General features: G+C 49.7%; 6 protein-coding genes, 1 non-coding gene and 1 pseudogene across 25 annotated transcripts; 5 read left to right on the forward strand and 3 right to left on the reverse strand.

Annotated features, from left to right (window-relative positions):
- Positions 1–17,329: 17,329 nt before the first annotated feature.
- LOC118657177 lies at positions 17,330–17,393 on the forward strand. The gene has a single exon (XR_004967904.1). It is a non-coding gene; the product is annotated as a small nucleolar RNA SNORD43 (small nucleolar RNA).
- A 1,788-nt stretch (positions 17,394–19,181) lies between these two features.
- On the forward strand, positions 19,182–28,535 carry SLC12A9 (solute carrier family 12 member 9). 3 transcript variants are annotated; one of them, XM_036309802.1, is made up of 13 exons: positions 20,078–20,258; positions 20,418–20,552; positions 20,995–21,126; positions 21,562–21,870; positions 22,510–22,617; positions 22,749–22,860; positions 23,404–23,561; positions 23,668–23,750; positions 23,922–24,046; positions 24,189–24,381; positions 24,552–24,726; positions 24,933–25,079; positions 27,251–28,137. In XM_036309802.1, exons 1-13 carry the CDS (start codon positions 20,078–20,080, stop codon positions 28,135–28,137), a joined length of 2,745 nt encoding a protein of 914 aa, XP_036165695.1. The 3 variants fall into 3 exon arrangements, with proteins under 3 accessions (XP_036165697.1, XP_036165695.1, XP_036165696.1); XM_036309804.1 differs by lacking the exons at positions 23,404–23,561; positions 24,189–24,381 and adding an exon at positions 19,182–19,323 and having other exon boundaries at positions 20,036–20,258; positions 27,251–28,535; XM_036309803.1 differs by lacking the exon at positions 20,078–20,258 and having other exon boundaries at positions 20,423–20,579.
- Positions 28,536–28,878: 343 nt separating this feature from the next.
- On the forward strand, positions 28,879–32,459 carry TRIP6 (thyroid hormone receptor interactor 6). Of its 3 annotated transcripts, none has more exons than XM_036310351.1 (9): positions 28,880–29,139; positions 29,369–29,496; positions 29,590–29,715; positions 30,008–30,397; positions 30,723–30,816; positions 30,928–31,097; positions 31,515–31,693; positions 31,836–32,076; positions 32,188–32,459. In XM_036310351.1, the coding sequence occupies exons 1-9, from the start codon at positions 29,031–29,033 to the stop codon at positions 32,317–32,319; spliced, it is 1,569 nt and encodes a 522-aa protein (XP_036166244.1). In that variant the 5' UTR covers positions 28,880–29,030; the 3' UTR covers positions 32,320–32,459. The 3 variants fall into 3 exon arrangements, with proteins under 3 accessions (XP_036166246.1, XP_036166244.1, XP_036166245.1); XM_036310352.1 differs by having other exon boundaries at positions 28,883–29,139; positions 31,956–32,076; XM_036310353.1 differs by lacking the exon at positions 30,008–30,397 and having other exon boundaries at positions 28,879–29,139.
- Positions 32,460–34,817: 2,358 nt separating this feature from the next.
- On the forward strand, positions 34,818–47,845 carry SRRT (serrate, RNA effector molecule). Of its 7 annotated transcripts, none has more exons than XM_036308447.1 (20): positions 34,818–35,106; positions 35,337–35,505; positions 40,080–40,208; positions 40,417–40,563; positions 40,813–41,001; positions 42,818–42,987; positions 43,121–43,305; positions 43,518–43,616; positions 43,700–43,817; positions 44,011–44,165; positions 44,540–44,601; positions 44,719–44,797; positions 45,094–45,282; positions 45,561–45,734; positions 45,824–45,977; positions 46,142–46,335; positions 46,443–46,599; positions 47,233–47,322; positions 47,432–47,558; positions 47,651–47,845. In XM_036308447.1, the coding sequence occupies exons 2-20, from the start codon at positions 35,384–35,386 to the stop codon at positions 47,724–47,726; spliced, it is 2,616 nt and encodes an 871-aa protein (XP_036164340.1). In that variant the 5' UTR covers positions 34,818–35,106; positions 35,337–35,383; the 3' UTR covers positions 47,727–47,845. The 7 variants fall into 7 exon arrangements, with proteins under 7 accessions (XP_036164340.1, XP_036164342.1, XP_036164339.1 ...); XM_036308449.1 differs by having other exon boundaries at positions 34,819–35,106; positions 44,008–44,165; positions 47,221–47,322; positions 47,707–47,845; XM_036308446.1 differs by having other exon boundaries at positions 34,819–35,106; positions 44,008–44,165.
- A 63-nt stretch (positions 47,846–47,908) lies between these two features.
- UFSP1 (UFM1 specific peptidase 1 (inactive)) lies at positions 47,909–49,085 on the reverse strand. The gene is made up of 2 exons (XM_036309994.1): positions 48,981–49,085; positions 47,909–48,789 (listed from the first exon to the last, which is right to left on the reverse strand). Exons 1-2 carry the CDS (start codon positions 49,083–49,085, stop codon positions 48,049–48,051), a joined length of 846 nt encoding a protein of 281 aa, XP_036165887.1. The 3' UTR covers positions 47,909–48,048.
- On the reverse strand, positions 48,789–55,168 carry ACHE (acetylcholinesterase (Cartwright blood group)). Of its 7 annotated transcripts, XM_036308454.1 has the most exons (7): positions 54,748–54,861; positions 53,838–53,921; positions 53,561–53,686; positions 52,108–53,200; positions 51,285–51,769; positions 50,309–50,478; positions 48,789–50,198 (listed from the first exon to the last, which is right to left on the reverse strand). In XM_036308454.1, the coding sequence occupies exons 2-7, from the start codon at positions 53,897–53,899 to the stop codon at positions 50,074–50,076; spliced, it is 2,061 nt and encodes a 686-aa protein (XP_036164347.1). In that variant the 5' UTR covers positions 53,900–53,921; positions 54,748–54,861; the 3' UTR covers positions 48,789–50,073. The 7 variants fall into 7 exon arrangements, with proteins under 7 accessions (XP_036164347.1, XP_036164353.1, XP_036164350.1 ...); XM_036308460.1 differs by lacking the exon at positions 53,838–53,921 and having other exon boundaries at positions 54,748–54,875; XM_036308457.1 differs by lacking the exon at positions 53,838–53,921 and having other exon boundaries at positions 53,500–53,686; positions 54,748–54,875.
- A 3,695-nt stretch (positions 55,169–58,863) lies between these two features.
- Positions 58,864–59,440, reverse strand: LOC118655888 (annotated as a pseudogene).
- Positions 59,441–98,820: 39,380 nt separating this feature from the next.
- LOC118655885 (mucin-3B-like) lies at positions 98,821–105,836 on the forward strand. 3 transcript variants are annotated; one of them, XM_036308451.1, is made up of 11 exons: positions 98,821–100,107; positions 100,195–100,383; positions 101,361–101,476; positions 101,590–101,648; positions 102,485–102,630; positions 103,057–103,122; positions 103,443–103,605; positions 103,823–103,993; positions 104,080–104,177; positions 104,431–104,478; positions 104,622–105,836. In XM_036308451.1, exons 1-10 carry the CDS (start codon positions 98,949–98,951, stop codon positions 104,472–104,474), a joined length of 2,211 nt encoding a protein of 736 aa, XP_036164344.1. In that variant the 5' UTR covers positions 98,821–98,948; the 3' UTR covers positions 104,475–104,478; positions 104,622–105,836. The 3 variants fall into 3 exon arrangements, with proteins under 3 accessions (XP_036164344.1, XP_036164343.1, XP_036164345.1); XM_036308450.1 differs by having other exon boundaries at positions 104,426–104,478; positions 104,622–105,835; XM_036308452.1 differs by lacking the exon at positions 103,057–103,122 and having other exon boundaries at positions 104,426–104,478.
- The last annotated feature ends 34,141 nt before the right edge of the window (positions 105,837–139,977 follow it).

Below are 139,977 nucleotides of genomic sequence, written 5' to 3' on the forward strand. Positions count from 1 at the left end.
TGCCCATCCAGCCTCTAATCTTGGTGCTGGGGATCAGAGAAGGGCCCCTGAGCACTGATGGGATAGCAGGGGATTGAACCAGCTAGGACTGGGAATGAGCATCAGAGGGGCCTGATAAGAAGGAGGGAAGGAGCCAAAACCGGTTTGGCTCAGCATCGGCCTGCGGACTGAGGGGTCCCGGGTTCGATTCCGGTCAAGGGCATGTACCTGGGTTGCGGGCACATCCCCAGTAGGAGATGTGCAGGAGGCAGCTGATTGATGTTTCTCTCTCATCGATGTTTCTAACTCTCTTTCTCTCTCCTTTCCTCTCTGTAAAAAATCAATAAAATATATTCAAAAAAAAAAAAAAAAAAAGAAGAAGAAGAAGGAGGGAAGGAGAAGGGCAGAGCTCACAGCAGAGGCCAAGGCTACCTGAGGGCAAGCAGGTGGTGGTTAGAAGGAGGCAAAGAGGCTGCAGGTCAGAGCTAAAAGGGAGAGGTTGGTGGTGGTGGTGATGGGGGGGGGGGGGGGCGAAAGGGGGGGTAGAAAGGGGGAGCGGTAGTGGGAGGCTCATTGTCCCAGCGGGGGAAGTCTTTTGTTTCCTCTCTTCCCTTGGCAGACTGACAGGATATGAGGCCAAGCCCCCCCTCCATGCCAACATCCCCCCACCCACTGGATGTGGCCCTTCCCTTACCATTGTGTCCTTGACAGGAATGGGGCAGGGACATTGGCTGTAGGAGGGAATTTAAGAAGGACTATTTGCGGTGGGGGGATAGGCTATCAGGGTCCTGAAGGGACAAGAAGCTCCTGGGCTGATTCATGGAGCTTGCCAAGGGAAAGCTCTGTGCCTGGGGAGGAGCAGGAAATCACGCTTGGGTGGGGCCGGCACAGAGGGTAGCAGGTCAGGCCAGGGGGCTGTAGGCTGGGCCCCAGAGGAGATGACGTAGGGCTTCGGGCTTCTCCCAGCCCCCACCATTCCAGCCTCTGCGGGCCGAGAGCTCACCTGAACCCGTGTTCCTCCACCCCCTCCATTCCCTAAGGTTGACATCACTCCCACAAGGCAGTAGGCACCTCGTAGAGCCCAGCAAACTCAGGTGACATGCCTGGGCCCTCCACGTCCACGTCCCTGGACTTCCTACCTCCCCGAGGTCTGGAGTCTGGTCTGCCACTGGAAACCCTAGAATTGCATCCCTCCCCTGTGCTCCCTCCAGGGCCAGTTTGCTCCATCAGCTGTTCCTGCAGGAAGGGCGCCCGGCGCAGCCTCGCCTCTCTTCCCGAGCCTTTTGTTTGCTGGGTCTGCAGGAAATTATAGGGGCGGTGGCCAAGGGCTCATCTGCCCCAGGGGCCAGAGGGAGGGGGTCCGGACTCATTAGATTGGACCCTGGGGAGCTCCCAGCTGGGGCACGGAGGGTGGGTCACCAGGGATTAGCACTGAGAGCCTGAACTCGGAGTGGGGCTCCCCGGGGGCGGGGCTCTCCGGGGGAAGGGGCTCTCCAGGGGGAGGGGCTCCCCGGGGGAAGGGGCTCCCCGGGGGCGGGGCTCCCCGGGGGAAGAGGCTCCCCGGGGGCGGGGCTCTCCGGGAGTGGGGTTCTCCAGGGTGAGGGGCTCTCCGGGAGTGGGGTTCTCCGGGGGGGAGGGGCTCTCCGGGGGGCGGGGCTCTAGGGGGCGGGGCTCTCCGGGGAAGGGGCTCTCTGGGGGGGCGGGGCTCTCCGGGGGAAGGGGCTGTAGGGGGCGGGGCTCTCGGGGGAAGGGGCTCTCCGGGGGAAGGGGCTCTAAGGGGGCGGGGCTGTAGGGGGCGGGGCTCTCGGGGGAAGGGGCTCTAAGGGGGCGGGGCTGTAGGGGGCGGGGTTCTCCGGGGGCGGGGCTCTCCGGGGGAAGGGGCTCTAAGGGGGCGGGGCTGTAGGGGGCGGGGCTCTCGGGGGAAGGGGCTCTCCGGGGGAAGGGGCTCTAAGGGGGCGGGGCTGTAGGGGGCGGGGTTCTCCGGGGGCGGGGCTCTCGGGGACGGGCGCATTGAATGTCCTAGCCCGGCGGGACGGGCTGGGTAGGTGTTAGGGGCTCCTTAGAGCTGGTGGCTGGGCCGGAACTCCGAAGTCGCCAACTAGGAGCCAGGAGCCAACACCAGGGAAGGAAAACCAAGATACTAAATCTCACAGCCTCGTCCGACATGCCTCAGGCCCCGGGATCCCAGTGGGTGGGAAGGCGCCAGGCGGGTCTGACCCAGCGACCACAGGAGTAGCTGAGCCCTCCCCGCCCCTGGAAAAATGGCGAGGAGGCCCGCACCGAGGCCCAGAATTTGCGCCTTCCCGGGCGCTACCGCGAGGCCGCCGGCAGCGTGGACGCTCGAGCGGGCCCGCACCCTCTCGGTCGTTGCCCACCCTCTGAGGCCACTCCGGGCGCCGCCATCTTCCCTTCCCAGAGGTGGGCGGGCCGCTGCCCTCGGGAGGAGCCAGCCAGGCGCTCCAGGTCCCTCCAGCCCCTCCAGGTCCCTCCAGCCCCGCCAGGTCCCTCCAGTCCCTCCAGGTCCCTCCAGCCCCTCCAGGTCCCTCCAGCCCCTCCAGTCCCTCCAGTCCCTCCAGTCCCTCCAGGTCCCTCCAGCCCCTCCAGGTCCCTCCAGTCCCTCCAGCCCCTCCAGTCCCTCCAGCCCCTCCAGGTCCCTCCAGCCCCTCCAGGTCCCTCCAGTCCCTCCAGTCCCTCCAGCCCCTCCAGGTCCCTCCAGCCCCTCCAGCCCCTCCAGGTCCCTCCAGTCCCTCCAGCCCCTCCAGGTCCCTCCTGTCCCTCCAGCCCCTCCAGGTCCCTCCAGTCCCTCCATGTCCCTCCAGTCCCTCCAGTCCCTCCAGCCCCGCCAGGTCTCTCCAGTCCCTCCAGTCCCTCCAGTCCCTCCATGTCCCTCCAGTCCCTCCAGGTCCCTCCAGCCCCGCCAGGTCTCTCCAGCCCCTCCAGGTCCCTCCAGCCCCTCCAGGTCCCTCCAGCCCCTCCAGCCCCTCCAGTCCCTCCAGTCCCTCCAGTCCCTCCAGCCCTGCCAGGTTCCTCCAGTCCCTCCAGCCCCTCCAGTCCCTCCAGCCCCGCCAGGTCCCTCCAGCCCCTCCAGCCCCTCCAGTCCCTCCAGTCCCTCCAGTCCCTCCAGCCCCGCCAGGTTCCTCCAGTCCCTCCAGCCCCTCCAGCCCCTCCAGCCCCGCCAGGTCCCTCCAGCCCCTCCAGCCCATCCAGCCCCGCCAGGTCCCTCCAGCCCCTCCAGCCCATCCAGCCCCTCCAGTCCCTCCAGTCCCTCCAGGTCCCTCCAGTCCCTCCAGTCCCTCCAGCCCCACCAGGTTCCTCCAGTCCCTCCAGCCCCTCCAGCCCCACCAGGTTCCTCCAGTCCCTCCAGCCCCTCCAGCCCCTCCAGTCCCTCCAGTCCCTCCAGCCCCGCCAGGTCCCTCCAGACCCTCCAGGTTCCTACAGTCCCTCCAGCCCCGCATGGATGCCAGGGACTGTTACACGTACCGCCGCCAAGAAAGCAAATGTTACCATTTCGTGGAGCTTAACTTTATATTGAGAGGAGGCAGTCAAAGAACGAGAAACAAGTAAACGACATAGAGTAGATGGTGTTAGGGGCTACAAGGAAAAAAACAGTAGGAAAGGGGGTAGGAAGGACAACATGGCTCAATTTTATTTTATTTTAAAAAAATTTTTAAAAATATATTTTATTGCCCTGACCAGTTTGGCTCAGTGGATAGAGCGTCGGCCTGCGGACTGAAGGGTCCCAGGTTTGATTCCAGTCAAGGGCATGTGCCTTGGTTGCGGGCACATCCCCAGTGAGGGGTGTGCAGGGGGCAGCTGGTTGATGTTTCTCTCTCATCGATGTTTCTGACTCTCTATCCCTTTCCTTTCCTCTCTGTAAAAAATCAATAAAATATATTTTTTTAAAAAAATATGTATTTTATTGATTTTTTACAGAGCAGGAGGGAGAGAGTGTTAGAAACATCGATCAGCTGCCTCCTGCACACCCCCTACTGGGGATGTGCCGGCAACCAAGGCACATGCCGTTGACCGGAATTGAACCTGGGACCTTTCAGTCCACAGGCCGATGCTCCATCCACTGAGCCAAACCGGTTGCAGTGGTCAGCGATCTGTGGCTCACAAGCCACATGCGGCCACTAAGTTTCAATCGCACTGTACATGCGCGCCCACATGTGGTATTTTGTGGAAGAGCCACACTCAAGGGGCCACAGAGCCGCACGTGGCTCGCCAGCTGCAGTTTGCCGACCACTGCATGGCTCAATTTTAAACGGGGTTGGCGGGAAAGATTTCACTAAAGGTGATATTTGAGTTCCGAAGACAAAGGAGGCTCACGCCCTGGGAACCGCAGCACTTTCTAGTGCCAGGCCAGAGGCCATTGTGGGGCAGGAGCAGGTGAGCAGAGGTGGTGGGAAGGACGGAAATCGGTAGGGCTTCATGTGTGCGTTGGCCATATCATGTGCAGACCACTCTGGATCATGTCTGAGCAAAGCAAACGCTGTCAGTACATATGACAAGGTGACAGGCATAAACTTACAGTAGGACTGTAGTCAGTGAATCGGCAGGTGAGTACGGATACCCTGTGCATAAGGAAAATGGGAAACCATTGGAGAGTTTTGAAAAGGGAAACGCCATGACTAATATTTGCTTTAATAACATCACTCTCATTGCTCTATTGAGAATAGATTGTAGGGGCAAGGGTAGAGTCGGAAACCAGTTAGGGGGCTAGTGCAATAATTCAGGTAAGAGATGATGGTGGCTTGTAGGAGGGTGGTAAGATGTGGTTTGATATTGGATATTGGTTATATTTTAAAAGTAGGGCAAAGGAATTGCTAATGAGTTGGATGTTGGGCATGAGAAAGAATATTCAAGCACAACCCCAAGGTAAGGTGGGAGGATCAGAAGAGGAGCAGGTTGTGGGGGTAAGTGTAGGCATTTGACTTTGGACATACTGAGTTTGAGTTGTCTGTTTGATGTCCAAGCAGAGAAGTTAGTATGTAGTTGGACATACAGTCTGAGATTCAAAGTAGAGATCTGGGCTGGAGGTACACTCTTGGAGATATTATTATAGAGACTAGAGGCCCAGTGCACAAAGTTCGTGCACGGGTAGGGTCCCTAGCAGCTGCCGGAGTCTCCCTTCCCCAGCTTCCATCCGGGGTCTTCCTTTGTTCCACGCCACCCCCTGGTGGTCAGTGCATGTCATAGTGAGCGACCGAACTTCCAGTCAGCCAAACTCCCAAGGGGACACTTTGCATATTAGGCTTTTATATATATAGACTAGAGGCCTGATGCATGAAATTCATGCAAGGGGCTCGGCCCTCACAGCCCCGGGGGCTTGCCTCGGCCCTTGCAGCCCCGGCTTCATCCGGAAAGTTGCAGGAAGATAGTTCAGCTGTCCAGTCTAATTAGCATATTATGCTTTTATTATTACAGATAGTATTTAAAACTATAAGATTGAATGAGATCACATGGAGAAGGGGTGTAAATCAAGCATGTGAAACTCACGCCCACAGGCCACATGTGGCCCACAACGAATATTTTTATGGCCCAGCCAATATAATGGTCTGTAAGAAACGTTTTAATAAAAATTTTGTAACTTAACCTTTATAATATCCTGCTATACATAATTATTAATAATGAACTACAACGTTCACTAATGACTGATTACTATACTAGTAATCATGCTGCATTCATTTCCCTTATGTGCCTTGCACGCAGGTGCACCATTTCTCTCCACTAATACTAGCAGGGAATGATTAGTCTTAGACTGACTTGTTTGGTGTGCGCAGCAAGAAATATTTTGCTTTTGGAGATCAAGAAAAATAGGTTTATTTGTGTTATGCTTATTAATTTGTGCAGTTATTCAGTGTCTGGTAAGTTAATGTTCAAGAAAAAATAATTTTTATTAGTAAAATGTTCTATTATTTTATGTTAACGATTACTCATTTATTTAGCCCTTTGTATTCAGCATGTCTCTATTGAAATAAACTTACATTTCTATGAAAATTGAAGCTTTTGTTTTTTTGCGGCCCATGTAAACTTAAACCTTTTTTATTTGGCCCATGTTAGCCTTTGAGTTTGACATGCTTGGTGTAAATGGTGAAAAGAAATCTGAGGATTGAGCTTCCAGTCCTTAATAGAGCTGCCAGTCTACAGTGATCTCTTGGCTATTTCTCTAGCAACATCTTGGGGTGCTTCTGAGTTAAAAAGGAGAGATGGGCCCTGGCCTGTGTGAGCCAGTTGGTTGCGCATTATCCCATGCACCTAAAAGGTTATTGGTTCAATTCCCGGTTAGGGCACATGCTGGGATTGTGAGCTTGATCACCAGTAAGGAGCATGCAGGAGACAGCTGATCAAAGTTGTGCTTTTTTTAAAAAAATATATTTTTATTGATTTTTTACAGAGAGGAAGGGAGAGGGATAGAGAGTTAGAAACATTGATAAGAGAGAAACATCGATCAGCTGTCTCCTGCACACTCCCTACTGGGGATGTGCCCGCAACCAAGATACATGCCCTTGATGGAATCGAACCTTGGACCCTTGAGTCCACAGGCTGACGCTCTATCCACTGAGCCAAACCAGTCAGGGCAAAGTTGTGCTTTTTTAAAAAAAATTAAATTTATTGGGGTGACATTGGTCAACATGAACATAAAGGTTTCAGGAGTGGGTTTCTATGGTATAAGATCTGTATATTGTACTGTGTGCCCACCACCCAAAGCCAGATCTCCTCCTGTCACCATATACTAGTATTACAACTATTCCCCCCACCCCTTCCCTCTGGCAACCACCACACTGAGATTTGTGTTCATGAGTTTCAGTTTTATATCCAGCATACGAGTGAAATCATGTGGTTCTTAGCTTTCTCTCTCTCTTTTTAAAGTATATTTTTATTGATTTTAGAGAGGAAGGGAGAGGGAGAGAGAGAGAAACATCAACGATGAGAATCATTAATCAGCTGCTTCCTGCATGCCCCCTACTGGGGATCAAGCCCACAACCTGGGCATGTGCCTTTGGTCGGAATCGAACCTGGGACCCTTCAGTCCACAGGCCAATGCTCTCTCCACTGAGCCAAACCAACTAGGGTGGTTCTTAGCTTTTTCTAACTGACTTGCTTAACTTAGCATAGTGCTCTCAAGGTTCATCCATGTTGTTGCAAATAGCGCTATTTCATCCTTTCTTATGGCTGAGTAGTGTTCCATTGTGCATATGTGCCACATCTTCTTTTTTAAAAATATGTTTTTATTGATTTCAGAGAGGAAGAGAGAAGGAGAGATAGAAACATCAATGATGAGTGATAATCATTGATTGGCTGCCTCCTGTGCACCTCCCACTGCAGGTCAAGCCCGCAACTCAGGCCTGTGCCCTTAACCAAAATCAAACCCAGGACCCTTCAGTTCAGAGACCAACCCTCTATCCACTGAGCCAAACCAGCTAGGGCTCCAGCATTATTTATTTAAGAGACTGTCTACTCCATTGTGTGTTTCTGGCTCCTTTGTCAAAAACTATCTGTCCATATACATGTGGTTTTATGGCTGGGCTTGCTGTTTGTTCTGTTCTATTGATCTGTGTGTCTGTTTCTCTGCCAATACCATGCTGATTTGATTATCGTAGCTCTGTAGTATAATTTGAAGTCAGGTAGCATGATACCTCCAGCTTTGTTCTTTTTTTCTCAGATTGCTTTGGCTATTTGGGGTCTTTTGTGGTTCCACACAATCTGATGATTTCTCATTCTATTTCTTTAAAGAATGACATTGGGATTTTGATGGGGGATTGCATTAAATCTATATATTGCTTTGGGTAACATGGCCATTTTAACTATGTTGATTCTTCCAATCCATGAACATGGGATATTTTTCCATTTTGTTGTGTCTTTTTCAATCTCTTTTAATAATGCTTGGTAATTTTCCGTGTACAGGTCTTTCACGTTCTTTGTTAAATTTATTCCTAGGTATTTTATTCTTTTGGTTGCAGTTGCAAAAGGAATTCCGCCCCCCACCCCCACCCCATTTCTTTTTCTGAAGTTTTGTTGTTAGTATACAGAAAGGCAATGGATTTTTGCACATTGATTTTGTATCCTGCAACTTGATTTGCTTATTTTTTCTAATAGTGTTTTGGTGTAGTCTTTAGGGTTTTCTATATTCAGGATCATTTGCCTGCAAAAAGTGACTGTTTTACATCTTCATTTCCTACTGGGATGCCTTTCCTTTCTCTGCCTCATTGTCCTGGCTAGGACTTCCAGCACTATATTGAGTAAGAGGAGTGAGACTGGACATCCTTGTCTTGTTCCTGATCTTAGAGGAAAAGCGTTCAGCTTTACCCTAGCTGGTGTGGCTCAGTGGATGGACTGTCTGCCTGGGGGCTGAAGGGTCCCAGGTTCAATTCCAAATTCCAGTTAAGGGCACATGCCTGGTTTGCTGCTAGATCCCCAGTAGGGGGCATGCAGGAGGCAGCCAATCAATGATTCTCTCTCCTCACTGATGTTTCTACTTTCTCTCTCCCTTTCCCTTCTTCTCTGAAATCAATAAAAATATTTTATTTTTACAAAGCTTTCAGTTTTTCAATATTGAGTATGATATTAGCTGAGGGTTTATCTTATATGTCCTTTATTATGTTGAGGTACTTTCCTTCTATTCCTATTTTATTGAATGTTTTCATCATAAATGGATGTTGTATCTTATCATATGATTTTTCTGCATCTCTTGATAAGATCCTATAATTTTTACTCTTTTTTTGTTAATGTGGTGTATTACATTGATCGATTTGTGTATGTTGAACCATCCTTGTGTCCATGGAATGAATTCCACTTGACTGTGATGTATCATTTTTTGGATGCACTATTGTATTTGATTTGCTAGTATTTTGTTTAGGATATTTGTATCTGTATGCATCAGAGATATTGGTCTGTAGTTTTCTTTTTTTGTGTTATCTTTGCCAGGTTTTGGTATCAGGGTTATATTGGCCCCGTATTAGGAAGTATTATCTCTTCTTCAATCTTTTGAAAGAGTTTGAGAAGAATAGGTTTAAAATCTTCTTTGAATGACTGGTAGAATTCACTGGTGAAACCATGTGGTCCTGGACTTTTATTTTTTGGGAGGTTTGTGTGTGTTTTTTAATCATCACCTGAGGACATTTTTTCCATTGATTTTTAGAGAGAGTGGAAGGCAGGGGAGGAGACAGAGAGAAAAAAAATCAATGTGAGAGAGACACATTGGTTTGTTGCCTCCCAGACACAACCCCACCAGGTCCGGGATCAAGCCTGCAACCAAGGTATGTGCCCTTGACTGGAATAGAATTTGTGACCCTTCTGTCTGCTGGCGGACACTCTAACCACTGAGCAAACTGACTAGGGCTTTGGGGAGGTTTTGATGGTTGTTTCAATTTACTCACTGCTGATCAGTTTATTTAGATTTTCCAATTCTTCATGACTTAGTCTAGGAAGGTTATATATTTCTAGGAACTTGTCCATTTCTCCTAGGTTATTGAATTTGGTGGCATATCTATATATATAAAAGCCTAAGTGTCCATTAGACCGTCTGACTGATAGCTATGATACACACTGACCACCAGGGGGCAGACACTAAATGCAGGAGCTGCCATGACGTGCACTGGCTATTTAAAAAGAAACAGCACCGCCAAAACCGGTTTGGTTCAGTGGATAGAGCGTCGGCCTGAAGACTGAAGGGTCCCAGGTTCGATTCCGGTCAAGGGCATGTGCCTGGGTTGCGGGCACATCCCCGGTGGGAGGTGTGCAGGAGGCAGCTGATCGATGCTTCTCTCTCATCGATGTTTCTAACTCTCTATCCCTCTCCCTTCCTCTCTGTAAGAAATCAATAAAATATATTTAAAAAAAAGAAAAAGAAAAAAAGAAACAGCACCGCGGAGCTGGTACCAATAAACCTACACTCAGCTTCCCCCAAGCAGGACACAGGCCTCACCACCACCCCAGAGCAACACCCCACCAAATTGCAGCCAATGCTGCCAAGTCCCCATGGTGCAAAATGAGGCCCACAGCCCAGCCCAGCCCTGAAACTGTCACTGTGAGCACCGGGTAATGACATCATAGAGCAGGGGTTCTCAAACTTTTTTTTTTTTAAATTAAATCTTTATTGTTCAGATTATTACATTTGTTCCTCTTTTTTCCCCCCATAACTCCCCTCCTCCCAGTTCCCGCCCCACCATCCGCCCTCACTCCCCACCCACTGTCCTCATCCATAGGTGCACGATTTTTGTCCAGTCTCTTCCCGCATCTCCCACACCCCTTTCCCCTCCAAAAATAGTCAGTCCATTCCCTTTCTATGTCCCTGATTCCATTATGATCACCAGATTATTTATTCACTTGATTCTTAGATTCACTTGTTGATAGATGCATGTTTGTTGTTCATAATTTGTATCTTTACCTTTTTCTTCCTCTTCCTCTTCTTAAAGGATACCTTTCAGCATTTCATATAATACTGGTTTGGTGGTGATGAACTCCTTTAGCTTTTCCTTATCTGTGAAGCTCTTTATCTGACCTTCCATTCTGAATGATAGCTTTGCTGGATAAAGTAATCTTGGTTGTAGGTTCTTGGTATTCATCACTTTGAATATTTCTTGCCATTCCCTTCTGGCCTGCAAAGTTTCTGTTGAGAAATCAGCTGACAGTCGTATGGGTATTCCCTTGTAGGTAACTGTGTTTCTTTCTCTTGCTGCTTTTAAGATTCTCTCTTTGTCTTTTGCTCTTGGCATTTTAATTATGATGTGTCTTGGTGTGGTCCTCTTTGGATTCCTTTTGTTTGGGGTTCTCTGCGCTTCCTGGACTTGTAGGTCTATTTCTTTCACCAGGTGGGGGAAGTTTTCTGTCATTATTTCTTCAAATAGGTTTTCAGTATCTTGGTCTCTCTCATCTTCTGGCACCCCTATAATTCTGATGTTGGTACGCTTGAAGCTGTCCCAGCGGCTCCTTACACTATCTTCGTATTTTCGGATTCATTTTTCATTTTGGTTTTCCGGTTGGGTGTTTTTTGCTTCTTCGCATTTCAAATCTTTGACTTGATTCTTGCGCTCCTCTGGTCTGCTGTTGGGTGTCTGTATAATATTCTTTATTTCAGTCAGTTTATGCTTAATTTCTAATTGGTTCATTATCACAACATCGAGGGTCTCATTAGATTTCTTGAGGATCTCACTACATTTATCGGTGGTCTCACCAGTCTTTTCGAGGGCCTTACTAAGTTTATCGGCAGCTTCTAGACAGTTCTTGAGAGACCTTAAAAGTGTGGTTTTGAGCTCTATATCTTCCATTTCTGACATTTGCGTCCTGTTTCTTTGTCTCCGCATTTTTAATCTTTTCTTGGTGCACCCCCTAGTGGTCTTTGTGGGCAGTCTTGTTGTAGTTAAGCCTTGATTGTCGGCAATACCAGGGGTGATTTGACCTCCAGGCTAACTGACTATGAGAGTCAGCTGTGTCTGCAGTGGGAGAGCTTCTGTGCTGGATCTCTAGGGTGGTGCTAACCTAGCCTTTGCCTGAGGCTATCTGGCAAATGGCTCTGCGAAGGGCTTGGGCGGGGCGGGTCCCTGGGGATCTACAAGGTGGGCGGAACAAGCAGTTATGGCTGCTTTCAGTCCAGTCCGCAGAGGCTCTGCCTCTCAGAGTCCCAGCAACCACTGCAAAACTGAGTATTTCACTTCAGCACTGCGCCTCCTCTGAGTCTGGGTATGATATTCTCTTTCCTCCTAGTTGTAGAATTTCCACTCAGCCAGCCTTCCTGTGGTTCTGGATGATGTCCGTTCTGTCCTTTAGTTATATCTCTGAAGTGGTTGTTCGAGGCAGCAATCTCCGGCGTTAACCTATGCCGCCATCTTGGTTTCTCCCTCAAACTTTTTAAACAGGGGGCCAGTTCACTGTCCCTCAGACCATTGGAGGGCCGGACTATAATTAAAAAAAAAACCTATGAACAAATTCCTATGCACACTGTACATATCTTATTTTGAAGTAAAAAAACAAAACGGGAACAAATACAATATTTGTATTTGCATGTGGCCCGCGGGCTGTAGTTTGAGGACCCCTGTCATAGAGCAACGCCCAGCTTCCTCTCCCTAGGGCAGTGATGGCGAACCTTTTGAGCTCGGCATGTCAGCATTTTGAAAAACCCTAACTTAACTCTGGTGCCGTGTCACATATAGAAATTTTTTGATATTTGCAACCATAGTAAAACAAAGACTTATATTTTTGATATTTATTTTATATATTTAAATGCCATTTAACAAAGAAAAATCAACCAAAAAAATGAGTTCGCATGTCACCTCTGATACGAGTGTCATAATTTCGCCATCACTGCCCTAGTGACTAGCCTCCTTGGAGTTTCTTTGGCTCAGGAACATGACTTGCTTTATAGCCAGGTGCAAACATTTTACACTTTAACCAAATGTCTGTGAAGCATTTTCACATGCCTCATCTCATTTGATCCTCACAGAAGTCCTGGAGTATGTAGATAGGAGACTTGCTAGAATCCTATTTTCTTTTCATTAGCCAGAGAACGGAGATTTAGAAAGTTTAGAAACTTGACCCGACTGAAAGAAGTAAGAAATGGTGGACCTTGAAAATGACTTCAGGTTTTCTCGCTGTGCAGAATATAGTCAAACACTGCTGCAGTTAAATATTTTACCCTTTGTTCTCCCTGCATGATCTACAATAATAATGTGCTTCATGTTGATATTTACTGCTGTGTTGCTGACAATTACCTGAAAGAGAAGTTGGGGTGCTTCACTGGGCTGGAAAAAGTTTAGCTAAATCAGAAAGCAGGTCTAACTAAGCAAGTTTATTCTCTGTATATAAAAGGCTAAGTTGATTCACACATGTGTGATACATATAAAGCTCTCGCTGGCACCAATTGCACACGTGTGTTTCTTTTTTTTTTAAATATATTTTTTATTGATTTTTTACAGAGAGGAAGGGAAAGGGATAGAGAGTTAGAAACACTGATGAGAGAGAAACATCAACCAGCTGCCTCCTGCACACTCCCTACTGGGGACGTGCCCACAACCAAGGTACATGCCCTTGACCGGAATTGAACCTGGGACCTTTCAGTCCCCAGGCCGACGCTCTATCCACTGAGCCAAACCGGTTAGGGTTGCACATGTGTGTTTCAATCTGTTATTGTTGATCGTGAATTTGGTTGACACTTCTATTATAGAGAAAGGTGAGTAGCAGTATTAAAATATTTCTTCTAATTAATTTTCTTTCAATGTGCACAAATCTGTGCACTGGGCCTCTAGTAGTCTTTAATAATATTCTAGTATGATCCTTTGTATATCTGTGGTGACTTCTCCTCTCTCATTTCTGATTTTGTTTATATGGGTATTTTCCCTTTTTTCCTTAATGAGTTTAGCCATGGGTTTGTCAATTTTATTAACCTTATCAAAGAACCAGCTCTTCATTTTATTAATTTTTTGTATAGTCTTTTTATTATCTATTTATTCAAGTCTGCTCTAATTTTTATTATTTCCTTTCTTCTGCTGATGTTGGGTTGCTTTTGTTCTTCTTTTTCTAGTTCTTTAAGATGTGATGTTAGATAGTTTACTTGGGATTTCTCTTGTTTCTTGATATGGGCCTGTAATAATATAAACTTCCCTCTTATTACTGCTTTCTCTGCATCACAGAAGTTTTGATATGTTGTATTGTCATTCTCATTTGTGTCTATATATCTTTTGATCTTATCTTTTATTTCTTTTTTGACCCAGTCATTTTCTTAGTGATATGTTGTTTAATCTCCATGTATTTATGGGTTTCTTTACTTCCTTTTTGCAGTTGATTTCTAATTTCAAGGCATTGTGGTTGGAGAATATGCTTGGTATAATTTCAATCTTTTTGAATTTGTTGATGCTAGTTTTGTGACCCAACATATGGTCTATCCTTAAGAATGTTCCATGTGCACCGGAGAAGAATGTATAATCTGATGAGAAGTTGTGCTTTCACATTGATGTTTCTCTCCCCCGCCCCACTCTTTCTCTCTCAAAATCAATTAAAAAAATTTTCCTAGTTGGTTTAGCTCAGTGGATAGTGTTGGCTTGAGGACCAAAGGGTTCCGGGCTTGATTCTGGTCAAGGGTATGTACCTTGATTGCAGGCTCCTCCCCAGTCTGGGCCCTGGTCAGGGCATGTGCAGGAGGCAACCAATCAATGTGTTTCTCTCACATCAAAGTTTTTCTTTGTCTTTCCCTCTCTCTTCCACTGTCTCTAAAAGATCAATGGAAAAATATCCTCAGGTGAGGATGAACAACAACAACAAAAAATCTTGCCCAGCCAGTATGTCTCAGTGGTTGAACACTGATCTGTGAACCAGGAGATTACAGTTAGATTCCCTGTCAGGGCTCAGGTTGCAGGCTTGATCCCCAATAGGGGGCATGCAGAAGGCAGCTGATAAATGATTCTCATCATTGACGTTTCTATTTCTCTCTCCCTCTCTGAAATCAATAAAAATATATTTTAGCCTTAACCGGTTTGGCTCAGTGGATAGAGTGTCAGCCTGCAGACTGAAGGGTCCCAGGTTCGATTCAAGTCAAGGGCATGTACCTTGGTTGTGGGCACATCCCCAGTAGGGGGTATGCAGGAGGCAGCTGATCGATGTTTCTCTCTCATTGATGTTTCTAATTCTCTATCCCTCTTCCTTCCTCTCTGTAAAAGATCATTAAAATATATTAAATAAATATATATATATTTTTAAATCTTATTTTATTTTTAAAAAGGAGGAGAGTTGAGGAAGAACCAGCAAAAGAGAGAGAGAGACAGGAGGAAATCTATGAGCCACATGAGAAGGTGCTGGAGAAGGCAGTAATCAAGTATGTCAAATGCTGCTGGTGGTTGAGTAAAATGAGGACTGGCCAACTGGAAGTCACTGCTGGCTTGATGAGCAGTTTCCCTTTTGCTGGGGGCAAAAGCCTAAGTGTAGTGGGTTTAAGAAGAAAGAGGAGGGGATTGGAAATGACTAGTACAGACGGCTCATATAAGGAGTTTTGCTATAAGGAATCAACAACAAAGACATAGAGTGATGAGGGGGGAGTGTAGTAGATTCAAGAAATTTTGTTTTAAGACAAGATAAATAAAAGCATATTTATACTGGTGGGAATGATTAAATGGAAAGGGAAAACAAATGATGACATGGGACCTAGTGGCTGGTTAACCATAACTGGGAGTATGATGAGTTCATTCCTAGTAACTGGAGGGAGAGCAGAGCAAAGTGTGGTGGGTAGATAGGAGCTCTTAGAGCAGCGGTTCTCAGCCTATGGGTCGTGACCCCTTTGGGGGTCAGACGACCCTTTCACAGGGGTCACCTAAGACCATCGGAAAACACATATATAATTACATATTGTTTTTGTGATTAATCACTATGCTGTAATTATGTTCAATCTGTAACAATGAAAATACATCCTGCATATCAGATATTTACATTACGATTCATAACAGCAGCAAAATTACAGTTATGAAGTAGCAACGAAAATAATGTTATGGTTGGGGGTCACCACAACATGAGGAACTGCATTAAAGGGTCGCGGCATTAGGAAGGTTGAGAACCACCGTCTTAGAGTATCATCTGATGGCTTCTGTTTTCTCAATTGGGAAACAAGGCAGTGAGCTGAGAGTGAGGACGGGGGGAGCGCTGGATGGGTGAGGAGAGAGGTGAAGATTTAATAGTCACCTAGGGGTGTGGGAGAGTAAATGGACTAGGGAATCTGGTCTGAGCGCTGGGCAGCATTAAGGACCCACTTATGTTTCCTGATTATGAATTTGAAATGAGACTGGCAGCCGTAGGTGAGTGTTTTCACCAGCTACATTCAGCTGCTTGGGCAGGATCAGGGTAGATGAAAAATTGTGTTTACCAGGACTGTGGTTTTGCCAGGAGGTGTAACTAAGTGAGAGAGAGGCAAGGGAGTGCTTTTCACTGACTGTGACCTTTAAGCTGGGTAAAAAAGGAAGTGAGTGGGAGACAGTAGAAAGAAGGCAGGATCAATGGATTGGGAATTCAGTGACGTAGAGGACTGACCTCTCCTTAACCAAGTTTCAGTCAGGTTCCTCTGAACCCTCTTCTGGACTAGGTCCTGACCTTGACTGCTTCCCCGCCCCCTCCCCCCATCCTTGCTGGGCCTGCCCAGCCCAATTTAGAGAGATATCTGATATCCTCTTTTTTAAATTAAAAATATATTTTATGTTTGTATTGATTTCAGAGAGGAAGGGAGAGGGAGAGCGATAGAAACATCAATGATGAGAGCATCATCAATGGGCTGCCTCCCGCAGGTCCCCGACTGGGGATTGTGCCCACAGCCAACTGGGAATCAAATCTCCACCTCCTGGTTCATAGGTAAATGCTCAATCACTGAGCCACACCGGCCAGGTGATAACTGATATTTTGATATCTGGTCACCCTGGCCTGTCTTCAGCAAGAATCCCGTTTAGTGTTTTTAGCTAGACTCCCCCTATTCAATGGTATTTCCTTGCAGTAACTTTCCATTTACTGGTCCCCTCATTCTGCTTGTTAAGTATAAATCCCCAGCTGTCTTTGCTGTGTTTGGGGGTTGAGCTTCACCTCTCTCCCTTATTATGATAGCCTTGACACCTATTGGCAATAGGTGTTCTGAATAAAGTTTTTCTTTCTTTTTTTTTTTTTTTTTAAAATATATATTATTGATTTTCTACAGAGAAGAAGGGAGAGGGACAGAGAGCTAGAAAAATCGATGAGAGAGATCGATCAGCTGCCTCCTGCACGCCCCCCAGTGGGGATGTGCCCGCAACCAAGGTACATGCCCCCGACCAAATCGAACCTGGGACCCCTGAGTCCGCAGGCCTATGCTCCATCCACTGAGCCAAACCGGTTCAGCTGAATAAAGTCTTTCTTATCATTTTAACAAACATCCAGTTAAGTTTTACTCAACAGGTCTACTAGATGAGGTGAACAGAAAACGGGAAGACTTGTTCTGGGAGCACAGGGACTCAACAGGTTCTGAAAATCAGGCATATTTTTGGGAAACACCAAGGCCTGTGGTTGGCCTTGGGCCAACGGGTCAGTCCGCTGGTGAGCGGCCTTGGGTGAAAGCTGGGCTGGCGGGGACAGGGGGAGGTGGCGGGGGCGGGGGGCAGGGCTAGGCCTGACAATTTTCAAGCCATGGATTATTTCTGGGTTCAGTGCTAATCAAGATTGGAGTCCATGAGCACTTGGGCCATGAGGACCTTGCGTGGGGGAGTTTGGCACTGCAATTCTTGCCAAACTGGGAGGTGCAGAAATGAAAGCAGTAGGCAGGAGGGGGCTTTCGGTGGGCTGTTGAGTCCTCATTCTGAAATGTCTGGGTCGTTTGGGGACAGCTCCTTAGGCCTCTAGAGTTCCCAGAAACCACAGGTGATGAACTTATTGAGGGGTGGACAGAGACTGTGTGCTGATTGTCATGTTCTAATTTGGAAAGAAAGAAATATAGAGCCCTAACCAGTCTGGCTCAGTGGATAGAGCGTCGGCCTGCAGACGGAAGGGTCCCAGGTTCAATTCTGGGGGTGTGCAGGAGGCAGCTGATCAATGTTTCTCTTTCATTGATGTTTCTAACTCTCTATCCCTCTCCCATCCTCTCTGTAAAAAAATCAATAAAATATATTTTTAAAAAAGAAAAGAAATATAGGAAGGAAGGAAGGAAGGAAGGAAGGAAGGAAGGAAGGAAGGAAGGAAGACTGCAGTTATTGGTAAGGACAAAGTCTAGATATGACTAACCATTGGGTAGGGTGAAGGTAAGATCTATGAGGAAATGGAATTTATTTTTTTAAATATATTTTTATTGATTTCAGAGAGGGAGAGAGAGATAGAAACATCAATGATGAGAGAGAATCACTGATTTGCTACCTCCTGCATGCCCCCCACTGGGGATTGAGCCCACAACCAGGGCACGTGCCCTTGGCCAGAATCGAACCTGGGACCCTTCAGTCCGCAGGCCGACGCTGTATCCACTGAGCCAAACCAGCTAGGGCGGAAGTGGAATTTAAGTAACTGCCAGGCCAGGGTGTTGGAAGTCTCATCAGTGTGGATACTGAAATCAGCAAACACGGTGGCAGGGGTGGTGTTGGTGAGATCCAGGAGTCACACTCTGTGTTGTGGGCAGCAGAGATGACCCCTGACATGCCACAGTTTAACTGCTCATGAGACCTCTCCCTGGCCACATTTCGGCTGGTTTGAGCCCCTTCCTCTCCTAAGTAAATGTTGCAGATAATATAAAGCCAAAGACGAGTGGGAGGAAAAGTGGTCATTTCCTTAGGCTCAAATGACAGTGTAACCATAAAGGAAAGTTAGGAATTTATTACTGAAGCTCTCGAAGCTTCAATTTCCTAATGAAAAATGGAAATAATAGCAGTACCTACTTACCTCACAGAATGGTGATGCATATTTAATGAGGTACTGCATGCAAATGATAACATTGAACATGTCAGCATTGTTCTCAAGTGCCTATTAGTTCGTTTAACTCTCATAGTAACCTTATGTGGGAGATTTTAGTTAATCCCCAGTTTACAGATGAAAAACGTTGCCAGGTGGTGATGTTGCCGGTACCTGGAGAGAATGAAAAGGGGGGTCCTAACTCCCGGAGGCTCACAAATCCTCCAATTTCTGCTAGAGGGGAGAGCACCCTATCCCCATGAAAGTAGGCACAAAAGCAGGCGGCGGGCGGAGAGGACCGAGTATGGCCTGCGCGGCAATGGCGCCCTCCGGTGGCGGAAGTAAAAAGCGCAGCCGGTGGGCTGGATCGGGCGCTAGCGAAGGGCACGGGGGGGGGGGGGGGGGTGAGTAATGAGGCCAGGACCCGACCGACATTCCGGAGATCCGAGAGGCTGGAGTAGGACCCCCGAAGGCATAGACCGACGAGGCCCCGCGTTCCTGGCGACAAACCTAGGCCAGGTGTCGCGACCCCGCCCACCTGCAGGTTATCGGCAGCCGTAACCGCACGCCCCTTCCAGCGGCGGCTCTTCCGGACGCCTCCGAGCTCGGAGTGGGATCCTGCTCGGGCGACGGGAGCTGGTTTGCATCAGGGCGATGGGTGCTGTAGGAGCCCAGGCCTACACCCAGCAGGAGCCGCGCGCCGGAGGGGCAACCCAGGTCACATCCCGGGTGCACGTGGAGAGGGAGACGCGCTGGCCAAAGGAGCCCAGAAGGGGCGGGGCTTCTCAGGACGCGCCCACGGGGCGGGGCCGGGCCCGGGGACCAATGGGCGCGTGTGCGGGGGGGGGGGGGCAGGCTCCCGGCCTGGCATCCCGGTAGCCGCAGCTGTCTTTTCCGGCATTCGTCCCCCCTCCGCGCGTAGCGGACCCCTCTGGCTCTCGGGGATCCCCCCGAGCAGCTGCATCCTCTGGGTGGGTGAGTGAGCGCTCTGCCGCACCCGGGCTGTGGGGGTGCTCATGGCCGGGGAGAAGGTGCATCGCGGCCCCCTCCTACCCGCCCCGGGAGAAAGTGGGCAGGAACCGGTGGGGGAAGGAGGATCCACCTTGCGTTGCCTGCCCGTGTTTCTGTTTTGGTGGTCGATGAGTGTATTTGGAGGGTGCCTCCTGTGGTGAGAAGCATCTGATGGGGCCAAGGAGAAGAGGAGCTGGTTTAAGATGGGTCGAGGAAGAGGGTTGACGGAGGGTGGGGCGTGGGATGGTTTGGAAGTTTCTTATTGACGTTAGGTTAGGCGACTGCAGGGGAGGGGGTCGTCTCAGAACTGCGGAGGAGGGGGTGAGGAGGGCTTCCTGCCCGTAACTCACTTCCCTTTTGGGGGATTTGCTTCCTCTTCTATGGCTAGCTAAGAAGGAAGAGAATCTCTGCCCCTTTCCAGAACCACTGTCATCTCTAGTCTCAGGGATATGGGGGAAGGTGTGGCCCTCAAAAGCTGAAAGGGGCCTTGATACTCAAACCCTGCCATTGTTGGGGCAGTGGCCAGGGCCCCCCACTAATTCTTTATGTATATATGTTTCCTTGCAGCTCTCCCTTTGGGTGTAAGGCATCTGGGTGTTTGCTTAGAGGGTGTATTTTTGGGGGGCAGAGAGGGCTCAGTGGAGCTGCTCTCCATTCAGCACACTCTCTTGTGCAGGTCTCATAATCCGTGGCTGGCCTCCTCTACCTGCTCGCAGCCATGGCCAGTGAAAACTCCCCTTTGCTGGCCTACCGGCTCCTGGGGGAGGAGGGGGTTGCCTTCCCTGCCAGTGGGGCTGGAGGACCTGGAGGTGAATCTGCCCGGAAGCTCTCCACCTTCCTGGGTGTGGTGGTGCCCACGGTACTGTCCATGTTCAGTATAGTTGTCTTCCTGAGGATTGGTGAGTGGACGTGGGGAGGGGCTTACAGGGGGTGAAGTGGGGAGCAGGGGGTGTGGGATGAGGTTGTGGAAGGGCTGGAGGTAACTGAAGACCAGTGGGTGAGGGGTGGTGGGGGTGGGAATGAGCGCCCTCTGACCTGCTTTGCCCCTCATGTTCCAGGGTTCGTGGTGGGCCATGCCGGGCTGCTGCAGGCTTTGGCCATGCTCCTGGTTGCCTACTTCATCCTGGCGCTCACTGTCCTCTCTGTCTGTGCCATTGCCACCAACGGAGCTGTTCGGGGCGGTGGAGCCTATTGTATCCTCCAGTGTTGATGGACTTGGGGTCTGGGCTCTTCCATCTTGTAGGGAGGAGGCAGGGGTCACTCCCCCCATCCCTTGGGGGGCAGGGCAAGAGGAAGCAAGCTCTAATGAATGTTCTGGAGGCAGGCTGAAATGGGGAAGGTGACCAACATGGCTTTACATGTTAGTGCCACCTTCTAGTCCACCAGGTATCTTCCAGCTGTCATTTTGGTCCTCCTAACATTCTTGTTGATTAGATTGCATTCATGTTACAGGGGAGGAAACTGGAATTCAAGAGCACCAGGAACTTGTGTGAAGCCACAAGGCTTGGAATTGGCTGTGCCCTGGGAACACATGTAGATAGACCAGACTGTAGGGTCAGCTGCAGAATGCTCTGTGCCAGGGCCCTTCCTCATGCTCCTTTTCCCTTAACACTCACTCCCTGTTTCCACTTTTAGTCATGATCAGCCGGACCCTGGGACCTGAGGTTGGAGGCAGCATCGGCCTCATGTTCTACCTGGCTAATGTCTGTGGCTGTGCTGTCTCCCTGTTGGGGCTGGTGGAGTCCATGCTTGATGTCTTCGGGGCAGGTCTGTTCTCCCCACCCTTGTCATGGAAGCTCTGTGGGTTTGCAGGGTCTGGGATGCTGGAATTGTAAGGAAAAGAGGCCCTTCCCAGGAGAGGGGCGAAGTGCCCCATTAGCTTGTCTTTCTTGAGGTTTTACCGTGTGCCCAGCCATGTGTAGATGTCCAAGAGACTGTCCTGGCCCACAGGGAGCTTACCATCCAGTCTCAGAGGCCAGCTAATACCCCTAAAATCGACTGCAAGATTAGTGGTACACACCAGGCAGGGCTTGGATGCTGGGATTCAGTTTAGTGAGGGAATAGGGAAGGTGGCCTGAGGATAGGTGGGCCAAAGTGGGGGTGGGGGTGGGGGTGGGGTGGGGAGGGTCTATTCCTGCTTTGTGTCATGGTTAGGGTCCCTTCAAGGGGCCTGGCCTTCTAACTCTGTTTCTTCCTCTGCAGATGCCACAGGGTCCAGTGGGCTCCGGGTCCTGCCCCAGGGCTACGGCTGGAGTTTGCTTTATGGCACCCTGCTTCTGGGCCTGGTGGGTGGGGTCTGCACGCTGGGGGCTGGCCTCTATGCCCGTGCCTCCTTCCTCACATTCCTGCTGGTCTCCGGTTCCCTGGCCTCAGTGCTGGTCAGCTTTGTGGCTGTGGGGCCCAGGGTCATCCAGTTGACCCCTCGGCCTGGCCCCAATGGCTCCTCCCTGCCACCCCAGGTTGGCCACTTCACCGGCTTCAATAGCAGCACCCTGAAGGCCAACTTGGGCGGTGAGCTGGGCTCATGGGTGCTGGGGCAGGCATGTGTGGGAGCTGGGCCCTTGGAATCCCTGCATGAGAACAGATGTCATAGCGAATTGGGGGCAGGAGACTGGGCCTCGGAGCAGAGCAGTTTAAATAAGATCTGTTTGGTGTGGGTTGGCTGCTGTGTGTCTGGCCCAGCAGGCCGCAAGAGGTGACCGCAAGACAGTCACTGCCTTAGAGGAACTTGTTTAGTTGGAGAGATAAGATGCACATTCAGGAAACAATTAAGTAGCATAATAGACTGCATGTGATTCAAGTAGACAAGAATCACAGAGGAGTCAAGAGGAGTCAGATGGGAGTATGGGCTGGGGAGGTGGGAGTAGGCGGAGCTGGAGGTGGCCCGAGGTAGGCTGGGGAATTCAGGTAGGTGCGGGAAGGAAGGTGTCTCGGGAAAGAGTATAGATGAGGCCTGGAGGGAGGAACTGTGTACACAGGAGTAGGAGGTGATGAGGAGCTGAGCCAGGCCATGATGGGTCAGGGGTAGGGTCTTGGTGAGTTTGGTGGGGGAAATGGGGTTGTGGAATGTGAGGAATGGGTGGCAGGGCCGAGATGCCTGGATCACAGAGAGATGGTAACACCTCCTCCCTGGGAACAATCCTTCCTCAGCTGGCTACGCAAAGGACTACACCACAGGGGCCATGATGACCTTTGCCAGCGTTTTTGCCGTTCTTTTTAATGGCTGCACAGGCATCATGGCTGGCGCCAACATGTCTGGTGAGAGTCCCTGCCTACTGCCTCTTGGGGGTGGGGGCTGCCACCCTGGGCCCCTACCTGGGTACTGAGGACTCAGGGATGTAGGGGATGGTGGAAGGCTGATCTTCCTCCCTCTGCCCCCCTCCCTCCAGGCGAGCTGAAGGACCCCAGCCGGGCGATTCCTCTGGGCACCATTGTAGCTGTCGCCTACACCTTTTTCATCTACATCCTGCTTTTCTTCCTCTCCAGTTTTACCTGTGACAGGTGCCTGGGGAGGGGGTGAGCCCTGCCCTCTAGGGAGTGAAGGGGTTGTTGGGACAAGGTTGATGCACCGGGATCACCAAAGAGAGCACAGGCTGGAGCACAAGTTGTTGGGGTAAAGGGGAAAATGGGAACTGTTTCTCCCAAGGGAGAGAGAGAGAGAGAGAGAGAGCTGCTGCAGCTGCCAATGGGAGGGTTGGCTAAGTGATAGATAACCCGCAGCCAGCATTTGCCATGTGCCTGGTACTGTTATAAGCACTTGGTTTGAGGGTGGGGAATGACTTTCTAGTCAAATTCCATAAACAGTTGGCTCCTTGTTCATATACTGCTGGGAATGTCTGTCCAAAGCAGCCCAACAAGAACCCATGAATGTCAAGTCCGTCCCCCTGGCACACTTGATCTGTTACTGTGGTCCCTGAGATAGGAGCTGGATCAGTTGAGAACAGTGACCTCTTAACCTCACACAATGTGGTGGGTGCTTTTCTCACAAGGACCCCAGGTGGCTGCACATTTCTTTTCCATGTCTTCCTCTTTCCCTTCCTGAAGGATCCTGCTGCAGGAGGATTATGGGTTCTTTCGTGCCATCAGCCTGTGGCCCCCACTGGTGTTGATTGGCATCTATGCCACATCAATCTCAGCCTCCATGAGCTCCCTTATTGGTGCCTCCCGCATCCTCCACGCCCTGGCCCAGGACGACCTCTTTGGTGCGCTGTCCCCTGCCTCCTTGCCCAGCTCTGAGCATGCCCTCTGTGTCTGTCTCAGTCTGTGCTTGGCCCAGGCTAATGTGCTGCTGCATTTCTGTTTGCACAGGAATGATCTTGGCACCAGCCAAGGTGGTATCCCAAGGGGGGAACCCCTGGGGGGCTGTGCTCTATTCATGGGGCCTAGTCCAGGTAAGCCTTTCTCTTTAATCTGCCCTTCCCCTCACCCTAGGCCCTCTCCGGGTATGCTTGCAGGATCAGGAGGAGCTAAGTTGTGGGCTGGGAGATATAAACGACAAGGCAGGATGCATTGGCATTTGGTGGGGAGTAGCTCAAATGCCCAGCCTTTTGGTCCTTGTCCAGCTGGTGCTCCTAGTTGGGAAGCTGAACACACTGGCTGCTGTGGTTACTGTCTTCTACTTGGTGGCCTATGCTGCAGTGGACCTGTCCTGCCTGAGCCTGGAGTGGGCCTCAGCCCCCAACTTCCGGTGAGACAATGCCTGTGTCCCCTGAAAAAGAGGATGAATAGGAAGGACTCAGACCAAGGGGGGTAAACCTGGGAATGGAATGGAGTGGCCTGGTGTTCAGGGCTGGCCCTGAGTGTCCTTCCTTCTCTCTGTCCACCTGCAGCCCCACCTTCAGCCTGTTCTCCTGGCACACCTGCTTGCTGGGGGTAGCCTCCTGCCTGCTCATGATGTTTCTCATCAGCCCCGGGGCTGCAGGTGGCTCCCTGCTGCTCATGGGCCTGCTTTGTGGCCTGCTCACAGCTCGAGGCGGCCCCAGCAGCTGGGGCTACGTCAGCCAGGCCTTGCTTTTTCACCAGGTTGGGGGATCTCCGAGGAGGGTGGGAAGGGGAGGAGGCAGTCTGGGAAAGCCCACCCTACAAAGAGGCTTCCTCTTCCCTAGACTAGAGTTGGGGTTCCTGTCTGGTAGGTGTCGAGTAGGGGTTGCCCAATTGAGCCCTTCCTCCCCACCACCTCACCCTGTCCCCAGGTCCGTAAATACCTGCTTCGCCTGGACGTGCGGAAGGATCATGTGAAATTCTGGAGACCCCAGCTGCTGCTCCTGGTGGGGAACCCCCGGGGCGCCCTGCCTCTGCTTCGGTTGGCCAACCAGCTCAAGAAGGGAGGCCTCTATGTGCTGGGCCACGTCACGCTGGGAGACCTTGGTGAGTTGCCCGCCACTTCTCCTTTGCTTCTTGTCTCAGACGTTCTTGTTATTCTTTGCGTCCCAGAGGCCTCATGCTTCTTCCCAGATGACCCTTCCATCCAGCACACAGCCCTGCCCGCACTTTTCCTTCTGCGTACTTGGGGCTTGGACTCTAGGAGAAAGAACCTGAGCTTGGCCCACATTTGCTGCCTTCCTTCTTCGTAGACTGCCTGCCCTCGGACCCTGTGCAGCCACAGTATGGGGCGTGGCTGAGCCTTGTGGACCGGGCCCAAGTGAAAGCCTTTGTGGACCTCACCCTCTCACCCTCTGTGCGCCAGGGGGCTCAGCATCTGCTGCGGATCTCAGGCCTTGGTGAGCTGCTCCTCCCTGGATCCCCTCTGACCCCTCTGTGGCCCTTGTCAGTCTCTGCTTCCCTCCCCTCCACCACCCGAGAGAGTAAACTACAGACTGCAAACCCCAAAACGAACCCACAATCTAATGCAGATAAGATGTGGCACTCAAAGATAATAAGACAGTATGTGATCAGGTCTTGGAATAGATGCTTAAGGACTAAACACATTATTTTTTTCTGATCCAAAAATTGGGGCACAGGCTCTGAAAACAGAGCCTGTATTTGTATTTCTGGGGACAAAGGGAGTATTATCTGAAGCTGGGGCTGCCCCATCAAATCTGTGACAGATGGTTTCTAACCACCCGAGTTCAAAGAAAGGAAGACCAGTGGGCACTTTTGTGGCCTGCAAAGGGTTTTTAATGAGATAGTATCTCAGCTGGGCCTTGAAGGGGTGGAAAAGTAGGGAGGGCTGTAACACGGCCTCCACAAAGATTTGGAGGGCGTGTGGGGCTGATGCGTTTGGGTGGAAGATTCCCAGCTTGCGATTGTTGTAGTGCTGAGGCCTCTGGCCTTGCACCCCAGCTTCCTCCAAATCTGTGCTCAGCTGCCTCCTCTTTTCTTAATCTTGGGGCTGGCATCTGAGCCCTCTCTGAGTGCATGCTTCCTTCTCCACTTAGAATCTGGCTAAAGATCAAGTGTTGGACGTTGCCCTGTTGGGTGTAAGTCAGAACCCTGGAACATGCTCAAGAGGGGGTGTGACTAGTTTAAATTGTAAGATCAGCTAGAGTTCAGGGGTTGAGGTGTTGGGGATGCTATCAAGTGTATGAGATAGACCCTGGAGCATCTAAGGGCCCGGTCTCTTTTGCGGGGAAACCTGTGCCAAGCAAGAGACCTACTTTAAGGAAATTTACCCGCAGAAAATGATTCAAATAAAAGCAAAATGATTTCCTTTAAGTTTCCTTTAAACAAATTCTCCTGGCAACCCATTTGTTTCAAGAGAAAGGATCTTAGAAGAGGTCGCAGAGTCAGCCCTTTTAAAGGGGGGGTATTATCTGATTCCACATTGGTTGTTCAAAAATAAAAAACCAGGAGCCGTTGGCAGGGACTTGGGGCACTGTGGTTGGTGCACACACCGGCCCAGTGGCTCAGAGAATGGGCTCTGGTGCTGAGTGCATTGTGTTTACCTGCCACCCCTGTACCTGCCAGCCGTGAATCTTTGGGCAGGTGACTTCACCGCCCTGTGCCTCAGTGTCCTTATCTGTAAAAGGGAGTGAGTAAATAGTCCCTATGAAATTGCATTGCTTCAAGGATTAATGAGTTAGATAAAACACAAAGTGCTTTCAACAGGATATGGCCCCTGGTTAGCATGCAGATGGTAGCGGTCCCTTTCCCAGGGATCATGCTTTGGACATGCCATCATTAGGGAAACAGATTGTGCAGCACCGAGTCCTCCCGCAGCGGAGTCTGCAAGCTGTTTCCCTGGATATCGAGGCCATCAGCTTGACTAATCAGGGGTCTGGCCCGCCCAGAGGAGTCAGACGCTCATTGCCCATCATGAAAAATGTGTGTTGCTAGAAGCTTGGAGTGAATACATTTTACTGCCACTGAAAGTGCGCGTTAGTTAAAAGAGTCTTAAGGTGAAACTTAGCTTATTTATTTATTTATTTATTTATTTATTTATTTATTTATTTTTAAAGGGGAGAATGATGATTTTTATTTTTTTAAAATATATTTTGATTTTTTTAGAGAGAGGAAGGGAGAGGGATAGAGAGTTAGAAACATCGATGAGAGAGAAACATCCATCAGCTGCCTCCTGCACACTCCCTACTGGGGATGTGCCCGCCACCAAGGTACATGCCCTTGATCAGACTGGAACCTGGGACCCTTGAGTCCGAAGACTGACGCTCTATCCACTGAGCCAAACCGGTTAGGGCAAAACTTAGCCTATTTAAATGGGGGGATTAGTCATGGAGATGAATCAAATAAATGCATGAGAAAGTGTTTGGGGAAACTAAAACTCATTATGCAAACCTGCATAATGTTGCCCTAAGAACCCAAGCACAGTACAAACAAATGTCACACCTGATGTTGCCATCAGCATACATGAGTGGATGCGTATAGTGTGGTATAAACTCAGCTGGTGAGTCTGATTCCTGTTGTTTTCTTCCTATCTCCCCCTATCTGCCCCCAGGTGGCATGAAGCCCAACACCTTGGTCCTGGGTTTCTACGATGATGCTGTACCCCAGGATCACTTCCTGACAGACCCGGCTTTTTCTGAGCCTGCTAATGGTACCCAGGAGGGCGGGTCCCCAGCCCTGAGTACCCTGTTCCCTCCACCCCGGGCTCCTGGGAGCCCCCGAGCTCTAAGTCCTCAGGACTACGTGGCCACAGTGGTAGACGCCCTCAAGATGAACAAGAATGTGGTTCTGGCAAGAGCCTGTGGGGCCCTGCCCCCTGAGCGTCTGAGCCGGGGGTCCGGCAGTACCTCTCAGCAGCATCATGTGGATGTGTGGCCCCTCAACCTGCTGCGGCCTCGGGGTGGCCCTGGCTATGTGGACGTCTGTGGCCTCTTCCTGCTGCAGATGGCAACCATCTTGGGCATGGTACCTGCTTGGCACAGTGCCCGGCTCCGGATCTTCTTGTGCCTTGGGCCTCAAGAGGCCCCTGGGGCGGCTGAGGAGCGTCTCCGGGCCCTGCTGAGCCAGCTGCGGATCCGGGCGGAGGTGCAGGAGGTGGTGTGGGGTGACGGGGCTGGGTCCGGACAGCCCGAGGAGGAGGAGGAAGGGGACTTTGTGAACAGCAGGCGGGGAGACTCCGAGGCAGAGGCCCTGGCCTGCAGTGCCAATTGCCTGGTTCGGGCCCAGCAAGGGCGCGGCAGAGGAGGGCCTGGTGGGCCTGAGGGTGGGGATGGTGAGGAGGGGCCCACCACCGCTCTCACCTTTCTGTACTTGCCGCGGCCACCTGCTGATCCTGCCCGGTACCCCCACTACCTGGCCCTGCTGGAGATTCTGAGCCGGGATCTGGGCCCCACGCTGCTCATTCATGGTGTCACCCCTGTCACTTGCACTGATCTCTGATGCCTTGTTGCTGAAGTAGAGTGTCTTGGCTGGCAGCCCCCCTTCATAGCAGATGAGGAGGGAAGGGCTGCCTCCTGCCTGCCCTGAACATGGGACACATGGCCAGGGGGAGGTACTAGGGGGTCCTGGGCTAGGGCAGCTCTAGATCTCTAGGAGCGGGGGCCCTGACGCACTGATGAATGCAGGGCAGCCCTCCCTGCCCAGCCAGGGGGAGGGGGAGTCAGCTCTGCCCCCTCCTTCTCCACACCGGTGCCTTGATGGGGGCTAGGTCTCTGCTTGAGACTCTAGGCTACCTCAGTCTCCCCCTCACCTGACAGACTCGCTGACCCCGAGGTTGTGATGTTTTTGTTCTGTTTTATTTTTCTAACTGCTGAACCGAATAAAAGACCTAAACACTACTGTGGCTCAACACTGCTGGCGGGGGTGGGGGTGGGGTAGGGGGGACAGGAAGAGGGAGAGGTCTGTATGGCCGGGATGGGGGAGAGAGGAGCGCTGGGGTGTCCCAGGGGCGAGGAGGCCACGTGCAGGGCTGGCGGAGGCAGCCCGGGGAGGCTCGTGGCCACGGAGGCTGCCCGCAGCCCCCAGACCCGGGCTCCAGCGAAAGCCCTGCCTCCTGGGCAGCAGGGGGCCGGCTCCGGGGGAGGGGGAGGGGGGTAAGAGGGGGGGAGACGCCGTTTAGAGCCCGGGGGGGCCACGTGACCCTCCCCCAGGAATGCGCTTGCGTCACCGGGGGCGTGGCCTTCCCTCAATTAGGGAGGAAGGGGGGTGAGAAAGCCAGAAAAAGTTTCTTTCCCGGAGTCCCAAACGGGGTGTGTGACGGAAGGAGGGAGACAGGCCAGGGGCCCGGGGCTCCGTGGGACCCTGATCGCTGTGCGCAGCCCCCGTTCCAGGCCATGTCGGGGCCCACCTGGCTCCCCCCCAGGCAGCCAGAGCCCCCCCGAACCCCTCAGGGGCGAGCTCTCCCCCGAGGCGCGCCGGGGCCGCCGCCAGCCCACGGAGCGGGTAAGGCAGCGCGAGGGCACCCCGCGAGCCGGCTCCCGCCGCCCCTTCCCCAAGCGGGGCTGGGACCAGGGACCCCTGCCCTCGCGGCGGCCGTCCGGTCCCACTCTCCGATCCCGGGTGTGGGTGTGGGTGTGGGTGGGAGGAGAAGAGGGACCGAGAGGGCACCTCCACCAGTGTCACCTTCGCCCCTTCCCCATCTCCATCTTCACTCTGCTTTAACTCATCCCAGCGCTCCAGCCCCACCCCAGGGTCAATTTTTGCCCCGTCCCGGCTGAGCAGTGTTACCAGGCCCCTGGGGGATTGGAGGATCGCGGGCCGGCCTGGGTGGGGTGCCGTGGAGCACCCCCGCGCTCGCAGGTAAGAACCAGATTTGGGGAGGGGTGCATAGCGCCCTGGGCAGGAGGGGAGGCCATGTGATGTGCATTCTCCCTGCTTTTGCTCTATCCCCAGGGACTCCCCCCAGACCGGGGCCGGCTGCACCCAGGAAGTCTGGATGCCGAGATAGATTCCCTCACTAACATGTTGGCTGAGCTGGATGGGGGTCGAGGTCATGCCCCAAGGCGGCCTGACCGGCAGGTGAGCCCCCATTCCTCCCCTGTCCCTTCTCCCTTGCCCCCCTTCCCTCACCCCAATCTCTGTCTTCCCTGTGCGCCCAGCACACCCCACTTCCCCCCTCTATGTGAGTGATGCACACACCCGCCCAGGAGCTGGGCCACCAGAGCTTAGTGGGTTGTCAGCCACTCCGGGGTGGGCCCTTGTCAGAAACCAGCCCTTCCCTGGGTGACACACACGCGGGTGGGGGTGGGTTTCCACAGATGCGTGTCCTGTAATGACCTGCTCACTCCTTTTGGTCTGCATTTCTCCCCAGGTCTATGAGCCCCCTCAGCCCCCTGCCTACCGCCCTGGCGCAGGCTCCCTGAAGCTGAATGGAGGGGGTGTTCCTCCCCCGCTGCTCCCAGCATCCCCCTATGGGGGCCCCACTCCAGCCTCCTATGCTACAGCCAGCACTCCTGCTGGCCCTGCCTTTCCTGTGCAAGTGAAGGTGGCACAGCCAGTGAGAGGCTGTGGCCCTCCAAGGGGGGGACCCTCTCAGGCCTCAGGGCCCCTGCTGGGCCCCCACTATCCTCTCCCAGGCCGAGGCGAAGTCTGGGGGGCTGGCTATAGGAGCCACCGAGAGCCAGGGCTTGGGAGTAAAGAGGAGGTCGCTGGGAGCTCCAGTCCCCTAGGAGGAGGAAGAGGAAGTGGGTACGGGCACCAGGTAAGCCCAGGGGAATGGGATTTGAAGTCCTCAGACTCTGGACGCTGATTGGGTCCGGTGGGGGTGGTGTTCTAAGTCCTGGTTGTCAGGGACGGGGAGTGTCAGAGCTCCGCACCTCCCCGCCTCCCCCCAGGGGTGTGGGGCAGGTCAGGAAATGTAGGAGGGAGGGGACCGGAGTCACACACTAGCTTTTCAAGTCATGCCCTCGGACCCTGAGATGTTCTCCAGTGAGCTTTCTGGGTGGCATTTCCTGGTCACCCACAGGTATTTTGACAGCATTGAAAGCTAGAGGTAGCGCCACAAACTCCTGATTCTCAACTCCCAGGGTCCCCTGAGCCAGCCTCCTGAGGAGGAGCTGGAAAGGCTGACCAAGAAGCTGGTGCATGACATGAGCCACCCGCCCAATGGGGAGTACTTCGGTGAGCTGAGTGTGAGGGTGGGTGGACAGGGTGGGGGACTGGAGAGTCAGAGGGACACCAGCTCTGGCTTCCTGGCCTATGCCGGCTGACCCTGTCCCTCCCTGTCCCCAGGCCGATGTGGGGGCTGCGGAGAAGACGTGGTTGGGGATGGGGCCGGGGTTGTCGCCCTGGACCGCGTCTTCCACGTTGGCTGCTTTGTGTGTTCCACCTGCCGTGCCCAGCTCCGGGGCCAGCATTTCTACGCCGTGGAGAGGAGGGCGTATTGTGAGAGCTGCTACGTGGTGAGTGGTTGGGACTGGGGGCTTCCATCCAAGGTGGAAACCGATGTCCACGAGGAACAGGCTCAGGCGGGGGACTGAAACTGATACACAAGAAGGGAGAAATTAGGCAGCTAAATAGTGGCTGCTGAAGGGGAAGGACAGAAGCCCCTTACAAATGTGAGGCATTTATTTTAGAGTCAAGGGAGTGTGTTGACCACAGCACACTGTAGGGCATAGATTGAAGGGAACTGAAGCTCAGAGAGGCTACTTAACTTGTCCCAAAAGTTGCAGTGATGAGTTTTGCACTCAGATCTGTTCAAAGCCACCTTTCGCTAAATCACATGCAGGGGGCTAAACAGATGGGTGGGCTGGCAGGATGCCTGTAGGGCTGCCCTGGTCCTCCGCAGACCCCAACCTTCCTGCCCTCCTTCCCAACAGGCCACCTTGGAGAAGTGCTCCAAATGCTCTCAACCCATCCTGGACCGGATCCTTCGGGCTATGGGGAAGGCTTACCACCCTGGCTGCTTCACCTGCGTGGTGTGCCACCGGGGACTTGATGGCATTCCGTTCACGGTGGATGCCACCAGCCAGATCCACTGCATTGAGGACTTCCACAGGTCAGGCTAGGTCCCCCCCCACCTTTGTCTCAGGATGTCTGCCTTTCCTATCTTTCTCATTTCTTCACGTCCCAGTACCAGCTCCTTCTGTTTCCCACCCTTGCCATGCCTTGTTCTGGTTAACATTGCTTTCTTCCCTAAGATCCAAGACCATACCTCTGGCCTGTCCTCTTCTCTCCTGCATCCCACCTTCTCTGGGCTCCGTTGTTAGTCTCCTCCAACCCTGGGGCTTGACAACCCCCTTGGCTCTCTTGTACCCCAGGAAGTTTGCTCCACGATGTTCAGTGTGTGGTGGGGCCATCATGCCTGAGCCCGGGCAGGAGGAGACTGTGCGAATTGTTGCTCTGGATCGCAGTTTTCACATCGGCTGTTACAAGTGTGAGGTGAGGGGGCCTGGACCAGGGGAAAAGGGGTTCTTGGGGTCTGGGCTCGCTGGGTATAGTAGGACCCAGAGGTCTTGGCCTGGTGGAAAGCTGTTGCTTCTTTCTTAACAGGAGTGTGGGTTGCTGCTCTCCTCTGAGGGTGAATGTCAGGGCTGCTACCCCCTTGATGGGCACATCTTGTGCAAGGCCTGCAGTGCCTGGCGTATCCAGGAGCTCTCAGCCACCGTCACCACTGACTGCTGAGTCTTCCCAGAAGCACCTGCTGCATTCTCCCTTCCCATCTACCACCTTCCTTGACATCTACGTTTACAACTCTGCCATCAAGTACTGTCTCCTCTTCCTCCAATCATGAAATAATAATCTCGCAAGAGTTTACAAGACACTTTCAAGTCTATTGTCTCATCTGATTCTCACAGCAGCCCAACGAGGCATAATTGTTGTGGCTGCATTTTTACCTGAGAAGTGACTTCCCCAGACTGCTGGTTACCAAGTGGCAGAATCTAGGTCTTCTAAGCTCTGGTCCAATTTAAAAAAAATGTTTTTATTGACTTTAGCGAGGAAGGGATAGGTATGGAGAGATAGAAACATCGATGGGCTGCCTCTTGCACGCCACCTACTGGGGATTGAGCCTGAAACCTGGGCTTGTGCCCTGACCAGGAATCCAGCCAGTGACCTCTGGGTTCATGGGTTGACACTCAACCACTGAGCCACACTGGCCGGGCCCTGGTCCAATTTTTTGCAACTCTGCTACAGTCAGCCCTCTATATCCCTGGGTTGAATCAACTGAGGATAGAAACTATTCTGAAAAAAAGTTACAGTTAGCCTGGTTGGTGTACCTATGAATCAGGTCATGGTTCAAATTCCCAGTCAGGGTACATGCCCGGGTTGCAGGCTCGATCCCCAGTGGGGGTATACAGGAGGCAACCAATCAATGATTCTCTCTCATCATTGATGTTTCTATCTCTCTTTCCCTCTTCCTTCCTCTCTGAAATCAATAAAATATATTTTTAAAAACAGTTACATTTAGCTAATATGTACTCTGTGGTTAGGGCTACTATGGTTGCATCTGGTACTGAACATGTAGAGTTTTTTCCCTTGTTATTATTCCCTAAACAGTACAGTATAAAAACTATATACATAGCATTTACATTGTATTAGGCATTATACATAATCTAGAGATGACTTAAAGTATATAGAAGGATGTGTACAGGTTATATGCAAATACTATGCCATTTCATATAAGGGACTTAAGCATCTGAAGATTTTGGTACCCCGGGGGTCCTGAAATCGATTCCCTGCAGATACCAAAGTATACCAAGGGATGACTGAATACACTTAAAAAAAAAAAAAAAAAAAAATATATATATATATATATATATATATATATATATATTGATTTCAAAGAGAGGAAGGGAGAGGGAGAGAGAGAGAAATATCAATGATGAGAGAATCATTGATCGGCTCCCTTCTGCACACCTTACACCGGGGATCGAGCCCACAACCCAGGCATGTGCCCTAACCGGGAATCGAACTGTGACCTCCTGGTTCATAGGTCGACGCTCAACCACTGAGCCACGTAGGCTGGGCTGTATACACTCTTTTAAGTGTAGTTTGCTGTAAAGACACCCCTCCTCTCCGTGCTGGGAGTAAGGCAGCAGTATGCTCCAGGGAGGCAGCATTTCCTATAAAATCTTCACACTCACTGAACAACCCACTGACTAGATCAGTGGTTCTCAACCTTCCTAATGCCGCGACCCTTTAATACAGTTCCTCATGTTGTGGTGACCCCCAATTTCATTGTTACAAATTGAACATAATTAAAGCATAGTGATTAATCACAAAAACAATATGTAATTATATATGTGTTTTCTGATGGTCTTAGGCGACCCCTGTGAAAGGGTCGTTCGACCCCCAAAGGGGTTGCGACCCACAGGTTGAGAACCGCTGGACTAGATATTACCCCTGGGGCCATGGTTGGCAAACTGCGGCTCTTTGGCCCCTTGAGTGTGGCTCTTCCTAAGCCTTAGGAGTACCCTAATTAAGTTAATAACAATGTACCTACCTATATAGTTTAAGTTTAAAAAATTTGGCTCTCAAAAGAAATTTCAATCGTTGTACTGTTGATACTTGGCTCTGTTGACTAATGAGTTTGCCGACCACTGCCCTGGGGTGATAGTGCATTTACTCTGGGGCCAGCTAGATAATGCCTGTTGATCAAGATCTCAACCTACAACCTCTGTCATCAAAGTACTGGTTGGGGATGAGACTGAGATTTGACAGTATTACTTACAAACGGGGTCACCTGTGCCGAAGAAGAGTAAGAATAATGAGTTTTGCAGGTCCGGCATACTAGGCACCAATAAAAGCTGGTTCTCAGGTGGGAACACAAAATGGTGGGAAATGCTTAAAATGGTCGCTCTACCCCGCTAAACGCCCGCACTCCTCAAGCCCGTGCCCCACGCGAGGAGAGTGGGAAACAACCCCGATGAGGTCTTGAAATACCCCGAGCAAAGTGGTGGCGGCTAATGCCTACGGTCCAGAACCAGACACTTCCGGGTGAGTGCGACCTTCGACCTCGGCCTAAGGAAGCGCTCCTTCACGCCCAGAGGACTCTACCACCCTCCCCAGGCTAAGCTTGGCCCAGCCCAGCCTCCGTAGTTCCTCACAGTCGCGCAGTTCCCGCCCCAGAAATATCGCGAGCCTTCCGAGTTCGCCGTACCTTCCCATCATCCCCCTGTGCTCCCGGCCTTTCCCTCTTTGGTTTAGTTCCAGTTAGGGCCGCTCGGGTAGTAGTTTGTAGTTCGAGGTGCAGTTCCGCGAGTGACGCAGGCGCTGCGCGAGCGGCGCGCGCCGACCGCTCATCCTCGACTGTCCCGCTCTCATCGCGTCTCCTCGGCCCCGTAGCTGAGAGCCCGAATCTCCCTCACCCTCTTCCCGGTCCTCACCGCGCGCCCGAGGCAAGGGGTGGGCCCAGGTCTCTCAAAGAACCAGTACGTCGGAGTGCGAGACTAACGGTCGCGACCCTCCCAGGTGGGGGATGGGAGGGGCCTGGGAGCCGGGGCTGAGGCAGGAGGGAGGGACAGGCGCCCGGAGCCGATGGCGGGGCGGGGAGGGTGGGCGGGGGAGTGGAGTGTGGGGGCGGTCCACCCGCCGGGGAAGAAGACTTAGGATGGCGGGGACCGCAGACGGCGGCCTTTGCGGGAAGCGGCGGGTGTGCTGCTCCAGAGGGGCGAGCCTTTCCTCTTCTCGTCGTTGTCCAGCACCCTGAGCACCCCTGTGTGGGCCCCAGGCCCCCTTTGACGGCGCCATGGGTGACAGCGATGACGAGTACGACCGAAGACGCAGGGACAAGTTCAGGAGAGAGCGCAGCGACTATGACCGTTCGCGGGAGAGAGACGAGAGACGTCGAGGGGACGACTGGAATGACCGGTGAGACCCTTTTCCTCCGTTTTGCCCTCGTCTCATTCTGCTGCACTCCACCCTCATTGCCTTTCCTTTTTCATTGGAGGAGGGCAAACTGAAATCGTTCGTACTTGATTGTTTCATGGGGTTTGTTAAACCTAGTTGCTATTGGCCAAAGATTATTGAAATATCCAGAAGATGAAAGCAATAGGACTAAGACCGTTTGAGTACGGAAAAGCAATATTTATAAATGTACTTGAAACGTGTGCATGTTACTGTGGGTAAATGATACTTCAGAAAGGTTGGTTCAGACAAAGTAGAGAGTTGATTTGAGTGGCGAGGTGGTCAGGCCAGTTCCCTGGCAGGAGATGGTTAAATTTCTTGTGGTTGTCCTGCCTAAAGTCAGAAAGATCTTTGGACAGTGATGGTTGAGTTCGACTGTGATGGGACTAGGTCTGATTCGCTAGTGATTAGCTTTCTGGGATATTCTTGAGTTAATTATAGGTCGGGTGGCTTTCATTAAGAAACGTGATGTGATTTCCAAAAAAAAAAAATCAAGATTAAGAGAAACTGTGGAAGATTTTGTTTTTTAAATATAAGAGGTGTCACCAACATCTAATAGCTGATGGCAGTGGCTCCATTCGGAAACATTGCCGGGAAAAAAGCTTTTGCTGACTTGTTGTGATAACAAATCATTCAGTCTGTAAGTCGGAGTGTCTCTCTTCACTGTAGAACTCTGGCACTTTGTTTTCTTTGGTTATTTTCTTTTTTTTTATATATATACTTTATTGATTTTTTACAGAGAGGAAGGGAGAGGGGTAGAGAGTTAGAAACATCGATGAGAGAGAAACACCGATCAGCTGCCTCCTGCACACCCCCCACTGGGGATGTGCCCGCAACCAAGGTACATGCCCTTGGCCGGAATCGAACCCGGGACCCTTCAGTCCGCAGGCCGACGCTCTATCCACTGAGCCAAACCGGTTAGGGCTTCTTTGGTTCTTTTCTAAGAAAAAAGGAAAGGTGTTCTGGATTTTGAAGATGAATAAGATGTAGTGTTTTAATTTATTTTTTATTTATCTTAATATGGTTGTAAAAGTTGATTTTCAGAGAGAGAGAGGAAGGGAGAGGAATAGAAAGAAACATTTATGAGAGAGGAACATCATGGCTGCCTCCTGCACACACCCTTACTGGGATCCAACCCGGGGTCTTCTTGGTTCCCGGGTCAACGCTCAACTGCAGAGCACACTGGCCTTTATTGCCCTTAAGGAGCTTACAGTCTTGGGGGGCAAAATGTTCTGGGGTGTATGCTACAAATGAGTACGTATGAGAGATCATCATAAAGATGGCGAACGTTGAAGGAACATCTTTTAAGGGAGGGGAACAGTGGTGGAGGTGGTGTATTGGGAGAGCTACGGGAAAGTAATGCTTATAGCAAGACTTGGGGAGATGAGTGCGAATTCCCCAGACATTGGTAGTGTGAACAGCTTTGAGTTGTGGATATAATGTGTGCAGAAAAGAGCAGATATTCTAGTTTTTTTAGAGTAGTGGTTCTCAAAATCCACGTGATCCACAGACCCTAGGGTGTGTGTGAGATTAATTACAACTATTTTTATAGTACCGGAAGTATTGTCATTTTCACGGCACAGTGACATTTGCACTGCTGGTGCTATAGCAATGGTAGGTAAAACTGCTGGTGCCTTAGCACAAATCAAGGCAGTGGCATCAAACAAAAACAAACAAACAAAATAAATAAACCAAACCACTTACACTTAATGTCTTTGATGAAGCAGTAAAACTTTTATTAAATTGGATTCTTGCATTTACATTTTTTAAATACACATGACAAATGGGAAGTATGCATATAGGAGTAAAGTGGTTATCTTGAGGAAGAGCATTGTGGGATTAAACTGAGCTGAATAACAGGTTTTTTAAAATGTATTTTTATTGATTTCAGAGAGGGAGAGGGAGAGAGAAACATCAATGATGAGAGAGAATCATTGATCGGCTGCCTCCTGCACTCCCCCAACCAGGGATGGAGTCCACAACCTAGGTATGTGTCCTTGACCGGAATTGAACCTGGGATCCTTCAGTCCACAGGCTGACGATCTTCTCAGCTGAGCCAAATGGGTTAGGGCTTGTTTTTTTTTGTTTTTTTAGTTGTTTAAAAATCTGAACGAGCCCAGCCGGTGTGGCTCAGTGGCTGAGCATCAACCTCTGAACCAGGAGGTCCTGGGTTGATTCCCGTCAGGGCACCTGCGTGGGTTGCAGGCTTGATCACCAGTAGGGGGCGTGCAGGAGGCAGCCGATCAATGATTCTCTCTTTGATGTTTCTCTCTCTGTTCCTCTCCCTTCCTCTATGAAATCAATAAAAATATATTTTAAAAAATCTGAATGAAAGGGTCAAACATTGGTTATCATATTTGGGTGTTTGGCAGAAATTTTCTTGAAAACAAACTAAGAGAATCTGTTACTTCAAGAAAAATTGTCACTTTTGTTGACAATGAGAAAGTGGAACTTTCCAGTGAAAATGGGAGTTTTGGAAAACTTGTATCTACCAATGTGACCTTGACAGCTTCCCACTATTTAAAGTCTTTTCTGAGGAAATAGGTAGTGATACTAATGAATTAATATTTTGATATTGTCTAAGGCAGTGGTCGGCAAACTGCGGCTCGCGAGCCACATGTGGCTCTTTGGCCCCTTGAGTGTGGCTCTTCCATAAATACCACGTGTGGGTGCGCATGCACAATGCGATTGAAACTTCGTGGCCCATGTGCAGAAGTCGGTATTTTGTAGAAGAGCCACACTCAAGGACCACAGTTTGCCAACCACTGGTCTAAGGAGATGTGTCAAGATCCACTTAAAGATCAAGGTAGCCCTAACCGGTTTGGCTCAGTGGATAGAGCATTGGCCTGCGGACTGAAAGGTTCCAGGTTCGAGTCCGGTCAAGGGCATGTACCTTGGTTGCGGGCACATCCCCAGTAGGGGGTGTGCAGGAGGCAGCTGATGAATGTTTCTCAAATAAAATAAAGATCAAGGTATAAAAATGGATTTTAATATAGCAAACTACCTCTTACCAAGTTTTGGGTGGAACCAAATAATATTCCCAGTTATCTGAAAAGGCTATTAAAGTATTTCCTTTTTAAAAAAAATAGTTTTTATTGTTTTTTTTTTTGTTTGTTTTTTTTTAAAGAGAGGAAGGGAGAAGAAATGAGAGAGAAACATGGATCAGTTGCCTCCCATATATGCCCTGACCGGGGACTGAACCCACAGCCATTTGGCATATGGGAACAATACTTCATTCAGCTGAGCCACCTGACCAGGGTTTCTTCATATTTTTCAAGCAACCAAATATCACAAAAGATTAAATATAGAAGCAAATATGAGAATCTAGCTGTCTCTGTTAAAGCAGGCCTTGAAAAGATTTATCAATATAAAAACTGTGACACTTTTCTCACTAATATTTTTTTGTAAAATAGCCATTTTTTAAATATATTTTATTGATTTTTTTTTTACAGAGAGGAGGGAGAGGGATAGTGAGTTAGAAACATGGATGAGAGAGAAACATCGATCAGCTGCCTCCTGCACACTCCCTACTGGGGATGTGCCCGCAACCAAGGTATATGCCCTTGATCGGAATTGAACCTGGGACCCTTGAGTCCGCAGGCCGACGCTCTATCCACTGAGCCAAACTGGTTAGGGCTAAAATAGCCATTTTTTAATAGAAATCTGTAATTTATGTTAACATACAACTTCAAATTAAATAGGTATTTTTTTGTTCTTATTTTGAATACAGTAAGTATTGACAGATATAATCCACGTAAGCAAAAACTCTTTAGTATTCAAACATTTTTAAGAGTGTAAGGGGGTCCTAAGACTAAGAAGTTTGAAAAACTTTGGGTTAGAGCAAAGGATATTTTGTTGTGATGGGGATGGGGTACTAGTGACTGGTGGAGAGTCTAGGGTGACAGCCAGGAACCAAGGTTTTGAACAGTGTTATGTACTGGCATTTAAGCAAGGGCATGGCATGATCGCATTTGTGTTTGAGAAAGGTCACTGACTGTAGAGAAGGCGGGAGAGACCAGAGGCAGGTAAGCAGAACCCATGCTGCACTCAGAGGAGAAATGACCTAGGGGATGGCAAGGAAGAGGGCAGCTTTGATAGGCTTTGAGGCATAGGATTAACAAGCCAATAACAAAGTTGTGGTGAGGGTGATACTTGGTAACTGGGTACATGGTAATATATGGATATGCTGAGCGTGGGAAACAGGAGGAGGGAAATAAGTTTGGTCCCCTATGGTGGAAATAATAGGCTGAATTCCGACATGTTGAATTTAAGGTGACAATGGCCATCTAGTAGGGGATTATTAATATTGGTCCGGCATTCAGGAAAAAGGCCAGGCTGGAGGAAAGAGAGTTGACCCATTAGTTTGTGGGTAATGGCTGAAGTGATAGAAGTAGGCAAGAGTCTTTTTCTGTTTAGAGGGTAGTTTTATAATTTTTGGCTTTTAGCCTGGTGTCTCAGGATTGGAAGGTCCTGTTCAGGAGTGTTACCTTGGGATATCCAACTGTGTCTTACTTGCTGTTACTTGTTCTTATCTCCAGAGAGTGGGACCGTGGTCGGGAGCGCCGCAGTCGGGGTGAATATCGTGACTATGACCGGAATCGGCGAGAGCGCTTCTCTCCTCCCCGCCATGAGCTCAGCCCCCCACAGAAGCGCATGAGGCGAGACTGGTGAGATGGCAACAGTTTATCTTCCCTCACTTCTGCTGAGAACTTTGTCATTTCCTTTTCTCAAACTTCCTATAAACCCATTTTTTTTGTCCCTTTAAACCCTTGGGTGAGAGACCACAGTCTATGTCTCACCCTCTGTCCCATCCTCCTTTATGTTCCGGAGAGATGATTTTCTCCTCTGTCTGACTTTTGTGTCCCCCACCCTCAGGGATGAGCACAGCTCTGACCCATACCACAGTGGCTATGAGATGCCCTATGCTGGGGGGGGTGGGGGCCCAACTTATGGCCCCCCTCAGCCCTGGGGCCATCCAGATGTCCACATCATGCAGCATCATGTTCTGCCTATCCAGGCCAGGTAAAGATCTGCAGTTCTAGGGTTCTTGGGAGAAGGGAATTGTTGGGCTTGGGGAATGATTTGGGTTGCTGAAGACTGTGGCAGGAGGTGGGTTAGATACACAGAGTGCCTGTGGGGGTAGTAGCAGTTGGTGCGTGGGGTGAGGTCCATGTGGGCAAAGGAAGGGGGGCAGTTGGCTACCTCGGCCCCTCCAGCCTCCCACCTCTTCCCCCAAAACCAAGACTTCCTGACCATCTCCCCACCCTCCAGGCTGGGTAGCATTGCAGAGATTGACTTGGGTGTGCCACCACCGGTGATGAAAAGCTTCAAGGAGTTTCTCCTATCGTTGGATGACTCTGTGGATGAGACAGAGGCAGTTAAGCGCTATAATGACTACAAGCTGGATTTTCGGAGGCAGCAGATGCAGGATTTCTTCCTGGCTCATAAGGATGAGGAATGGTGAGTGCCCCCACTTTCTTGTGGTCTTTTCCCTGGCACGTTTCCCCTGGCCCTGCCAGTGGAGCTTGCAGCCCTGTCCTTTTCCCATTTTCCCCAATCCAGAACTTCCTGGGGGGTGGGGTGGGGGATGGGAATTACAGCAGCATTGGCTGATGGGTTCTCCTCCTCACTTCAGTGTCTGCCACAGCCCCCTATCCATCTCCCTTCCCCACTGTCCTCAGTCAGTGGGACACCTCCAGGCAGCTGGCCAGAGCCACCTATTCCCTTGGGGCAGCAGACAGACTGCTTCCCCCCTTGCTGGATTTGGGTCATTGTCATCCCTGATCGCCGGGACCCTGTGTGGCTGTGGTGTCCTCCCAAAAGCAACGAGTGAATCCAGACAAGAAAAGCAAAGATCTCAGGGTCATTTGACAGAAAAAGAATTTTAATTTTTTTCTTTTTGTGGATGTTTTAATTTTAATCAACCATCTTTTCCCCCCTTCCTGCTCCTCCTCCTCCTCATCCTCTTTCTGCTCCTCCTCCTTGAAAAGAGCCAGAACTGGGAACTACACCCGCTCATCGACGGAGCTCGGAGCAAACCCACCTCCACCCCCACCATACCCAGCCCATACATGAGCCCCTGGGCTGAGCCGCACTGCCCCGGCCAGGCAGACAGGCAGGGCACTGCTGTGCACAATGCAGCAGTTTAGCTGAATGTGATTGCTCAGGCAGTTAGTCAGTCAGGGCCCCCACCGCGGAGTCCCGCGGGGGTGCGGCATCCGGGCCGGGACACCCCAGCCAGGAGCCAGCCGGTGGCCCACCTGCCAGCATGGGCCCTGGGCGCGCTAGTTAAATCTTGAGCTCTGTTTGACCAAGCGGCCAAGGTAAAGATCCTGGAGGTGATGCCTGCAGCTTTTCTTTCCTCTTATGCTCAACTTGTGGTTCTGTTATGTCTTTCACTGTCCTCCTCTTTCTCTGTCTCACTCTCATGTACTTTTCTCTCCCTGTCTCTGTTCTTGCTCCCAGCCTAACACTCCCCCCCCCACCCCCCCACCCCCGGTTTCTCTGTCTGATCTTCCGTTTTTCCTTTTGTTTTTGATATCTGGGACTTTCTTATACTTTCTCCTTTTTCTCATACTTCATTTCTTGTTTTTTACCCCAAAGTCCTATTTTAAATGTATTCATGCTCTACCCCTAACCCTCTACCCTTCTTTTCTCGCTCTCCCTGTGGGCAGTACCTAAGGTTAAAAGGGCACTTCAGTTTTTCCCTTTGGTCTTTCCCTGTACCTTCACCATCTGCTTATCTTCCCAAGGGGGGAATAATAAAGGTATCCTGCCTTTTTTGGCTTTTCCTATCTGGTAAATTTCAGGTTTCCCCCTCTCTTCCACCTAGGGATGAAGGGAGTTGGTGGGAGCAGTCCTCTTAATGACTCTAGTTTGGGGTTGGCAAGGAGAGGGAGGTTCTTTGGGGCCTATTATATCCTTAGCCTTCCTCTCAGAAGCTTTGGGAAACTACACTTTTTAAGTTAGTGTCTCCCAGAGATTTAAGGCAATTGATCTGCCTCTCTAACCCCGGCCCCCCTATAATCATTACTCTTCCCCAATCTAGAGCTCTTAGTTTCTGGCTCTCCCCCAAGTCTTCTCAGAAAATAACCTTTGGTTTCTTTGGGGATATTGGGTGTTTTTATTATACCCCTCTCCCCAATTTCTGCTTTTATGATCTTTTATGGGTATGAGAGGATGGGGAAAAAGTTCTGATTTTCGTGGGCCCCTCCCCAGGTCCTGGCCCTGGCCCCCAATGACTATTTTGTCGCTTCCCTCCCTACTTCCTTCATAGGTTTCGGTCTAAGTACCACCCAGATGAGGTGGGGAAGCGTCGGCAGGAGGCCCGAGGGGCCCTGCAAAACCGACTGAGGGTATTCCTGTCCCTCATGGAGAGTGGCTGGTTCGATAATCTTCTCCTGGACATAGACAAAGCTGATGCTATTGTCAAGATGCTGGATGCAGGTGTGTGGCTTGGTTTGGGCAGTGGATGTCTGGTGACCAAGGTCTTGGTTGGGAAATAGAAGCAGGTTGACAGAAAGCCAGAGGATGAAAGCTAGGACCATTGGATTGTGACTTCTGTTCCCTTTGTTGGTAGCTGTGATTAAGATGGAAGGAGGTACAGAGAATGATCTACGCATCCTGGAGCAGGAGGAGGAGGAGGAACAGGCAGGAAAGCCTGGGGAGCCCAGCAAGAAAGAGGAAGGGCGGGCTGGACCAGGCCTGGTGGATGGAGAGCGCAAGGCCAATGAGAAGGAAGACAAGAAAGAAGATGGCAAACAGGTCTGAGTGCTGGGGTCTCTGGGTGCTGCCTGTGAGTACCAGGGGAATGGAACTGTTTCAGTTGTGCTGGGGTCCACAGGAGCTAGAGCTAGAGGGCTCTGTATTGGGTGGGGGACAGGTGAACTTCTGGGCTCAGTTGTTGAGGGTGGGAGGGGTCCTCTGATAAAGGTTCTTGGGGAAATGGACCTTCTCAAGACTGTCTCTACCTGTAGGTTGAAAATGGCAGTTCTAGTGATGACAAAACTAAGAAATCTGAGGGTGATGGGGACAAGGAAGAGAAGAAAGAAGACTCTGAAAAAGAAGCCAAAAAGGTAGAGGATCTCTTGCATGTGGTCAGTGTCTGGACTGGGGTCCTGGTAGTCTGGCTCATCCCCTCTTGCTGTGGCTCCCACAGAGTAGCAAGAAGCGGAATAGGAAGCACAGTGGTGATGACAGCTTTGACGAAGGCAGTGTGTCGGAGTCAGAGTCAGAGTCAGAGAGTGGCCAAGCTGAGGAGGAGAAGGAGGAGGCTGGTAGGTTTTATTTTCTCCCAGTCCATTCTCTTTCTATGAATGGTGGGGGAGGTGAGACGATGAAATTGATGGGAGGGTGGCTTTTTGGGAAAGAAGGGCGTGGGGGAGGTGGGATGGGAGTTTGACAGCTTTTCTATCTCCTCCAAAATCAATAATAAAAACTAACCAACTCCCGCCATTTCCTGCATAGAAGAAGCACTCAAGGAAAAGGAGAAGCCCAAGGAAGAAGAAAGGGAGAAGCCCAAGGATGTTCCTGGGCTGGAATGTAAACCCCGGCCTCTGCATAAGACTTGCTCTCTCTTTATGCGCAATATCGCACCTAACATTTCCCGGGCTGAGATCATTTCTGTGAGTGGGGAAAATGGCACTGGGGGCAGGGACAACACCCAGGCTCCATGTTTTGCCCAAGGTCGGGTGGAGGAAGAATTTGGGAGGCGCGGGCGGTACACTAGGTGGGGAGAAGATAATCTGACACTGCTTCTGACATACATCCCTACTTCTGTAACAGGGAGGCTCCTTTCCTATGGGCCCATGCCTTTCCAGGGCTGGTCCTGGTTGCACCATTTGCTTTTAAATGCTGTTCCTCTGAAGCTCTTTGTTGCTTTTTCCTTGTCCGAGTAAAGACTAAAGGCAGTTCCCTAGGGTCCTGAGGATAGGGGGGATTGAAGGAAGATGTGACTCCTTAACTTACTAATGGGGTTTCTGTTCCTCTGCTTTTCCAGCTTTGTAAAAGATATCCAGGTTTTATGCGTGTGGCATTATCGGAGCCCCAGCCTGAGAGGAGGTGAGGGATGGAGAGAAGTGTGACCCTGGATACCTTGGAGAAAAGGTGCAGGGGGAAGGTTAATGGCCAACATCACCTTCACCCCAGGATTATGTTGACATCTTTGTTCTTGTTTAGGTTTTTCCGTCGTGGCTGGGTGACATTTGACCGCAGTGTTAACATCAAAGAGATTTGTTGGAATCTGCAGAATATCCGAGTGAGTACTGGGAGCAGGACTGTTTTGAGGAAGAAGTGCGGCTCTCTGTGCTGCACACCTCCGAATGCTTTGTTCATTGGTTGCTTCTTTCATTCTGCCCCCTATTTCATCTGTTTAGTCTGCTTACATTAATTCTGTACTGTTGTCTCTGGGCTAGGCTCTGGGACTGTTTTGTTTAACACACCTGATCCCTGTCCTCAGGGAACTCACAGTCTAATCACTGGTGTTCTCAATAGGGCCAGTCTTTTGAGTTGCTGCTTCTTGGGCAAGTGTTGGTAGCTTTCTGTTCTTTCTAGCTCCGGGAGTGTGAGCTGAGTCCTGGTGTGAACAGAGACCTGACCCGTCGCGTCCGCAATATCAATGGCATTACTCAACACAAGCAGATAGTGCGCAATGACATCAAGCTGGCAGCCAAGCTGATCCATACGTTGGACGACAGGACCCAGCTCTGGGCCTCTGAGCCGGGGACACCTCCTCTGCCAACAGTCAGTGACTCTCCATAGAACTTTTTCAAAAGCAGCCAATACCCCCTCATCTGTGGGCATCTCTGGTCTTCCAGGAGAACAGATTGGTGTTAGTGATTATTTGTGGGCTAATGTGTAGAATAAATACAAACATGAAGACAAATCTTGAGGCAGCGGTAACAGGCCAAGTGAGCCTTGAATTCTTTCAGCCTCACCTTGCCTTTCAAATTAGTTTCCTAGGCTACCTACCCTAAGGGGCTTTCTCTGCCTCACTTGCTTTTCTTCTCCCTCCCAACTAGAGCCTGCCCTCTCAGAACCCAATCTTGAAGAATATCACTGACTACCTGATTGAGGAAGTGAGTGCTGAGGAGGAAGAGCTGCTGGGGAGTAGTGGCGGGGCCCCCCCTGAGGAGCCCCCTAAGGAAGGAAACCCAGCGGAGATCAACGTGGAACGAGATGAGAAGCTGATCAAGGTGCCAGTGAGAGCAGAGTGGGATGAGAACCTGGCTTGGGGAGATATAGGGCGAGTGTGGGTGAACTCATGGCTTTTCATTTCCCTTAGGTTTTGGACAAACTACTCCTCTATTTGCGCATTGTGCATTCCCTGGATTATTATAACACATGCGAGTACCCCAATGAAGATGAAATGCCCAACCGTTGTGGCATTATCCATGTGCGGGGACCCATGCCACCCAACCGCATCAGTCATGGAGAAGGTGAGCTCCCTACCTGAGTCTCCTCTAGTGCCCCTTCCTCCCTAGCTGGTTTTAGTTCTGCTCTGAAGCAGTGCTCTGTCACTTCTCCTCTAATCCCCTCCTTGCTTATTCCTTGCTCTGGCTTCCTTTTCAACCTGCTGTCTGCCTTTATTCCCAAACCACAGTTCTAGAGTGGCAGAAGACGTTTGAGGAGAAGCTGACTCCACTGCTGAGTGTGCGGGAATCTCTTTCAGAGGAAGAGGCCCAGAAGATGGGTCGCAAAGATCCTGAGCAGGAAGTGGAAAAATTTGTCACCTCTAACACCCAGGAACTGGGCAAGGATAAGTGGCTATGCCCTCTCAGTGGCAAGAAATTCAAGGTCTGGGATATTAGTTATGGGATAGGTGGGAGGGAAGGGTGATTATTATGGGGTCTGGGGAGTTAGGGAACTGCTTGTTCAGTTCTGACTCTTTCCTCTGCATCCAGGGACCTGAGTTTGTACGCAAACACATCTTCAATAAGCATTCGGAGAAAATTGAGGAAGTGAAGAAGGAGGTAGCATTTTTTAACAACTTTCTCACTGATGCTAAGCGCCCAGCTCTGCCTGAGATCAAGCCAGCTCAGCCACCTGGCCCTGCCCAGAGTAAGATACGATCCATGAGGGCAGGAGTCCTCAAACTTTTTAAACCGGGGGCCAGTTCACTGTCCCTCAGACTGTTGGAGGGCCGGACTATAGTTTAAAAAAAAACTATGACAAATTCCTATGCACACTGCACATATCTTATTTTGAAGTAAAAAAACAAAACAGGGACAAATACAATATTTGTACTTGCATGTGGCCCGCGGGCCGTAGTTTGAGGACCCCTGCATGAGAGTCTGCCACATTCACTCTCCCTTGACTCTTCAAGGGCTCCTGGTTCTTTTTTTTTTTAAATATATTTTATTGATTTTTTGCAGAGAGGCAGGGAGAGGGATAACGAGTTAGAAACATCGATCAGTTGCCTCCTGCACACCCCCCACTGGGGATGTGCCCGCAACCACGGTACATGCCCTTGACCGGAATCGAACCTGGGACCCTTGAGTCCACAGGCTGACGTTCTCTCCACTAAGCCAAACTGGTTAGGGCAGGACTCCTGGTTCTTTATCCTGTTGTCCCCTGAAAAAGTTTCTGCCTTACCCCCTCTGGCCATATTCCTAACAGCTAGTTGTGTCCTGTCTCCCCCCAAACCTCCTTCCCCAGTAATTCATGTCCCTGTCTGTGTTGTACTCCCCCCAGGCCTGACTCCAGGACTCCCCTACCCACACCAGACTCCCCAGAGCCTGATGCCCTATGGCCAGCCCCGGCCCCCTATTTTGGGGTATGGAGGTAAGTATAGGAAGGTCTTGAAGGGTTTGGTGGTTGTGAGGGGTTGGGAGAAAGCAGCTAAGATAGTTGAGGTCATAGGTTCCCAACTCAACACTGATCTTTTTCATAGCTGGTGCTGTCCGCCCTGCAGTCCCCACAGGAGGGCCTCCATATCCCCATGCCCCTTATGGTGCTGGCCGAGGGAACTATGATGCCTTCCGAGGCCAGGGAGGTTATCCTGGGAAACCTCGAAACAGGTGAGAATGAGCTAAGATGTCCAAGTTTTCTTGCCCTCTTTAAATGGGGACCCTCAACTCTCATCCCATTTTACCTCTTTCTTATCTCACAGGATGGCCCGTGGAGACCCACGGGCCATTGTTGAATACCGTGACCTGGATGCTCCAGATGATGTGGATTTCTTTTGAGCCATCGACTTTCCCTCACTCTCAGTACCATCTATACTTGTGACTGCCTTGTCCCATCCAGCTCTTCAGAATTTTTTGTACGTCCAGCCCTACTGCCAATAAAAGCACTTCCGCAGTGATTCCTGACCAAGTGTATGTTATATACCTCCCCAAATCCTCCCAAACATTGGCTGGGGCAATGGTTGAGCCGGGCCTTGTCACTTTATTGATGCCAAAGTTTCCAGGCTCTACTGGGACTTCCTGAGGGCCTGGCACCCTGCAGTCTCTAAGCCTCTGCCCTTGAGAGTGTGTGGGGCCGGAGACAGTCCTGTTTTGGGAAGTGTCAGTCCTGGGGAGGCAGCTGCTTTTCAGAGTTATGGCTGGTCAAACACAGGTTGTAGAAGGACTTGGAGTCAAATGTTGTGCTCACCTCTCGCCAGCCCACCCACCCAGCAATCTGTAGTTCAGTGGGGTTTTTTGGAGCACCCCAGCAGTGAGGGTCCAGTACCAGGACGAAGGCTTTGGTGCCCGGCCCCAGACAGACTCCCAGCAAGGCCTTAGACTGGGCATCCGCATCCCCCCCAACCATTACAGGCCCTCCGCCCCCTGCAAAGTGGGAGTGAAGTCTCTCCAGCTCCCCCTGAAGCCCAGCTCCACGGGGAACGTGGCATAGGCGCCCCTGGGGTCCTCTGAAGTATTCGAGGCAGAGGCTGGCCTCTACACAGCCGATCCAGTCCCTGGAGCCGCGGAACCCAGGGGGCTTGTCACCCATGTCCTCCAACGCGGCCTGCACGTCCATCAATCCGGGAACACCCACGGGCCGGCCATGTGGCCACGAGCACAGCGTCTGCAGAGTTCGGTATCCGCAGCCCCAGCCCCGGTCGTCCACGCCGTCGCAGCCATAGTGATAGTAGAGGTAGTGGCCCGAGAGGATGGCCAGGCGAGCGGGGCCGCGGGCGGGTGGCGCAAGGCCCAGATGTACGTCCTTCAGTGGCTCCAGGGCGGCGGGCAGGAGCAGAGCTGCCGAGTTAGGGCAGAAGGAGCGTCTGGCGGCGTGGAGCGAACTCCAGGGAGAACTCAGGATCTAGCACTTACTCTCGGCCCGGACGGGTTTTGGGCGGGTCCTGGGCGAGCTGCGGCAGGACCGGCGCGCAGGTTCTGGCAACAATAGCGCTGGGCAGCACGGGCAGCACGAATCAGTGGAGGTCGCACCGCTAGGCCCTGCGGACCTGGTGGCCTGTAGGGTTCCCACAATGCACCGCTGCCCCGCCCCACCGCACCTCCCTTCTTACTGCGCAGACGCGAGTTCTCCTTGCGGGGTGGCGCCTGGTGTCCCGGCGCTGAGTGGGCCAGAATGTAGGTCCCAGCGACCACCCCCATTCCCTGAGCCCAATTGGCTAGGCCTCCTGCCCTACCGCCCCCAGTCGCGCACACACCTTTGGCTGTAACAGTTTATTGGCAGCCCAGAGGGGCGAAGGCACCGCGGGGTAGGGGGCTCGGCCGAGACATGCAGAGGACCAGGGGCCCCGGGGGAAAGTTGGGGTGGGTCTAGGGCTCCTCTGTAATATCCCAGCCCTTAGATAAATAGTATATACAACTTGGGGACCGGGGCGGGGGGGGCGGATAGGGCGGCAGAACGTGGGGGTCCCGCCTGGGTCACAGGTCTGAGCAGCGATCCTGCTTGCTGTAATGGTCAAACTGGTTCTTCCAGTGCACCATGTAGGAGCTCCAGCGGTGGAACTCGGCCTTCCACTGGCGCTCCGCCTCGTCCAGCGTGTCTGCGGCCAGGGCGCCCGACAAGTGGGTGGGAGGAGGACGTGGAGAAGGTCGGGTGGGGGTTGTGAGTGCAGGAGGACACAGGAGAGGCACGTGGGATGGTGGAAAGAGGATCAGGTAGATGTGAGAAACACGAGAGACGGGGAGGATGAGGGTGGAGGTGGGGCCAGAGGATTGGCGGGAGGGAGGAGAGAGGGGGGAAAATGACCGAAGACAAGGGGACAGAAGGGATCAGGGGCGGGGAGCATCCGTGGGTGGATGGGAAAAAGAGAAGAGACAGAAACGGTTGACGGTTATAGCCCCACGGGGAGTTGCTAGCTAGCCCCGAGTCTTCCCTCTCCCCCAACACGTCTCAGGCTCCAAGGAATCATTCTATAAAAAAAGAAAATGGGCTTTTCCATTTAAACAACAAAGGCGTGTGAGTCCCTGAGACGGATCGTAGGTCAACCCTCCCCCACGCCCTGTCCAGTGTGAGCTTTTTGGTTTGAGGGGGAGGGGCGCTGGGTCGGAGATCCCTGAGTGGGGCCCTCCCCCGGCCCGACCACTCATTAGAAGAGGGGCCCCCGGAGGCCGGAGGGGGAGGAGGCCGTGGTCACAGCCGCTGGAGCCGGGAGAGGAGGAGGAAGAGGAGAAGGAGGGGCAGGGGGAGGCCGGGCCTGGGCCTCGGGGCAGCCTCCCCGTGGGCGGGGCCTGGGCAGGTGCTGGGAGCCTTCGAGGCTGGTGGGGAGAAGAGAGGGGTTACACCCCGCCCGCTTCCACTCCCCTCTCTCTCTCCACGCCCCATTTCTTGCCCCCGGGCCCAGCCCCTACCCGCTGGCCCTACATACCGGTGGCGCTGAGCAATTTGGGTAGGAAGCCATTCCAAAAGGCGCAGGCCTGGGCTCGCAGCCCCCGCCGCACCTCCAGAGGCCGCAGGTTTAGGCTCACGTACTGCTGCGATACCCCCGTGTACTGTGGCCACTGCGGGGCTTTAGGGTCCCGCGGGTCATTGGGGTCCCTGTGTAAAAAAAGGAAGGCTCAGCCTCAGTCAAGCCTGCCCCGCCCTGAGGTTGGGGGATGGAGATGAAGAGGAGGCAGGTGCTCCCAGACCCCATGCCCTCTTAGCTCCAAGGGGAGCCCCATCCCTTCCCTCCCACGGCTGCTTTAACCCTTCTTTCTCTTCTCCGGTACCCCTCATCATCTGGAGTCTTCCCTTCCTCCTGCCCTCTTTCTGTCTCTCCTCTCCATTTCCTTCCATTTTCCTGCCCCATCGTTGTCTGTTTCTCTCATTTAAAAAATTGGTGATTTATTGAGCTCTTGTTATGTAACCAGGCCCAGTCCTATCTCTACAAACATCGCATTTACTTTTGACAACACCCATGTGACATTGGATTTATTGTCCCCTTCTTCAGACAGGTAAACCGTGTGTGTGTGTGTGTGTGTGTGTGTGTGTGTGTGTGTGTGTGTGTGGCTCCCCCCCCCCCCCAGTGCATGCCAGATAATAAAATCACTGATCTAACTGACCCAGCTTTACAGTTCACACTCCTGACTGCTGTTGGAATTCTGTCTCTCCTTGTCCATCTCTTCTCTTTGCCTCCCTCCATTACTGTCCTTGATTCTTCAGGATCTGCCACCCCACTTTCTCCTTCCTTTCTCTCCCGTTCCCCTTTGTTATTCTCTCCCCCTTTGTCTCCTTTCCTTTGTGAACTCTCCTCTCTCTTTCTGGTCCTTCCTCTCTGTCTCTGCTTGTGTTCCTCCCCCTTTCTCTTTGTCCTCCCAGCCTCCCTGGCTCCCGGAGGCCATCCGCCCTTTGGCACTGCTAACCCTGTGCGGGCGAAGTTGGCCCAGTATTTCATCAGCCGCTGGGCAAAGGCTCTCTCCTCAATGGTGTAGTTTAGCGAGGGTTCCAGAGGGAGCCCAAAGATGAACTCGATCTCGTAGCCGTGGGGCACCCCCATCCAGGGGGGCCAGGAGAGCGTAGATGCACGATGTTCAAAGACGTAGGCATAGACCTGAGCACCCTGGGCGGCCAGTCGCCCAGCCAGTTGAACCACAGGGCACACGACATTGTGGTCACCCACCACATCACTCATGGCCTCCCTCAGGCGGGCTGGGTCCTCAGGATGCAGCCAGTCTGTATAATGCAGGACCACAGCCTCGGCAGCCAGGTCACTCACCTGGGGGACCCCGACCCGCACCCCGGCCAGGAACTGGGCCCGGCTGATGAGAGACTCGTTGTCTTTGCTGAAGCCTGGGGCCCCGTAAACCAGAAAATAGGAGCCCTCATCCTTCACCACACCCACCAGCACCTGGGGGAACAGGATGAAGGAATGGGGTGGGGGTGGAGGCAGACACAGACAGACAGGCAGACAGAAACAGATGGACAACGAGTCAGAGAGATGGACAGTTCCAGACCCAGAACCATGGAGGAAGAGAGTATGAGATTGGGGGACGGAGAGGAGAAAATATACCCACATTTTCTTTCCTCTCTGTCCCACTGGCCACCCTGGGATTGAGCCCTCAGGGAAGAGAAGCCTTTGCAAGTGGGTCTTGAGGAGCCCTCATGCCTGGGTCCCCAGGGGTAGGGTGGGAAAGTGGGAGAACAGGCATAGAGGAACCAGCTCTACCCCCTCCAGCCACTAGTCACCTGCAGGCCGTGGAAATCTCCAGCGTTGATGAGGGCCTCCGGGGTATCACTGAGGAAGTCTCCATCTACCACAGGCACAAAAGAGAAGCGGAAGACACTTTCCTGAGGCAGCACATGCCACTCGTGGTCCACCAGGTCCTGAGCTGGCCGTGTCCGCAGGCAGGCGACCAACTCTGTGTCATTGCTACCAGCCCCACCTGGGGGGCAGCCTATGAGTCGAGCCAGCAGTGTGGCCCTGCGGCGGGCCTCTCCCATGCTCACCGTAGCCCAGGGCCCGTTGGGTGCACCGCTTTGCAGCACAGCCCTGTGGAACAGGTCCCGGCTGGGTGGGGACAGCAGGTGCATGCCCACAGAGGCGGCACCTGCACTTTCCCCAAACAGAGTCACCGACATCGGGTCCCCCCCGAAGGCTGCCACGTTCTCCCGCACCCATCGCAGGGCCAGCCTCTGATCCAGAAGACCCACATTGCCTGGTGCCTCCCGGCTCCCTGGGAGGGCCAGGAAGCCAAAGGCTCCCACCCGGTAGTTCATGGATACCAGCACAGTCCCCTCCGCCTGGGCCAGGAAGCGCCCATCATACACGTCCAGCGAGGAGGCCCCACTGTAGAAGCCACCCCCATAGATCCAGACGAGGACAGGGGTGGGGGTCTTAGGCCGAGGGTACGGTGTCCACACGTTGAGGTAGAGGCAGTCCTCACTCAGCTCACGGTTTGGGTTCCACATCTCGGTGCCCTCAAAGCCAGGGTACAAGGTGTCCACGTATTGGTAGCAGACACTTTGGAAGGCGGTGGCATCTCGCACCCCTGGCCAGGGTCGCTTGGGCTCCGGTGGCAGAAAGCGACGGGGGCCTACGGGTGGCTCTGCGAAGGGGATGCCCAGAAAAGCAGAGACAGGGCCCCCAGGGGCCATTAGGCGGGTGCCCCGAAGCCGGCCCCCACGCACCATCACCAGCAGCTCCGGGTCCTCTGGGTGCTCAGCCTCTGCCCCTCCTCCCAGGAGGAAGAGGAGGAGGAGGAGGAGAAGTGGGAACGGTGGGAAGAGAGTATGCAGGGGACACCATGGGGGCCTCATGGCTGCCAAGGCAGGCAGGCGGCTGTTAGGAGAAAGAAAGGCAGAGGGTGAAGGCCTGAGGCTGCCAGGAGGGGATTAGATAACACTCTTGCCCAGGGGTTATCGCTAAGCTGCAGAGGAGGTGGGGCAGGTTGGCAAAGAGGAGGAGAGAAATGGAGGGAAGGAGACAGACAAGCAGAGACAAGGACACAGGCAGACAGTGAGAAGCCGGAGGGACAGAGATCAGGCCCATACGCACCCAGACAGACAGACAGATGTAAGGAACGGATGAGACCTGCCAAGCATGCCCTCCCTGACCCACAGAGCACCCACCGCCCTCACCTCCTTCCCCCCGCTGGGTGGGCTGGATTGGGCCCAGTGTGAGCCTTGTGGGCACCCGCACCAGAGGCTGCAGTCCACGTAGAGGCCACCCGACAGGGGTGGAGCCCTCGATGATGGGAGGTGCCAATGGGGGCGCGTGCGGTGGCGTGAAGGCACAGCCTCTCCTGCGTTGGCCAGGGCTGGGGCCCTGGAGGGTGGGTTGGGCATTCAGGGTGTGGGAGCCGCAGGTCCAGGGGCACCCCAAATCCTGCCTACCCCACACCCTGCCCCGCCCAGCCCGCCTCGTCCACTGTCTGGCACAGCGTGCTGGTACCCGTGGGTGCCCATCAGTTGCGCACCCCTGTCGCCTAGCCTCCGCGAACGGGTTCGCCAGCCTCGGACCCCAGGACTCGTCCCTCATTCGTCTGATGATGCTGTGCACACTGCCGCCAGCGGGGGGCAGTAGAAACCGATAAAATAACGGCGCTCCCCGCCCCAAGCAAAGGAGCAGAAAACTTGGGGCGGGGGTCTGGGGGCTGTAGAGGTCTGAAGGGCGAACCGGGACGCCTGTGTTCTCCGAGCTCCGGAGATCCCCCGCTGCAGGGGGTGGGGGCGCTATTTTGGGGCCGCAGCTGCTGTGGTTCCGGCATCTCCAGCCAAGGGATCAAAATTCCCCGGGTCGGAACTCCCCCCTTCTCGCGGCGGTCACCCCTCACCCAGCCCCCTCCGCCCTGAGCTGGGGTGGTGGCGGGGCTGAGATTATCTAGGAAACCCGAGTGGGGCTAATTATAACTCGGGGCTTCCGCTGAGCCTCCCCTTCCCCCAAAATAGAGACGGAGTCCCCGTGGGAGGGGGGTGCCTGGGCCAGGCAGGGGGCTGCGGCGGGGCGCTGGGGTCGCGGGATCGGCGGGGTGGGTGGGGGTGGGGTGGCAGCCGGCCGCCAGGAACCTGCGCGACCCGGGTTCCGCCCTCGGCAGGGGGCGTCCGTCTCCCCGTGGCCTCAGACTTGAGGACTAACGGGGTCCTGGGCGCTCGGGGGTCCCCACGGGAAAGCGGGAGCTGCGGCGGCGGCCAGCCCTCCGGGGTGCCGGCTCCCGCACCGGCAACCGGACGTCTTCGGCGGCGAGCTTAGCGTCAAGGCTGAGTGTGGGCGGCGGGTGGGGGGCGTCTCCGGGCATCCGATTAGGGGCCTGGATCCCTCCGGGAAGGCGCCGTGTCCCACGGGCCACGGGCGCGGGGAGGGGGTCCGGAGCGGGGCGGGAGACTCACCTGAGGCGGCCGAGCCGGGCCGGGAGCGGGAGGCGGCCGCTGTTCCCCGCGCAGGCTGAGCCGACTCTGACAGCCGCCTCCGGCCCCCCGCACACACCCCTCCGGCCCGCACCGCGCCCCCGCCCACTGTCTCCGCCCCCGCCACTCCCCACCGCCCGGGGCTGCCACCTCCTCTCCCTCCCTCCCTCGGAGCGGAGACACGGAGACCCTGGGGCCCAGACGGACGCCGGTGACAGCCGCCGACAGACGCACAGACGCGCGGTGACAGACGCGACCTAAAGGTCCGGCGGTGGCGGAGCAGACACCCGCAAGGACAGACGAGCAGAAGCGCGCGAGACAGACACGCGCAGACGGACGGTCTCATGCAGTGACAGCCGCGGACAAACGCAGGGACTGACATTCACAGACGGACACTCTCGGACACGGTGGGCGACAGCTTCGTTCGGGGCAGGGGACCGGATCCATTAGCATCCCCGGCCCCGACGCAGCCGGGATGGCAGGCGGGGCCCGGCCGTGAAAGTGTGGCGGAGGCCCCCTCCGAGGCCTCGGCGGAGAAAAGATGACATGGGACACTCTTGGGCGCAGCGGTGGAAATGAACATGTGCACATAAGCTCACAAGTGGAAACGAAGGGGACCCCCATGACAGAGAGGAGGGGGAAGGGGCTCGGGGAGGGAAGGCCAAATGGTGGCATGCAAAGGGTGCGGGGCGAGCCCGCCCTCCGCCGCAGTGGAAACTTCGGGAACCCCTTGGGTGGGTTTGCGCTGTTCCGACGGGTGACCTCGGACGTTCTTCCCCGGGGTCGGGTAGGGGCATGACATCACTAGGCCAGGCTCTCATTGGCTGCCGCAGCGCGCAGGTGGGAGCGGCCTGGCGGGCGCCCCCAGACTGTTCTGTGAGAGGCCGGAGCCGCACGGACCACCCCGTCCCGACCTCGAGGGGGTCGCCCGTGGGAAAGTGCGGCTGTGGCGGCATCTCACGCTCGAGGTGAGGGCGGAAATGTGTGAGGCGGTGCCCGCATGACCGCGTCGCGCGAGGTTGCCCTATGCTCTCGGGGTGGCCAGCTCCAGGGCTGCCTGGCGCGGGCGGGCGCCCTGGAGTGCGTGCGCGCGCGCGGTGGTGCGGGGCGCCGCGTGGGGCAGGCGGGCGCGCGCGCTGGTGCGGGGCGCCGCGTGGGGCAGGCGGGCGCGCGCGCATGCTCATTCAGCTGCCTAGACCCCCGCAGCGTCCGAGCCCCGTGTCTGCCGGGGCGAGGGGCTGAGTGCACTGGGTGGGGGTCTCCCGAGTGTCGCGGGATCCGCCCGAGTGCTTTCCCCGGGGCTGCGCGGTCCTGGTCCTCCAAGCTGGGCGCCCCCACCCAGCCCGCTTGGGCGCCCCGAGGGAACCGGTTTCCGCTAGCCGGGGACCCTCGCTGAGTCCCAGTGATGGCGAACCTTTTGAGCTCGGCCGTGTCAGCATTTTGAAAAACCCTAACTTTAACTCTGGTGCCCTGTCACATGTAGAAATTTTTTGATATTTGCAACCATAGTAAAACAAAGACATATTTTTGATATTTATTTTATATATTTAAATGCCATTTGACAAAGAAAAATCAACCAAAAAAATGAGTTCTCGTGTCACCTCTGACACGCTTGTCATAGGTTCGCCATCACTCAGTCTGTTCTCCGCTTAAAGGCGGCGGCCGCCAGGTGGCGCGGAAGACAGCCGCTCGGGCCTCGGAGACTGGGATGGGATGCGGAGACGAACCCGCGTCATCTCTTCCCACCCAAATCCCTTGCAAGGACACCGAGGTTCCCTGTATTCGGCCTTCAGCGCCCTGGTTGAGGGCTCTCTAGTGGTTAGACCATGTCCCCAGTCATTAGGGCTGCGGGAGGTGCTAAGGGACGGGAAAATGGACAGTTGGCGTAGCTGCAGGGGAAAAGGATCTGAGACAGGTTTCCCAGCGTGGTAATTATGAATTATTAGAATGATAAAAGTCAACTACGAATGAACGAGCAGAGGCATGCTCCAGCCTACGGCTGCGGAGATTTTTGATCTGTAAAGGCCCAGACAGTGAAGGGGGCTTGCCTCCCTGTCACTCTCCAAAAAGGGCTGTGCCACACAAGCCCCTCACCGGACTTCTCTCATCAGGACTCCCTAGGCCTATACCACGAAGCTAGGGAAGGCAGCGAGGGACAGCGTCTAGCCCAGGGTTATCATGAACCAGTGATACCTTAGATAATTTAGAAGATGAAAGGACAGGGCATGTTCTGGGAGCTGGCCCAGCAGAGACTGCCTCAGAGAGGTCAGTGTTGAACACACTGCCGTTGGAATCAAGGACAGGACACACATGGAGGGCTGCAATCTCCCAGGGAGACAAATAACAGAAAGATCCTATATTTATGTGGGTGATGGTAAGTGGATTTAGACAGAAAAGGTGTCCAGGTGTGTCTCCGGAGGCTGGAGTGGAGAGCAAGGACAAGGGCACTTCCTGCCTGGTTGGGGATGGCATCAGAGAGGCATATCTGTGAGGAGTCCATGGGAGGTAAGGGCAAGGCAGGTTGTGGAGCCTTCTGAAGCCAGTCAGAACTATTCCTCCCAGGGGTGGGTAGGGGTGGGCACTGTAGAAAGTCAGCCAGCAGAAGAGGGAGGGGGAAGTGGAGTTTCCAAAGATGCTCAAGAATCTGGGGCAGGAAGAGGATGCAGCCATTTATTTCAGTACCCACTCCCCAGGCCTGGGGAGATGGGAAGAAGGGCAGGCAGTCCCAGGAGGGGGGTATGGGGGGTATGGGGGTGTGGGTGGGTTGGAGTCTGAGGAGGTATCCTACTCCTGGGGCCCCTCGTGTACTTCCCCAGACCCTGGGTCAAAGAGGGGTCAGTTGAATGTTCAGTCAGATGAATCTGCAAGACTGCATGGAGTTCTAGGGCACGCAGCCCTGTGCCTGAGAGGTAGGTGTTGCAGGAGGCCAGGGCTCTACAGCTGCAAGCAGCTCTGGGAGATGTGCCCATGGGCCACGGGTGTCTCCTCAGCCTGCAGTTTGTCCTGGGATTGTGAGGATGGAGGAGACCATGCAGATGGTGTTTCCATTTCAGAGAGTTAGAAAAAATTTTTAAATGTATATTTATTTTTTTAAACAGTGATAAAATACACCTTTCTTTACTTTGTTGAGTCAGAGGGTTATAAAAATGATTGCTAAAGTAGATATCAGGCAAACAAAAGTTCTTTAGAAGTCTAGTTGCCATGGAGTTTATTTAAACCAAGAGAAAAAGATCATAATGTTTTCACGCAATACATGCTTGGTTCTTTAAATACCAGTCATGACAAATAACAGAAAGAATTCAGGAATGCTGCACTTTTGATCCATACAAAGCACCAACATTCTGAGTTGTACATAATTTAAAGAAATGTCTCAGATACTTTTTTGAGATTCTGTTGTAGCCAATACATGAAGGCATGCCTTCAGTGTGCATAGGAATGCAGTTTAGAAAAGAAAGAAAAAAAATCACACTGGAACTACTTTATTTCTTTAAAATCACTGAGTAAGAGAAGCAACATTGAACCACTATACTGATTTGACACAACTTCTATACAGTACCTTGACTGAAATCCAAGGGCATAAGTTAAGACTCTCCTCCTCTATCTATATATGTAGTCTATATATATAAAAGTATAATATGCAAATCGACCAGACAGTGGAATGACCGGTTGCTATGATGCACACTAACCACCAGGGGGCAGATACTCAACGCAGGAGCTGCCCCCAGCCCGCAGGCCCTGATCGCTGGATGGGGGTCTGCTGGCCAACCTCTTGGTCCCTCCCCTTGCCCGATGGGGAAAGAGGAACCAGGGGTGGGTGGCAGCAGACCTGGGCGGCACCAGGCCAAGGCGGGTGCGAGCACCCTGCTAGTCACCCCACACACAGAGGGTGACTGGCATTGGTGGTGGGGGAGAGGGGGGGAACGGGGTTGGCTGCTGGCAGCCAGCAGCCGGGGATTGGCCCTGATCACAGGCCAGGCCTAGAGACCCTACCTGCGCACTAATTTCATGTACTGGGCCTCTAGTTTCTAATAAACAACTACATGGTAAACTTACGACTTTTCCCCCTGGATTTTACCTGGAAGTGGCCTTTCAAATTTTTTATTTAAAAGAGGACAGGTTTGGCACTTTTATACTGATGTCACCAAATATTTCTTGGGATCTCAGGAAGATTCATATTCTTTACAGCTGATACAGCATGGGCTGGAACTCCCTTTAAGCCAGCCTCAGATTTCTCCAGTTAATTTTTTACATCAATTTATGTAACAATCTCAATCATATTAGTCTCTAATACCATTCCCCCATCACCATCTCTGTAATAATGTTGTGAGCCTTGCTTACATGGAAAATGGAATTCAGTTCACAGACAGTTTCAAAACACTTGTGTAATGTTTCCACAAATACTTGAATTATATCTCCAATGCCAAGTTCACTGTCTGAAAAATCCATACAGAAGACAAAAGATAACATTGCATAAATGTCTGTAAATCAGTTTGTTGTCAGCTCCTCCAATTAATTATTATCCTTCCAGGAAATTGCAAACATTTCCATCTCTCTTAGATACCAAGTGGAATGTCTTCCTGATGATTTGCTGCTGTCTGTCTTCTCTGTAAGGCTGGTAGAATTTGGAGAGCTGTGGCTTTATGTGGTTGTTGAGGATGAGGATTGCCTTGTTCATGGCTGAGCTGGTGGACCAGGTGAGCGCTGAGGGCCAGGGCTGGGGTGGGCTCTCAGCTTCGCCTCAGGATCTCACTGGTGATCCTTCCCCTCAGAGAGTTTTTAAATTTCAGGGGACCACCCAAGAGAGCCAGAATAAAGGGTGCAGGTGTCAGGGCATTGGAGTAAGCCCTAGACCTGAGGTCCTGATTCCTGGGTTCCCTCGCCCAGTGCTCTCAGTGAGACCTCAGGAAAGTCACTACTTGCCTGGGCCTCAGTTTCACCATGTGTAAAATGGTGCATTGGACTTGAATGTATGTCAGAATCATGGGGGCCATTTAGAGGGACTGATCTGTTTGGTGTTGAGTGGAGTCCTTAAGTCTGAATTTTTTAGCAAGTCATCAGGGCAGTCCCATGAGGGTGCTGTGAGCACCGCATGAGGAGAAATGCTGGACTAGGTATCCCTAGTCCAGACCGACCTCCTGAGGACTGACAGACTGTCTGGGTCAGCAGGAAGTGCTGTGGACAGTCAGTGAGTACAAGAACTAATAGGGACACCTCTGGGCATGAAGAGAGATGGACAAGGATTTGAGCTTGTTCTTGAAAATGGATAACACTTCCAGGAATAGTTCCTCTTTTTACCTTGAGCCTCTCCCCAACCCTAGTCAACACAGGAACCTCATCTGTCTAGCCATGACACCTTTCCTTATGTAGTTCCACCTAATAACCTCCCCAGCATCCTCTGTGACCCGACCCTCCATAGCCGTCACTGCAGGGATATCCTTGATTTTTCCATTTCTTCATTTACCATGCTATTTATCCAGGAATTAATATTGATTCCACCACCAGTTCTACCAGTTCAGGGAACTTCCCTTGCATGTCTGTCTCTCACTTTTGCCAACACAGGGAATCTCTACTTCTATTAGTCCTTGCCCCACCTCTGCTAACAAAAAGGATTCTCATCTCCTCTGTTCATTGGTTAGGATTCAGTTCAGCTATTTGATACGGAAACCCAAACAATAATGGCTTGAATGAAATATAATGGAAATATATTTTTTTCTTACACAGAAGAAATCTAGGAGTAGGCCCTATAAGATTGGCAGGATGCCCTGGAGGCCAGGGACCCGGTTACAGGGAATTCTGTTACCTGCCCATCATGTAGCTTCAATGTAATGGTGTAATGTAGTTGCTAGAGCACCAGCCGTAACATCTGCATTCCAGCCAGCAGGAAGGAGGAAGGGCTGAAGAAGGGCCTAGCTCCTCCCTTTAAAGCAGTGGTTCTCAACCTTCCTAACGCTGCGACCCTTTAATACAGTTCCTCATGTTGTGGTGACCCCCAATTTCATTGTTACAAATTGAACATAATTAAAGCATAGTGATTAATCACAAAAACAATATGTAATTATATATGTGTTTTCCGATGGTCTTAGGCGACCCCTGTGAAAGGTCGTTCGACCCCTGAAGGGGTCGCGACCCACAGGTTGAGAATTGCTGCTTTAAAGACATTTTTGGAAATCATACACACAACCCTTCAGTTATATCTCACCGGACAGAACCTAGTCCTAAGGTTGTAATTGGCTATGCAGGAGGTTCAGAGGTGTAGTTTTTGTTCTGGATGACTGTGTACTCCTCTAAAATTCTGCTGTCCTAATACTAAGGAAGAAGAGAGAGTAGATCCTGGCAGCCACTGTCTGAGGTCGCTGCCCCAACCCCTATTAAACGGGGCTGTTGACCTGCAGCGTTGGGAGCCTGAGCCAGCCAAGGGACTTTCCTCCCCTCTCACCTCTTCTTCTTGTGACCCATTCTGAAGATTGGCATAAAATTCATACTTAACCCGCATTATATAATTTCACATGATTCTTCCTTGGATCCATCCATCTTGTAGCTTTTTGCTCTTTTGCTTGTTTTGAGCATTTCACACAAATCTCCGGATAGTCTAATTTTACTTTCAGAATTCTGTTAACTCTTTAGCTAATTCACAGTATTTCCCAATGCATTTAATTGGACATCCTTCTGCTTATTCTTGCCTCCTTTCTAGCTGGGGGTAGGGTAGAGTGGGTTTCATATCCAGTGCTCTAGATGGATTACAGACATTGGTACCTTTCTCAGGTTGATGTCTGTCCATAGCTGTAATGGTGCCAGAGGCTACAGCAGACAGCAAAGCAGAGGTTCCTTGGGTGACTCTGGCTTTCATTCCAGGGAGACCAAGTATCACACACAAGAGGGGTGTAAAGGGGGGAAAGCTTGCCTGGGATTCCCCCACCTTGACTGGGGACAGTGCAAGCTGGCTGCAAGGTTGGCCGCATGGCCAACAGTCCCATGGACAGCTGGATCCCCAGGTCAATATCCACAACATCAGAAATACCAGAGTGGGTTGGCGAGTAGCTCAGACTCAGTGTTACTTCCATGTTTGCATTTACTGGGGATTTGTTTGCCAGGCACTGGCTTGAACACTTTGCTAAAAAAAAAAAAAAAAATCATACAATTTAATTCCTGATTACAACATTCCAAGAAGGCACACCCTGTTATCCTTACAATTGAACAATCAGGAAATTGAAGCTGACATTCAGAGAGGTTAAGCATTTGCTTACTTTTATTAGCTAACTAAGCATTTGCTTACTTTTATTAGCTAACTAGTGGAGGCCCTGGACTTTGGATGAGAATTGACTTATTCTGGGGTTGGTATGCTTCAGAGCCACGCACTTTTCTCTGACTTCCAGAAACTGAACTCCTAGAGTCCAAGAAAAGAAAAGGGGTGGGGCAGGTACCTACATGAGTTTCCTGGGACAGCTTCTTACCCTGCTTCCCACTCTCCCTTTCTCCCCCACTGCCATCCCTCCCTCCCTCCTTCTCTCTCTCTCTCTCAGGCCTCAGTCAAGGATCCTGACTATCAGACCTTCCATCTTGGACCTGAAAATAGGTCTGGGTGACAGGTGCCTGGGTATTGCTCCAGCATTCTGAAGGGGGAAGGCAAGTGAACGACACCCAACTCTGAGGGAGAGGAAAGGCAGGTAATGGTTTCTGCAGTTTTCAGGGAACTTTCCTCCTCTCCACCTGGGACCTCAAACCTCACCTCATTACCATACTCAGATGGCACTTCTGACAGCAGGGTGGAGCCCTTTTCAGCCAGGCCAGGGCCTGAGCGTGTGAGATGCCCAGCCTCCACCATGGTCAGAGGAAGTTAGCACCCACTGAGTCTCTCCAGCCCATCCTGAACCCACAGGCCACCACAGTGGTCCCTTCGCCTCCAGCCCCATCTTTCTGACCCTTCCCTTACTGTCCCCCATCTCAGCGGCTGCTTCCGAAGCCTTTTTACTCCACCCAGACCACCCCGTTTTCTGGGGCGCCATGATTTTCAGGGATTCAGGTTGAAGGGGAAAGGTCGCATCTCCCCTAGTTCCTTCTCTGTAGGCTGGAGGACTTGGGGGGAAAGTGGGAAGGAGGGCAGGAGGGCCTGACATCCATAGGGACTCTGGAGCTCAAAGACAGTGGAAGGAATGTAAGTAGTGAGGTGTATATCCTTCACCCAGCTTCTCTGAATATTAACATCTTACATCATCATGATACAATGATCAAAACTAGGAAATGAACATTGATTGATACAATACTATGAAAAAAATCTGCCAATCTTATTCAGCCCTGCCAATTGTTTTACTAATGTCCTATTTTTGGTCTAGGAGCCAATCCAGGATCACCCATTCTACTTAGTTGTCACGTCTCCTTAGTTTCCTCCAGTTTAGACAGTTCATCCTCCGTTGTTCTTGGTTTCTCATGACCTTGACATATTTGAAGAGCACTGGCTAGTTATTTTGTAAATTGTTTCCCGATCTGGGTTTGAATGATATTTCCTCATGATTAAATTAAGTTTATTCACTATTGACTGAAATACTGCAGAAGTGATGCTGTGCCCTTCACAGTACCCATATCAGGAGGTACAGGATGTTGATATGACTATTTTTCATTCAAGAGATATTATATTATTTTCTATATATTAATAACAATTTTAAAACAGTATACCTCATTTCTCCTCTCCTGGCCTTTATGTTATTGTTGCTATGCATTTTACTTTTATGTATGTTTTGAACTCCATAATGCATAGTTATTACTTTTGTCTAAAGTCAAGTATCTTTAGCAGGTCTGTCTCTCTCTCTCTCATTTCCCATGTATTTATCATTTCCTGTGCTCTTCATTCTTTTGTGTAGATTTAGATTTCCATCCGATATGGTTTTTCTTCTGCCTAAAGGAGGTCCTTTAACTGTTCTTGTAGTGAGAGGCTCCTGGTAATAAATCATTTCAGTTTCTGTATGTCTAAAAGTGTCTTTATTTGCCTTCCTTCTTTCAAAGATACTTTTGCCAGGTGTAGAATTCTAGGTTGACAGAGTTTTTCTTTCAATACTCTATTGCTACACAATTTCTGTTTTGTTTTGTTTCCCATGAGAAATCTCTTGTCATCCTTATCTTTGTTACTTTGTATATAACCAATCTTTTTTTCTCTGGCTGCTTTTAAGATTTTCTCTTTATCACTGGTCTTAAGCAATGTGACTGTAATGTGCCTCAGTGCTGTCACCTTCATTTTTTTTATGCTTGGAGTTCATTGAATTTCCAGTATCTGTGAATTTGTAGTTTTCACTGAATTTGGAATTTTTTTCAGCCAGTATTTCTTCAAGTGCTTTTTTCCCTGCCACCCATCTTTCTCCCCTCTTTTTATAACTCCAAACATAGATATTAGGCCATTTAACTTACCTCATAGCTCCAATTTTTAAAAAATTTTTTCTTGTTTTTACTCTCTGTCTCCTTTTGTATAGTTTCTATTGCTGTAACTTTAATTTCAATAATTTTTGTTTTACAATATACAATCTGGCTAATCCCATCCATGTACTTTTAACTTCACACATTGAAGTTTTTATCTCTAGAAGTTTGATGTGTGTTCTGTCTATTCTTATATTTTGTATAGGTTTAGCTATATAAATGTTGATGCTTTGTAAATTGGTGCATAGGTATTAATAACTCATATCTTCATATGTGTTATATGTTATATCTTCAAGATAAATCATTTTATATATTGTTACATTTTATTTGCTAATATTTTATTGAGTGTTGTAAATGTTTCCCTCCACGTCCCGTGTGGTTCAGGGTTCAGGATCTGGAAGAGGAGCCGCACACAAATGAAGGAGAAAAGACAAGAGATAATTTGGGAATATTGGGGGGCCAGGCGGGTAAGTCCAACTCAAGAGGAAGGACTTCCACGGGTGCTCAGGCTGCACCAACCATTTTATAGTCAGAGGTAAACAAGGTAGTGGTTACCATAGTTACACTGTTCTTGTGAGTTTCACTTGTTTTGACCATAGTTACACTTCCTGCACTTCCCTCAGCCCATTAGCTTCCCAGATAAGATCTAGGGAGTGTTATAAAGTCAAGCCTAATTATGCTAAGAGGACTGTGCCCTCTAAGCTGAGACTTGTTTGTGACTTTGCCAACAGGTCAGTCCGAGGCTTAACCCTGGATCAGTTCCCCACAATTGAGGATTTTTATGTCTATATTCATGAGGCATAATGTTTTATAGTTTTCTTGTAATGTCTTTGTCTCATTTGCATAGCCTTCCTCATCATCAGCATCCCATGCCAGAATAGAATATTTGTTACAGTTAATGAACCTACATTGACACATCATAATTATTCAAAGTCCATACCTTACGGTACAGTTCACTCTTGGTGTTGTACATATATTGGTTTGGACAAATATACAATGACATGTATCTGTCATTATGGTATCATACAGAGTATTTTCACTGCCCTAAATATTTTCTGTGCTCTACCTATTCATCCACATCCCCAGCCATACCTCCTGGAAACCACTGATATTTTTTACTTTCTTCACAATTTTGCCTTTTTCAAAATGTCATATAATTGGAATTATACAGTATGTAGCCTTTTCAGGTTGGCTTTTTTCATGTAGAAATATACATTGAAGTTTTCCTCTTGTCTTTTCATGGCTTGATAAATTATTTCTTTTTATCACTGAACTAGAGGCCCGGTGCATGGATTCATGCACCAGTGGGGTCCCTCGGCCTGGCCTGCTCCCTCTCATAATCTGGGACCCCGCGGGGGGTGATGGACTGCCAGTTTCAGCTGGATCCCCACAGGCCAGGCCGAGGGACCCCACCGGTGCATGAATCTGGCCTCTAGTATGCATATAAGATCCTTGGTTATTCCCCCCGGCCCTTCCCTCTGAGATTCATCAATCTATTCCATGTTTCTATGCCTGTGTGTTGAGCGTCTGCCCCCTGGTGGTCAGTGCACATCATGGAACCAGTTGTTCTGGTTGTTCCGCCAATACAGTGGCTTAGGCTTTTATTATATCCTATTAATAAAAGCCTTTTATTATATCCTATTAATAATAATATCCTATTAATAAAAGCCTATGTGATCATCATGCACTCATGCTGTGATGCCCTCACGCCGCAACGAGAGATCACCAGGAGGCTGCGTGCGCAGTTGGTGCATGCGGGTGGGTGGGGCTGTGTTCACGCGTGGGTGGGCGGGGGCTTGACGCTGTGTGCGTGGCACGGAGGTGGGACCCCAGGCTCTGGCCTACCCTTTGGGGCAATCCATCGAGGAGCCCTGGATGGGTGGGTAGGGCCTACCTCTTTGGGACGATCAATCGTGCAGCTCCCACACTGTGAGAGGGCACAGGCCAGCCTGTGGGACCCTTCTGAGTGCACGAATTTCATGCACTGGGCCTCTAGTAGATATATAAAAGCCTAAGTGACTGTTCAACCAGTAGCTATGATGCACACTGACCACCAGGGGGCAGACGCTCAATGCAGGAGGTGCCCCCGATGGTCAGTGTGCTCCCACAGGAGTGCGCTGCTCAACCAGAAGCTGGGCTCATGGCTGGCGCATGCAGAGGCAGTGGCAAGAGCCTCTCCCACCTCCGCGGCAGTGCTAAGGAGCAGTGAGAAGGCGGACAATAAGGAGTGAGGGATCCCGGACTGTGAGAGGGATGTCCAACTGCCAGCATAGGCCCGCTTCCCATGGGCCTAAGCCGGCAGGTGGACATCCCCCAGCCTGCAAACTGTAGGTTCCCAGGTTCGATCCTGGTCAAGGGCACATGCACGGTTGTGGGCTAGATCCCCAGTGGGGGGTGTGCAGGAGGCAGCCGATCAATGATTCTCTATTATCATTGATGTTTCTATCTCTCTCTCCCTATCCCTTCCTCTCTGAAATCAATAAAAAACAAAACAAAACACAAAACCCATAAATTCATAAATGGTAGCATTCATTTTTCTAACTTCATGTGAGCATTCCTCCTAAGAGGATAAATCCCATACTTAATTTATTAGAGTATTAGTCCTCCTTAGAATCAGAAACCATAGTGTATGAAGTCATATTGCAGACAGAAACAGGCAACCTCTCTCTCTCATTCCCTCCCCCCATTTTTCTTTCTCAAGCTACAGTTTTTGGATTAAATCATAAAGCCTATGATGAATTTATAGAAACTGTACTAGAGCAGTGGTGATAAAATGAAACTGCCAATAAGAAAGTTAAAAACGAAACTGGCTGCCACTTAGTGTGAGCTAAGCACTTGATTGTTCCTATGAGCACTGTGCATGCATACAACAAAGGAGAAAAACAGAGAGATCGATGGATGGAAAAAACTTCACATGGAAACAGACATTTCAAAAGTTGATTAATATTTTACACCTGACATTTCTATATCATAAACATACTGTAGCCATACAGATGGCAAATAGGTACATGAAAAGGTGCTAACATCACTAATCATTAGGGAAATGCAAATCAAAATCACAATGAGATATCACTTAATACCTATTAGAATGGCTATTATAAAAAAATGCAAGAGATAACAAGTGTTGGTGAGGATATGGGGAAAAGGGAATCCTTATGCACTGTTGGAATGTAAATGGTGCAGCCACTATGGAAAACAGTATGGAGGGCCCTCAGAATATTAAGCAGAACTATCATATGATCCAGCAATTCCACTTTTGGGTATTTGTCAAAGGAAACAAAAACACTAACTTGAAAAGATGTCTGCACCCTCATGTTCATTGCAGCATTACTTACAATAGCCAAGACATAAAAACAACCCAAGTGTTTGGTTGAATAGATAAAGAAAAGGTGGGCATGCGGGAGGCAGCTGCTGGATGCTTTACTCTCACATGACTGTTTCTCTTCCTCCCCCTTCCTCTCTCTCTAAAACTCAGTAAAAAATCTTTTTAAAAACAGCTTATCTGATTATTTAGAATGTATGTTACTGTCGATTCCCTTAAATTATTTTTTGAGAAATACATTATTCATAAAAAGTATGGAAAACACACACATGATTAAAGAATAATAAAAAAATCCATATATCCACTACCCAGCTTAGGAAATTGAGTATCACATACTTAGAGACCCCCTAGATGCTTCTCACCAATTGCATATAGCTCCTTCTTTTGGAATAACTGCTATACTGAAGTTTATATTAATAAGTACTTTGACTTTCTTTATGGTTTTATCACACACATGTGGAATATTAATCAAAATATTGATTAATTAGCCTTTAAAAGTCATAAATGGAGTTGTACTGTATATATTCCACTGTGAGCTAATTCTTATCCATTATTACCCTATTTCTTGATTTTTAGATGTGGTCATGTTTCACCATCTCCCACCAATACCAAAATTCTCTCCATTGCTGTCTTATTTTTTCTACAAAATGTCCAGAAATGACACCAATTGTTACCATCTCTTGCTTCTCACATTACTCCATATATTGATGTAGGACCCAATATTGAAGGTACCTCCTTCCCATTGTTAGTAATCACTTCCAATACTTCTATGAGCATGTTGTCAAATCTCCTCAGTTCTGGGACCCCCCTCCCCTCCCTTTTCTAACATAGCTGCAGTATCCAGTATGAGGGTGGGCAGTTCTCCAGCATCTTTGACTACTGGGGTTGGGGATGAGCCCACTAGCATGCCATCTGGTTCTCCTAATTCTATCACCAGAGGAACCTTCTCCATTAGCTTTGTCTGGCAAACACATAAAGACCCACCGTGAGTTTGATTCTGTCTGCTGATGTCATTGATGGATTTTTTTCCTTAAATATATTTTTATTGATTTCAGAGAGGAAGGAAGAGGGAGAGAACGAAACATCCTATATAATAAAAGGCTAATATGCAAATCAACTGAACGGCAAAAAAACCACAACTATCAGTTGCTATGGTGTGCACTTACCACCAGGGGTCAGACGCTCAATGCAGGAGCTGCCACAGGGAGAGTGCTGCTCAGCCAGAAGCCCTGAGCTGGGCTCACAGCTGGCGGGCTGGCGAGCACAGCAGCGGTGGTGGGAGCCTCTATGGATGTCCTACTGCTGGCTTATGCCCGCTCCCCATGGACATCCCCCGAGGGCTCTCGGACTGCAAGAGGGTGCAGGCTGGGCTGAACCCCCCACCCCCACCCCGAGTGCATGAATTTTGTGCACTGGGCCTCTAATCAATGATGAAAGAGAATCATTGATCAGCTGCCTCATGTATGCCCATACTGGGGATTAAGCCTGCAACCCAGGCATGTGCCCTGACCGGAAATCGAACTGTGACCTCCTGGTTCATAGGTTGATGCTCAACCATTGAGCCACACCGGCTGGGCATTGATGGATTTTGATTAGCATAGACCAAAACCACTGCCAGGATCCCAGCTGTGGTAGGTTTTGTTATTGTTCAACATATTTACTTTCCCTCTCTACAGTAGATTGTACCTTCTCTCCTCTGATATCAAGCTTGGCGTCAGACCTGTGGTGCCTCTCCCTGATGAAGCGTTTTATATCTTTGTCTTGTCAAACTCAGGTGCAACCATGTGACTTGCTTTGGACAACAAAACGAGGGTGGAAGGGACACATGTCATCTCTGGAAAGCAGCTTGAACAGCCAGCTTGTGGTTTTGCCATCTGTCATTTCCTGCTGTCACGAGACTGCTAATGTCCCAGATAGAGGCTGCTCCATCAACCTGGGTGCTCAAGTAAAGATGATGTAGAGGACAGCACAGATGTTGAAATGGGCAAGTACTATAAGTGAGAAATAAACCTTTGCTATTATAAGCCACTGAGCTTTAGGATTGTTGATTATCTCAGCATAATATGATATCTCCTGACTGACATACCAACCATCACCGGTTTCCACTTGCCTCACACCAAGTACCAGTTACTCATCTGACATCATGCAAATCAATGTTGCCCTATCCCACCCACCATGACTTCAGAGACAGCTCTGGTCAGCATGTCGACTCCCACCCCCTCACACCATCAACTGTATCCACAATCCAGATCATGACCGTGGAAGGCGTTGGTGGTATAGTGGTGAGCATAGCTGCCTTCCCGATCATGACCGTGGAGTGGGTGGTGAGCATACTGGCCTAACATTCCCAACCATCCCCGACTCTCTCCTGTGGGGAGAAGGAGTGATCTATTTTGGCTTTATTTCAACATTTTGTCCCTAGTCCTTGACATTTCAAAGATGGTCCCAGTCTGTTCTTCCCGGGATTCACATCTTCCCCAGTGACAATGAGGAGACCTGGGAGAAAGCCCTGTGCCTCCCACTGTTCTCACATGAACCCCTCTGTAATGTTACCTCGCCTGTGGAGAAGGTGCTGTGAGGGGGCCCAGTGGTGGATGTAACTAATGATTGGGCTAACCTCAACCTCTTTAGCCTCCAGTCTTCCCATCTCTGCCCATGTCCCCTCACCAGGAGCCCTTTTGTCCCTCTCAAACTTTGGTTGGAACCATATTTATTTCTGGAGCCACCTCTGGGTCTTGTTGTATGTGGACAGCCTAGAGGAAAGTAAGGCTGGACCCCAAAATGGGGGTGGGGCTTTCTTGGACAGCAGCAAGAAGGCTACAGCAGACTTAACCTTTTTTAAAAAATCCCCACGCGAGGATATTTTTCCATTGATTTTTAGACAGAGTGGAAGAGAGAGAGGAAAAGACAGAGAGAAATATTGATCTGAGATGTGAAACACATTGATTGGTTGCCTTCTGCACACACCGTCACCAGAGGCCGGGCCCGGGAGGAGCCTGCAACCGAGGTACATGCCCTTGACCAGAATCGAACCTGGGACTCTTCAGTCTACAGGCTGACATTCTATCCACTGAGTCAAACCAGCTAGGGCACAGCAGTCTTATCTTGACCATCTCCGCCCTAAACTAGGTGAGGCCTCCCCTGGCCACTGACCTAGCTGAGAGTGCGAAGATATAACCTTCCTCTCGCCCTTTCAGGAAGGCATTCAAATGACTAATACCTGGCACTAAATGATAATTAAGAGCCATGGGAGAGCTATTTGTAGTAAGTGCCATTAAATTTCAGGAGCGGGCAAGGTCGCTTCCTGATCATACATGGCTTCCTGGTGGGAGGAGATAAAGGAGAAAAGCAGTAAATGATGGGTAGGAGTTTCATAGAAAGAAAGAGAAAGGGATATCGGGAGGGCATTACTGGTGTAGGAAATAGCTCAGGAAAAGGCCCGGAGGAAAGAAAGCCTTAGAGACCTGCTGGTTGGAGCAGAAGGAAGTTTGGGAAGCAGAGGGAAATAAAGTTGGAAGGATGGATGGGAAGGAATCAGGGAGCCTGAAGTTGGATCAGGATCCATCTTCCCAGGAGCCTGGTGTCCCTTACAACAGGGGTCCATTCATGTCTGTGTCCTCAGCACAGTAGCTCAAATTTTGTGCTTTGTTTACATCTTAGTCAGCCCTAGTGCTTGACCACATAGCCCTAGACCCACAGAAACTCCTGAAAAACAACAACAAAACATTCCAAAAACGAGTATTTTAATGCTTCACAAACTGATAAAACGCGTTAATAAATCAAAACGGAGGACCCCAAGAATGGCCTGGCTGTCTGTCAGCTCCCTCTGGGTTGCATCTGTGGTATTGCTGTCTAGCTCTGAGCTCCACCCCATCTAGATACCTTGTTTTATTTTTTAAAATTTCTATTGATTTCAGAGAGGTAGGGAGAGGGAGAGAGAGATGGAAACATCAATGATGAGAGAGTTCATCAATCGGCTGCCTCCTGCATGCTCCCTACCGGGAATCGAGCCTGCAACCCAGGCATGTGCCCTAACCAGGAAGCCAACTGTGATCTTCTGGTTCATGGGTCAATGCTCAACCACCGAGCCACATTGGAATACATGGTCCTCTTGGCCTACCCTAGCTCCCACAAGCTGTGGGCAAGCTGTTCCAGGAACACAGGCACAGCTGCCTGCCATGTGGTTGAGAGGGGTAGCTGCTACTGTGCTAAAAGCTGAAATTGACCAAAATTAACTGTAATTCTGTCCAGGTCTTCCCCTGGAAGTTGTAAGCTTTTGACAGACTCTAGAATTCCAAAAACAATTACATCAGACAGATCTGCCAGACAGATTCTGCCAGTGCAATTGTTGTCAAGGTGGGGAGATGAATTCCTTGTGTGACCTATCCCACCATCTTCTTAGAATCCTCCTCTAAATCATTTTTTTTAAATCATCCCCAAACACATAATATAGCCTCCAAGTTGTTAAAGGTAAATAAAGCCAGACATAGTTAAAGTGGTAAGGACAGATTTTTAATCAGTAATACACCATTGCAAAAGGGGAAAAAAGTCCAGCATGAACTGAACTCCACTTCACTTTACACAGAGGTAACTGGGCATTTTAAAGGGAGAGTGAGGAATAGAGAGGTAGGCAAGCAGGGGCTCAGTAGAGTTGGGAAAGTGAAAAATTAAAAGGGGAAGTGGGAGTTGGTCCATGTGAAACTCGTCTGTATTTGCTAAGTGATGTTTATCAAACTCGGACTCCTACTCTCTCCATAGGCTGGGCCCTGTCATCAGGTGTTGGCTGGAACAGTTAGTTATTGGGACAGCCTTGAGTTTTCTTAGGCAGGCACTTTAAAGAGGGCTAGGGTTATCCTAGGGATGTGGTCTTGAGCTGTTAGAAACTATGCTAGTGTTTGTTCAAGTCTTTTTTTTTTTTTTATTGCTTAAAGTATTACAAAGGGTATTACATATGTGCCCTTTTTTTTTTTTCCACCCTTGACAATCCCCTGGCCTCCCCTACCCCCCAGTGTCTTATGTCCATTGGTTACGCTTATATGCATGCATACAAGTCCTTCGGTTGATCTCTTACTCCCCTCCCTCCTGCCCCCCAACCCTCCCTGCCTTCCTGCTGCAGTTTGACAATCTGTTTGAGGCAGCTCTGCCTCTGTATCTATTATTGTTCAAAAGTTTATAATGGTCTCTATTATCCATGAATGAGTGAGGTCATGTGGTATTTTTCCTTCATTGACTGGCTTATTTCACTTAGCATAATGCTCTCCAGTTCCATCCATGCTGTTGCAAATGGTAAGAGTTCCTTCTTTTTTACAGCAGCATAGTATTCCATCGTGTAGATGTACCACAGTTTTCTAATCCATTCATCTACTGATGGGCACTTAGGCTGTTTCCAGATCTTAGCTATGGTGAATTGTGCTGCTATGAACATATGGGTGCATATATCCTTTCTGATTGGTGTTTCTGGTTTCTTGGGATATATTCCTAGAAGTGGGATCACAGGGTCAAATGGGAGTTCCATTTTTAGTTTTTTGAGGAAACTCCATATTGTCTTCCATAGTGGCTGCACCAGTCTGCATTCCCACCAGCAGTGCACGAGCGTTCCTTTTTCTCCACATCCTCTCCAGCATTTGTCGTTTGTTGATTTGTTGATGATAGACAGTCTGACAGGTGTGAGATGGTACCTCATTGTTGTTTTGATTTGCATCTCTCGGATGATTAGTGACTTTGAGCATGTTTTCATATGTCTCTTGGCTTTCTGAATGTCCTCTTTTGAAAGGTGTCTATTTAGGTCCTTTGCCCATTTTTTGATTGGATTGTTTATCTTCCTTTTGTTAAGTTGTATGAGTTCCCTATAAATTTTGGAGATTAGGCTCTTATCAGATATGACATTGGCAAATATGTTTTCCCACCCAGTGGGTTTTCTCGTTGTTTTGTTGATGGTTTCTTTTGCTGTGCAGAAGCTTTTTATTTTGATGTAGTCCCATTTGTTCATTTTCTCTTTAGTTTCAAGTGCCCTAGGAGCTGTATCAGTGAAGAAATTGCTTCGGCATATGTCTGAGATTTTGTTGCCTTTGGATTCTTCTAGAATTTTTATGGTTTCCTGTCGTACATTTAAGTGCTTTATCCATTTTGAGTTTATTTTTGTGTATGGTGTAAGTTGGTGGTCTAGTTTCATTTTCTTGCATATATCTGTCCAATTTTCCCAACACCATTTATTAAAGAGACTATCCTGGCTCCATTGTATGTTGTTGCCTCCTTTGTCAAATATTAATTGAGAAGAGGGTTTTAGAGGATCCTGGCTAGAGTTTGTTCAAGGATAGAATCTTTATCAAAGTAAAAGCTATAGTACAGATAGAGCCTAAGTTCCCTATCATCCCCAAACTTAGTTCCTTCATGCTTCTCTGAGTGAACTTTACCCGTTATTGAGGTCGGTGAGCCTCTTCCAAATTTTGAATGCATTTACACACATACACACACACACACACAGATGTGTATGTATGTATTTATGGAAAATATATATGTGTATTTTAACAAAACTGGGTGTACTGGTTTCACTGAACAAGACATCTAAGAGTCTTTCCATGATGGTACCGTTCTTTTTTATTTCATTGTGCGACTGTTCCTCAGTCATTCTAGTTTCCCACTGAGGGTATCTGGGTTGTTTCCACTTTCTATTGGAATTGCAATAAAACTCCTCATCAGCGCCTCCTTGAAGTGTTTCTTAAACACAGAGATGGACAGGTAGTGTGTATTTAAAATTGTATTAGATCCATCAAATTGCCTTTTTAAAACAGCACAACCTACTTATTTCCCCACCAACTGGGTAAGAGTTCTTCCTTCGCACCTTTCCTAACAATGGTTGGAATCAAACTTCCTGATAGTGGCTAATAGTCCTTTTTTCTGCTGGCCATCTGTATTTCTTTTTTTGGGACCCACCCAAATCCTCAGATAGTAAAGTGACTTCTGGTTGGATTCTGGATGCTCCCATGTCTTTGGCTGTGGGGTCACAGCTCTAGAGTCCTGCTAATGGCAGGATGGAGAGAGGGAAGAGTGAGTGGCAGTGGGAATGAAGGGGAGTGAGGTTTCACCTTTGTCCTCTGCAGCTGGAGCTGAAACTAAGGAGAGGCTGTGAGAGCCAGCCCCCCAGTCCAGAGTCCAAAGTCTTGGGAAAGTGTTTTCTCCATCCAGTTTTGCTAGTTTGTAGTGGGGGGCAGGGGAGGAGAAAGACAGTGTCCTGGGAACGGCTCTGAGTGGGCCAGCCAGGTGGAGGTGGAGGGAGGTGCTGGAAACCAAGATCAACAGTAATTAATATAAATGCAAGAAGTCCACCAGAAGGCTGAGTTAGGGCTTTGATGCTCACAGAGTGAATTTGCATTTTATTACCTCCTGCTGACTCAATGGCCACCCTAAAGCAAACTCCCCCCAAACCTGACAATCTTACTGTTTACTAAACATTACCATTGATGTTTGCATTCCTAAAAGGCAATTGTGTATTCTAGTAAATAAAAGCAGACAGGAACAGAGACTCAGTGGAACTTGACTGCTAAGGTCGAGTCTTCCCCTGGCTTCCCCCCATAATTTCAAAATTAATTTTTCTTGTCTTGTGTGTCAATTTGTGCGTCAGCTCTTTCTCCGAGCCTTTGAACCCGAAAGCCACTCTGGCCGTGGCCTTTCACAGGGAGGGTGTGTGTTGGGCCACCAGCAGCTCTCCTTGCTTGACATTTCCTGGGTTTGTCTTATCTTTTCTGTGTCCCTTCCCACAATAATTAAGTCAAATATGGAGAGAAGAGAGAGAGGTGGGGCGAGGTGGGGCAGTGCAAAGGTGAAGGAAGAGACTATACGCTCAGCCCACACGCTCAGCAGGGCAGATAACCACGACTTCCAGTTCAAACTGCGTGCTGCTGTGCACAGTGGCTGCCTCCCTGCTGCTGTCCCTGGAGCTGGTGCATGCTCTGCCCGCAGCCCCCACCACATGCAGCTACTTAGGCTCCTCAGCCTCCTATGGATGCTCAGGGCCTCCCTGGAGCTCACAGGTAAGGGAGTGAGCTGTGGGGGAGGGCTGGAGAGCCCTTCCTGATGTTCCAGGACAAGGATGTTGGGGAGGTTTGAGGTTTTAGGGGGGTTGAGGAAGGGCCCCTCAGAGCTCGCCTGTGGGGAGAACTAAGGCAGGGGGACAAGAGGGGAGTTGGGTCCTGCTAGTACTGCTCTCCTCCGCAGGTTGTGCAGCGGTTCTCAACCTGTGGGTCGCGACCCCTTTGGGGGACGAACGACCCTTTCACAGGGGTCGCCTAAGACCATCGGAAAACACATATATAATTACATATTGTTTTTGTGATTAATCACTATGCTTTAATTATGTTCAATTTGTAACAATGAAATTGGGGGTCCCCACAACATGAGGAACTGTATTAAAGGGTCGCGGCATTAGGAAGGTTGAGAACCACTGTAATGTAGAGGGTCTGCACTTGAATCAGGAGGGTGGGGAAACTCTCTTTCCTGAAAAGTGGTCTTCCTACTTTCAGATTTCTGAGATCCCCTCCTCTTCTGGTGACCCCTCCCCCATGACCAGTGCCCCATCCACCCTGGACTCTGTCCTTCCCTTTATGTCTACCCCTGTGAGTCCCCCCTTGCCCTAGGTACCCCCTTCTCCAGCTCTGCCTCCAACTCTCCCAGCCCCAATGGGCTCATGTTTCTCGGCACAGGTGTTGTTGGCAGGGCTGGAGTGAGGGAGGCACCGGTGCTGTTGGCAGGATGGGGTGAGGGAGGCACCGGTGCTGTTGGCAGGATGGGGTGAGGGAGGCACCGGTGCTATTGGCAGGATGGGGTGAGGGAGGCACCGGTGCTGTTGGCAGGATGGGGTGAGGGAGGCACCGGTGTTGTTGGCAGGGCTGGAGTGAGGGAGGCACCGGTGTTGTTGGCAGGATGGGGTGAGGGAGGCACCAGTGTTGTTGGCAGGGCTGGAGTGAGGGAGGCACCGGTGCTGTTGGCAGGATGGGGTGAGGGATCCTAAAGTCTGCTTTGTTCTCAAAGGGTGGGTCTGAGACCAGCTGGTGTGGGGTCCTGGTCTTTTCTCTCCCACCTGATCTTTTCTCTCACAATTCCTCTGACACTATCTTCCCTCTGCCTCCCAGTGACTGCTCCTGACCCCACATCCTAGAACTTCCTGACCTAGAGGCCCACAGTCCACCCTCTCACTTACCTCCAGGGCTACCTCCCGAATATAAAAGCTCTAGCCCAGGAATCTTCATAATATTTCCATCTCCCTGACACTTCCGCACTAGGCTGAGAGGTGGCCAAAGGGTGGAGGCAGAAACCTCAGCTCTAAGAACAAAGATGCTTGAGGAGGAAGCTAACCTTGAGTGGACAGGTAGTCTAGGCACTTCCTGCTTACAAAGGCTGTGGCTGTATGAGTCTTCCCCACCGCTCACCCCAGCTTTAGGAGACCTCTGATCCTCACTCTTACCATCTGTAAAATGAGATTGATGATATTTATAGAGTGAGAGGATTATGTTTGTAAACTAATTTATCCAGTGGCCAAAATAGCATAGGTAATAGTAAATATGCCTATTTTTATTTATTTATTTTTAAATGAAATTTATTGGGGTGACATTGGTAAGCATGAACATATAGGTTTCAGGTACAGGTTTCTGTGTTACAAGATCTGTATATTGCACTGTGTGCTAATCACCCAAAGTCAAATCTTCTCCTGTTGCCATATATTAGGACCCCTTTCTCCCCTCACCCCCTTCCCTCTGGCAACCACCAAACTGCTGTTTGTGTTCATGAGTTTCAGTTTTACATCCCACATGAGTGAAATCATATAGTTCTTAGCTTTCACTGACTGATTTATTTCACTTAGTATAATGTTCTCAAGGTCCATCAATGTTGTTGCAAATGGCGCTATTTCATCCTTTCTTATGGCTGAGTATTCCATTGTGTATATGTACCACATCTTTTTAAAAAAAATTAAATCTGTATTGCTGAAAATATTACATATGCCCTTTTCCCCCCATTGACCCTTTCTAGCCCACCCCAGGCCTTGTCTGTGTCCATGGGTTATGCATATATGCATACAAGTTCTTTGGCTGATCTCTTTCCACTCATCCACCCATCCCTGCCTTCTGAGAGTCCACAGTCTGTTCCATGCTTCTATGTCTCTGAATCTATTTTGTTCAACAGTTTCTTTTGTTCATTAAATTCCACATATGAGTGAGATCATGTGATACTTGTCTTTCTCCGATTGGCTTATTTTGCTTAGCATAATACCCTCCAGGTCCCTCCATACTGTCACATAGGGTAAGAGAGTCTTCTTTTTTATTGCTGCATAGTATTCTACGGTATAAATGTAGCACAGCTTTTTTTATCCACTCCTCTACTTATGGGCACTTGGGCTGTTTCCAGATCTTAGCTATTATAAATTGTGCTGCTATGAACATAGAGGTGCATATATTCTTTCTGATTGGTGTTTCTGGTTTCTTAGGATATATTCCTAGAAGTGGGATCACTGGGTCAAATGGCAGTGATATTTAATTTTTTTGAGGAAACTCCATACTGTTTTCCATAATGGCTGCACCATATGGCTGTGCTCCTCAGGGTGGACAAAGGGTTTTCCAATAGGGTGGGGCAACTGCCTTTCCTCCAGGCAAAAACTGCCTGGATAGCAAAGATCTGCCTGAGAAACATGTCTTTCTGCAGCATGATGGATGATTCAGCATAGGAAACTGGGGTGTCTGCCCTCCAAGCTCTAACCCCAGAGTCCCCAAACCTTGCTTCTGCTCACATAACTCCAGTCCACTCTACCCTCCCTCTGCTGGAGCCCAAGGTGAGTGGTTGAACATGAAATTTTGTGCATTGGTCCTTTAAGAGGACACTTGCATTTCTAGCCATCTCTCCCTGGCAGACAGCAACCCTGCTGCTTTTCACAGTCAGATGTTATGTGGGCACCTTTCTCAGTCTGGTACTCTCTTCTGGGGGGACCAGCTTGGGGTTTAGACCCCAGAGTTCTCAGTGGCAATCCCCCACAGCTGAGATATCTTTCCAGAACTTCAGCCACTGTCTGTGGGAGCCTGGCCAGCCCTTTTGCACCTCCACCCTTCCTACCAGTCTCTATGTGGTCTCCACTTTCTGCCCTTTTGTACCACGTCTTCTTTATTTAGTCCTCTATCGCAGACACTTTGGTTGTTTCTATGTGTTGGCCACTGTGAGTAATACTGCAATGAACATAGGGGTGCATACATCTTTGTGAATACATGATTTTGAGGTTTTCTGATATATACCTAGGAGAAGGATTGCTGAGTCATATGATAGCTCTATTCTTTTTTTTTTTAAATATATTTTATTGATTTTTTACAGAGAAGAAGGGAGAGGGATAGAAAGTCAGAAACATCGATGAGAGAGATCGATCAGCTGCCTCCTGCACACCCCCTACTGGGGATGTGCCCACAACCAACGTACATGCCCTTGACCGGAATCGAACCTGGGACCCTTGAGTCCGCAGGCCGACGCTCTATCCACTGAGCCAAACCGGTTCGCCTGATAGCTCTATTCTTAATTTTTTAAAAGAATTGCCAGAGTGCTTTCCACAGTGGTTGTATCAGTCTACATTCCTATGAGCAATGAATGAGGGTTCTCTTTTTTCCACAACCTCTCCAACACTTGCTATCGTTTGTTTTGATAATGGACACTCTAACAGGAGTGAGGTGGTATCTCATTGTAGTTTTGATTTCCATTTTCCTGATTGCAGTGAGGTTGACTCTTTTCATCTACGGTATCTATTGGCTGTTCATATGTCTTCTTGGGAGAGGTGTATTTTCAGGTCCTCTGCCCACTTTTTGATTAGGTTGTTTGGTGTTGAGTTTTATGAGTTCTTTATATATTTTGAAATTAAACCTTTGTCAAAACTACTGTTTACAGTTCTCCCATATGGTTGGCTGCCTCTTTGTTTTGTTGTCCGTTTCTTTTGCTGTGCAGAAGTTTTTTAGTTTGATATAGCCCATTCATTTATTTTTGCCTTTATTTTCCTTGCCTTTGGGGTCAATTCATAAAATGTACTTTATGACCAAGGTCCTTAAGCTTGGTACCTATATTTTCTTCTATGTAACTTACTGTTTTGGGTCTTATATTTAGGTCTTTGATCCATTTTGAATTAATTTTTGTACATGGGAACAAACTGTAATTCAATTTCATTCATTTGTATGTGGCTTTCCAGTTTTCCCAGCACCATTTATTGAAGAGACTATCTACTCCATTGCGTGTTTCTGGCTCCTTTGTTGAACACTATCTGTCCCTATACATGTGGTTTTATGGCTGGGCTCACTATTCTGTTCCATTGATCTGTGTGTCTGTTTCTCTGCCAATACCATGCTGTTTTGATTACTGTAGCTCTGTAGTATAATTTGAAGTCAGGTAGCATACCTCTAGCTTCATTCCCCCCCCCCCCCCCCTTTCAGGATTGCTTTGGCTACTTGGGATCTTTTGTGGTTCCATACAAATCTGATAATTTCTTGTTCTATATATTTAAAAGACAACATTGGGATTTTGATGGAGGATTGCATTAAATCTGTATATTGCTTTGGGTAACACGGCTATTTTAACTATGTTGATTCTTCCAACCCATGAACACGGGAAATTTTTCCATTTTATGTCTTTTTCTATTTATTTTAATAATGCTTTGTAATTTTCAGTATATAGGTCTTTCATATTCTTTAAGTTTATTCTTAGATATTTTATTCTTTTGATTGCAATTGCAAAAGGAATTATTTTCTTCATTTCTTTTTCTGAAGCTTTGTTGTTAGTATACAGAAAGGCAATGGATTTTTGGACATTGATTTTATATCCTGCAACTTGACTGTATTTGTTTATTGTTTCTAATAGTTTTTTGGTGTAGTCTTTAGGGTTTTCTATATACAGAATCATGTCATCCACAAAAAGTTACAGTTTTACGTCTTCTTTTCCTATTTGGATGCCTTTTATTACTTTCTCTTGCCTCATTGTTCTGGCTAGGACTTCCAGCACTATGTTGAATAAGAGTGGTGAGATTGGACATCCTTGTCTTGTTTCTGATCATAGAGGAAAAGCTTTCAGTGTTTCACCATCGAGTATGATATTAGCTGAGGGTTTATCATATATGGCCTTTATTATGTTGAGGTACTTTCTTTCTATTCCTATTTCATTGAGTGTTTTAATCATAAATGGATGTTGTATCTTATCAAATGCTTTTTCTGTATCTATTGATAAGATCATATGATTTTTAGATTTTTCAGAGAGGAAGGAAAAAGGAGGGAGAGAAACATCAATGATGAGAGAGGACCATTGATTGGCTGCCTCCTGCACGCCCACTAGTGGGGATGGAGCCCACAATTCAGGTATGTGCCTTTGACCGGAATTGAACCTGGGACCTTTCAGTCCTCAGGTCGATGCTCTATCCACTAAGCAAAACCAGCTAGGGCGAGGGGTTCTTAAACTTTTATACTTTGGACCCCTTTGGTAGTCTGGTGAAGTCTCAGAATATGTTTTCAACTGCATGAAATACAATACACAGGATTATAAAAGAAAACAATTATATTTAAGTGCAGTTATCAAAATAAAAAACAAACGTGTGATGAGAAGATCTAGTGGTGGTTCTAACCACAACCATAACTACAAAGCAATGATGAGCACATATGGCTTCTTTTCTGCAAGTGAAAGGTGACAAAGTCTGTGATTGCTATTGGTGACAGTCACAGGTACTGCTAATACTACTGTGTTTTGTTGCCTACATTTATTATTGGAGGAAATGCTAAATTTCAGTTTGAGGTTAGTGAAAAGAAAATGTAGCTTTCCTCATCCGCATGCACAGATCCTTTGGGGTCCTGAGTAAGAGCCCTCCAGTAGAGCCAGAGAAGTGCCCAGTGGAAAGGGAGCCAGGTGGAGAATGTTGCTTCCTGCCCATGAGCCTTCTGACCCTTTGTCCCTGCTGTCTACATCTTGGAAGTGTCCTGGCTTCTGTCCTTTTCCAAAGCTTGCCCTTTTAGCTTTTCCTTCCAATCTGGAGTCGTGCCAGAATGGGTGAATGTGGCACAGAAGGTCCAAGCTATCGAGTGGCTGTGGGTATGGGGCTCACTACTGCATAGGAGACGGGAAGAACAGCTCCTTACAGGGCAGGTGTGTGAATCCAGAAAAAAAAATCATATGATTTTTTTCCTTTCTTTTATTAATGTGGTGTATTACATTGATATATTTGTGTTTGTTGAAACCGTCCTTGTGCCCCTAAAATGAACACCACTTGATCGTGATGTATTATTTTTTTGATGTACTGTTGTATTTGATTTGCTAGTATTTTGTTTAGGATTTTTGCATCTGTATTCATCAGAAATATTGGTCTGTAATTTTCTTTGTGTTATCTTTACTAGGTTTTGGTATCAGGGTTATTTATATTGGCATCAGAGAATGTGTTAGGAATTATTGTCTCTTCAATGTCTTAGAAGAGTTTGAGAAGGATAGATTTAAAATTTTCTTTGAACACTTGGTAGAACTCACGGGTAAAGCCATCTGGTCCTGGACTTTTATTTTTTGGGAGGTTTTTGGTGGGTGTTTCAATTTCCTCAGTGCTGATTGATCTATTTAAATTTTCCAATTATTCATGATTTAGTCTAAGAAGGTTATGTATTCTAAGAACTTATCCATTTCTTCTACGTTATTGAATTTGGTGGCATATTGTCTTTCATAATATTCTAGTACTAGAGGTCTGGTGCATGAATTCGTGCATGGGTGGAGTCCCTCAGCCTGGCCGGCAATTGAGGCCTATGGGGTGGGGGATCCGGCCGACCCAGGGGGGAGGGACCCCAGGAGTTGGACATCTGGCCCCCCTAATCAGGGACTATGAGGAGGGGGGTGGCCAGCAGAGGGGAGGAACTGTGGGAGCTCACTGACCACCAGGGAGCAGCTCCTGCATTGAGCGTCTGCCCCCTGGTGGTCAGTGCACATCATAGCTACTGGTCTACTAGAGGCCCGGTGCACGGGTGGGGGCTGGCTGGTTTGCCCTGAAGGGTGTCCCGGATCAGGGTGGGGGTCCCGCTTGGGTGCCTGGCCAGCCTGGATGAGGGGATGATGGCTGTTTGCAGCTGGTCACACCCCCTTCAGGGTGGGGGTTCCCACAGGGGTGCCTGGCCAGTCTGGGTGAGGGGCTGAGGGCTGTTTTCAGGCTGGCGGGTGACTGAAGCTCCCAACCTCTCCTTTTTTTCATTTTTCTTTTTATTCTGGGATTTATTTACCTTCTATGGCTGTCACTAGAACTGAGAGCCGGCTTTAGCTCTGAGGCTCGGCTCCAGCTCTGAGACCTTGGCTGCTGAAAGCAGGTATCTGGGTTTGTTTGGCTTCTATAATTGAAACACTGTTGCAGCTCCAGCTCCGAGGCTGGCTGGCTGAAAGCAGGTTTCTGGGGTTTGTTTAGCTTCTGTAATTGCAACATTGTTTCTTAGAGTGCAGCTCAGAGGCCAGCAGCGGCAGGTGGGGAACCTTGGCTTCCTCCATCACTGGAGCAAACAAGCCTCCTGTTCGCTTCAGCTGCATATCGCCCTGATTGAGGCCTATTAATTTGCATATCGCCCTGATTAGCCAATGGGAAGTGTGTTGGAGGTATGGTTAATTACCATGTTTGTCTATTATTAGATAGGACTAGAGGCCCGTTGCAGGAAGATTCCTGCAAGAATAGGGCTTCCTTAGGCCTATTCCTGCAAGAATAGGGCTTCCTGAGATGGCAGCGAAGTGGAGAAGGGAGCGAAGCCCACCGAGGCAGGCTTTGCTCCCTTCTCTGCTGCCTCGCTCCCTCCCTTCGCCGCTTAGCCCTCGGCTCCCTCCCTTCTCTGCCACCTGGGCTCTCTACCTTCTCCGCCGCTTTGCTCCCTCGCCAGGTCAAGGATCCAAGGCCTGGATCCCCTGGGGAAGCATCGCGTGCTACCGGCCCCGCCTCACTGGGTCAGAGGTCCAGGGCCTGGGTCCCGGGGGCAGCGTTGTGTGCTGCCGGCCCCGCCTTGCCGGGTCAGAGGTCCGGGGCCCGTGGCCCATGGGCAGCGTCGTGCACTGCTGGCCCCGCCTGCAGTATGCCAATTAGCCACCATCTTTGTTGGCGGTTAATTTGCATATCATGCTGATTAGCCAATGGGAAGCATAGTGAAGTTATGGTCAATTACCATGTTTGTCTACTATTAGATAGGATAGATGATCCTTTATATATCTGTGATGTCTGTGGTGACTTCTCTCTCATTTCTGATTTTATTTATATGGGTCTTTCTCCCTTTTTCCTTAGTGAGTCTAGCCCAGCTGTGGGCAAACTATGGCCTGTGGGCCGGATCAGGCCCGTTTGAAATGAATAAAACTAAAAAAAAAAAGACGGTACCCTTTTATGTAATGATGTTTACTTTGAATTTATATTAGTTCACACAAACACTCCATCCATGCTTTTGTTCCGGCCCTCCGGTCCAGTTTAAGAACTCATTGTGGCCCTCGAGTCAAAAAGTTTGCCCACCCCTGGTCTAGCCAGATGTTTGTCAATTTTATTAAACTTTTCAAAGAAACAGCTTTTTTAAATTAATTTTTTGTATAATCTTTTTGTTCTCTATTTCATTCAATTCTGCTCTAATTTTTATTTCATTTCTTCTGCTGACTTTGGGTTGCTTTTGTTCTTTTTTTCTAGTTCTTTAAGATGTGATGTTAGATTGTTTACTTGGGATTTCTCTTATTTCTTGAGATAGGCCTGTAATGATATAAGCTTCCCTCTTATTACTGCTGTCTCAGCATCCCAGAAGTTTTTTTAAAAATCTTTATTGTTGAGAGTATTACAGATATCTCCCCTTTTCCCCCAACTGCCCCCTTCCACCCCTCCTTCCTTCTGAGATTCATCAGTCTGTTCCATGCTTCCATGCCTCTGATCATCCCAGAAGTTTTGATATGTTGTATTGTCGTTCTCATTTGTGTCTATATATCTTTTGATCTAATTTTTTAATTTCCTTTTTTGACTCAGTCTTGTTTTAGTAGTATGTTGATTAATCTTAATGTATTTGTGAGTTTCTTTACTTCCTTTTTACAGTTGATTTCTAATTTCAAGGCATTGTGGTTGGAGAATATGCTTGGTATAATTTCAATCTTCTTGAATTTGTTGATGCTAGTTTTGTGACCCAACATATGGTCTATTCTTGAGAATGTTCCATGTCTACTGGAGAAGAATGTATAATCTGATATTCTGGGATGAAAGGTTCTACAAATGTCAATTATGTCCATTTAAGGCCAATACTTCTTTTTTAAAAAAAAATATTTTATTGATTTTTGACAGAGAGGAGGGGAGAGAGATAGAGAGTTAGAAACATCGATGAGAGAGAAACATCAATCAGCTGCCTCCTGCACATCTCCTACTGGGGATGTGCCCGCAACCCAGGTACATGCCCTTGACCGGAATTGAACCTGGGACCTTTCAGTCCGCAGGCTGATGCTCTATCCACTGAGCCAAACCGGTTTTGGCAAGGCCAATATTTCTTTATTGATTTTCTGTTTCACTGATCTGTCTAGAGCTGTCACTGGAGTATTAAGGACCCAACTATGGTTGTATTTTGATCTATTTCTCCCTTTAGTACTGTGAGTAGTTGTTTTATATATTTTGGTGCTCCCTGGTTGGGTGCATATATATTAACAAGTGTTATGTTTTCTTGATGTAGTGTTCCCTTTGTCGTTATAAAGTATCCATCTTTGTCTCTTGTTATCTTGATATCTGTTTTGTCAGATATAAGTATTGCTATACCTGCTTTTCTGTGGATGTTATTTGCTTGGAGAATCATTTCCCACCCATTTACTTTGACTTTGTCTTTGTAGTTTAGATGTATTTTTTGCAGCCAGCATATGGTTGAGTTTTGTTTTTTAATCCACTCTGCTATTCTGTGCCTCTTTATTGGTGAATTCAAACCATTTACATTTAAGGTAATTATTGATGTATAAGGATTTTCTATAGCCATTTTATCTTTTCTGGTAGCTCTGTGCCTCTATTAGTTTTTTTCCTTTGTGTTTTTGTCTGTTATTTTGTTTGGTGGTATTCTCTACTTCTTTCCTCTGTTTCCTCCTTTTTAAAGTATGTGCCTGGTTTGGGGATTTTTGTGTGTGGTTTCCATTAGGTTTATAAACAATAAAGTTGCATATTTACAGGTGTTTTTTTCTTTTGAGTGCATCTGATTCATCCTCTTTTGCCATTTCAGATCTTTACCAGTAAACCCTCCCATTTTATGTTTTTGTTGTCACAAATTATCCCTGTTTATGCTATTAAGTTTGCTGTTGTTGTTGTTGTTAAAACCAAACATGAATGTGAGAGAGACATATCAATTGGTTGCCTCCTGCATGCACCCCTGCCCTGACTGGGGCTGAGGATGGAGCCTACAACTGAGGTACATGCCCTTGACTGGAATCAAACCTGTGACCCTTCAGTCCGTAGGCCAATGCTCTAACCACTGAGAAAAACAGGCTGCGGCTACGCTGTATATTTGGGAATGTCTTTATTTCTCCTTCATATTTAAAGGGTAATTTTGCTGGCTGTGTTATTTGTGGCTGGTCATCTCTCTCTCCCAGATGTTTGAGTATTTGGTTCCACTCTCTTCTGGCTTGTAGAGTTTCTGCTGAGAATGTGATGGATTTTCCTTTGTAGGTCACTTCCTTCTTTTCCCTGGCTGCTTTGAGAATTTTTTCTTCGTCAATAATTGTTGACAATTTTAATACAAGAGGGCCTTGGAAAGGACCTCTTTGGAGTGAGGTAACTGGGTATTCTGTTTGCTTCTTGGATTCGAAGATCTAGTTCTTTCTATAGGTTTGGGAAGTTCTCACCCACCATTTGTTTGAATAGATTCACCATTCCCTTCTCCCTCACTTCCTCTTCCAGAATGCCTATTATTCTAATATTGCTTTTTCTGATGAAGCCAGATAGTTCTCATAGAGCTCTTTCATCTTTCTTTATGCTCAGATCTCTCTCTTTTTCCCTCTGCGTAATTTCTAGATTCCTATCTTCGACATCACTATCCTTTCCTCCATTTGGTTGGCGGTTTTCTATGCTCAGCAGTTTTCTCTTCATCTCCTTTCTGATTGGTTCTTTTGTTGTTGTTGTTAATCCTCGCCCGAGGATATTTTCTCCATTGATTTTCAGAGAGTGGAAGGGAAGGGTAGAGACAAAGAGAGAGAAACATGGATGTGAGAGAGACACATTGATTGGTTGCTTCCTGTATGGGCCCTGACCGGGGATTGAGCCTGCAACCAAGGTACGTGCCCTTGACTGGAATCAAACCTGTGACCCTTCAGTCTGTGGGCTGATGCTCTAACCACTGATCAAAACTGGATAGGGCTGATTGATAGTTTTAAAGTGTCAATTTCTTTGGTAAAGTACTTGTTTTCTGAGTGCATCGAATTGTCTGTATTTTCTCGCATCTCACTGAATATTTTCAGAACTGCAATCCTGAAATCTCTGTCATTTATATCACATATTTCTATGTGTGCCAACTTGCTTTCTGGGGATTTTTCATTCTCTTTCTGATCATCCTCATTACCATGGTTATTCATGGTATTTGCTGTTCTCCTTGGTCTAGGCATGTATATCTGTCTATATTAATGGTCTATAGTAGCTTTCTCTGAAAAGGTCTTTCTACTATTTTCTAGTAGATGGTGCTGAATCACAAGATTTTACCTCTGTGATCTCCCAGACCTGACCTCCACTGCTTCCATAAGATAGTACAGGCCGGCTGCTTGGGGGTGGGGTTTGTTTTGCCTCATGGTATTGGTGCCCCGTGACCTCCGAGGGGGTCTCACCCCAAGCACCCCACCTAGGGGTCAATCACAGAGGAAAATAGCAGTTCTACTGTAATAGCTCTTGGTTTACAGATAATATGCTCCTTGACCTGACATCAAGGGCAAGGGAGGCGAGTTTTGAGAGTCCAAGTGGTGGTGTGGCCCTGTGGTTCCATTTCTTTGTCAGGATTAAACCACCATCACCAGGCCTGAAAGGGGAGAGCAGCTGGCAGAACTCCATGCTCTGTCAGGCATCTGCTGGCTCACAGTCACTGTTCACTCCGCTAGCCCTGTTGGAGTGCCCCCTGCCCCCAAGCTCTCTGTTCCTTCTGGCTGAAGGAAGCACCTGCTACCGCCAGCTTCCTCCCCTCTTTGGCTGAGCCATGAGCACGTGGCTACAGGGCAGCTTCTGCGGGCTGTCTGGGCTTTCTTCCTTCTCATCTCCCTGTTTATTCCTGGTTGGCCACCTTTAGATGTTTCAATGCATGGGCCTTTCAGGAATTCTTTGTTGAATTATAGTTGGTTAACTTGTTGAAATTTTGGGGAGAGAAGCCAAGGGGATCTCTCGCTCTGACTATGTCATCTTTAAAGGTGCCTTGAGGAATGAATGTGTTATTTTTTTATTATTATTAACACTCACAATAAATCTTAAGATTTCCAAGACTCATGCCTGCATGCTGAGGCATCTCCCTGGAAGTGTCCTTCTCTGTCCTGTACCTCAGCCTGGCTGGTCCTCTCTCCTTGACTCTCAATCTCAATAGAGACTGAGCTTCAGTCTTTGGTCTTCCCTTAGCTATTTTCTTAGCAGCTTTCCCCTCTCTGACACGTCATCTCCCTATACCAAGGATGTGTCCCCACCCCCAGCCTCACTTGGCTGGGTTCTCTGTCTCCGAATAGGAGAGTCACCAGACAGCACTGAGTTACAGGGAGAAGAGTAGAGATGGGCCAAAGGGTAAGGGAAGAGAGCCAGCAGGGACAAGGACTTCCAAGTAGCAAGCGGAGTAGGGAAGAGGAAGCTGCGTAATGGAAGGACTGGGCGTGTGAGAAGGAAGTTGTGAGGGTGGTGAGGGGAAGAGGCAGGAGACTCTGCTGAACCTGCATGCAGCCATCCAAGGGCTGGAAGGTCAGACAGTCAGATAAGTCTGGCAAGGTACTGAGGGTGCCCCCCTCCCTTAGAGAGGCTGCCCTGGGGAGCAGACAGATATTGGCCTTCAGACCCTGAAAGTCCCCAGCCTCAAAGTGCCTCTGATGGGGGGACTAAGTGATAGCACTTCCTGCCTTCTATGATACATATCTGGAAAAGGGGGTAGTGAATAACCTATGTGGTATTATGATGATAAAACAACCTACAAATGAATTTATCTGTTCTGTTGCCAATGCAGGAACTCCATCCATGGCCACATCCACTTTTAATGCACTTTTCCCCGGTAAAGAAGCAGACCATGCTGCTCTTAGCAACTCCCTACGATCCAAAGGCACAATGTGGTGGCGGCTCCGCACCCCCAAAACTGCTGCTCCCACTCCTGGAGGCAGAGAAAACATACCTCAGACTCTCCCCACTTTATCTCCCCACTATAAATCCATTTCTGAAACATTGCTCAAATCTCCAATCACTTCCAACACCTCCACAATTCTGACATCCAAGTCTGTCATCAAGGTGGAAACCACTCCACCTACCATACTTATCTATACTGGCACTACAGAGTGCATCAATCCAACGACACTTATAATCACCACCACTTACCCCACCACCACTTGCATGACACAGACCCAAGTGTCTTTCACCAGTTCTTACACCACCACAGCCGTGACAGGGAAGCCAGGGACAACCATTACCAGTAGTTACCCCACAGCTACTACTGAAAGAGTTACCTCAGCCATAGGCAATTCTACGACTGCCAATATTCCAGAGAAAACTACTACTACCATGGCTCCACCCACTTCCTCTGTCACGACCACTCTCACATCCCTCAACACTTTGATTTCCTCTGCAGACAGTACCACAAAAAGGACTACATTCCCAACCACTGCAAGTGTTCATACAACTAAGTATCCTACCCCAGGAATCAATTCTACCTCTGCAACTACACCTTCTCTTTCTACTACAAAAACACACTTAACAACAGTAACTGATAAAAACGACTTACCGACCACAACAAGAACCCTCATTACTGTCACAACTTCAATTCCTGACACAATGAGTACGTCTCTTCCATCCACCACGGCAACCACAACCACTACCGTAAGCACAACCCTGGATACACCATCCTCCACTGCAACCCCTACACAGACAGACAGCACCACTGCACTGACTCCAAACACTGCATCCAACCTGGCCTCCAGTGCGTCTCTTCCATCCACCACGGCCACAACCACAACCACTACCCAAAGCACAACCCTGGAAACACCGTCCTCCACTGCAACCCCTACACAGACAGATAGCACCACTACACTGACTCCAACCACTGCATCCACCCAGGACTCCAGTACGTCTCATCCATCCACCACGGCCACAACCACAACCACTACCCAAAGCACAACCCCGGAAACACCGTCCTCCACTGCAACCCCTACACAGACAGACAGCACCACTGCACTGACTCCAAACACTGCATCCAACCTGGCCTCCAGTACGTCTCTTCCGTCCACCACGGCCACAAACACAATCACTAGCCGAAGCACAACCCTGGAAACACCATCCTCCACTGTAACCACTACAAAGACAGACAGCACCACTATACTGACTACAACCACTGCATCCACCCAGGCCTCCAGTGCGTCTCTTCCATCCACCACAGCCACAACCACAACCACTACCCAAAGCACAACCCCGGAAACACCGTCCTCCACTGCAACCCCTACACAGACAGATAGCACCACTACACTGACTCCAACCACTGCATCCACCCAGGACTCCAGTACGTCTCATCCATCCACCACGGCCACAACCAAAACCACTACCCAAAGCACAACCCCGGAAACACCGTCCTCCACTGCAACCCCTACAAAGACAGACAGCACCACTACAATGACTCCAACCACTGCATCCACCCTGGCCTTCAGTACGTCTCTTCCATCCACCACGGCCACAACCACAACCACTACCCAAAGCACAACCCCGGAAACACCGTCCTCCACTGCAACCCCTACACAGACAGACAGCACCACTACACTGACTCCAACCACTGCAACAACCCAGGCATCCAGTGCGTCCCTTCCATCCACCACGGCCACAACCACAACCACTACCCAAAGCACAACCCCAGGAACACTGTCCTCAACTGCAACCCCTACACAGACAGACAGCACCACTACACTGACTCCAACCACTGCATCCACCCTGGCCCTCAGTACGTCTCTTCCATCCACCACGGCCACAACCACAACCACTACCCAAAGCACAACCCCGGGGACACCGTCCTCCACTGCAACCCCTACACAGACAGACAGCACCACTATACTGACTCCAACCACTGCATCCACCCAGGCCTCCAGTACGTCTCATCCATCCACCACGGCCACAACCACAACCACTACGCAAAACACAACCCCGGAAACACCGTCCTCCACTGCAACCCCTACACAGACAGACAGCACCACTACACTGACTCCAACCACTGCAACAACCCAGTCATCCAGTGCGTCCCTTCCATCCACCACGGCCACAACCAAAACCACTACCCAAAGCACAACCCCAGGAACACCGTCCTCCACTGCAACCCCTACACAGACGGACAGCACCACTACACTGACTCCAACCACTGCATCCACCCAGGCCTCCAGTACGTCTCATCCATCCACCACGGCCACAACCACAACCACGACCCAAAGCACAACCCCGGAAACACCGTCCTCCACTGCAACTCCTACACAGACAGACAGCACCACTACACTGACTCCAACCACTGCATCCACCCTGGCCTTCAGTACGTCTCTTCCATCCAACACGGCCACAACCACAACCACTACCCAAAGCACAACCCCGGAAACACCGTCCTCCACTGCAACCCCTACACAGACAGACAGCACCACTACACTGACTACAACCACTGCATCCACACTGCCCTCCAGTACGTCTCTTCCATCCACAACGGCCACAACCACAACCACAACCAAAAGCACAACCCCGGAAACACCGTCCTCCACTGCAACCCCTACACAGACAGACAGCACCACTACACTGACTCCAACCACTGCATCCACCCAGGCCTCCAGTACGTCTCTTCCATCCACCATCGCCACAACCACAACCACTACCCAAAGCACAACCCCGGAAACACCGTCCTCCACTGCAACCCCTACACAGACAGACAGCACCACTACACTGACTACAACCACTGCATCCACCCAGGCCTCCAGTACGTCTCTTCCATCCACCACGGCCACAACCACAACCACTACCCAAAGCACAACCCCGGAAACACCGTCCTCCACTGCAACCACTACACAGACAGACAGCACCACTACACTGACTTCAACCACTGCAACAACGCAGGCATCCAGTGCGTCCCTTCCATCCACCTCGGCCACAACCACAACCACTACCCAAAGCACAACCCCAGGAACACCGTCCTCCACTGCAACCCCTACACAGACAGACAGCACCACTACACTGACTCCAACCACTGCATCCACCCTGGCATCCAGTACGTCTCATCCATCCACCACGGCCACAACCACAACCACTACCCAAAGCACAACCCCGGAAACACCGTCCTCCACTGCAACTCCTACACAGACAGACAGCACCACTACACTGACTCCAACCACTGCATCCACCCAGGCCTCCAGTACGTCTCATCCATCCACCACGGCCACAACCACAACCACGACCCAAAGCACAACCCCGGAAACACCGTCCTCCACTGCAACCCCTACACAGACAGACAGCATCACTACACTGACTCCAACCACTGCATCCACCCAGGCCTCCAGTACGTCTCTTCCATCCACCACGGCCACAACCACAACCACTACCCAAAGCACAACCCCGGAAACACCTTCCTCCACTGCAACTCCTACACAGACAGACAGCACCACTACACTGACTCCAACCACTGCAACAACCCAGGCATCCAGTGCGTCCCTTCCATCCACCACGGCCACAACCACAACCACTACCCAAAGCACAACCCCGGAAACACCGTCCTCCACTGCAACCCCTACACAGACAGACAGCACCACTACACTGACTCCAACCACTGCATCCACACTGCCCTCCAGTACGTCTCTTCCATTAACAACGGCCACAACCACAACCACAACCAAAAGCACATCCCCGGAAACACCGTCCTCCACTGCAACCCCTACACAGACAGACAGCACCACTACACTGACTCCAACCACTGCATCCACCCAGGCCTCCAGTACGTCTCTTCCATCCACCACGGCCACAACCACAACCACTACCCAAAGCACAACCACGGAAACACTGTCCTCCACTGCAACACCTACACAGACAGACAGCACCACTACACTGACTCCAACCACTGCAACAACCCAGGCATCCAGTGCGTCCCTTCAATCCACCACGGCCACTACGACAACCACTACCCAAAGCACAACACCAGGAACACCGTCCTCCACTGCAAACCCTACACAGACACACAGCACTACCACAGTGACTCCAACCACTGCATCCACCCAGGCCTCCAGTACGTCTCATCCATCCACCACGGCCACAACCACAACCACTACCCAAAGCACAACCCCGGAAACACTGTCCTCCACTGCAACCCCTACACAGACAGACAGCACCACTACACTGACTCCAACCACTGCATCCACCCAGGCCTCCAGTACGTCTCATCCATCCACCACGGCCACAACCACAACCACTACCCAAAGCACAACCCCGGAAACACCGTCCTCCACTGCAACCCCTACACAGACACACAGCACCACCACAGTGACTCCAACCAATGCATCCACCCTGGCCTCCAGTACGTCTCTTATATCCACCACGGCCACAATCACAACCACTACCCAAAGCACAACCCCGGAAACACCATCCTCCACTGCAACCCCTACCCAGAAGGACAGCACCACTACACTGACTAAAACCACTGCATCCACCCAGGCCTCCAGTACGTCTCTTCAATCCACCACGGCAACAACCACAACCACTACACAAAGCACAACCCCGGAAACACCGTCCTCTACTGCATCCCCGACACAGACAGACAGCACCACTACACTGACTGCAACCACTGCATCCACCCATGCCTCCAGTATGTCTCTTCCATCCACCACGGCCACGACAACAACCACTACCCAAAGCACAACCCCGGAAACACCGTCCTCCGCTGCAACCCCTACACAGACAGACAGCACCACTACAGTGACTCCAACCACTGCATCCACCCTGGCCTCCAGTACGTCTCTTCCATCCACCACGGCCACAGCCACAACCACTACCCAAAGCACAACCCTGGAAACACCGTCCTCCACTGCAACCCCTACACAGACAGACAGCACCACTACACTGACTCCAACCACTGCAACATCCCAGGCATCCAGTACGTCCCTTCCATTAACCACGGCGACAACCACAACCGCTACCCAAAGCACAACCCCAGGAACACCGTCCTCTACTGCAACCACTACACAGACAGACAGCACCACTACACTGACTCCAACCACTGCATCCACCCAGGCCTCCAGTACGTCTCTTCCGTCCACCACAACCACAACCACAACCACTACCCAAAGCACAACCCCGGAAACACCGTCCTCCGCTGCAACCCCTACACAGACAGACAGCACCACTACACTGACTACAACCACTGCATCCACACTGCACTCTAGTACGTATCTTCCATCCACCACGGCCAAAACCACAACCACTACCCAAAGCACAACCCCAGAAACACCGTCCTCCACTGCAACCCCTACACAGACAGACAGCACCACTACACTGACTCCAACCACTGCATCCACCCAGGCCTCCAGTACGTCTCTTCAATCCACCACCACCACAACCACAACCACTACCCAAAGCACAACCCCGGAAACACGGTCCTCCACTGCAACCACTACACAGACAGACAGCACCACTACAGTGACTCCAACCACTGCATCCATACGGCCCTCCAGAACGTCTCTTCAATCCACCACCACCACAACCACAACCACTACCCAAAGCACAACCCCAGAAACACCGTCCTCCACTGCAACCCCTACACAGACAAACAGCACCACTACACTGACTCCAACCACTGCATCCACCCAGGCCTCCAGTACGTCTCTTCAATCCACCACGGCCACAACCACAACCACTACCCAAAGCACAACTCCGGAAACACCGTCCACAACTGCAACCCCTACACAGACAGACAGCACCACTACACTGACTCCAACCACTGCATTCACCCAAACCTCCAGTACTTGTCTTCACTTCAACATGGCCACAGCCACAACCACTACCCAAAGCACAACCCCGGATACGCCGTCCTCTACTGCAACCCCTACACAGACAGACAGCACCACTACACTAACTACAACCACTGCATCCACCCAGGCCTCCAGTGCGTCTCTTCCATCCACCACGCCCACAACCACAACCACTACCCAAAGCACAACCCCGGGGACACCGTCCTCCACTGCAACCCCTACACAGACAGACAGCACCACTACACTGACTCCAACCACTGCACCCACCCAGGGCTCCAGTACGTCTCATCCATCCACCACGGCCACAACCACAACCACTACCCAAAGCACAACGCCAGGAACACCGTCCTCCACTGCAACCCCTACACAAACAGACAGCACCACTACACTGACTCCAACCACTGCATCCACCCAGGCATCCAGTACGTCCCTTCCATCCACTACGACCACAACCACAACCACTACACAAAGCACAACCCCGGAAACACCATCCTCCACTGCAACCCCTACACAGACAGACAGCACCACTACACTGACTCCAACCACTGAATCCACCCTGGCCTCCAGTACGTCTCGTCCATCCTCCACGGCCACAACCACAACCACTACCCAAAGCACAACCCCGGAAACACCGTCCTCCACTGCAACCCCTACACAGACACACAGCACCACTACAATGACTCCAACCACTGCATCCGCCCAAACCTCCAGTACGTCTATTCCATCCACCATGGCAACAACAACAACCACTACACAAAGCACAACCCCGGATACACCGTCCTCCACTGCAACCCCTACACAGACAGACAGCACCACTACACTGACTCCTACCACTGCATCCACCCTGGCCTCCAGTACATCTCTTCCATCCACCACGGCCACAACCACAACCACTACCCAAAGCACAACCCCGGGGACACCGTCCTCCACTGCAACCCCTACACAGACAGACAGCACCACTACACTAACTCCAACCACTGCACCCACCCAGGGCTCCAGTATGTCTCATCCATCCACCACGGCCACAACCACAACCACTACCCAGAGCACAACCCCGGAAACACCGTTCTCTACTGCAACCCCAACACAGACAGACAGCACCACTACACTGACTCCAACAACTGCATCCACCAAGGCATCCAGTACGTCCCTTCCATCCACTACAACCACAACCACAGCCACTACCCAAAGCACAACCCCGGAAACACCGTCCTCCACTGCAACCCCTACACAGACAGACAGCACCACTACACTGACTCCAACCACTGCATCCACCCTGGCCCTCAGTACGTCTCTTCCATCCACCACGGCCACAACCACAACCACTACCCAAAGCACAACCCCGGAAACAGCGTCCTCCACTGCAACCCCTACACAGACAGACAGCACCACTACAATGACTCCAACCACTGCATCTGCCCAAACCTCCAGTACGTCTCTTCCATCCACCACGGCCACAACCACAACCACTACCCAGAGCACAACCCCGGAAACAGCGTTATCCACTGCAACCCCTAAACAGACAGACAGCACCACTACACTGACTCCCACCACTGCATCCACCCAGTCCTCCAGTACGTCTCTTCCATCCACCACGGCCACAACCACAACCACTACCCAAAGCACAACCCCGGAAACACCGTCCTCCACTGCAACCCCTACACAGACAGACAGCACCACTACACTGACTCCAACCACTGCATCTACCCTGGCCCTCAGTACGTCTCTTCCATCCACCACGGCCACAACCACAACCACTACCCAAAGCACAACCCCGGAAACACCGTCCTCCACTGCAACCCCTACACAGACAGACAGCACCACTACACTGACTAAAACCACTGCATCCGCCCAAACCTCCAGTACATCTATTCGATCCACCATGGCCACATCCACAACCACTACCCAAAGCACAACCCCGGAAACACCGTCCTTCACTGCAACCCCTACACAGACAGACAGCACCACTACACTGACTCCAACCACTGCATCCACCCTGGCCTCCCGTACTTCTCTTCCATCCACCACGGCCACAACCACAGCCACTACCCAAAGCACAACCCCGGAAACACCATCCTCCACTGCAACCAATACACAGACACACAGCACCACTACACTGACTACAACCACTGCATCCACCCAGTCCTCCAGTACGTCTCTTATATCCACCACGGGCACAACCACAACCACTACCCAAAGTACAACCCCGGAAACACCGTCCTCCACTGCAACCCCTACACAGACAGACAGCACCACTACACTGACTCCAACCACTGCATCCACCCAGGCCTCCAGTACGTCTCTTCCATCCACCACCGCCACAACCACAACCACTACCCAAAGCACAACCCCGGAAACACCGTCCTCCACTGCAACCCCTACACAGACACACAGCACCACTACAGTGACTCCAACCACTGCATCGATACTGCCCTCCAGTACGTCTCTTGCATCCACCACGGCCACAACCACAACCATAACCAAAAGCACAACCCCGGAAACACCGTCCTCCACTGCAACCCCTACACAGACAGACAGCACCACTACAATGACTCCAACCGCTGCATCCACTCAGGCCTCCAGTACGTCTATTCCATCCACCATCGCCACAACCACAACGACTACCCAAAGCACAACCCCGGAAACACCGTCCTCCACTGCAACCCCTACACAGACAGACAGCACCACTACACTGACTCCAACCACTGCAACAACCCAGGCATCCAGTACGAGCCTTCCATCCACCATGGCCACAACCACAACCACTACCCAAAGCACAACCCCGGAAACACCATCCTCCACCTCAACCCCTACACAGACAGACAGCACCACTACACTGACTCCAACCACTGCATCCACCCAGGCCTCCAGTACGTCTCTTCCATCCACCACTACCACAACCAAAACCACTACCCAAAGCACAACCCCGGAAACACCGTCCTCCACTGCAACCCCTATACAGACAGGCAGCACCACTACACTGACTCCCACCACTGTATCCACCCAGGCCTCCAGTACGTCTCTTCCATCCACCATGGCCACAACCACAACCACTACCCAAAGCACAACCCCGGAAACACCATCCTCCACTGCAACCCCTACACAGACAGACAGCACCACTACACTGACTCCAACCACTGCATCCACCCAGGCCTCCCGAACGTCTCTTCCATCCACCACTACCACAACCAAAACCACTACCCAAAGCACAACCCCGGAAACACCGTCCTCCACTGCAACCCCTACACAGGCAGACAGCACCCCTACACTGACTGCAACCACTGCATCCACCCACGCCTCCAGTACGTCTCTTCCATCCACCACCGCCACAACCACAACCACTACCAGCAGCACAACCTCGGAAACATCGTCTTCCACTGCAACCCCTACACAGACACACAGCACCACTACACTGACTACAACCACTGCATCCACCCAGTCCTCCAGTACGTCTCTTATATCCACCACGGGCACAACCACAACCACTACCCAAAGTACAACCCCGGAAACACCGTCCTCCACTGCAACCCCTACACAGACAGACAGCACCACTACACTGACTCCAACCACTGCATCTACCCAAACCTCCAGTACATCTTTTCCATTCACCACGGCCACAACCACAACCACTACCCAAAGCACAACCCCGGAAACACCGTCCTCCACTGCAACCCTTACACAGACAGACAGCACCACTACAGTTACTACAAGCACTTCGTCCACCCTGTCCTCCAGTACGTCTGTTCCATCCACCACCGCCACAACCACAATCACAACCCTGCGGAAACATCGTCCTCCACTGCGGCCTCTACACAGACAGACATCACCACGGTCACAACCTCTCATGCCACATCTACCTGGAGTACTACACTTACTACTACCAGTGACATTCCTACAGGGCCTGTCACAACAAAGATAACTTCTCCCCCAACGACGTCCTCAGTGACTCCCACGACCACAGTCACTTCTGTGCCATCCACCACTTCGACTCCAGTGACCACCAGTACCTTGACACCCACCACCACTGTGCTTTCGACTTCGCCAACTCTTTCTACAACACAGCCAGTGTCCACTGTCACCCCTAACGCTACCTCTGTCCACCGCCATTACCACACCCTCTACTACCCATGCCACCTCCATCCCCACACCTTCCTCTAGTGCCGTCACCACGGCCACAACGGAAACGCCCACTTCTGCTGCCACTTCAACCCCGTCCACTTCCATCACAACAACTTCCCTCTCTCCCTCCACTGAGACAACGTCCACGACGTCTACCACCGACATGGAAACAACATCCACCTCGACTGCCACTCATAGTACTCCAGGCATCACTACATCAGAGAGCTCCTCCACAGGCAGCACACCCACATCCACAGCAACCCCACCTGCCTCTACCTCTGGCACCTGGCGGACATCCACAACTGAAGTCAGTACTTCTACCAGCATTTCCCCTTACACAATCACTTCTACTGAAATTGTTGGCTCTACTTCAGGAACATCAGGAACTGTGTCCACAAACATGGGAACAAATTCCACTCTGACGACACTGCATACTTCAAGTGTTGCTAGCATATCATCTTCTATATTGAGTACATCTACAAATGCAATAACCACTGCCTTTAGTACCATAATCTCATCTTCAGTTCCCATTATAACAATGTCCCCTTCTCCTTCTTACACCAGTGAAAATTCTGTGCCCGTTACTACTACTAACCTTTCTCCTATCCCCTCACATTCCTTCAGTACAGGAAACAAAGGTTCTTCTTCTGTCCCTGCTTTTCCTACTTCTTCACCTTTAACTACAAGAACTTCTCCATCCATGCCCTCTACTATAACCTCTTCTACTAAAATAACCACCACTTTTACTATTTCCTCCACTACCCCTTGTCCAGAATTTATATCAGTTACAATAGTGCCTACTTCTCCCACCACTCCATGCATAGAAATTGATTCTAGTGGTAAAGTTACTTCTACACCCACCATTCCATTATCAGTGTTTACTTCTACTACTGAGTTTGCCACCACCCCTCCTAGTTTCACTAGTATGACAACTGTATTTCCTACACATATGGACACTTCTACTTCAGTTCAGGAAACTGACCCCACCAGCATTATAACTGCTGCTGCTAGTTCTACCAGCCCTGGGACTGTCCCCATTAACACAATTTTGACGAGCACACAAAGACCCACTAGCGAGACCTGGATGAGCACCACGTCACCTGTGTCCAATTTCAGTAGCTTCCCACCAACCATGAAACCAAGCAGCAGCTTTCCAACTGCCATGATGACGTCAAGCAAGTTGACAGACCCCACCCTAACCACCAACAGGACTCTAGAGACATCGGTGGCCACCACTCAGAATCCCACCACTTATACGTCACCCAGGACAACTTCAACCTCTACTCAGATGACCACACAGTCTAAATTGACCACCACTGCAGGTTCGACATGCTCATTCCCCTACTAAATTCCCGTGTCACCAATGTCAGGCTCTTTCCTGAACTTCCCTTTCTTCCTGTGCTGCCCAGGCACTTGTGACAATGGTGGCACCTGGATACAGGGCCACTGCCTCTGCCCCCCGGGGTTCTCTGGGGACCGCTGTGAGCTCAAGGAGATCAAGTGCCAGAATGGAGGTCAATGGGATGGCGTCAAGTGCCGCTGCCCCAGTGCCTTCTATGGCATCCGCTGTGAGTTTGCCGTGGAACAGGTGGAAGTGGGTGAGTCACCAGGGTTCTGCCCTATGTACTTTCTTCTGGGAGGTGCCACTGACTCTCCCTGGGTTCAGTCCTGTGGTTGGCCTGGAGGCACCCATTCTCTTTTGCCCAATCCCTTCATCCCTGCCTTCTCTCCCATGCCCTCCCTTATCCCATCTCATGCTTCTTCTCTACCCTCACCCCCAGGAAGTGGCTGGGACCACAGTCCTTCTAGGGTCTCCTCCCAGCCTGGCTGCTCAGAGCTATATTAGTTTCTAATTGCTGTTGTAACAAACTACCACAAACTTGTGGCTGAAACAACACAAATTTCTTACCTTATAATTCTGTAGATTAGAAGTCCAACATGGGTCTTGCTGGGCTAAAATTAAGGCTTCAGCAGGGCTGCATTCCTTTTCAAAGAATCCATTTCTTTGCTCATTCTACCTTCTGGAGCCTTCCACATTCCTTATCTCAAGGCCCCTTCTTTCCATATTCAAAGCCAGCAACACTACATCTGTGACTTTTTTCCATACTCACATCTTCCTCTGGCTGATTCTGACCTTCACTGCTCCCTCTTCCACTATTAAGGACTTTGTGATTATATTGGGCCTTGGATAATTGGTGTTAATTTTTACATATTAAAGTGAGCTGATTAGTAACCTTAATTACATCTGTAACTTTGGTTCCTCCTTGCCATGTAGCATAACATATTCACAGGCTCTTGGCATTAGGACATAGGCATCATTGGGGGCCATTATTCTGCCTCCCACTGGGGCAGACAAGGGAGAGACCACAGGCTTGACTTCTGTGCATTCTGACTTCATTCTTTCTCCCATCTCAGGAAAACTCATCTCAGAATGCTTACCTCTCTCTCTCTCCTGCTATTCAGTTAGTCCTCAGGGAACATGGAGAGGGGCCATGGGAGGAGCCTCTGGGTTGGGGTGATGATGTCAGACAGGAGTGGAAGATCAAATGATAAGAAAAGGGCTTGCTGTGTACAGAGACAGTGGACACTGAAGTGGGCATGGAGGTGTCTGTCCAAAAGGAATTCTCCCCGGAACTCAATGATAACACTTCCAAGGCCTACATGGATTTCAGCAACACCTTCAAGCATCAGGTGAGGGGAAATAGGAGGGGACTCATGGGTTCTCACCTGGAGCTCAGCTTGGGCCCCTGGTGATCTTAGGTCTGGTGGTTGAAATGTGAGCTCAGGGACCCTTGGCATTTCAGATGCAGAAGGTTTACCAAAACGTGCAGGGGTTCAAGGATGTGGAGATCCTGTCCCTGAGGTAGGAGACTCTTCTGGGGCTGTGGAGGTAGTGCTGGGGTGTGTGTGTGTGTGTGTGCGTGTGTGTGTGTGTGAAGAAAGGCTGGAAAAGCCATCACTTGCTTTTGAAATCATCAAATTTCATAAAGAGAAGGACAAAGAGAATATGCAAGGGAATTACTCCATGGCGGATTTTTTGAGATAATTTTCTGGGGGCAATTTCTCTGTAAGAGGGATGCCATCCCTACCTTTTTATAAATAAACATATTTTTTAAATTTATTTCAGGGAGAGATAGAATCATCAATGATGAGAGAGAGTCATTGATTGGCTGCCTCCTGCACACCCCACACTGGGGATTGAGCCCACAACTCGTGCATGTGCCCTGACCGGGAATCCAACTGTTACCTCAACCACCGAGCCACTGTGACTGGGCGCCATCCCAACTTTTTAAGTGCATTGGAAGGAGAGGGATTGCATGGGACATGTAGGGAGTGGTGCCTGAGGGCTGGTGGGAAGCCTAGTATCTGCACTGTAGCTGGTCTCTCTCTGGCTGGCACCTGGTCTGCTGGGTGGGTCAGCATGAGCAAGATACTGCGCCCAGGATGGCCTGATTTGGTAATGGCTTGAGGCAATGCAAGAGAATGGCCATCATTCCTTGTCCTGCCTTCCCAGGCTGATCACCTCAGGGGTGCTGGCAGCTCCTTCTGAGCTGTTGGGAATTCCAACTCATTGCCTCTGTTCCCCTTCCTCCCAACACCTGTGCACCCATGGTTTGTCCTAGAGGTGTCCTACTAAGGATCGTTGTGCCTCAGGCCTGGACACCTTTTAAGATTCCCTGACCCCCTTGATCCCGTCAGGAATGGCAGCATCGTGGTGGACTATCTGGTTCTGCTGGAGTTGCCCTTCAGTGTCCAGCTGGAGAACGAGTATGAGAAGGTGAAGACAGTCCTGATGGAGGAACTCCAGAATGTCACCCAGGATCAGGACAACTGCCAGAACGACAGTGAGTTGAGGCTGAGGGCCTTGGGCTAGAGGGATGGGTCAGGGTCACAACCACTATCCCAGTCTGCTCCAGCTCAGACAGGGGCCTCCTGGGCTCAGGTGCCAACCCTGTGGTACCTCCAGCAGGTTTTGAGAAGGGACACAGGCCCACAGCCAACTGGGTCAAGCATGGGGCTAAGAGGAACTTGCCAGAAGTTGGGCGCTGGGTAGAGACCCCCTGACAGTTATTAAGGTTTCCAGGATGCCTGAGGACCCCTGATTATTCCAGAGACATGAGGGAGGCCAAAGGATTCTTCCCTTGCAGCCCATCCATACATCCCCCTTACCGACAAAGCCCTTGCTGCCCTTCCCTGTGTTTGCCCTGCTTCCCTGGCCCTGAATCCTTGACTTCTCCTACCCAATTCCACTTGTGCTTATGTCCCCCAAGCCCTGTGTTTTAAGCCTGACTCCATCAAGGTGAACAACAACACCAGGACGGAGCTAACTGTGGAAGGTGAGGAAAGGCCTAAGTGGCCCCAGGAAGCCATGACCCCTCCCCCAGGGACTTCTGCCCATTGGAATTCCCTGGGGAGGATGGGGAGACCTTTTGGGGAGGCAAGTGATGTGGCCTGGGCAGTACTGCCCGTCCTGGAGCAGCAGAGAAGGTGAGAAGAGGGTGGGGATCCTGGGGGACTGCCCTCCCTCATCTAATCCCAGGGTCTATCCCACGACACCCCACTCTTGGAAATATAACAATTTTCAGAATCATTATAACCAGGCCCCTGAGTACAGTGGGTAATGTCGCTGTCTGTCTGCCCCCTACCCCCACCCCAGCCATCTGCCGCCGAGCCGCTGCCCAGGGGTATGAGGACTTTTACTTCCCCTTGGTGGAGGAGAACAGGCTCCGCTGCGTCACCAACTGCACCTCAGGCGTATCCGGCGCCATGGACTGTAACCAGGGCCAGTGCCTCCTGGAGAGGAGCGGGCCCACGTGCCGGTGAGGCCCGCACACAGGCTGGAGTCCCGCCCACAGCCCGCTGGGTCTACCAGTAGGCCCCGCCCCAGCCCTGCCCAGCCCCAGCTTCGTCCCGCCCCCCCCTCCATTCACCTTAGGGTGGAGCCCCGCCCACCTGGTCGTACCCGCGGGGTCCCGGTGCCGAATGGACACCGCCAGGTGGTGGCCAGGATCTGTGATCTGTGGCTCCCTCCTCCAGCTGCTTCTCCACGGACACGCACTGGTTCTCGGGCCCACGCTGCGAGGTGTCTGTTGCCTGGAAGGCACTGGTTGGGGGCCTAGCGGGGGCCGCGGCGGTGCTGCTGCTGCTGGGGGCCCTCGGCGTCTTCGTGGTGCGCTACCGGAAGAGGCGCGGCCAAGACAGAGTCTGGTGAGCGCCCTGGGGGTTGCGGGTGAGAGTGGCAAAGGGGTCTCAGACGCGGTAGCCCTGCCCTGACCGTGAGTACCCTGAACCAGGTCCAGGGACGATGAGGACGACAGGAAATGGTTCGAGATGTGTGATGACAACACTGTGGGAACTTTTATAAACTTGGGCTTTGAAGACGACAGAGCAGGTGATCATGCCTCCCGGAGGAGCAGGGCAGGGGCTGGACAGGACCCAAAGACCCCCCTTGCCCAGGACAGACATATACCTCCTACTGGGGAGCTTACCTCCTGCTTGCCCACCCCCGTCCTGCGGAAGGCCAACGTCCTGCACAGGCCACCCTAGCAGGGCAGCCAGAGGGGCACGGGAGCCCCTGAACCCTGTCTAACGCACATTTCTTTCCCTCCACATGCTTTTTCCTTCTGCTTTTCTCTCAAGTCAAGGAGGAAAACTTCCACGTGGCCTTGGAGACTGTGGACACCAGTAAGCAGGTGAGGTGGCAAAAGGGGGATGGGTGGTAAGGAGCTCTCCACAAGGGCAGGGGGCTGAATGAGGACCAGGGGGCAGAAACCTCCCAGCCAGTCTGAGCCGGGCGGCTCCCTGTTCTCACTCCCGCTCTCACATACTCTGGTAGGTACACATCCAGAGACCTGAGGTGGCCTTGTCCCGGCTGTGAGCTCTGCATTACCCCCTCCGCACTGCCCCAGGCAGCAAGAAGGAACCACCCGCACCGCGTCCAGTTCCAGAGATGGCCCAGGTCTCATGCTGCTCCGTGTCCTGGTTTCCTTGGGCAAAATCTGACCATCCTCTGACCTCCATCCTTCTCCCACTTTGGGTGAAACCCATCTGGAGACCCAGTTCGGATCCAGGCTCTTCTTCTGTCGGACCTTGGGGAAATCTGTTAACTTCTCCATACATGTAAAATTCGTATAGCACACTTGTTCTGATACCGGTACAGTTATTGTGAAAACCAGAAGTGCTCAGTCGGTTTTCTATCCCAATACCCCTTCCTGTGTCAGCCCTCATGCTTAGATGGCTTCTCTCAGATCCGCAGTCCCCGCATCCTTGGGTCTCAGGCCTTAGTCTTTATTTTCCTGTGAGCATTCCATTCTGCCTATTCCTCACCTTTACCTTAGCCAGCCCCCAAACCACCCCAGCCTCCTTCCCTCCTTAGAGAATTCCCTGCCATAGCCCTTACTCCCGTTCTTTTACTTTGTCTTCCCGACTGAAACCACTTCTTAAACCACTTCTCCCCACATCCCAGCCCACAGCCCTGATCTCCTCCTGATCTGTATTCTCTCCCTCCCCATCCTTGTACCCTCAGCCCTAAGCCCTTACTCTCCACCTCAGTGCCCCAGTCCTAAATCTTCCTTTCTCCCCCAACGCCCCTGTCCCTAGTTAGGTACAGATGCCCTCGTCATCTTAGAACCCCCCAGCTGTGTTCCCCAGGCTCTCGTCCCCCATTCTGAGGCTCCATCCCTTCCTCTCCTTTCTAAGGGCCCTGGATACTTGTGGGGGGTGGGGTGGGGGGAGGGTTGGGACATGGGTTCCCCCAGGTCGTCAAGGCTGAAGGGAAGTGGTGGAGAAGCTCCCTCAGTCCCCTCCTCCTCATTCCCCTCATTCTCCATCCCCTCCTCACTGCCTCACCCGCCTTCTACCCTCTTCCCAGCTCCTCCTCCTCCTCACTCTGTTCCTGCTTCCACCCCTGTCTCTGCAGTAACCTCTGAGGCCAGAAGCCCAGCCTCCTAGGCAGGGAGGTCTCTTTTGGGGACAGGAAGCCTGCAAGTCTCCAATTCTCCCTTGGAACACAATATAACATTTATTGCAAAAGAAGCTGCTCTGTGTCTCTCCTTCTCACTTCCTGGTGCCTCCGCTTGGTTGGTGAACAGGGACATCTGGAGGAGATGTTGTAGGAGAGCCGGGGAAAGCTAGTTTTCTTGGGAAGGAAGGGGTCCATCATAGGGAACATAGAGATTGGGACGCCCATTGTCTTAGGGAGTGGGAAGCCTCTCCATGGGGGCCTGTTGGGATTTTTATCTGTACTCTTCCCTTCTTGACATCAGGAGCTTAGGGCTGGGTCAGAGAGGTGGGCAGTCTGGACTGGGTGCACTGCCATTTGTGCCAATGGGTGAGCAGGGCCTCCCCAAAGACCTTGAGCCTCGAGCCTCCCCAAGCTTGGGTGGCAGACACGCTCACACGAGGGCCTGCCACACCGGGGGCTTGGGCCCTTCTGTTCCCCCTATTGTGGGTAGCGAGGCTGGCTGGACTGGAGCTGAGGGTGGCCAGGGCTGACCGTGTGAGGGTTTTTTGGGTGGGAGTTTGGGACAGGTTCCTGGGCCCTTTTCCCAGGACTGTCAAGGGACTGGCAGTGGCCAGGGGCGGAGACCAGGACCGTGAAACCTCAGGTGTGAATGGAGCCTTGCTCAGGAGAGGGTCTGGTGGTCATTGGCTTTGGGGAAGGTGTGTGCTTCTTTGAAAGGGGCCGGCTTGAGGTAAATGATGGGGAAGGAAGGCTGGAGGAAAGAGGGGCCTCTCAGGGATTGGGGTGGAGGGTCCTTCACTCAACCCAGCCTGTTGCTGGCTGCTCCCTCCAGAGTTTGTCACCCCCACCTCCATAGTCACCCTCTCCCTGGCATTTCTTGGCCCTTGTCACACATCACACCCCTGGCTTCCTGTCCTTCCCTCTGGCCCTGTCCCACCTGTGACTGGCTTCCTGGAAAGACCCAGGGTGGTCAGCTGGCCAGGAGTTAGAGGGGAGGAGGATTGACAGGCTTCCCTTTGTACAACTCCTTGTGGTCACGATGCACCACCCACCCAGCCCCATTACTGCACCCTCACCCCGGGCCAGGAGCTGTCCTTCCCCAAGACAGAGGTCTCCAGGGTCCTTTTTATAGCTGACCCCGCCCTGGGAGGCGCTCATTTCTGGGTCTCCTGGGGAAGATCCTGTAGCCAGGGCGCCTGCTCTCTAGGAGGGGCTGGTGATTTGGATCTTGCCACTGGCTCTCTGGCTCTGGGCACCCACCACTGCCTCAACACCTGGTGAGTGAGACGCAGCCTGGCCTGCAGCTCTTTGGCATGTGCTGGCCTCCCTACTTCCCCCTCTCCCTCCCTTTGCAGGGGATGGTGCTGCCAAAGGGCTGAGCACCAACCATGACCTCATCCTATCGTTGGGATGCTGAAGCGGTCACCCTGGAGACCTGAGGGTGCAGAGGAAGGGGCATGGCCTGTGCTTGTGCAGTTGATGGCCAACACAAAGCCCCTGGCCCAGGGGCTAAGTCGGGGCTGGAATCTATCCCCTCTGCTCTGCAGGCTTCCCCTGGGAGAAGAGGGACTTTTCCTTTACCTAAACAGGGGGCTGCTTCTGCCCGGAGGGCCAGGGCTCTGACCTCACAGATGTACTCACTGTACAGGCTGCCAGCCCTGGGAGTGGAGGAGTCCACAGCCTCCCTGCTTGTTTGGGGGAGAGACTCAGGGGCCCCTGGGAAAGCCCCTCATGAATGAAGAGATGAGGGGCAGACGGGCTCTGGAGTCCTTGTTGAATCTTGTCAGAGCCATTTGTCTGGGAAGCGACTGATTACAAGCTGATTTCCAGTGGGTCCCCTCATGCAGAACAGAGTCTCTTGATTCCTCAGAGGCGGGAAGAGCTCTGGGGAAGGGGTGGGCAGGGCAGACACTGGGGCAAGGGGCAATGGGGGATGGGGCCCAGGGCCCCAGATAGAAGAGGCAGCTCTTGAGTTGAAGGACCTGCAGGGTGTGTGGAGAGGGATGGCGAGTGGGCAGGGCCTCTGCAGGAGGGAAGGTAGGCCTTGGGGTCCACGTCAGCGTGTCATGCCCTGACGTACCTCCTTCCCCTGCCCAGACATGCTGGGGGCAAGCGCAGGCCAGGAGGAGCTCAGGGGAGAGGAGTGAGGGCTGTGAGTATAAAGTGTGTGGATTTAGGGGCATTATAAAAATACATTAATACAGATATATTAGCTTTAAGGTAATAAACAGAGAATAGGAAGCTATAGGAGGGGAGGGGAGGGGGGGCCACCGGTCTTAGGAGGGTCCTCCCTGTCCCCCCACTCCTTGAGCAGATTCTGAGTCACTCTTTGGTCAGATTATCTGAGGAGAGGGATGATGGTGGTTGTGGTGGTGATGATGGTGATGATGATGGGCCCAACAGTCAGCAAGTGCACAGCTTCTTTGTGTCCAGCCATGATTAGAGACAATCACCCTCAGAAGTAAAGGCTCCTGGAGAGAACCAAGATGGCAGCTTAAGGTACAAACCTGTGTGTGCTGCCTCCCACAACAACATTGAAACTACCAACTATAGGACAAACAGCTATCATTTGGAACCATGGGAAAGCTGGCCCAGTGGAAGTTCTACAACTGGAAGGAAAGAAAGAAGAGCATTGAGACTAAGTAGGATATGCAGAGGCGCCAAGAACAGAGGTACGGAGTTGCGCGCCAGGTGGGCTGCAACTGGGTGCGTGGTTTTTTTCAATCGAAAGGGGTTACAAACTCTCGAATCCAATGAGCTTGTTTGGGGCAGGACTCTGAGGTCCCAGACCCCTACGGGGAGAGGCGGGATGGCCTTGCAGTGGGTCGGAAAGCAGGAGTGGCTTTCTCACAGAGCTGCTCTCCGGCACTCGGGGACTCGGAGACGTGGAGTCACGGAGAGGCAAGGAGTCACGGAGATGCCACTGCTGTTTGCTCTGCCCTGGTGACTCCTGAGACCCCGCCCTACTCAATTTACATCCCTGCTCAAGCTGTGCCAGTGGCACAAAAGGAACCACATGCGCTTTTGCAGCTTAACCCAACAAACTGCAGATTTCAACTCCTCGCACCCATAAGGGACACAATCAAGAAGCAGAATCAGGTTCAGAGGAAGCCGGAACCGGACCCGGCTGGGCCAGCAACATGGAACCGCTGTACCAGCAAACACACAAACTGGTCCACCAGATGCAGTCTCACATGGGATGCCAGGAGATGGCAGACAAGCAGTCTGTGCACTTAGTAGAAAACAAAATCCAAGCAAGCATACCAGAAATTCAGCCAGCAAGAACGCCTGGAGATTTTGTCCAGCAAGGAGCTGCCCAACAAAAGACAGAATGCCAAACTTAGTGTTGTTGAGACGGCCCCTGTGAGGCTGAGATGGCTCCCCTGAGGCTGAGATGGCCTCTGTGAGGCCGTGACGGCCCCCATGAGGCCGAGGCGGCCCTGGTGAGGCTGAAACAGCCCCGGTGAGGCTGAGACAGCCCCGGTGAGGCTGAGACCGCCCCAGTGAGGTTGAGATGGCCCCTGTGAGGCTGGGACGGCCCCAGTGAGGCTGGGACAGCCCTGGTGAGGCTGAAATGGCCCTGGTGGGGCTGAGACGGCCCCGGTGAGGTTGAAGCGGCCCCAGTGAGGTTGGGATGGCCCATGTGAGGTTGAGACAGCCCCTGTGAGGCTGAGACGGCCCCTGCAAGGCTACGATGGCCCCTGCGAGGCTGTGACGGCCCCTGGGAAGCCGAGAAAAATACCACATGATCTCACTCATTTATGGATAACAAAGACCATCATAAACTGATGAACAAAAATAGATACAAAGGCAGAGCAGCATTGAACAGACTGTCAAACTACAGTGGGAAGCCTGGGGAGGGTTGGAGGGGTAAGAGATCAACTGAAGGACTTGTATGCATGCATATAAGAATAACCAATGGACACAAGACACTAGGAGGTAGGGGAGGCCGGGGGAATGTCTAGGGGGGTTGGGGGGGGGGGAAGGAGACATGTGTAATACTCTTTGTAATACTTTAAGAAATAAAACAAAATTAAATTTTGAAAAAAAAGAAGTAAGGCTCCTGTTCCTAAGGCATTGACGCAGGTGAAACCCTTAGCATGCAAAAGAGTCAGAATGCATCTGTGATAAGTGCAGAGAGCTGTCAGGGGTGGGGAGGTCGGGCACATAGGGCCATTCCAAGGGGACTCCAGAAGGTTTGATGGTACCTGGAGGCCACCTGCCCCCACTCACAGAGGGCTCCGCTATTTACAAAGCCGTTCAGAGCAGGTAGTTCATATGACTCTCACAAGGAAGACTGTGTAAGGAAGTGAAGACAGACAGGAAATTGAGGCTCAGAAAGGGTGAATCACCTACCTGGGGCCACACAGCAAATAATTAACTTGACGTTAGCCATTTTAACACTAGGTTGGTTTGTGCTGCCCCACCCCCGCACTGGAGGACCTCAGCCCTCTGCAACACTCCCACCCTCTGAATGTATTCTGGGTCCTCAAGGAGGGGTTCAGAGGTCGGGTCAGAGACCACCTATGGCATCTGTAGTTTTCTTTGTTCCTAATCTGCACCCTCCTCTGGGTACTCCAGTTCACCATGAGGACTGTTGAGTTTTGGACAAGTAAACAGTAAGGAGAAAGAATGGCAGTCTGAGAAGGTAGGAAAAACACATGCGTGGCTGAGCAGAGTGTAGGGTGCCCGGAAGGCAAGGGAGCAGGTACCGAGTGGGCACGAGGTTTGGTGGGTAAGGTCAGTGGTGAGGGAACATCTTTGGGTGACAGGAGCATTAAAGCCAAGTGGAGGCTTTTAGACACGAGAGGCCCTCCTTAGGTGGGTCACCCCTGGCAGAGCAGATTTGGAGAGAGGCACCGAGAGCCATCCTGGCCTGACTCCAACTCCCCTGGAAATGGAGAGGAAGGGTCCATTTAATGATGGGCTGTGGAGCCACTAAGGCAGGTGGTCCTAGATCCTGCGTGATGGGAGGGTAGTGGCCTCTTTTTGGTGGTTGAAAATGGCCTCCAGGTGGGCCTGTTGAGTTTGTGGTGACCATGGATTTCTGGGTGGAGCTGTCCTGTAGCCTGGGGCTCAGGCGGGAGCACACGAAACGAATTCTCCATTCTCCATAAGCTGCAGGGGCCACAAAGTCCAGACAGTGCCAGATCCACGTGAGGACTGGAGGCTTATCTTGTTTTTTTTTTTTTTTTTTTTTTTTTTTTAAATATATTTTATTGATTTTTTGCAGAGAGAAAGGGAGAGAGATAGAGAGTCAGAAACATCGATGAGAGAGAAACATTGATCAGCTGCCTCCTGCACATCTCCCACTGGGGATGTGCCTGCAACCAAGGTACATGCCCTTGACTGGACTTGAACCTGGGACCTTTCAGTCCGCAGGCCGACGCTCTATCCACTGAGCCAAACCAGTTTCGGCTTATCTTGTTTTGTGTACATCAAGTTCCAAAGTGCTCACAGTGAGGCTGGGGAGGGGGCTCCTCAGGCTGGCAGCAGGGGACAGGAAATGTCCTGGAGGGGCTGGGGCAGGAACTGAAAGGGGTCAGAGCTCTATGGTGAAGGCGGAAGTAAAAATGATGGACAAGTACAAAATTGGGTAGAGTGTGGTAATGGTGAGAACAGATTTGTTCACAATAGACAAAGGGGCAACCTTTGAACCTTATGTGATATAAATTTAGAGCAGTTAAATGCAAGTGCTATTTTATACGATAGTAATAAACTTACTCATTCAGCAAACACTCCCCAACCTGGCTCGACCTGGCCAGGGGCTGGGAGCTATGAATGAGGCAGAATGAATAAAGCAGCTTATCGTTGAGTTTTTTAGATGGGGACATGAGAATGGTACAGAAAGAACCACAACCCCAGCCAGAAGGCTCGGAAAGGGGCCCAGGATGATGGAGGAGTGTGGAGACAGGCCTCCGGGGCTGCTGCTGCCTGGGCTGATGGGGGATGCTGCATTAGAGTTTGGAGGGAGAGGTGGCATTAGAGTTTGGTGGCTGTTGAGTAGTACAGGGAGAAAGTATTAATAGTTACTCGAATTCTGAACCGACAAAGCCATACATAGCTATAGAGAGAATTAGAATATTGATTTAAAAATTCCCTGTAGTATAGCAAATTGGGAAGCCACACTGACCCTGTAGTCTGGCTATTATATTAATCATCAAAATTGCTAATGTTCATTGAGGGTCTGCTCTGTGGGAGCCACTGTTCTAAATATCTATGATCTCATTTAACTTTCCCAACAATCTAGGAGGAAGTGCTGTTGCTGATTTCTGTTTTATACTCGGGGAAACTGAGGCTCAGAGATGCTAAATTACGTGTTCAAGGTTGCCCATCCATTAAGTGGAGAAGGCAGGGTTTACACCCACGCTGCCTGGCCCCAGAGCCTGCATTCTCTCTTTTTTTAAAATAATTTTTTTAAAAATATATTTTATTGATTTTTTACAGAGAGGAAGGGAGAAGGATAGAGAGCTAGAAACATCGACGAGAGAGAAACATCAATCAGCTGCCTCCTGCACGCCCTCCACTGGGGATGTGCCCACAACCAAGGTACATGCCCTTGACCGGAATCGAACCTAGGACCTTTCAGTCCACAGGCCGACACTCTATCCACTGAGCCAAACCGACTCTGGCGAGCCTGCATTCTTTACCACTTGCTATAACCCGGGATGTCCATGTGAGTTAGTTTCCTATGGCTGCTAAAACAAATTACCACAAACTTGGTGGCTTCAAAGAACATAAATTTATTTCCTCACAGTTGTGGAGGCATCATCAGGGCCACTTCCTCCATCGAGGGGAGGACCCTTCCTTGCCTCTTCCAGCTTCTGGCTCCTGTGTTCTGTGACTGTGGTGGCGTAAACTCCAGTCTCTGCCTCTGTCTTCACATGGCCTTTCCTGTGTGTAGAATCTCTCTTCTTTCTTTTATAAGGACACCAGTATTTGGATGTAAGGCCCACCCTAAATCCAAGATGATCTGCTCTTAATATCCTTAAGTACATCTGCAGAAACCCTATTTCCAAAAAAGGTCACATTCACAGGTACCAGGGGTTAGGCCTTGGGCATAGCTTTGGGGGGCACAGTTCAATCCACTACATCATGCTTCGGCAGCAGCCAGGTGCTCTCTCTCCAGAAAGGCAGGGGACCAGGGGCAGGTGGCACCAAGAAGCCCATCCACTCGCCACAAGTGGGTGTAGGGGAGAGGAAAGAGCCAACTCTGCCAGGTAGGAATGATCTTACTGAAAAGGAGACAGGCCCAAGCCACTGAGCTTGTGTGGAGCAAGGCTGAAGGTGCACCCAGCACTGGGTGACTCAAGCACATCCCAGTGGCTACACTGTTTCTCTAGAACCGTGGTCGGCAAACTGCGGCTCTTTGGCCCCTTGAGTGTGGCTCTTCCTAAGCCTTAGGAGTATCCTAATTAAGTTAATAACAATGTACCCACCTATATAGTTTAAGTTTAAAAAATTTGGCTCTCAAAAGAAATTTCAATCATTGTACTGTTGATATTTGGCTCTGTTGACTAATGAGTTTGCCAACCACTGCTCTATTAGAATATCCTAGAACTAGTAGCCTGGTGCACAAAATTCATGCACATTAAAAGGGAATTATTTGCCCTAACCAGTTTGGCTCAGTGGATAGAGTGTTGGCCTGCAGACTCAAGGGTCCCGGGTTCGATTCCAGTCAAGTGCATGTACCTTGGTTGTAGGCACATCCCCAGTGGGGAGTGTGCAGGAGGCAGCTGATCGATGTTTCTCTCTCATCGATGTTTCTAACTCTCTATTCTGTCGCCAACAATGGCTTCTTTTGGCTTCAGAGGTACTTTGTTCCAACAGTTGGTCTTTAAACATATTCTCTCCTCCCTGCTGTCAGGGGCTAGGGTGCAGGTGAATAGGATTGCTAGCTGGCAGGCCCCTGACAGCAAACTGGCCACCTGTTGATTCTGTGAGGAAAGGGGCTCCCTCCTCCCTCCGGTCAGGGTCCAGGGTGCAGGAGAATGGGGTTCCTGGCTGGCAGGCCACTGACAGTAAGCTATCCAACAGCAGATTCTGTGAGGAATGGGGCTCCCTCCTTTCTACTGTCAGGGTCTGGTTTGAAGGTCGGCCATGCCCCCTGTTGGGCCAGACCCAGAGCTCTACCACGCCGTGGCCTCCACCTCAGCAACCCAGGACTGACTGCTGCTGGGCGCTCCTGGTGCTCTGAGGGTGAGTTATTCCCTCAGGCCACATGGGAAACAGCTGGGGAGGGCACAGCCCTTGGCAAAATGACCCAGGATTCAGTGGGTCCACGCTCCGAGGGCGGGTTCCTGCCTCAAACCCCGCCCTCACCGGAAACAGCTCAGGGGAGGGTGCAGCCGTTGCCAAGACAACCCCTGCAGGACTGACTTCCTTCCACTTGGTCGCGGCAGTTCTGGTCGTGATGAACACCACCCAGGGTTTTTATATAAGTAGATGAGCAGGGTGGTCAGGGCAACCATCACTCATCACTATTTCCCAGGGGAAATGAAAGTTCAGAAAGGTCAGCTGCATAAGATCCCCAACAGTTGTGTAGTTGCTGATCCTAGAGGCAGGCCCAGACTCCCGTCCTCGAACCCAGCTGACTGAGTTCGCCACAAGCAGAAGTGTGCTTGGAGGTGGTAGAAGTGGGCAATCTCATAGTACAGTGGTGGTCTTCACACTTCTTGTCTGAAGGTGCCTTCCAGGGCCTTTCCCCAAGAAAGCCACATGTGAAAGACTTGCCCACAGACCAACTGCCTTACTCAAATGACTATCTTTTAAAGAAAAAATCTAAATACAGTTATTGTGAAGAAGCAATAAAAACTGCAAACAGGGCAAGAAAGTGCCAAGTTTTACTTGTTTGGTAGGAGAGCTGGTGTCTTTGATGGCAAGTGTGGTTGTAACCCTGGCAAATTATTTTCGTTAAGACTTTTGACCACAGGGGTGTGGGGAACTCCAGCGTGGGAATTATTCCAGTGAGTGACTTTCCCTGAGTTCTCCAAGGTACAGGGCACACCTGACTTTTTTAATAGCACGTACATTTTATTGTTTTAAACATTATAACATGAATGCATATTTGTTGTAGAACATTTAGATAATATAGACAAACAAAAGGAAGAAAATCTCGTTTAACCTTACCACTCAGATAAACATTGTTAACATTTGATTTCTGAATATGTAGTTAGATTTATTCTACGGGAAGTTCATTTTTTAATGGCTGATCAATATCCCATTCTATGGAATGCCAAAGTTATCTAACCAATCTCCCATTCTTTGATTCTTGGACATGTTCACCCTCCTTTTTTTGCTAATAATTAATGATATAATAAATATTCTTTTATAAAAGGTTTTTTTAAAATCTGCATCAGATTACTTTATTTTGGAATCAATAACTAGAAATGGAATACTTAAAATGGGATGCCTTGTCCTGGCCGGTGTGGCTCAGTGTGTTGGAGCATCTTCCTGTACACCAAAAGGTGATGGGTTTGATTCCTGGTCAGGGCACAATCTCAGGTTGAACCCCAGGTTTTGGGTTCAATCCCCAGTTCAGTCGGTGCACATGTGAGAGGCAACCAATCAATATTTCTCTCTCACATGGATGTTTCTCCCTTCCTTTCTCTCTCTTTCCCTTCCTCTCTCTTAAAAAAAATCAATAAAATTTATTTTAGAATAATAAAATAAAATGGTATGCCTCTGTCTATGGTCCCTGATATATATTTTCAAACCATCCTTTAGAAATATGATACCAAATGAATGCCCATTGACATCCTATGAAAATGTCCCAGTCAACACTAGCTATTATATCATCTAACATCACTGAAGGGGTGCAATTTGATAGGTAAAAAATAAATAGTGTCTTGCTTTGTTTTAAATTTCTCTGCTTATTGGTGCATTTGATTTACTATTTTCTTCTCGTATGCTTGTTGGCCATTTGAGTTTCTTTCTTTGGAAAATGTCTGTGCCTTTCTTTGCTCCGCTTCCTAGTTGAACATCCCTGATCCTGAAGGTTAACTTTGGGAAGGACAGCCTCTCCTACTCTGCCACATCCTTTGCATGCACCAGTGCCACCAGAATCTTGGACTGCGACGGGTCTGAAGTTCCTCACACAGGACATTGTTCAGGGCAGTGTTTCCTTGTCCTTCCCAGGAGTAAGTGAAAGCCTTGGGCATGGAAGGGGTTGCTTGCCTGGAGGCTGGGGGGTGCAGTGCAGCCTTTAGCTTAGGGCAGTGATGGTGAACCTTTTGAGCTCCGCGTGTCAGCATTTTGAAAAACCCTAACTTAACTCTGGTGCCATGTCACATATAGAAATTTTTTGATATTTGCAACCATAGTAAAACAAAGACTTACATTTTTGATATTTATTTTATATATTTAAATGCCATTTAACAAAGAAAAATCAACCAAAAAAATGAGTTTGCGTGTCATAGGTTCGCCATCACTGGCTTAGGGCTTCTACTTAGTGAGTAGGGAAGAATAGCAGACGTGAGGAAAAGGACGAGTAGGAGACAATGGTGTCTTGGGACGTGAAGAGATTCCAGAGGAGGAAGGGCAGCCTGGTGAGATGGACAGGGATTCAGGCGCTCAGAGCTCTTTGGTGTGCCTTGAGAGGCAACTATCGTAGAGGTGTGGATGGCTAAGGAGAGGCTGAATAGCAACAAAATGGAGTAAGTGATATCAATCTAGGAATAAAGACAAAAGAGAGCAGGTGTAGAGAGCACATGGGAAGGCACATGGGCATTTTTAAAAAATAGTCAGCTGAATCCAGGGCGATAGGCAAAGCCACGTCCTGGCTACACATCTTGCCAAAAAGACAGAAGTGTTCTCGGCTTGACCTTCATTTCTGCCCAGGTGCCTGGGAGTGGGTTTTATTATGTAAATCCAGCCAAGCACCGGGAATGAATATGACTTGGGCCTACCCAAGAATGCAAATAATCTCCTTTGTCTTGACCTTGGATGAAACTTCCTGGTACTTGGGTTATAAAATAAACGCTGTTTTGGTGCTGGGTCTCTGTCTCTCCATCAGAAGAGGACAGCAGTCCCACCCGGTCCCAGCTTTTTCCTTCCATCTCTGTGTCTGTCTCTTTCTTTCAATTTCTCAATCCCCAGCCGCCCCTACTCAAAGAACTGGACCACTCCCTAGCCGCGCTGGATGAGGAAAAGAGAAACTCCTCCATATCTGGCACCGATCCAGGGACATGAGTACTGGGAAACTTTCGGAAGTCAGGCAAGGGGATCGCTCCAAGAAGTGCACTGTGCCACAGATTAAAGAAGTGAGGTAAGGAGCGGGTTGTTGTAAGGTGTATTAGCTGGGTGTAAGACATGGGGAATCCGGGGTCTCAGGAAAGAGATCCCTTCTCTCAAATGCTTAAAACTATGCTCAAAGCTTGAGGATGCTCTGTTAAGCATAGTCAGATTCTTGATTTCTTAAGTTCTGTTCATGAATCTTAGCCTTGGTTTCCTGAAGAGGGAACCGTCAACTTTCAAATGTGGGAAATGGTCAGAAAGCAGTTGTATGACCAATACACAGCAGAAGGTCCAGAGACGATTCCTACTCCTACACTATGGGTTTTAATTCTTGATTGCCTTGATCCAGCACAGGAGAGTTTAAGAATGTCTAAGCCGGGTGTAGCCACGGCTTTACAGCCTACAGTGGAGGGGTGCGAATCTCTAAAAACACCACTTCCCCCCTCTGTGCCTCCTCCGCCTGTCCCTCCTGTGACCACAGTCAAGAGACCACTTGATAAAGATGTGCCTCGTAATTATGAGCAGGAGCTAGAGTTTGAGGCAGAGTGGGACAAGCATCACTGTGAGTGGGATGACTCAGATGATAAGAAATTTTTGCTCGCAGCTGCCCAGCCTTTAAAGTGACTTCACATTTCATTTTGCTGGAGGCTCGAACTACCTATATCAGGCTGAACCAAGTAAGAAAGCTGAAGGCTATGCAAGGGACCGAGGTGCCAACATGGGGTCATCTGAAGAAGTTAACGACTGAAGCCCAGCAGATATTAGAAAAGCTAGAAGTGGAAGCTACTTCCTCAACCATGTTTCTGGCTGTGCTAGCATTGGTTAGCTGCCAGTCTTCTGTAAAGTCTTGCACAGCCAAGTCCAAGGACTCTGAGTAAATATACACCAGCATCAAAAGAAACTTTCATTTAGTAGCTAAAAATGTATAACATGTCTGTAGTTTGATTTTTGCATTGGCATTGTTTGCAATTGTTGTAATGTCAGAGCTTTGTTCTTGATGTTTAAATTTTACTTTTATTATAGTAGCTTAAAAACAAAAAAGGGTGAGATGTAGAGAGCACCTGGGAAGGCACATGGGCATTTCTTTAATAAATTGTCAGCTGAATCTAGGGCGATAGGCAAAGCCACGTCCTGGCTACACATCTTGCCAAAAAGACAGAAGTGTTCTCGGCTTGACCTTCATTTCTGCCCAGGTGCCTGGGAGTGGGTTTTATTATGTAAATCCAGCTAAGCACTGGGAAAGAATATGACTTGGGCCTACCCAAGAATGCAAATAATCTCCTTTGTCTTGACCTTTGATGAAACTTCCTGGTATTTGGGTTATAAAATAAACGCTGTTTTGGTGCTGGGTCTCTGTCTCTCCACCCGGTCCCAGCTTTTTTCTTCCATATCTGTGTCTGTCTCTTTCTTTAATTTTCTCAATCCCTAGCTGCCCCTACTCAAAGAACTGGACCACTCTCTAGCCACGCTGGACACGGAAAAGAGAGACCCCTCCATAAGCAGGATGTTCAGAGTCTATCCCAATGTGTGTCCTGGCTTTGCAGGGGTCCCCGGTAGCAGAGAAGACAGAAGAAGCCCTCCAGTCCAAGGGTTCAGGCTCAGGACTCTCACTGTTAGACAATTGTAGCCCACTGAGTGGGTTGTGGGACTGAGGGTGGAGGAGGAGCTCACCTGGCTAGGTTTTGAGGGCCACAAGATGGCCAAATAGAGGCAGGAGTATTCCAGGGAGAGTGGCTAGCCCTAGTATAAGAATGTCTGGAGAGAAAGGACAGGGAATAAATTATGCCTTAGCTCTCCTCCTCCTTCTGGCTCAGTGGAAACTGCTAGGATAGAGGGGAGTCTTAGGTATAAAGGAGGATGGGGAAGAGAGACCTGTTAGACTAAGTATCAGCCAGATGATGGAAGGTGAGTGTGTGGTCTGCAAATCACAGAACATTAGGAGCAAAAGAATCTTTGGGGCTTTAATGTGAGTATAACTGTCTGCTCAAATTTATGCCAGAGCATCCAAGAAAATGGACATGTCCCAGTGTGCTCAGGGCAGAATGTGCAGAAAGAAATTATATATATAATTTCTACACAACCATACAGATTTGTCAAAATTTATAGCCATACTACTAACAATTTAACTCATCATCACAATCAACCCTTGCCCCCAAATTATCTAGTGATACCTTTCCCTCTAGATGAACTATAATATTCTACAGAAGAGACAAAGATCTAGATCAAACTGCCCAAAACTGTCCAAATCTACAGATTCCCCTGACACTGCCTATGCCCCTGTAAAGTAAAGCTCTGTTTCAGTATCATGGGCTGCAGCTATCTTCTAGCCAGACTGGGACAGACTACCACTAAAATCAACGACACATTCACAGACCACAGCATCATCTCTGATTCTTCTCAGTCCACAGAGTCATCTTCAATCACTCTCACTGAGAATGTGTCCACATCAAGTTCGTGATTTTTGACCTCTCAAAAATGGTAAAGGACCATTAGCCACATCTACTGCTGTGGAATCCATAGTCTCTTCCTACAATACTAGTTATTCTCCCTCAAGTCCCAACATATTTTCTATCAATTCCCTGACCACTGGACACAGTGCTGCAACTCACACTGTATTACCCTCTGTCTTCACAACCATGCTTGATTTGTCCAAATCAACCCTTTCCTCTGGAATCTTGTCTACCACAGATGATGGAAATGCTGCATCCCCTTCAAGCCCTGGTCATGTATTACTACTGTTGCTGTCTCAGCATGAAAAATCGAAGTCCTTATGGGTAGGTCCACTGTCTTTATGGGCGTCCCTGATTCATCAAAACGTATAGCTATTCTTAATAGCACCATTGCCATTACATGAAGCCTAGGTGACTCTTCACCACTTCTGGTGGACTACCAACATTTTTTCCTCCAGGATCCAATTTCACAACTACCTCAAAGGTGTACACAACAACATTTTTGACCTGCTCTTTCGACAGCACAGACAATGCAAGTCCAGCTTCCCCATCAGGCTCAGTGAGCGCTCTATACCTACTGTGGTCTCGGAAGAAACAGACATGACTCATAGAGGAGTCAACTCTCTACAATACTGTCTCTGATTTGTCTTAATCATTTGTTTCCTCTGAAACATCCTTTACAAAATCTGAAGGATCTTCCACTACAAGTAGGTATCTTTTACTGTGGAATCCACTGTCTTTACACTCTTCTCAGATTCAGCAAATCCAACAGTTCCATGTGATACCTCTACACCATTGAGAATGCAAATCATTCTTCTCCATCTTTTCTGGTGATTTAATTTCCATGACCTCTGGGCAAACATCCTCAGCCCTTCTTGAAGTATCCACTGTCTACAGAACCATATTTGATTTGTCTCACCTCATTTTCAGCTGTCACCTTCTCTACCACTGTTAATGGAAGTCCTGTTTCCACATCAAGCTCTGGTGAATTATCCCCTACCACCTTGGTCTCTGGCCAAAATACAACAGTTTTATGGAAAAGCTAATTCTCTACACCACCTTTTCTGATTTGTCCACTTTCACAGTTTCTGTTGATACTTACTCTGCCACTCCTAGTGGTGGTCCGCATCCTCATCAGGTTCTGCCTTATTGCCTTCCACTACCATCACAACCTTCACTGAAGAGCCCAGTGGCTTCACCACTACTATTTATTCCTCCAACACAACTGATTTTTCCGATGACCCTCATACCACAGCAGATCTTAGTCCATTATCCTTATAAAGACTATCCATTCTTCTACTTCCCCAGTGGATGAAGTGGACAGGAAGCTGGCCTGTGTGACAAAGTGCACCTATGGACAAAGTTGAAACTGAACTTGTCCACGGCAAGTGCCAGCTATAGAAACGTGTCCCCCAATGTCTGTGAGTACTCAGCCCCTCTAAGTCTGGTGTTCACCCTCTTTGGTGGTAGAGCTGCACCTTCCCCACACTCATCTGAGAGAGCCGGGTGCCATTATTACTTCTATCAGTAAGTTTTGAGACTATAAATTAAAGTGCAAAAACTTAGACATGATAACAGGCTCATAAAGGTGCCAGCTACTTAGATATTAGATGGGTGGACATCTTGCATCTGGAACGAGGCAAACAACACTCTTGTTCAGATTCTGAATTCCTGCTATGCAGTCCTGGGGTCCATCCACTGCCTCACTGCCCCTTAACCTTGAGTCAGGGAAGGTGCCCAATACCTGCTCTCAAAGGGAGACCTAGTTTTCTGTGCATCAACATTGATATTTTTTCTTTTGAGAGAGTGGGTGTAAAGGATGTTGGTGGGCCGGCACCAGATGTCTGAACTTAGGCACACACTGGTACTGGGGAGAAACCTGTCAACTGAGCTGCTGGTGGTCACAGTGGTTGTCCTGACTGTCTTCTTTGGCTGATCCCAGAGGAAATTGCACAGGTGAGCTTCTGGGACTGAGCCTAGTGAGGAAAGCAGGATTCAGCCAAGGTCCACAGGAGCCAGCCCCTCCCAGCTCTGGGAATAGCAAAGAACAGCCTGCTGGTCTGATAAGGTTTGACAGAGAAATAGAAACTAACACTTATGTACTGGAACTGGATGCTGTAATAAAATTATCTGGTGTTTGTAATCACTTTGGTTGCCACAGAGTCAAGGGCACTGGGAATGCCATACTAAGACGCTGGGAATGCACAGTCAACATCATTTTCCCCAGCTGTAGAATAGATAAGATCCAGCTGAGAAGGTTGGCATGAAATGCCACCCAGCACAGGCCTTGGCCAGCAGTCAGCAAAGGGAGCCACTCTGACGCTAGTTCAATGCCCCATCTAACAGATAAGAAAACTGAAGCCCACTGAGGGGAGTAAAGGGGGAGCAGGACATGGTGATATCCCCAGGCACTTTCTTTGTTTTGGGCAACCCTTCCCTGACTCAGGGCTTGACCATGATCACACCATAGGGAAGCTGAGTGTCAGGGCCTCCTAAGTCCCCTCTTCCACTTTCCTGCCACCAGCTGCTCACAGCCTTTCTGTTGGCAGGCAAGACTATAATGTGTCTTGAATGTGGCAAAGAGAAGCCATCTTTGACAGTTTCAAGAGCAGAAGCATCTGGGAAGGTGCCTTTTGTCTGAGGCAAAGATGGGGGCAAACCTGAAGGGTAAAAGGCTGAGAAGGCACCTCAACCAGAACTGGTGTGGTTGTGGGTGACACTCGTCCTACCATCTCATCTCACATCTGCTCTGATGGTGAGCTGACCTTGAGCCCCTAAGGGCAACCACTGATGACCTCCAGTCTTTTCTTTTTTTAAATATATTTTACTAGAGGCCTGGTTCACAAAAATTTGTGCACTCAGGGGGGTCCCTCAGCTCGGCCTGTGCCCTCTCACAGTCTGGGACCCCTCAGAGGACATCTACCTGCTGGCTTAGGCCCGCTCCCTGGGGGATCGGGCCCAATCTGGCAGTCAGACATCCCTCTGGCAGCCCGGCAGCCCTCGGGGGATGTCCACTTACCAGCAGGGAGAAGACCTAAGCTGCAGTCGGACATCCTTAGTGCTGCTGAGAAGGCTCCCGCCACCACCACTGTCCTGGCAGCCATCAGCCTGGCTTGTGGCTGAGCAGAGCTCCCCCTGTGGGAGCTCACTGACCACCAGAGGGAAGCTCCTGCATTGAACATCTGCCCCCTGGTGGTCAGTATGTGTCATAGTGACCAGTCATTCCCAGTCGTTCTGCTGTTAGGGTCAATTTGCATATTGCCCTTTTATTATATAGGATAGAGGCCTGGTGCACAGGTGGGGGCCAGTTGGCTTGCCCTGAAGGGTGTCCCGGATCAGGGTGGGTGTCCCGCTGGGGTGCCTGGCCAGCCTGGGTGAGGGGCTGATGGCTGTTTGCAGGCTGGTCACACCCCCTTCAGGGTGGGGGTCCCCACTGGGGTGCCTGGCCAGCCTGGGTGAGGGGCTGATGGCTGTTTGCAGGCTGGTCACACCCTCTTTAGGGTGGGGGTCCCCACTGGGGTGCCTGGCCAATCTGGGTGAGGGGCTGAGGGCCGTTTTCAGGCTGGCCAAGCCCCCTGGCGATGGAGGCTCCCAGCTTCTCCTTTTCTTCTTTTTATTCTGGGATTTATTTACCTTCTATAATTGAAACTTTGTTGCCTTTTGCAGAGGCTACAGACAGCAGTGGGAAACTTGGCTTCCTCCATCACTGGAGCAACCCAGCCTCCTACTCGCTCCAGCTCTGTGGCTGCCGGCCGCCATCTTGGTTGGGTTAATTTGCATATAGTCGCTCCGATTGGCTGGTGGGCGTGGCTTAAGGCATAGCAAAGGCACGGTCAATTTGCATGTTTGTCTTTTATTCGTGTAGATTGATTTTTTACAGAGAGGAAGGGAGTGGGATAGAGAGTTAGAAACATCGATGACAGAGAAACATCGATCAGCTGCCTCCCACACATCTCCCACTGGGGATGTGCCCGCAACCAAGGTACATGCCCTTGACCAGAATCGAACCTGGGACCCTTCAGTCTGCAGGCCAACGCTCTATCCACTAAGCCAAACCGGTTAGGGCTCTCCAGTCTTTTCTTGGCTCCTCCAGTTCCTGTACAGCCCATGCCCACCATTTTGTGCACAGTGACCCCTGAGCAGTCCCTTCCTCCTGCTCCACCCTGACCCCAGTCACCCCTGCACCCACCATGACCCGTGACTTTTGACACCAGGGCACATCAGGGTGCTGCTGCTCTGGTTCCCTACTGACCCTGCATCATACTAGGTCAGCTCCCCAAGCTCCAGAGTTGTCAAAACCCATCTCATAGATAAGCTGCAATGGTGGAAGGATGGATGGGCCGTGGGATGTACAGCTTAGGGCAGATATAGGATTATTCCTTTTACGGAACTTCCTCTGCCCCACCCAACCCCATCCCCTGTGACTCTCCAGCTTCTCCCAGGCTCACTCTCACCCCAGTACCTCTCACCATAGATCAGAATTTGAATGATAAATTCAGCCTTGAAACAGCTTATAGCTGCTTCCAGCCCTCCCTGAAGAATGTTGGCCACAGAGGTGACTCAAGGGCCCGCCCCCAGCTAAGAACTACTCGAATTTCCCCGTTCTGCCCTCCACCACCCTGGGGCTTCCAGAGAAGGGCAGGGCACACTTGGTCCAAAGGCAGTCACTCCTACCCCATGGCCATCACTGCTGGTCCTCTTGGCCTCACCTCTTTTCTCCCACCCCCACAGCTGTGCATTTAGAGGGCCAGGGAGGTGACAACTGCTCAGGAGTGGGGCAAGGCCTCCCAACCCTCACCCAGATCTGGACAACAAGACAGCAGCAGACAGAGAGCCCAGCACAGGTCAAGAGGAAACAGATGTCAGGACCCAAGGTGCTCGGCTCAGAGCTGGCAGGCTGGGCTCCGACCCGCTATGAGCCCCTCTCAGCTCCCTCCCTCCATCCAGGAGTCCCAAGACTGTCCAGACACCTCCTCATCCTTGTTTGCTCCATCCACAATGACTCCTAACTTTGGAATTTTCCTATCAATAAAAAAGTCTAAAGAGCAGAGTGCGGGGTGTTTCCTTCCTTTCCTGTAGAGGCCTGATTCAGGCCTGGGTCTCTGGAAAGGTCCTTCCTGGGAGAGCACTCCTGCAAGGCTTGGATGCCAAGTCTGGACATGGGACACTTTTGACCCCTTCTTGTGCCCACATGCAGACTGTGGTGTCCTTTGCCTGCTCCAGTCTGGGCAGAGCCAGGTCCACCTCAGCCTGGGGTTCCTAGAGCAGACAAGCCTAGGGTTACGTCTGGGGGAAGGAAGTGGCCCTCTGGCTCAGAGAATAAGGGGTAAAAGCAAAGGAGTCAGCACTTGGCTTTGCTGACCTTGAGGGGGTGCCCAGGGCACTCCAGATGGCCATGAGGGCCCGTGTCCATCTGTGAACCCACAGATCCCCGGGCCCACAGACCCAAGAATTCTCAGTCATGCTAGGATGATGTGGCCATGACCTGTACCCTATGTCCTGGGGAGGGGGTGGGGTGATCCATAGCAGCAGTGAAGGGGGCTTGAGCAGAGGGATGGAGTCAAACACAGGGCACCTTTCTCTTTTCAGACCCACTCCCCTCTCCTCCACTTCTCACCTCCCTCCAGCGGTCTCCTCAGTTCTCCCAGAATGCTTCAGACCCTGCACCTGCCCCTCTATTGGGGTGTGCCTGTGTGCTGCCTGGTCACAGAGGGCTCCTCCTTCCTCTGCCCTTTGGCTTGTCATGTGTGAAGCTCCCAGACTGACTCAGATTCAGCCCTGCCCTGGATCTCCAATGTCTCAGGGGTCAAAGTGCTCTAGGGCCTATTTATTTCTAAGGTTCCTTGGCTGATGTTTATTTTGCTCCTAACGGGTAGGGTGGAGGAGAAGCACTCTACTCTGCCGAGCTCCAATGTCTAAACTGATGACAACGACGACATTCTGCCTGCTGCCCCTTGTTCTCCAGATCCTGTCTCTCCATGCTACTGCTGTGCAAGGTGAGTGACCCCTGGCCCCACTGCCCACCCAGCCCCAGCCCCAGCAGCATCTCTGAGATCTGCCCACACCCTACGTGGGGCTGCTTCCTGGGGGCACAGATGGGGGTACACTCTGCCTTGGGTGCAGCTTATGCCCCCCTCCTCTTTTACTGTCCCCAGTGAGATTTAGGGAAAGAGTAAGGGCTTTGGAGCTCATCCAAATTAGCCTCCCTCAGCCTCAGTTTCCCTTCCAGAAAGTGAGAATAAGAATGTCAACTTGTACCCTGGCCAAGGTAGCTCAGTTGGTTGGAGCGCCATCCCATACATTAAAAAGGTTGTGGTTCGCTTCCTTGTTAGGGCACATACCTAGGTTGTGGGTTCAATCCCCGGTCAGGGCTTGTACAGGAGGCAACGGATTGATTGATATTTTTTACATCAATGTTTCCTCTCTCTCTCTCTCTCTCTCTCTCTCCCTCCCTCTCTCCCCTCTAAAATCAGTAAAACATATCCTTGGATGAGGATTAAAAAAATAAAAAAGAATGCTGACTTGTTAATGCTAGAGGATTAGCTAGAATCCCCTGGGCACAATCCCTGGCCCGTAACAGATATTCGACCAGTGTTAAAATCTGTTCTCACCTTGTGAATGTGCCCTTCCCAGCCCTCTCTTGTTTCCCATCCTACACTAAATGCCCATGGTCTTTTTTACATGAGACAAATGCCTCAGATCTCTGCTATAAGTCTTATCCCAGTCATTTCTGCATCATCCCACACTGCTTCATGTCCCAAGACTGTTGGGTGTCCCAGAACCAGGAGAGGGGCACTGCTGTAGCCAAATGGGCACAAGATGAGGTTTCAGGAGCTCCAGATTCTAATCCTCTCATGAAATTGCTATTGCACCGTCGGGCAACTGATTTCATCTCTGGCCTGTTTCTCCCCGTAAAGGACAAGGGGCCTCTAGGGTCCTTACAAATCAGCTACTCTGGGCTCCATGATTGTGGGAATGGCACTCAGGTTGGCAGAGGATGACAGCTGGTCCTTGTTGGACCTTCCAGGAGCTCCCTTTGCCATTCCTGCCCCCAGAGGAAGAGGGTGAGGAAACAAAGCAGAAACCAAACTGTGGGCCTCAGGACTCCCAGCACCTTAAAATGTCACCCTGGGGTGGCTTGATCAGGGAAGGAAGGGGGTTCGGAGGCAAAAGCAGGGGCCTCATACTTCCTGTGAATGTCATTCAAACCATCATGTCCTGGACTTTGTACTGCCCTGAGCTAAGATGTTAGGAGCAGTGAGAGCTCCTGGTGCCCTGGCCCCACAACCTCGTCAGCTCTTCTAGGAGGAAATGAGGTGGGGGAGGGGAAGAAAGTACACCTGAGCATAACCTGTATTGTTCTCAGCTCAAACCCACCCACCAGAACAGGGTCTTCTCTGAGGACCAAGATGAGGGCTGACTGGGGAATAAAGAGGATGGGAGAGGCAGGGGGAGAGAGGCTGGGGCAAGGTGGGGCAGTGGCTTGTCTTGCTCACTCATCTGAACTCTGTGTCACTTGGCACAGAACCTCCAATGTGACATTACCTGGAGCTGCTATCTATTAGTATTAAGAATGACACCCTCTTCCTGGGATCCCTCTAACCTTCCAGACTCTCAGTCACTTTATCTCTAATGGCATTTTAGCTGGGAAAGATATTTCTAGCTCCCTCTCATCCCTCCACCCCTGACCTTTCCTTTCTTTCTCCCTGCTTTTCCCTTCCCTCTCTGGTTCTTCTCTCTCCCTCTCTCTCCCTTTTTTGACCTTCTTTTTCCTCCTTCTTTCCTTCACCCCTCACCCTTGGCCTCTTCCCCACATTCCACACTCTGGCTCATTGTATCTCTAGCCTCAGTCCCCCCTCTATGAAATGAAGCCTTTCAGATGATCTGTCCTACTCTTTAGGATTCTGTGTTCCCACCTCTGGGCCTGGAATTGGATGATCTATAGAGCCATGGCCAGTTTTGAGTGGCATCTGACTTTCCCATGTCCTCTCTCTGGGTCCACAGAACCACATCTTTTCTCAGGCTACTGAGCTGGGGATGCCAGGTGGTCTCCACCTATCTTTTCCTGGCAGACATACCTTCTCACCACTGCCCAACTCTTCTCCTTCCAGCACACCCTGGTTATATTGTAAACCAACAAAAAGCAATGTTCTCTCCACCCAGCCCACTCTTATCCAGCCTTGGGAAGGGTTCTCTCACCTCCAACTCCAAACAGGAATGTTCAGTCATCTGTCTTTAATGTGTTCCTCTGCCTTTTCCATCCTCCCCTGCCCACACCTGTCCTGGGCCTTTTACCCATCCCCTGTTTTCACCAACACCCTACTCTTGTCCTCCTCCTGAGGGAGTCTAAGGAGCATACATTCAAGTGCCTACATTTTTAATTCTCCCACCCCTAACCCCATTCCATCAACAAGGCCCACTTCCTCTAAGGAGTCTTCCTGGGTATCTCCACTGACTTCTCCCCACAAACCCACCCCTGCAACCACAGGTGCCCAGAAAGAATGCATTTGCTTCCTAGAGCTACCGTAACAAATCAGCACAACCTGGGTGGCTTAGGACAACAGAAAGTTTTTGTCTCACGGTTTTGGAGGCCTGAAGTCCAAAACCAAGGTGTCAGCAAGGCTGTGCTCCTTCTGAAGGTAGCATGGAAGGATCTGTTCCAGGCCTCTCCCCTGGCTTCTGGTGGTTTGCAGGGACATCTTGGTATTCCCCAGCTTGTAGGCACATCACCCATCCCTGCTTTTGTCTTCACATGCCATTTTTCCTGTGTGTATATCTGTATCCAAACTTCTCTTTTTTATATTACATCAGTCCTATTGGATTAGGGCCCACTCTACCAATGGACACAGGCACCAGGGGGATGAGGGCATGAGTGTGGGGGGGGGGGTATGAGCAATGGGGGGATAAAGATACATATGTAATACCTTAATCAATAAAGAAAAAAGAAAAAGGGAGGCCAGCCACTAAGAGACTGAGAACAACAATTAGCTTCCAGGCAGAAGCAATTACCCCACCCTGTTGGAAAACCTCTCACCCCACCTGGGTAATAGCCTGAGGCTACTCAAGACATCTGCAGGCAGAGTCAGGTCTCTGGAAGTTTTTAGTCTTTGCCTGATCTAATTAGTCAGAAATGGCATTTGATACTGTCCTGCACTAGAGATTGGGACTTGTAGCAGATCTCCCTAATACATAGTCACAAACCCAAACAGGCAGCCAAAACTGGGAGACAAAAAATAATAACCCCCCAAATGAAAGAACAAGAGAATTCTCCAGAAGAGCTAAATGAAATGGAGATAAGAGATTTATCAGACATAGAGTTCAGAATAATGATGGCAAAGATGCTCAATAGCATAAGAAAAGATATAGTAACTATGAAGAGTGACACAGCACTAATAAAGAACACCATGGAAGGAATACACAGCAGATTAAGGGAAGCCAAAGATTGGATCAGTGAATTAGAAGACAGGGTAGAAAAAAATCACTCAATCAGAGAACCAAAAAGAAGTAACAATTGAAAAACAGGACAGCTTAAGGGAGCTGAAACCTAACATCATTACTTGAAACCTAATATTAATTGCATAATAGGAGTGCCAGAGGAGAAGAAAGTGAGCAGGGGATAGAGAATGCATTTGAAGAAATAATGGCAGAAAACTTCCGTAAGCTGGTGAAGGAAAAAATCACACAAGTATAGGAGGCACAGTGAGTCCCAAGCAAGAAGAACCCATACAGCCCATGCCCACACACATCATAATTAAAATGCTAAAAATTAAAGAGAAAGAGAGAATCTTAAAGGCAGCAAGAGAAAAGCAACCTGTTACCTACAAAAAAGCTTCCAAAAAAAAAAAGACCCTCCATAAGGTGGTCAGCTGATTTCTTATCAGAAACTCTATGGGCCAGAAGGGAATGGCATGAAGTATTCAGGGTAATGAAAAGCAAGGATCTGAAACCAAAATTACTATATCCAGCAAGGCTATCATTCAAAATAGATGGTGAAATGAAGAGCTATCCATCAAAGAAAGGATAAAGGAGTTTGTCACCACCAAACCAGTACTGCAAGAAATACTAGAGGAACTGCTGTAATGAGAAGAAGAAATAGAGAGAGAAACATAGGCATAAAGAATTAAAGTGGCAATAAATAAGTACCTATCAATAATAACCTTAACTTTTCAAGATAAAAAATTAACAAGGAAACAATGACTCTAAATGACATGCTGGGTCAGACAGATGGATTTAATTGATGTTTATAGAACATTTCACCCCAAAGTTGCAGAATATATATTCTTCTGAAGTGCACATGGGTCATTCTCAAAGATAGAGCACATGTTAGGACACCAAATAAGTCTCTACAAATTCAGGAAGAGAAGATTGAAATCATACCAAGCATCTTCTCAGATCATAATGGGATGGAATTAGAAGTCAACTACAGCAAAAACACTCAAAAACATTCAAACACATGGAGACTAAATAGCATTTTATTAAATAACGAATGGGTTACTAATGAGATCAAGAAAGAAATAAAAAACTTTTTGCAAACAAATGGAAATGAACACACAACAACCCAAAATCTCTGGGACACAGCAAAAGCAGCCCTGAGAGGCCTACCTCAAAAAACAAGAAATATTAATAATAAACTATTTAATCCTACAATTTAAATAATTAGGAAGAGAACAAAAAGAAAAGCATAGAGTAAGTAGAAGGAAGGAAATAATAAAGAGTAGAGCAAAAATAAATGACATAGAGACTAAGAAGAAAAAACACAAAAGATCAATTAAACCAAGAGATGGTTCTTTGAAAAGATAAACAAGATTGATGTACCTTCAGCTAGACTCATCAAGACACAAAGAGAGAGGACCCAAATAATTAAAATCAGAAATAAAAGTGGTGAAGTAACAACTGATATCACAGAAAGACAAAGGATTGTAAGAAGATACTATGAGCAACTCTATGCCAACAGGCTGGACAATGTGGATGAAATGGACAAATTCCTAGAAAAATACAATCTCCCAAAGCTGAATCAAGAAGAATCATAAAGGCCCTTGCTGGTTTGGCTCAGTGGATAGAGTGTTGGCCTGTGGACTGAAGGATCCTGGGTTCAATTCCAGTCAAGGGCACATGCCTATGTTGCGGGCTCGATACCCAATGTGGGACTGCAGGAGGCAGCTGATCATGATTCTCTCTCATCATTGATGTTTCTATCTTTTTCTCTCTCTCCCTTCCTCTCTGAAATCAATAAAAAAAAAGATTTTTTTTAAAAAAAGAAGAATCAGAAAACCTGAATATGCTAATAACAACTGAGGAAACTGAAGCAGTGATAAAAAAAAATTCCAAGCAAACAATAGCCCTCATCTGGACAACTTCACAGTGGAGTTTTACCAAACATTCAAAGAAGAGGAAGGAACACTTCCTTGCTCTTTTTATGATGCCAGCATTAACCTAATTCCAAAACCAGATAAAGACACTGCAAAGAAAGAGAATTACAGGTCAATATCCCTGAAGAATATAGATGCTAAAATACTCAACAAAATTTTAGCAAATTGTATCCAGCAATATATTAAAAAGATCATACACAATGACCAAGTGGGATTTATTCCAGAGATGCAAGGTTGGTACAATATTCACAAATCAATAAATGTGATACATCACGTAAACAAATTGAAAGACAAAAATCTAATGAACAAAAGAAACTGTTGAACAAAATAGATCCAGCAACATAGAAGCATGGAACAGACTGCGACTCTCAGAGGAAAGGCGGGGGTGGTTGGGTGGGTGGGATGACATCAACCAAAGAACATTCATATATACATATATGCATAACACATGGACACAGACAATAGGGTGATGGAGGCCTGGGACAAGGGGTGGGAGGAGGGCAATAAGGGGTCGATGAAATTAAAAAGGGGATGGACAAATGTAATACTTTCAACAATAAAGATTTTAAAAATATAAAAGGAGAGAAGCCTGGCCCTGCCAGCATGGCTCAGTGGTTGAGCTTTGACCTATGAATCAGGAGGTCAAGGTCCGATTACTGGTCAAAGTACATGCCTGGGTTGGCATCTCAATTCCCAGTCGGGGGTGTGTAGGAGGCAGCCAATTAATGAGACTCTCTCATCATTAATGTTTCTATCTCTCTCCCTCTTCCTTCCTCTCTGAAATCAACAAAAATATATTAAAAAAAATAAACAAGTTCCAAGAAGAAAAAGAAAAAAAAGGAGGCTGGAGCAAGAGACACACATGGGAACCCTTAGGATGCGGATGGCTTGTAAGGCTGTGAGCTCCCCGCGGAGGTGGAGAGTAGGCAGAGAGCTCAGGGTAGAGTCCAGGACATGCCCAAAACTCCCAAAAAGGACGTCTAGAAGGCATGCCAAGGGATGGGAGGAAAACTGAGAGAGTGTAGTAACCCAGAAGCCAGGTGAAGATAGTCTTTCAAGAAGGAGAGGGTGTAGGCAAGAGATAAAAAATCCACACTACTTAACCCATCACATGACTGGAACCCAATAGTTACCTAGGGCTGTTGTAACAAAGAACCACAAACTGTGTGACTTAAAAGAAATTTGTTGTCCCACAGTTCTTGAGACCAGAAGTCTGAAATCAAGGTGTCAGCAGGGCCTCGTTCCACCTGATGGTTGGATCCTTCCTTGCTTCTACTTCCTGGTGTTTGCTTATTATTCTTTTTGTTTGTTTGTGTGGGTGTTTTGTTAATCCTCACCCAAGGATATTTTTCCATTGATTTTTAGAGAGAGAGGGAGAGGGAGAGACAGAGAGAAACATCAATGTGAGAGAGACACATCAACTGGTTGCCTAATGCACACACCCCAACAGGGCCAGGGAATCTGCAACCAAGGTACGCCCTTGACTGGAATTGAACCCGGGACCCTTCAGTCCTCGGGCCGACGCTCTATCCACTGAGCCAAACCGGCTAAGGCCCGGCCATTCTTGAGGCTTGCAGAGTAATCCCGTCAGTCACATGGCTGTCTTCTCTCTGTGTATCTTCATACTGTCTTCACTCTCTGTGTCCAAATTTCCCATTTTTCTAAGGATAGCAGTCATACTAGATTTGGGCCCACCCTAATGATCGCACTCCAACTTGACCACCTCTGTAAAGACCTGTCTCCAAATAGGGTTACACTCTGAGGTACTGTAATTAGGGTTTAAACCAGCCGTGGGCAAACTACGGCCTGCGGGCCAGATCCAGCCCGTTTGAAATGAATAAAACTATTGAAAAAAAAGACCGTACCCTTTTATGTAATGATGTTTACTTTGAATTTATATTAGTTCACACAAACACTCCATCCATGCTTTTGTTCCAGCCCTCCAGTCCAGTTTAAGAACCCATTGTGGCCCTCGAGTCAAAAAGTTTGCCCACCCCTGGTTTAAACATAACTTTTTAGGAGGACACAATTCAACCCATAATTGCCTTAAATCTAAAGGCCTATTGGTTGTTGAGGGTGTGGAAACAGACACTGTTACAGAGAGGTGGAGGGAGTGCAATTAGTACAATTTTATGGAAGGCCACTTAGAAAGCAGTAACACAATGTAAGTGCTTCTGCTCTTTCACCCGGCAATTTCCATGTTTAGCAATTTACCCCATAAATATACTCACACACACACCCGTGCAAAGTCATGTGTACAAGGATATCCCTATTGCCTTGACAGGACCTGCCTATTGTTTTTCTATTGCTGCCATGACAAAGTACCACAAACTTAGTCACATAAAACACCCTTTGATTACCTCACAGTTTCATGGGCCAGAAGGTGGGACGCAGGTGTGGCTCAGCTGAGTTCTCTGCTAGCAGCCTCACCAGGCCGAGATCCAGAGATCGGCAGGCCTGTGTTATTTTCTGGGGGCTTTGCGGAGGAATCCTCCTCCAAACTCATTCGAGTTGTTGGCAGGATCAAGTTTGCCACAAGGTCCCCTTCATCTGCAAAGCCAGTAATGGGGGTCCTCATGCTTCAGATTTCTCTTCTGCTCCTGCCTCCTGCTCTTAAGGGCTCGTGGGATAACATTGGGCCTGCTCTGACCATCCAGGATCAGCTCCCATTTTAATTGGTTATTAACTCCAATTATACCCACAAAGTTCCTTTTACCATGTAACATATTCTCTGAAATAACATCAGGGTTGCAGATCATGGGAACAAAATTTTGCCTGCTTCACAGCCCAAATATCCATCTCTAGGAAACTGATTAAATAAATTACATAACAAGTTATTAATTATTCAAAAATCAAATCCTTTTCCTTCCTCTTCTTCTTCCTCCTCCTCTTTGTCTCCTTCTCCTTCTCTTGTTTTGCAAATAATTTCCTAGGTAGGTAATGAAAAATCTCAGGCGAGGGCTGTATTTCCCTTTACTGAATGATCTTCCTGAATCCTCTATAACAGTGGTTCTCAACCTTCCTAATGCTGTGACTCTTTAATACAGTTCCTCATGTTGTGGTGACCCCCAATACATTGTTACAAATTGAACATAATTAAAGCATAGTGATTAATCACAAAAACAATATGTAATTATATATGTGTTTTCCGATGGTCTTAGGCGACCCCCGAGAAAGGGTCGTTCGACCCCCAAAGGGGTCGCGACCCACAGGTTGAGAACCACTGCTCTATAACGTCCTGTGAATTCTGAGTGTTTCCAGTTTGGCTAGTGGGAACAGCACTGTTTCCATCCCTATGCAACACCCAGGTCCTGTTCCTTCTATTCTTTCCCAGTGGCGTTACCTTGATTTTGGGTCGTTTCTTCAGAAGCAAGCTCTAATCAGTACAGTGCTTAATAGTCAAAGGACACTTTGTGGATCTTCAGGGACCTCTCTGTGCAGCTCTTTCCTCTCCAGTAATTCTCCCCTGTGAACTCAAGCTGCCTGCTCTCCTAAGACACTCATCTGTGTCTCCTTAACTAAGGGAACCCTCTAGGCCAGTGGTTCTCAACCTTGGCTGCACATTAGAATCACCCGGGAATCTTTTTAAAATCCTGATTTCTGGGCCTCATCCTCCGGAAATTCTATTTCTCACCCCATAACAAAGTCTCACCCCATAACAAAGAAACAGAATTTCCGGAGGATGAGGCCCAGAAATCAGGATTTTAAAAAAAGGTTCCCAGGTGATTCTAATGTGCAGCCAAGGTTGAGAACCACTGCTCTAGGCTCTCCCTGCGTTCTCTCTCCCTGCACTGCTACCTGGAATTTGTTCCTAAGTCAGTAAGCTAGGGTGATTGCAGGGGTCACCCCATTTGTGTCCCGTTTCTCAGGAACCACTGCCTTTTGTTGCCTGGCATCTAGTGTATTGCAAATCATTGTTTCATATCCTTTGTATGTTTAAATGGTTGTTTAGGGGCTAGGTGTTGTTTTAGGTAGGAAGGTTAAGACCAACCCCCATTATTCCATCTTGGCCTGAAGTGAAGTCCAATAGCTTCAATGAGGATCTTTATTAGTATTTAATGTATTTTACATACTTGGCTAATTAACTTCCTTTAAAAATTTGAAGTTGCACTTATAAAATTAACCCATTAAATTTTTTGTTTAAAGACTTCATTTTATATTTTTAAGACAGAAAAATATTTTTACTGCGATATAATTTCACATGCAATAAAATTCACCAGTGATTTTTGGCATATTCACAAGGTTGTGCAATAATCACCACTAATTCCAGAACATTTGCATCACCGCAAAAAGAAACCCCATGCCTGTTAGCCACCGTTCCTCATTCTTCTAGCCGTCACACTGCATTCTCCTCCTCCCCAAGCTCCAGTCAATTATTAACCTACTTTTTGTCTCAACATATTTGCCTATTCTGGATATTTTATTTAAATGAAATAATACAATATGTGGCCTTTAGTGTCTGACTTCTTTTTTTTTTTTTTTTTTTTTTTTTTTTGCTGATCAGAAGGTCAGGAGAGTGTTCTGGAAAGATCTACTTTTGTAAGAACTGACTTTCTGTCCTTAAAATATCCTCTGCCCCATTACCTCTAGCAGAAAGATCATAGGAATGGAGTCAGAACATTTGGCTTTTGTTACTTATAAACTGTGTACCTCTGGGCAACATTTCTCATTTGTAACATACTGATGCCTATTATATTACTTGTGAATTGCATTTGGCTGTTGGTAACAGACATTTGATATGGTGGCTTGGGAAAAAAAGATTTTCATAAACATATTTGCCTTCAAAACTAAGTCTACAGGTAGGCCTATCAATGACACAGCGCCTACTCTGCTTCCCCTCTTGGTGCGTGGTTTTTTCATCTTCAAGGTAGCCTCGCAGGCCAACATGGCTGCTTGGGCTCCAGCAGTCATGTCAGCGTTCCAAGGAAGAAAGAGGAAGGGCCCAAGGTCACCTCCTCCTAGCTGAGTAAGCTCCCTTTAAACGGTTTAAAAGAGTCTACTCAGAAGTGCCACTCAACAGCTTTGGCTTAGAGCTGAACTTAGAGCTGGCACCATGCTTCTCAGCTCCAACTGCATGTTTGAAATATCTTTTTAAAAGTACTTATGCTTGCCCAGCTGGCGTGGCTCAGTGGTTGAGTGTCAACCTATGAACCAGGAGGTCACGGTCGGATTCCTGGTCAGGGCACATGCCTGGGTTGCGGGCTCATACCCAATAGGGAGTGTGCAGGAGGCAGCCGATCAATGATTCTCTCTCACCATTGATGTTTCTATCTCTCTCTCTCCCTTTCCCTCTCCCTTCCTCTCTGAAATCAATAAAAAATATATAAAAAGTACCTACACTTAGGCCTCACAACAAATGAATTAAGCCAGAATCTCTGTGGTTGGGGTCAGGACTGAATCTTTTTTAATGATCCCAGGTGATTGAATTTCGTAGCTGAGGTTGAGAACCCCTGAGCTGGGTGCCCACATAACGGATCATCTAAATGGGGACTCTTGAGAGTGAAAGAGGGACAATGGGCTTCAGCTGGGCTGGTCTTGGGCCAACTCAGAGGGACAGGGACCCAAACTGTAGCTCGCCTCTCCCCTGATGTGTACGGCAGCGAGGCACTTAGTTTTCTTCTGCTTGGGAGTGAGAAGGAAGGAGAGAAAGGGAGAAAAGATACTGGTTAGGGCGCGGAGAACCAAGATGGCGGAATAGGTTAACGCCGGAGTTTGCTGCTTTGAACAACTACTTCAAAAGTGAAACTAAAAAACGGAAGGGACATCACCCAGAACCACAGGAACGCTGGCTGAGTGGAAGTCCTACAACTAGGAGGAAAGAGAAACGCATACGGACACTCAGAGGAGGCGCAGTGCTGAAGTCAAATTCTGAGGTGCGGAGTGCGTGGAGCGGGCTGGCAGCGGAGGGCGCGGTTGGCGTTTTCAATCGGGAGGGAGTCGCAGACTCTGAGCTCCAGATACGGGCGAGTCTTTAGCGACCCAGACTCAAACAGGAGAAGCGGGACTGTCTGGCTTCGGTCAGAGCGAGTGCAGCTTTCTCTCTGAGCTTTGCAGCGGGTGCTGGGACTCAGAGAGGCAGAGCCCCTGGGGACAGGACTGAGAGCTGCCATAACTGCTCTCTCCGGCCCACCCTGTTGATCCTGTTCGACCAGACCCGCCCAATCCCTGCACAGAGGCATTTGCCAGATAGCCTCAGGCAAAGGCTAGATTAGCACCTCCCTAGAGGACAGAAGTTCTCTCACTGCTGACACAGCTGATTCTCATAGCCACTTGGCCTGGAGGTCAAACCCTCCCTGGAATTAGCTACAACAATCAAGATTTAACTATAAGACTGCGAACAAAGACCACGAGGGGGTGCACCAAGGAAGCATAACAAAATGCGGAGACAAAGAAACAGGACAAAATTGTCAATGGAAGATATAGAGTTCAGAACCACACTTTTAAGGTCTCTCAAGAACTGTTTAGAAGCCGCCGATAAACTTAATGAGATCTACAAGAAAACTAATGAGACCCTCGATGTTATATTGGGGAACCAACTAGAAATTAAGCATACACGGACTGAAATAACGAATATTATACAGACTCCCGACAGCAGACCAGAGGAGTGCAAGAATCAAGTCAATGATTTGAAATGCGAGGAAGCAAAAAACACCCAACCGGAAAAGCAAAATGAAAAAAGAATCCAAAAATGCGAGGATAGTGTAAGGAGCCTCTGGGACAGCTTCAAGCGTACCAACATCAGAATTATAGGGGTGCCAGAAGATGAGAGAGAGCAAGATATTGAAAACCTATTTGAAGAAATAATGACAGAAAACTTCCCCCACCTGGTGAAAGAAATGGACTTACAGGTCCAAGAAGTGCGGAGAACCCCAAACAAAAGGAATCCAAAGAGGACCACACCAAGACACATCATAATTAAAATGCCAAGAGCAAAAGATAAAGAGAGAATCTTAAAAACAGCAAGAGAAAGAAACTCAGTTACCTACAAGGGAATACCCATACGATTGTCAGCTGATTTCTCAACAGAAACTTTGCAGGCCAGAAGGGAGTGGCAAGAAATATTCAAAGTGATGAATACCAAGAACCTACAACCAAGATTACTTTATCCAGCAAAGCTATCATTCAGAATTGAAGGTCAGATAAAGAGCTTCACAGATAAGGAAAAGCTAAAGGAGTTCATCACCACCAAACCAGGATTATATGAAATGCTGAAAGGTATCCTTTAAGAAGAGGAAGAGGAAGAAAAAGGTAAAGATGCAAATTATGAACAACAAATATGCATCTATCAACAAGTGAATCTAAGAATCAAGTGAATAAATAATCTGATGAGCAGAATGAACTGTTGATTATAATAGAATCAGGGACATAGAAAGGGAATGGACTGACTATTCCTGGGGGGGAAAGGGGTTTGGGAGATGCGGGAAGAGACTGGACAAAAATCGTGCACCTATGGATGAGGACAGTGGGTGGGGAGTGAGGGCGGAGGGTGGGGCGGGAACTGGGAGGAGGGGAGTTATGGGGGGGAAAAAAAGAGGAACAAATGTAATAATCTGAACAATAAAGATTTAATTAAAAAAAAAAAAAGAAAAGAAAAGAAAAGATACTGGTTAGGCACTCAGGGTTTCCTTCCATTCCTACCCAAGCTCTGGGCAGGATTAAATGAGATGTACGGGCATGAAAGCACTTGGCAAGCAGCAATGTATCAAAGATGTGTTTGTAAATAAGACCATCAGTGTAGTACAATGAGCCTGAGTGAGGGCCGGAAGGAACACGGTTTAGATTCACTTAGCACATGTTGGGTTACTTTAGTGCCTTGAGGTCATTTTCGTACCCCAGGCTCATGGGGAGATGGGGGCTTATGGTGGTTTTGATGGTGGAGTGTGAACTTTGGAGGCTACTAAAAGCGCCCTGGGCTCGAATCCAGCTCCCTCCCAGCCTTGACTGTTGACTGCTGAAGGTCACTTTCAAAGTCTCCATGATGGTATTCAGTTCAAAGGGTTGTTACAACGGTTAAAGAAGGTAACATATAGGAAGGATTTAAATTGGGGCCTAGCTTGTCGTAAATGTTCAATAATTGGCCACTATTATTCATAAGATTATTTTGGGGGATGTAACCCCGCCACCCCCCAAAAAGGTCACCTTTCCTGCCCATGGTCTACAGCGTCAGAGTGTTTCCAAGCTGACACTGGCCGTGGAGACGCTCTGACTCTAGACCACTGGAGAGCGCCTGAGCTCTCTCCCTCTCCTGGCTGGAACTGAGCAGCCCGCCAGAAGGAATTACAGATTTACCAGGTCTTCCCATTCCCCCAGGCCCCCTGTCCTCACTGACCCCCCAGCAAGAGTCTGGGTTGAAATGCCAGCGGGGATCCCAGCGGCTGAAGAAGCTAATAGCCAGAATTGCCTCCATTACTTCAGCACTGGATCCACATGTTGGGAGATTTGCGCATTTGAAATAACCGTTGCCTGTGGCGGTTTTGTCTCCAGCGAGTCTTCCTTCTGGCCACCGTGTTCACGCGTGATCTCCCTTTCCATCCACTCAGTTGCTAACTTGTAAACTCTCTTCCCTGGGGCTTGCTCCTCTAATCTCGCCTTCTCCGTCCTGACTTTTTTTTTAACTAGATGCATTGGGGTGACATTGGTCAACATGATCATGTAGGTTTCAGGTATGGGTTTCTATGTATATTGCACCATGTGTTCACCACCCAAAGTCAAATCTTCCCCTGTCACCATATATGAGGACCCCCTTCTCCCCACACCCCCTTCCCTCTGGCAACCACCACACTGCTGTTTTGTGTTCATGAGTTTCAGTTTTACATCCCACATATGAATGAAATCATGTGGTTCTTAGCTTTTTCTGACTAATTTATTTCACTGAGCATAATGTTCTTAAGGTCCTTCCACGTTGTTGCAAACAGCGCTATTTCATCCTTTCTTATGGCTGAGTAGTATTCCATATGTACCACATCTTCTTTATCCTGTCCTTTATCGCAGGACACTGGTTGTTTCCATGTCTTGGCCACCATGAAGAATGCTACTATGAACATAGGGGTGCATATATCTTTGTGAATACATGATTTTGAAGTTTTCAGGCATATACCCAGGAGAGGAATTGCTGGCTCTAGTATCAATTTTTTGAGGAATCAGCAGACGGCTTTCCATAGTGGTTGTACCAGT

The sequence above is a fragment of the Myotis myotis genome, unplaced genomic scaffold (genome assembly GCF_014108235.1).
Source record: "Myotis myotis isolate mMyoMyo1 unplaced genomic scaffold, mMyoMyo1.p scaffold_m19_p_5, whole genome shotgun sequence".
Lineage (NCBI taxonomy): Eukaryota > Metazoa > Chordata > Mammalia > Chiroptera > Vespertilionidae > Myotis > Myotis myotis.

Coding starts and splice junctions, on each gene's coding strand:
- SLC12A9 (XM_036309802.1), top strand. CDS start 20,078: ATGGCCAGTGAAAACTCCCCTTTGCTGGCCTACCGGCTCCTGGGGGAG. Junction 20,259..20,417: donor AGTTGTCTTCCTGAGGATTG/GTGAGTGGACGT, acceptor CTCATGTTCCAG/GGTTCGTGGTGGGCCATGCC. Junction 22,618..22,748: donor GGCTGGCGCCAACATGTCTG/GTGAGAGTCCCT, acceptor CCCTCCCTCCAG/GCGAGCTGAAGGACCCCAGC.
- TRIP6 (XM_036310351.1), top strand. CDS start 29,031: ATGTCGGGGCCCACCTGGCTCCCCCCCAGGCAGCCAGAGCCCCCCCGA. Junction 30,398..30,722: donor GAAGTGGGTACGGGCACCAG/GTAAGCCCAGGG, acceptor CTCAACTCCCAG/GGTCCCCTGAGCCAGCCTCC. Junction 31,694..31,835: donor TGCATTGAGGACTTCCACAG/GTCAGGCTAGGT, acceptor TTCTTCCCTAAG/ATCCAAGACCATACCTCTGG.
- SRRT (XM_036308443.1), top strand. CDS start 35,384: ATGGGTGACAGCGATGACGAGTACGACCGAAGACGCAGGGACAAGTTC. Junction 44,166..44,539: donor CCCGGGCTGAGATCATTTCT/GTGAGTGGGGAA, acceptor CTGCTTTTCCAG/CTTTGTAAAAGATATCCAGG. Junction 45,978..46,141: donor CCGCATCAGTCATGGAGAAG/GTGAGCTCCCTA, acceptor CCCAAACCACAG/TTCTAGAGTGGCAGAAGACG.
- UFSP1 (XM_036309994.1), bottom strand. CDS start 49,085: ATGGGGGTGGTCGCTGGGACCTACATTCTGGCCCACTCAGCGCCGGGA. Junction 48,790..48,980: donor GCAGTAAGAAGGGAGGTGCG/GTGGGGCGGGGC, acceptor AGTAAGTGCTAG/ATCCTGAGTTCTCCCTGGAG.
- ACHE (XM_036308454.1), bottom strand. CDS start 53,899: ATGAGGGACGAGTCCTGGGGTCCGAGGCTGGCGAACCCGTTCGCGGAG. Junction 53,201..53,560: donor TACGTGGACTGCAGCCTCTG/GTGCGGGTGCCC, acceptor TTCTCCTAACAG/CCGCCTGCCTGCCTTGGCAG. Junction 50,479..51,284: donor GCCAACTTCGCCCGCACAGG/GTTAGCAGTGCC, acceptor TTTTTTACACAG/GGACCCCAATGACCCGCGGG.
- LOC118655885 (XM_036308450.1), top strand. CDS start 98,949: ATGGAAACAACATCCACCTCGACTGCCACTCATAGTACTCCAGGCATC. Junction 103,994..104,079: donor CGCGGCCAAGACAGAGTCTG/GTGAGCGCCCTG, acceptor ACCCTGAACCAG/GTCCAGGGACGATGAGGACG. Junction 104,178..104,425: donor CTTTGAAGACGACAGAGCAG/GTGATCATGCCT, acceptor TTTTCTCTCAAG/TCAAGGAGGAAAACTTCCAC.